Source organism: Plectrocnemia conspersa, unplaced genomic scaffold (assembly GCF_051122295.1).
Source record: "Plectrocnemia conspersa isolate PC_06_02 unplaced genomic scaffold, ASM5112229v1 ptg000010l, whole genome shotgun sequence".
NCBI classification, from domain to species: Eukaryota; Metazoa; Arthropoda; class Insecta; order Trichoptera; family Polycentropodidae; genus Plectrocnemia; species Plectrocnemia conspersa.
In genome coordinates this window covers 15,606,417-15,750,595 of record NW_028277174.1, presented here as the reverse complement: position 1 = coordinate 15,750,595, position 144,179 = coordinate 15,606,417, and the positions used below count along the sequence as shown (strand labels likewise).

The window sequence follows — 144,179 nt, the reverse complement described above, 5'->3', positions numbered from 1 at the left end:
AAAGTAACAGATTTATTTTTAGATATATAATTATAAATAGCTATTTAATTTTAATTCATAGTGCAAATAAAATTATGAACGAACAGTTCTACTTTTGCATAAATCACTCGACGACACATAAACTTAATAGTTTGACTAAGCATATATGTAAATGTTTATTTTAATATAAAAAATAATACGGGTCTTTTATTTTTAAAAACAGAAAAGTTTTTGCCACAGTATGGCATGACAGTTTGATTCATAAACAATACAACGCTACGCTTTTTCACTAAATAATAAACACTGGATACTGCTCAAAATTCGAGCTAGAGCTCCTCCAGAAAGTTTATTTGGGAGTCTTGCATACGAATGATATACTAAAATTGATATAAAAATAAGGCTATCCTAACAAGTGTTTATGGTCATACGCCAATTGTAAATATTTTACAAAAATCTTTTCTAAACTAAAGTAAATAATTTAAGAGGTGAAAAAATAATATCAACTTTAATAAACAGAGGAACTAATATTCACGAAACGTAGAAAAACTTTCCTGCTACCTCTCCAAAGTCAACAATGTAGTAATATAAAATGGAAATCTAGCGTTAAATATCTGAGCTTACACATGGACCATAAATTTAACATAAAAAACACATCTTAGAACTTTGCTCTAAAGGGCTCGCTGCTATTGCCGCTTTCAGACCGATATTTAATACATTGAGCGCGCTTATACAACATATAACATCCTAATATGCATTTTAATATATGCTTGCTTGATGTGGAGTAACAACAACAATACTAATTTATCTAAATTTTCAACAAATCATCAACAATCAAAATTTATATAAAATAAAGCTGTAAAAATAATAAATATAAAACCTATTGATACATATCTTAAGAAACTATATTGTAGTCTTTAAATACCAACAATCTAAGAATATTGTCATTTTATGGCCATAAAATACTAACGTATTATCCTCGTCTATCAAAGACTACCATAGAAACAACCTTGAATTAAAATAAAAGCACAAAATTAGAAAGCACATATTGCTTTAGAAACTAAAGAACACATATGTATTCAATGAAACAAATCTTCAGCTAAATAAATTTAAATTAGAACTTGATCAATTGTTTTTTTTTTAACTTCAACTTAAACTGTATTATGTTTTTCTAGTTGTTTTTCCTCAAATTTTAACTAGCATCATTTTATTTTATATATTTTTTTAATGTAATACAGTGATTTACTTTATTATGGTTATTATTACTTGTTTTAAAATGGCATAAAATCAATATTTCGTTAATTCAAAGCAGTTTATATTGTTTTGAATTTTAATTGCCTCTTTGCGTGCGTTTTTCCGCTATAAAATATGATTTTGTCAAGGCTTTCCTTTTATCAAAAAATCAAAATTTGATAGATAATAGTTTTATATATCATTTAGCTTAGCATGTTTGATTTAACTGTTTCGGTTTTATAATTTATTAGCCACTAAATTTTGATAGTATGTTAAAGCATATAGACATACAATTTAACTTTATTATCTAATATTTTTTTAATGTTTAATTTATACTTTTAAATTAGGATCATTAAATAATACTTTTTACCACAGAAAGGCATAATGATCTTATGCAGTTTATCAAATTCAAGCTATAGATAAAAGTGCATAAAATAATAAAAAGGAAGTGAAATTTTGATAAAGTGAATAAAATCAATTCACATTACTGCCACAACTACTTCGTTATAATTACAAAAGGTAATGATAGTCATTAAACAATACTGGTTGAAAATTTCCTAATATTAATAAAAAAAAAAAATAGCAAGTGGTTTTTCGACGATACATTGACAAAAAATTACTTCCAAACGCATTTAGTAATCACACGTATGATTCGTAAAATTGATAGATCAGTGATTAACCAACTAAAAATTCTAAATTATTTAAAAAATTAAATAAAACATCTAATGTCTACATATATGAGATAACATACTGATAAAACACCTTTATTTTATTTGATTTTACAACTTATCTAAAAAAATATTGATTATTGCTTCGGTGTTTCCTATCTATTAGAAAAACAGCCAAAATTAAATTAATCAAAAAATAACAGAAAATTAGTATTATTTTATTTTTCCTGTATTTTTATTCTTGTAATTAAAGGTAATATACAAAAGTATGATATAACTCGTTGTCTCGTTAACTAAGCGATACAAATTTCGTGAACTGAATTTCTACTGTAATTTGTAACTTTAAGGCAATGAAATCATTAATCTCTAGCAATAAAAAGTGGAGCCAGTACAATAACGTTAATCGAAAAAGATTATCGTTGTTGCTTATTGAGCCAGTACAAACTATCAAAAAGACTTAATTGCACCCAAAGAATATTATGCTTTGTGTGAGGTGGTATGGGGCCAATTTATTTTGATAAGAGCTAGACGGCACTCTGGCAACATTGACGTGGCTGTGGCGAGGGAAACACTATTCTTTTAAAGACATTAATTTTCTTAAAAACAACGTGTGACTATTATATATAAATTTAAATAAACTTCTGCGGAGGCTCAAACTGTGTCTAATTACTACCCGTCACCACCTGTCCGCAAAAGTGATATTGGAAGAGTATCGTATCGTACGAACAGCTTACCACCAAACTTAATTATTGATTTAAGGTGCTATTCACAATTGTCCAAACAAGAGTAAGAGGCCAGATTAGGGTAATAAAAAAGGCATTGTGTTTTACCATGACGTCAGACAATACTTTTTTATGTTGATTTCGCTAAAAATACATCTAACATATAGTCTGATCTTTAAAAGTAATCTTTAGAGAAACCTCTTGATTGTGTAAATTCACTCGATTTGAACTTTTGTCAAAACTACATAGATCTGTTATTGGCTTACAAGTTAAAAAGAAGATAATATATTAAAATGGCTCATAACTGATTAATAACACCTATTCTTAAATGTACAAAAAGAATTTTAAAATGAAAATTGTTTATCTATCTTAATAAAATTAAAATATATATTTTAAATAGATACATTTAAAAATGTAATGCCTATAAAAATATTTAATTGGAAGCATGTTGACTTCCCTTTATACCACAAGATAATAACGACTTTCAATTTCATCGAACGGAAAAAATGGTCGGTATCAGCTGTTCTGTTGTTATTTCCCTCTACCTCTCTTCCATCATACAATATATCTATCAATGCGTTATTGGCATCAGAAATTGAAATATATCCGCCATAATGTGAGCGATTAATGTCGCGTGTCGGTCACGCACTGGCAGCTTCGCCTTGGGTTCCCTTGCTATTGTTCGGGAAATGCCCCGGCCCTGCCTACTCTGAAGGCGGCCCTGGCCCATGATTTATGGCCCAGGGCAAAGACTCCCGCGCCGCCTCTGACGAGCTGAGATTAAATTATTTTCCGTGTGACAGTGTAATATTCGGAAAATGCGCGGACGCTAATGCATTTTCCGCCAGGGGTGCCGCGACACCAGCCAGGTCACGTGTGATGGTAATATTCACTTTATGAGACTAAAAATATTTAGGGAGGGCGTTCGAACAATGTTAAATGTGACACAGAATAAATTATACTTAATTAATTTTTTAATCATTATCTAAAAAAGATCTAATTTAGCATCTGAAAAAAATTAAATAATATATATTGTCTGTGAATTAAATTGTTATGCCATATTGTGTCTAATTAGTTCTTTTTATATATCACTAAAATATCTGTTATTTTTTTCATATTAAAATTAGCAAAATTATTTTTAATAAATTATAAACTTTATGTGTAAATTTCGCAGAATACGAACTTTTCCTTAATAATTTTACTCCGCAACGCTTCCTTTAAACGCTATAGGATTATTAAATATGTCTTATATTAAATACTAGTTGCAAATGCTTTACAAAATATTTTTAACTAGTATATATTATAAAACATATTTAAATACAAAACCAGTAATGGTATTTATATATAACTGCATTAACTTTATAAATTTAAATTAAATAAACAATGAAGTTTCTAACTAACGAACATCGAATAGTAAACCATTAAATATTAGAATATATTTGTAAAGTAACGAAGAGTCGAATAATATATTTTAAATAAATAATAATATATTATTATTTAAAGTAGCAAAGGTATTTATTTCAATTTTTAATAAATAGAAAAAAAAATTTAATATGATATAAATACAAAATTTATTTTTAATAATTCTTGCTGCCGAAAATACTTTTGCGCTTATACTCTTTCAATTTAACACATGCACCATTTTATTATTTAATATGCACCATATCCTTACATCCATTTACAACCAAAATGTATTTTTTGTGTTTTACATATTTTTAAAAACAAAGTACTTATATTTTTTATGAAAAAGACGCATATTTATTCAAATTGATTAGTAATTTATTTATTGTATTGTGCGTTATTATTATTTTTAGTATTATGCGATAGTCATTAATGATAATAATAAACATCACAAAGCACATTGTATATAAAGCAATGAGTGAAACAAAAAAGTTTCTCTAGTTTTTTGTATGTTTGGCGTGCCGGCTAACACTACTTATAAATCAGTATCCGATATACGAGATAAGTGAGTTAATGTGGCTACACGAAATATTTATTATGGTATATATTGGTATGAATATGAAAATATTATAATAATTGTTGTTGCTACTTACAAGCTCTTATAGTCTTTTTAAATTAGTATATAAAAGGGTTTTATATATAATTTTATTGCTTTATTTTGTTATATTTTGCAATTTAAAAAAAATAGTATTACAGATGTTGCTCTACATCTGTTAAGATAGGTTAAAATAATTGTTAGTATATTATTATTTTATTTTTATGGTATGCGAGCTTTCTGTTAAATATTGGCATAGGGTTCGAATGGAGGCACGCACTTTAGAGCGAAGTTCTAAAATGTACTTTAATAAATTTAATCTTGAAGCTAGCTTATGTATTTAAAGTTAGATAGCAATTCTAAATTACTATTATGTACACTTTGAAGAGACGGTGGCAAAGTTTGTCTACGCTTCGTAAATACAATATAATTGATTGTGTTTTATTCTGCTTGATTTTTATTTTTCACTTCTTGAAGTATTTAGGAGCAATTTTGTTTTAAGAATTGCGAAGAACTTTTGTATTTTGTATTACATTTTGCATATACTATAATCAAACACGATTCAGTAGCCGAAAGCAAAAGAAACTTATTAGAGCAATATTTTCAAAGAAATATTTATCTTTTATTTCGTAGCTAAGCATTATAAAATAAATAATAATACTTTACTAAATATAAGATTACACCATTACAATTTGGTCAAGCATTTTAAATTAAAATATCGTTCGTTTGATGTTCATATAAAGCATTGCCTATTTTAAACATGCTTAACCCAAAAAGTAGTAACACTAGTTTATATATTCCACTGTGTTTTATGTATATACGTATGTATGTACTTTGTGCGTACTAAGGGTGTTTCAGTACGTAAATTTGTGGGTCCGGGTCTAGTCCAACTTCAGCGCAAGTTTAAAGGGTAAGCTTTTATATTCAAATGGGCTAACCGTGAAAAGGATAGAATTTTTATGTTAATAGGCTACGATAGGCGCGGAAATTTATACCGTTTTAAGGTTGGCAGGCCGGCGGCGGGTAGGATTTACGATTATGTCAATTTAATGCTACGAGGGTTAATTAATTAGCTTGCTCTCAACTTATTATCTTAATAACTTAATCAGTAATGAAATTGTTTTTAATTATTTTATACAAGGGATTAAGGGTTTACGGTTTACTTCTGCGCGAAAAATGAAACGAATTTGTATTTTTATGCATGTGAGTCGTTTATGTAAAAATAATTTGTAACACGGTATTAGTAAATTAATTTTATAAAATAAATTATGAAAGGTGTACTATTTTATTTAAATTTTGGGAAGGATGATTTTATTTCAGCAATAAAATAGGTATTTTATAACACAATTTAATTTTTATATTATTTATATGGTACTGACAATATTGATATATTAGAAACTCGAATTTTCATATAAAATATTTAATTTAAAATGATGTATATTTATCATATTTTATTTTTAAAAAGTATCAATAATTATATACATAATTAAATATTAAAAATCAAGGAGTATAGTTGACTGCAACCTAAACTTTCAATAGAGCATTAGAATTATTAAAATGTAAAAACATATAAATAAGTATTTTCATTTTATTATTAAACTGGAATTTTTTTATTCTAAAAATCTATAATTATTATCATTCCAAGACTTAGCTCTTAATCAATTTAATATGTTTCAAATACAGTTTTAAGAATAATTACAATGTATATTGTCAAAATTATTGCTATGTATATTTTCAGGATCAAAAAATAAAATAAAATCGTAAAAAAGTAAAATCGAAAAAGAAAAAAAATGAACAGTATTTAATATTTAAAGTACAGTTCTCTGAAAATGTCATATTTCGTTTCGATATCCAGTATGGGATAATTTTTTTTTAATATTTTCACTTAAATTGATTTTCTTAGTACTTGATTATTTAATCATAAAAAGCAGATTTATTATAAGCATGTACCGTCTTTCTCCAAAGGTCTTTTGCGTATTTCTATCTTTAGTAAGAAACTTTAATATATTTTTTTTAATTTGAACTATCCAATTTATTGGAAAAATACTACTGAACGTTTTGTGTGAATATAAACTAACCGAACAAAAATCTGCAAATATCTAACAATTTTATCCTAAATTTAAAAAATAAGAGCTATTTATAAAAAAAATAATATTTTCGATCAAATGCTTTAATTACATTTCTTTGATCTTCTCCCTCTAAACTAAACATCAAAAACGTAATATCTGCCTCGCATCATTTTTGACCTACTTCCCTCCTTTTGTGCGCGATCTCTGATGCTTATATTATATTGTATTTATTTCATTTGTGTTAACAGACGAATCCTTGAACTTCCTTTAAACACACTTATAAATTCAAATATTTAATTATAACCAATTTTTCAAACAAAGTTATATCTCTTCTCTTCTACGCTCGACTCACACCGTGTCAAAACTCTGCGAAATCTTACGTTGTCGGATTCTTCTTTGTGACATCCGATATGCAGTTGTACAAGTTCACACGTAACTGATATCCACAGAGTATAAACATACATATATACCTATGTGATACTTTCACCCCAATTGCACAGAGTATCTTCTTCCTGGCGCCCCGGTGTCTGACGTGTCAAAGAAAAACACCTACGGAGCGCATGTATTTAGATGTATATATGTATTATATATGTAGCTCACAACATCGGCCCTTTGATAAACGAGAAGCTGCTCGACGCAGTGAATAACAAGCGCGTCAACCCACTTGAAGAATTGCTAAACTGAGGACGAACCAAAAGCGTCGAAGCGAGACACCTACTACTCGAAGCAGCGAGGAATGTGCATCTGACAGCCAGCCAATTTTTTCAAGGAGACACAGAGTTACGTGTAAAACACTCATATAAACAGATCGATTCGATGTTGCTTCTGCAAGGTATTTTACGACTTGTTTATTGGTACAGTGTATCAGCTTAGATTTTATTTATATTTACTTCTTCATTTATATTTTTTTCTTTTGATGGCCTAAATCTCGATTCACAATAATTGATAGAACTGGTATATTTATTATTAAAAATGGACACTAAAACTGTTTTATTACAGGCAAAACTCAAACCGAGCTTAATAGTTTTATTGTTTTAACAGAAACCAAAACCCAAGAGAGGGTTGCTTTTATTGCCAGTGATTTGTTGCTAATAGTATATATAAAAAATTATTAAAAACACAATATCAAAACTTCACATGACATATTTGAACATCGAGTCTCTAAATGGAACAGATCGTGAAAAAATACACTTTTTCATTTTAATGGAAAATAGTTTTTTAATCTATAGGCAAAGATTAATTAAGGGGAATTATAAAAGTATATATTTCAGAATTTTTAATACCTACGAATTATCTTACACTGGTCAAACCAACAGGCGGATTGCATAAAGATCACCTGAAAATATTCGATGGGTAATTTAATTCCTTTTCATTAGAACTTAAGCCATGATAAAATAAATCCTTTTGACTAAAAATGAAGATTTTGATAAAGAAAGCATAGAAACTTCGACGACGGAAAAATGATTTCAAGATCTTGGCTTCTGATTCGGGCGAGTCGGTGAAACCTTTAAACAACAACAGAAATCAAAGGCTGTCATTTTTTTAATTTGCATATTCTGAATAAAATAATAACAGTAATAAAAAACCGGTTCACTGTCGTTAGGTTAAAAACCAAAGCTATATAAATATAATATATATAATCTGATTTCCCAAGAAATCCTTTGTGTACCGAAAATTATTATAATTGTATTATATTATTACACATTCTCCAGAAACCATACTATTATCCTATTTTATGTATATAGTAAGGTAATTAAATTTGCAATTTGTATGTAAATTACCTCTTACTTTCTTAACCATTATTGTGCTCTCAAGTAGTAAAAAGATAAGGAAATATTTTTCCTAACATAAAACTTTTAAAAATACAATTATACGCAAACGGGCAACTTAGTGTGAGTGTTTCTTAATATTATAAACACAGAAAAATTAAAATAATTATTAAAATAAGGTTTTAATTTTGCTTTACTTTTAATATTTTATAATTCAAGGTGAAGGCTTAATGGCAAATTTTCTAAATTAAAAAAATTTGAAAAATAGTTTCATTAAACAATTTGTGTATAATAAATAAAATAAATAATGATGACAAATTTATAAGAGTAATACTCATTTTTAATTCTTTATGAAAAAACATAACAATAATATTGGTTGTTATAAGGCCAATACGTCATTATATTTTATTATTTTCACTATGTGTATTTATAAAGAGCATTTCCAAGCCTTTTTATATAACAAAATAAATAAAAATAATGCTTGTCGTCGTGTAACGGATGACACAGAATTTCATATTTTTACACCGCGCAAAAAATGTTTGTCACTCATTAATTTCAGTCAGGTTTCGATTGCGCACCTCCAGCGTTGCTGTATCGTACGACCGAGTTTTTTTCTTTGAAAAAAAGCTCAACGCGCGCTGAGCTTTTGATTGGTCGTCGTGAAAAATAGGCGCCTAGACGGATGCTCCAGGATTTTCCTTGTGCGGACTATCCGGTGACTTATTACGGCCGACATGTGTCCGTCATTAGGGGGGGCTTCGTGACACGTATGAAAAGCCAACAGCCACACGAGCTTAAAATATGGCCGATATTTCTCATCCCAGGGCCTTATTAAAGCCGCTTTTGTCGAGAGTCGACAACGTTCCGTTTAACGTATGGAAAGGGATCAATTTCGGGCGGGCGCCATAAATCAAACATCGCCACGATAAAAGTCTTACACACGTTTCAAAGCGTTCTATAAACATACGCGTGTGTGTACGTGCAAGAAAGGTGAGTCATAAGTCTTCGAATCCAACAAGGATTGAAAAAAAACGGTTGTTTCCGGCGAATATGTATTATATATGTTCATGTGTGGTATAAATCAAAGAGAGGTGTGTTCGAAATCAAAGGGGTGCGTGCGTGGCGCGAAAGGTTAAATGATTGTTTAAAGTTTTATAATTTCACCTTTCAACCCTTTCCTTAACATCAGCGGTATGCCAAACCATTTTCTAATGTTTAAATTATAATACCCTTGGCCTCTTTAAACACATATGTGTAGCATTTAATCTACCTTATAACGTTTTATATGAGTGATATATCAAATCATTTTTACACAATAAAAAATCTTACGTAGGACAAATTATGTAAAACATAATATTTTTCTTGGAGAATAACTGGATTTACAAGTCACTACAACAAAGAGCTTAAATTTCTTAAATTCAAAGATAGTGATTATAAATATTGAGCTTCAGTTGAATAGTTTTAATGTATTCAAAACGACTAGTAAAATAACAGCTAATTGTTTACAATTAAACTTACTAAAAACGTGTAAAATTTTCCGTTTTATAACGATTATATATAACTGGAAAACTTTGTATATAATTAAAAAATATTTTTTTTTGTACATTTGCTATATACATATATTTATATTAAGTGTATTGATATGTTATATTTTACGCATTAGGAAAATTTCTCAAGTCATGGTGAGCAAATTTGTAATAAAAATATGTTTTATTTAATAATTTAAATTGTTTTAATAATATAAAGAAAGATTTTTTTAATTAAATTTACTATAGTTAATATGTAAAATATTTGTTATTGATATTTATTTAGATTAAGAATGATACCCATCAATTATATTTTACTCACGCTGTATGTATATTTAATACGTTTTCTTTATAATTTATTAAGAGTGTAGATTTTAGAGAAATCAGAAACCGTTATCATTTTTTTTTAAATTCTTGAAAAATTTGACCATATGAAACATACTGTTATTAGTTTATTGTACAAGATAAAATATTTTATTTATAAAATGATATTTTTGTTATTTTATAAATTTCGCAAAAAAAGTTTAATTTTAGAAAACATATATTCAACATAAAAGGGCCTAAAAGGTAAAAAATTATATGTCTATGCACATCCATATATGTACATACAAAATGCTAAAACTCTCGTAAATTCAAGAAATGTAAACAGCGTGTTGTTTTAAAGCAGAGCGACTTTTCTTAGTATGACAGTGCCTCAAGGCTACTATTAGGAAACAATTTCACCGTTAATAAAAACAGTAAGGGAAACACACAAATACAGTTGTATGAGTGAATAAGTAAAAAAAAAACACATACAGTATTATATGCTCTTGAACAAATTTAAATTATAAATTCAATTAATTTAATCTATAAAATAAATAAAACTGTATATATGATATTTAATTAGAACACAAAAATAATAAATCAAATTAAAAAATCGGAAAGTATTAGTAAAGAAAATTTATACTACTCAATTAACAACACTGTCGTTTTCGATGGGGCTCGTTTGTCGTGCCTTAGTTGAATCAACGTTTAGCATTCAATATGTTTAAAATAGTTTAAGGTGCATTCAATATATATTTGATATGTATAAAAAATAAATTGTTGCTATGAACAGTGACAAAAATAGCAGCACTTATAATAAAAATAACTCAGAAATAAAATTAAACCTGTGGCACTGATAAATAAAAAATGTCCTGAACTGTTTTTATATAAAACGATTAATAGCTTGTTAAGGACACGTATAACATTAAAATGATAAAGTTTAGTTATAGGCTTAATATGCAAGTCAATTTTTATATAAAATTCTTTATAAATATTTACTGTATTTATAAATTTTTATGTATTTAAATAAACCTGATATTATATATAATATTTACATTGAAAGCATGATTATATTATCTGTGTTTGGTTACGATTTTTTATATAAAAATATCTTATTGTATTTATTTAATAAGAGCGCATGAAAGTATCTCATACGTAAAATTATGAAAATTTAATAATATGCTAGATTCATATAAACTCAATAAATAATGATACGCCTACCTACGTTTTTGTCGTACATTTTTTTACCAAAAATAAACATATATTTTCAAAATACGAAAACGTTTCCAGTGGCCGTAGAGAGAATAGATTTTCTTTGCGATAGAAGTCTAAACTATTTCCCAGTGTCCTATAAGCGCTGATAAAAGCACCCACGGGATGAAAACCAACAAACGAAAAAGAACGGAAAAACAGGAGATGACATCACACTCACAACACCGTGGACATTTATTAAAACTTTATCATACCATTTTATTTCCCGTCCCAGAAAATTGCCAAAATGACATTTTCGACATTTTCAGTCACAATTTTTATTTTACTATACACGATGGTCTAAAAATGTTTTTTAATACTGTATCTCATAATCTGTGATCACAACAAAATAATATAAACCTGTCAAACACTGTTTGGATCAGGCTCAACCAAAAACTCGTTACGGCTTATATTCGATTTGGCCTAACAAAATGGTAAAAAATAAACATTAACAGAAGCCTTGTTTTGTCTAATACTTAAAACCTTACAGTACTAGTACATAATCGATATAAACAGATCAAATACAGTTTTTTTGCGGGGCCATATCTTATATTTTCTTCAGCACCCTCAACCTAGCTTGCAAGCTTTTATTTAAATATCTTACTATAATTTTAATAAAAGCTACAGCCCCTGAAAAAAAATATTAAAATAATTGACTTTTAAGATATGTGTATGAAATAAAAAAATACATTAAGTGCTTTTTATTCTTGTATCATACATTAAAATAAGGCTACATGTTGTCAAGTATTAAAATATCGCAATAAAATAAAAAAAATCATTCGTATTTAAAAAATAAATTATTTTTGCTGTATAATCTTGTTTGCATGAAACATACCACAAAAAGCAATCAATTTAAAATTATATGCATAATTTAAAATTAGTAAGTATTCATAATCTGATGTGAAAAGATAAATCAAAATAATTTAGAAAAGCGTACATGTAAATAATAAAGTAAATATTTAATGAAAAATGTAAATTTGTGTCGCTTTATTATTTATAAAGAAACGTGTATGTTCGCATAAAAGGGGTGAGCGTTTATTCTGTTTTATTATAGTTACTTTGAGTAAGTACTTTGAAAAATGTTTTGAAAGAGCGCTGTAATTTGCTAAATTCAATTTTGTAAAGGCCAGCAACTTGAAGAGTTGAATATACATATTTTACGTATAAAAGTCAGGTGTTAATAAAAAATGTTTTTTTTAACTGAAATGTTCTACTAACCTAATTACATAGTAATAAATATATTTAGGTAATAAATAATATAATAATAATTTACACACATGCATATAACACATTTGTTACATAGTAGCATTTCAAAATTTGACGTAAAAATTTGACAACGTAAAACAAAATTCTACGCATAATTATGAGTAAATTTAAAAAGCAATTAAAAATTAGAAGTACATGGTATAATGTCTTATTTTTATTGTTCGCATATGTATTTTCCATATTTTTAATTTATGGTAGGTGTTCTTATTTTAAAGAAGTTTTAAACGGATTACATTTTGACATTAAATTAAAATGTAGAGGTTGTAAGATTTTAACACATTTAAACTACTTACAAATTACACCTTTCCATCACCATAAACTTTTGAGGTTGTAAACGTACAGGAAGATGTACGAAGGTCTGATTAGGTCGAACAAGTTACCGACTTTGTTATACTTTGTGTACGTACTGACAGTTTAATGTCTAAATAATGGACACCATTGTTTAAGTTTTCTTATTTGACTTCAATGCAAATTGTGACAACGATTTGTTAAATGTAATTTCACTCTTAGAATTTAATTTAAAGTATAATAAGTTTTCTACGCTATATAAATTTATAAATAGTTTTATTGTATTCTAAAGTTTGTGTAATGTATTTTAATCATTATATCTTAACATATTTAGCGGTCTTATTCTTGTTATAGTAGTTCTTAGATTACCAAAGCGAAAATAGATTCGATTAGAGTAATTGAGAAAATCATAAGCAATTTTTTGCTTTTAAGGTTTCTGGCAAACGCGCTACCAAATAAAACGAATAACGATGAGAAAAGGGATAACAAATACAATTTTTTATAGTCGTGAACATATATATTTTGTTTGAATTCTCAAAACTTTTTCCCATTGCAAGATGCTCGGCGATAATAGTTATCTGAGCAACACTTTGGACAGTCACAATTTAGTCGTCGCCACAGATTAAGCCTTTACTCTTAGACCCTCCATCGGAGCTCTGTTCCTTGTCGGCTTAGCTCAAGGATAGAATTAGAAGTACAGAATGGTTTGGCTCAAGGATAGAATTCCAAGCATACGTCTCATTGGCTCCGCCACTTGGGCTCTGCCCTTGGAGGATCAAGCCCATTACAAAAGGCACCTTCACAGAGAGCGTATCTCACCCGTACACCCAGAGGCTATAATCTATAAAACTGCACCACAGAGATAATGTATCTCTAGTGTGCCTTAAATGGATAAGATTAACTATATTTGTACATATTTATGTATATAGCAATGAACTTAAATACAGACACGTTTTTTACTAATTTAATTGACTTGAATTTCCTTTCATTCGGTACATCACACACAACATTTTGAAAGACTTTCTAAATTAGACCCAAAGCGTTGACCAAGTGGATATGGAAATAAAAAGCTGTTCTAAATAATATATATGTTGGTTCTCTCAGTAACTTTCCAACAATGAATGGTTATGCTGTTATTTTACTTTGGCCATATGTTTATAAAAATATGAAAATAAATTTAGTTACAAGCAGCCAATGCAAATGTACAATAAGAGCTCATTATCCTTTAACTAGACTTTAGATTTTTGTATACATGAAACCAGTAATATGAGATTGTATGTTGATTATTTATATTGTTGGTAGTCAGAAATTATAAACTTTTGTATGTCAATTCAAGCAATTACACTAGAATCATACTCGACAAATCCGTCAATCGGTGATCTCACGCATTAATCACCCGTTCATCATCGATCACCGGCAGGCAAATCGTCATCGTCAGTTTTTGGCAATATTTTAACCAGAATTGACCGATAAAGTGTTGCCATGAGCGATATACATCAGCCAGACAGACGGACGCGCATAAATATTCGGATGCGAGCCGATAAATTGCGGCGTCGGTTTTAATTCGTCAGACAGAATGGACGCGTTTGGTCACGTGACCGACGCTAAGCATCGCTCCTTGGCTCACGATCCCATCTCTGGCGAAAGACGGATAACTCGACACGCTCTAGCAGACGATTATTGGATTTTTCCTTTCATACCATAACGATTTTTGTACATGCTATACTTCACGATATCGCAGGGAATGTAGGTACGTGAACGCCACTTGTCGACTCGTAGACGTGGACGGTCGGACAATTAAGTACAGAGAACATATTTACAATCACCCATATCCAATTCCTTTAAAAAAAATTTATATACTTTGAAATTAAAATTCATGGAAAATTCTACGTAATAATCAAAATATACAATATTTTTAGCAAAAATAAAAAAGTGGTATAGTGTAAAACAATGATAACTACAATTTTAAACTCTCAGAGTCACTATTAGGGTTCTTCGAGTCCGGGTACTCAGACTCGGGCCCATTGGGTTACGGTGAGATACATTCCCTTTCACTCACACGCAGGTTAAATAACGAAAGTGGGTGTGCGGAACGCATGTAACGCACGCCCTTAACTCTCACTCATTCTCGTCACTCAACACGGAAGCGAGTGAAAGGGAATGTATTTCATCGTACGCGCCTGGCTAAAAATACCCGGATCCGACACCCAGTTTAAAACTCGGCGAGGTCAAGTCTTTTTTTCATACAATAATTTTCTAATATAAATTGATGAAATTTGTAAATTACAGTATCCAAATTTGTTTCAAAAAAAAATAATAAGAAATTAAAACAAGCGAAAAAGAGACCGTATGCATACACAAATTGTTATTTTTTGTATTTGTTAATATTTGGATCAGATGCCTAAATGTGAAAGAGACGTTTTGAGTTTAATTTTTTATTTTTTATGAAACAAGTAATAGAGCTAATAGAAAATAATTTTAAGGATATTCAACAGCACAATCTTAGCAATATAGCATTCAGTTCGACTTTCATTGAAAAGACGTTCTTTTTCTGGTCTTTTTTATACTAATTAATTAAATAATAATAATAGTGACAATACCGGTAATACTGGTATTGGCTGTTTTTCTCTAGGTAATACATATTATGAAAATCCCGGTATTATTGCAATCCCTATAGATCAGGGCTCGGCAACCTATGACCCGCGGGTCACCAAGTGACCCATTTCAGTTCTGCAAATATAATTTTTTTAACGTGTTACGATGTCAGGACTAGAACACATATATGGTTGTTAGGACCAAAAATATTCACTGACCCGAATAGTCTTTTTAATAGTCAAATTTTAATTATTTTTACCCGCAGCCAAAAAAGGTTGCCGAGGCCTGCTATGGATGATATATAAGATGCTACCCAGACCGAACAGTTATTGAGAATGGAAGAAGAACTCAATCAAATATTAAAAAAGCAGACAATATCATGTCGAATTTATAAGATATATTTTCAGATACAAAAAAGAACTAAATATTAAAAAAAATTATACTTAGCCTTAATGATAATAAAACGAATGTCGACCAATGCAGTAAAATAATGAATAATTGCTGAATATGCACTTGCCTCATTAATGTAATAGCTACAAGTAAAAATACAAAGAAAAGAAAGCCGGTCTCGGACCCGGACCAATGGGGTCCAAAATAACTCGGGTTTTCCCAAACCCTAGTCATAAGTCTAATAAGGTAAAAATAATTTAAAAAAAATATATTTACTTATGTATTTTTTCTTAACTATTTATTTAAAAATGTTTTAATTATATATTAGTATATTTCCGCTTGGTAGTTTTATTTCATTTTTAAAGAAAAACAATTAAAAGGAAATAAATAAGCGTTACAAGAATATGTTCAAACATTAAATTCACCGGCTATTTATTTTGCTGTTATCTATGTATAACAACTGTTTTAATATGTACTTGACGTGTAAAAATATAAGGATTTTTAACAAATTTTCATAATTAAAAAAATATTTATAAAAAACATGCGTTGTGAATTTTTAATTATGACTTAAATTATAATTCAAAATTCGTTTGATATCTCTATATTTTTACACGCCAAATTTAAATTAGATCAGTTTTTATACATAAATAACAGCAAATTCTATAGTTCTCGTTTAATACTGTCTAAATTACTCGTGAAAGTATAAAACCAACGTAAAATATATTTAATGACATTTCCTTATTTACTTTTAAAATATAAAGATAAAGATTCTCTACAACTTCATATTTTTTTTGTGTTAAACTTTATGGAGACTTCTTAAATAAATAATGTCCTTCGTTGAATAAATAACGAGATTTTTATGTTTTTATTTGACTCACCATCTTAATTTAAAACCAATGGGAAGAAAATATTTATAATTTTATAATTTTTGTCTTTTACTTGTATGTTTTATAAATAGCGTTTACATAATATGTACATATATGTGTACATATAAAGAATGCCTACAATATTTACACAAATTATAGTACGTATAATATGCACAGGAGGCGTACGCCCGGGCACATTTGCGTCACTCAGTTTGGTCATCATGTTTATTTGCGTAGTAATGCGCCTCGTAAACGAGCAAAGGTAATATCTGCTCGTTCTCGGGGCAAATAGCATTTCCCTTATGTTAATACATAGCACCTGAGTCCCAGTCTTCCCGGAATGCTCCGTGGGGGCATCCGCCCGCGGCGCCTACTTTTATTTTCACGTTTTTATGCAGGTGAAATCATAATACGAGACTATTACCGGCTTATATATTACGGTACCCTTTTAGCTTGATGCGAGGGGGTGGCGTGCTTCTGGAATAGTGTGGGTGATGGGGGGCGGTGGTTCAGATGCCGGCGTACCACTCGGCGGCCCATTAGGGCGGTGGTATTCATTTGGTGGGCATTATCTCTGTCTAGGATTTTCTCTTCTCGCCCACTTGCCCTTCCGCCTATGTGGAAAGCCATTACTTATTATGCATCCGCGCTAGACAAGAATCCAACTAGTGGATGCTTATGCCAATTAAGAAAAATGTTAAGAATTTGATGCTTATGATTTAAGCAGATTAAAGCTTGTATGTCGTACGTAGTCGCTTTAATAGTAGGGTTTGGTTCTATAGTAAATCAAGTATACAAATAATACGTAGTTGTTTCAAAAACAAATTTTTGATTGCGTCGATACGTCGTTCTAGAAGTCGTCTGTGCTTGTACTCAAATATAAGGACTAATATTATTTTTCCCTTTGCGCGTGTAACAAAACGACGTTTTAGTTTATGGTTAAAAGTAATAATATACCATTAACCAGCAATTAACGATAAAAAAGGTTCTATAATGAAGGGCACATTTAGCGAAATATTGTTTGTGCTTTTAAAGTTCGTTACCCAAATACAAAAAAGGAGCAGCACTACCGCTCTCTGAGGGATAACTGGTAGTGAAACAACGATTTATATTCCTGATAGATAAATGCAACTCAGGACAAATACACCAGATCAACAGATCTCAAAATTGTTATATTAAATTTAATTATATATAAATCATTTATTGTTTAAAACTCATAATAAAAAAAGGAAAATTACAATCTTGAATTTTAATTCTTTCTGCTGCCGAAAAGACTCATTTACTTGATGTTGGTGTAGGCTTTATTGACAACAATTGGTTACAATAGCCTCCGAAAAATATCACTATAATAAATTACTTCAAACATACCTAAAATCAAATATTTGTATTAATTTAATTTAATACTTTGACTATACTGTCAAAATCAGCCATTGAGAAAGTCCACTGTTGCAAAATAATAACTCAGAAATATGACTTTCTTGGAATTTTGGCAATTACAAATGCTATATGTTTTATTGTCAGCAAAATTTACCAATCAAAATTCCCTGCCAAAAATTTACCACCAGCAATTGATTGCTAGCAGTTTCAATGAATTTTTAAATGTGTAAATTTAACCTATTATCAAGCTAAGAATGTGCGAAGAAAATTATATAAATAATTAAAGGCTTACTTGTACATCACTACCTCAATATAGTGTAGTGGTGTTTTTTTTTTTAATATATATTTTATCAATATCGTATATTAGTAACAAATTACATAATTTTAAAAACTGATAAGGCTATTACAAATACAAGTAATCTCAAAGATAATCTGCTTTTAAAATTCACCGCACACTAATTTTTGGTTATCTTTTTAAAAATACAGAAAGTAAAATCCACTTCTACTGATGAATTCATAAAAAGTGAATAGTTGTAAGTAATTAAAAAACTCAAACATGTCACAATAAATATAATATACCGTGAATTACCAGTGCTACATAAATATTTCATAATTTTAATAAATTAATAAACCGATCAAGAGACAGAAATATGAAACCATAAAAAAAAATTATAATCAAATATATGTACGTCATCCCTTGACAAGTATTAATTCACCACATGTAAGAGTTTCAAGTCTACTCGTCAAAATCGCAGTAAATATATTTCTTCGAGTGCTTACCCGAGTTCTTGTGAATGTTTACCTGAATTATTCACACGTGTCATTAATTTTGTAGCACACATTACAAACGTTTGCCACGGCTCCTAAATCACGATGAATCTCAGCGCCTCTGAAGATTTGAAGACTTTAACATATTGCCGGAAAAGTAACGTCATATTATATTGTACAGTACCTAAAACTCAGGGAACCGTGTATCTTATTAAAAGCTTTCGAATAAGAGACAAAGCAGAAGTGATTCGCTCCGTAGCGCGAGGGACGAAAAGCTTGTTTTTCATACGTACTTAACGGTGGCTTTTGAGCCTCGTTCAAGTCAAAACAAAGCATCATATGATAAAAAAAACCTATCTCAAAATACAAATAAATTTTACTTTTATATCTGAATGTTATATGATACTCGACAAATATTAAAAAATAAACGGAATCGTTCATCGAATGAATACGTAATGCTTACCGAAACAGAGAAATGTTATATTATACATACATACAATGTACATATACGTATATCTGGTATTCAAAAGGAACATGAAAAATAATATATATGTATGTAAATAATATAAATTGTGATTTATAATATATAATAAAATAAAATCATTTTACTGAGTTTATTGAATATATTTTCACTATTTAATAATTAAATCGTTTATTTAAAAACTTTTCTTAAGAAATACATAAGTTTAATTGAGCATAACTACAAAATAAAATAATTATATTCTTAATTAATTATAAAAACCATGTTAGTGAAATTGACATTGAATAACAACAGCTTTAAATAAATCAAAGTATCCAATAAAAGATATTTTGACATTATCATTACTAAATCTGTTAGTCAGAGAAAATTTTAAGAAACGAAAACGTACTTTTGCATATGAGCTTTCAATATGATTCTCAGAAAATTCATCAAATAATTTATTAAAATTACTTATAAAAACATAAACTCATAGACAATATTTGCCTTCACCTCTCATACATCAATTGGGTATACGGATGATAAATATTTGCATACTTACCTAAATTCTTCCCTAGGAATATTACTCAAAAAAAATTTTACATATTAGAGATTCTAATGATTAAACAATAACCACATTAACACGCAAAATATTTTGCGGAAACATACTAATACAAAAATTGTATATCAGTTACAATGGCAACATAAATTTAGACAATACATATCTATGCAAATCTTACGCTAGTTGCTCAAACTATAATTTCAATAGCCTCAGGTCTCAAATTAAGTAAGTTAGATATTTGCTAATTAAAGTTACTGTTAAAACGTTAAACTATTAACTTTGTATGTTTATTTTATCTTTCTGTGTTGATATTGAGTTTAGATCTTAAGTATTTTAATTGTAGTTTATTGTTTCATTAAAAAAACTTGTGTTATGTGCTAATTAGTTTCTAAATAAATATTAGCTTTAAGATAATTATAATTCAGATTTTGTTAAATATTTGAGCAAATGACCTTCTATGTATTTTTTTAATAAACAATTAAAATGCATGGCAAAACACCTAACATAGTATGTAAAATAAAAAGATAATGTATTATTAATTTAGGGCACATATAATGAGATGCGCGCTTATGATTAATGTTATTATATTAAAAAAGTACAGGTGGTAATACAATAGTAAAAAGAAACTGTAAATTAAGGTTAATATGTATTATTAATAATAATAAGTTCCATAATATTGTGGTATTGGTTATAACCTGTTTTCTATTTGTAGTTATTAAATCATATAAACTCCGATAAAATATATAGTACCACGGGGGATGGATCCCACGTATCCGACCGTCACAAGCTGGATGCCCGCCCATAGGGTTGGACTCGTAGGGCCCAAGTATGTACTGGTAACGGCAGTGGTGCACGCAACGGATACAAAAGTAGCTATATACCTGTTTAGTGGGTGATTCGTGTTTGTTGAATTATTGGCGAAGTGACATGTCACATCTTTTATAATGGTATTTCGAGAAACCTTGGCAAATAGAGATCAGAAAAATGTGAGATAATCACATTCATTTAATGAAGGTTTATATTTTTAGGCCATATGTTGGGTAAACATAGCTTATTTTTTGTTAGGGCCTATGTTATTTTTTTCTATATATTTTTTTTACAGTTTTGTAAGGAAAATAATTTGCAGAATTTAAATAAAATCTAAATGGTAATAAGGAATAATTTAAATTGATTGATTTACTAACAATAAAGGTCTGTAGTTGTGATTGTTCGCGATTCCATTTCCTTACTGAGCACATAATTTTGCTAAGAAAGGGTTTTTAGAATAAATTTTTGTTCATTTATTTTAAATTTAAACCATTACTAAGACAATTACATAACATAAGTTGTTAAGTCTTATATGTAAAATATCGCTGATTAATTGCTTTTCTTATTTGTAACTCAAACTTATATTATTGTGGCGAGTGATATTTAAAAGGACAAGCTGGAATGACTGCCAGCTTCAAAGCAGTACACAGCAAGCGAGCCGTAAGCCATCCGGCAATTGGAAGCCCGCCGGATTAGCAAAGACAAAGGGGAATAGACCGAACCGAGTGATTATTCTTCCCAGCCCAGCAACCTAAAACTCCCCGAGAATTGCGGGCGAGATTGAGCGTTGCTAATAAATTCCTCGCGTCGCTGGTGCGGTCGTAACACGACCTGGCAAAATTTACCTTTCATACACTTCCCTTAACCGTGCTAAGTCTCCAACCCCGGGGAAACCTACCCCGCGATCCGGGGTTTGACAAATCGCTCAAGGTGATATCGACATTCCGGTCGCGGCGCTTGTTAAACCCCAAATGACGGGGGTCGGTTCCATAATGATTTATCATTTGTCTGTTTTATCCATTGGAATTTATTTAATAGGTCTAGTAGGCCTGAGGCAAGCGGACAAGACTTTTCATTAGTTAGTAATGTTAGACTTTGCAAAAAAAAATTAGACATAAGTTATAAAAATAAATGATTGGCTGTTGGCTAAGGATACAAACAAAATCATTGGAGCAGTTTTCTTGGATTTCAAGAGAGCCTTCGAAACAATAGACAGAAAAATAATGTTAAAGAAATTGGAGAGTATAGGTATAAGTGATATAGTTTTAAGATGGTTTAATAATTACTTATATAAAAGAAAACAAAAAGTTAAAATAAATAATGTATATTCTGAAGAGAAATTAGTGTCTTATGGAGTACCACAAGGGTCTAAATTGGGACCATTGTTATTTGTTTTGTATATTAATGATATAGTTAATAACGTGAAAAAATGTAAAATTCATCTATTTGCGGATGACATAATAATGTATTGCATAGGTGATAACATTAAAGAAATTGTAAATAATTTAAATAATGAATTAAGTATATTAGAAATATGGTTAAAGAATAATGTACTTAAATTAAATGAGAATAAAACTAAATGTATGTTTATTAATTATAAAAATGTGTTAGATAATAGTACCAAAATAGTAATAAATAACTCTAGTATAGAAAAAGTGGATAATATAAAATATTTAGGAGTAATTGTTGATACAAAATTAAATTTTAAAGAACATTGTAATTACATATTAAAAAAAAAATAGTAGAAAAATAGGTTTATTATCTAGATTAAGAAATATATAAAGTATAAATACAAAAAAAATAATTTACAATAGCATAATATTGCCCCATTTTAATTATTGTGCAACACTATTAAATATGTTAAATAAATGTTTTAATAAGTATTTATTAAGAAATAAAGATGTACATAAATATAATACTAGAAATAGAGAAAATTTAAAGATAATTAAGTATAAGAAAACGAGTACGGCTAGGGGAATTATGTACGGAGGTTTTGATTTATATAATAGTCTTCCAAGAGAAATCCGAAACAGCAAAAATATAACGGGTTTCATAAATGGAATAAAAAAACACCTTCGTACATATAGAAATAAATTATAATATTAGGACTTTATTATTGTATATTTTTATTTTTTCTTTCTGTTATGTATTTTTTATATATTTTTATATATGTTTACTAAATTTGTTAGATGTAAAGATTAGCTATTAAGCTAAATAAATTAATAAAATAAATAAATAATAAATAATGAAAATCAATATTAGGCAAGTATCCAATAACTTACTTTTAAATAAAATAAAAAAACTTGACTAGCTGTTATCTCTTCGAGATAACAACTAATTTAATAGCATTGTAGAAACTGGCAAACTCCATAAAGTAATGTATTGTAAAGCCTAATAATTTAAAATAATATACAACTAGAAAATGTTTACAGAAAAAAATATCACATTAACCCTTTAAACGCCAGCGACTTTTAGTGAGTCATCTGTGAATTTCTCTTCACGTGTCTGTATCTCTTTCTTTAAATAAATATAAAACACTTGGTTCACTGAATAATAAAGGTAGTACAATGATCTTTAATAATTATTATAATAATGAATATTATTTTAATAATTCATAAACTTGTTTTAAAAAAATAATTTGTTTAAAAATAATAATCACCAAACGAAGCACCGGTGAGTCGCTGGCGTTAAAGTGGCTAAATAAAGTTAAGAAGTCGTTTATTCTAAGCTCCTACATACCATGATTTAAAAGCTGGTGTGTGCAATCAAATATATTAAAATCTTATATTAGAAATTAAACGCCAGATTTAATTACACATCTTATTTTACAGACGAAATGTTATTGTTCGTATGCGAATAAAATTGTAATATATTTGCATTTATGTTATATAGAAGTTAATTTTAATGTGTGACTGATTCAATTCATATTTAATTTAATATGTGTCCGATATAGTATGAGCTAAATTTAATATGCAGCGTAACGGAAATGATTTTGCCGGTGCAATAATGTATTATAGAAAGGTTATATTAAAATATTTTCCTTAAAATAAATTAAATTAAAATTAAATTTGTTTAGTGCAAATGTTTTTGCCTAAAAAAAATATTAAATTAAATATTCCTATATTTGAATACATCTATTTTTATTAAAGTAATTAAGTTATTTAAAGTGAAGATAATAATGTATTAAAAAACATGCACTATTTTTTCACAAAAAAATAATAATAAGTGGTATTTTTTAATTACACGATGACTTAACTCTACAGTGCATAGTGATTCATATATGCATCATATTATTTTTCCATATAACTTTGTTTATAAATCATACACTGGGCACGTGTTAAGTCATAAGAATCCCTGTGCATGTTTTGACAAGTTTGTCACGTGCTTTTGACAGCTCAACATGGCTAGTTATTTTGTGCTACTTTGCAGAACTCCTATTCAAAAGACATCACATATATTACATTATTCAGTTCAGACTTTTTTATTGTTTTGCTTACATCCTAAAGTATACATATATTGATTTTTGATCTATTTAGTTTATTTTACAATAAAGAATGGTTGCTTTTTAAACGAATCACCATGCATTTGGATATATTATTTGTTAATTTAGATATATATTTATAGTTATAATTTTTATATCCGAGTGATAAAGAGGATAACGATATTGCTCTCAGGGAATCAGTTGAAAATTATTAAACGACAAATTATGTTTTTGAATTGAATATTATACATCGAAATTAAGATACGGTAATTACACAACAATCTATGTCTTAATCGGAAACAACAAAACCTACTACATCAACGAATCAACACAACTGAAATGGAAGGCGAATATTTTACACATTTCTTTGATGAAAAAATTGTAGAGAAATAAGATTGTGTCACAATGTTACAATCTACATTTCAACGATAATTATATAACATCAAATGATAAATTTCATAAATTTCTACCTCATATAGACTCGCTTTTTTCAAAATTTGTATCGGTACCTAATGAAGAAATGTTATCCATAGGCGAGAAAATATATTCCACAAAAGCTCGTCATCACATGAAACAGCATATACCGATGAAGCCTCAAAAATGGGTACATAAAATATTTTCTCCCTCCGATTTTTGCTGTAAGTTTGAAATTTATATTGGAGCCGAAAATGGTCCATCAAAACATTTGTCAGATGAAGTATTCACACAGCTTGTCTCCAAGGTTTTCTGATTTTCCAAATATGTATATGCACTGTTAAATTGAACTAGTTTGGCTTCTTGGCTAGCTGATAAATAGTTTATGTAAGATTTGCTTTCATTTCTGCAGCCAGGATATCATGGTCTATTTTTACTAGTCTTCCACATCCAGAACTTTTCTTGAAATCGTAATTTCCCGTTCGAAATCTTTGACATTTACGAATATCTAATGATTTACATACTACTTAACAAATGTTTTTTAGTGTTCGTAGTTTCCAAGTTTAATAAAGAAATTCATATAACATGCAATTTCGTATAAATTGTTCACTTGGTAGTAATTCTGCCATCGTAAATTTTTTTCAATATCAGAATATGGAGTCTAGATGTTCACCACAGGTATAACAAAATAGGTACTATTGTTTTTAAGGCCAAAACAGGACTCAGTGTTACAACTTAAATTAAAAAAAAAACTTTTTTTTAAGAATTGCTAATAATATTTAATTCTTTAGATGGATTTTATTAAATATTAAACTGTGATATTAAGGTTCATTGCATATATTAATGATTGAATAAATTATTATAATTATTTATTGATCAATTTAATCATCAGGTTTTTTTACACAAGAGATCGCTGAATAAATTTTGAATTTATGAATTTATACAACTATTTTAAACACACTAAAAAGTCGACCTCACATGTTGTCAACAGAGATAAAAATAAATTGCTACTATTTTTGTTATTCTTGTATGTACTATTATCTCTCAATTATAATAATTAGAAAATAATTTTAAACAGACGGTTAATGTTCAACAAATTAATTAAAAATATAATACAAATTTAATCGAGCGCTGACGAAAAGACGGCATCAATATAAATAAAATTTCTCATTATAACAAATGGCAACGTGAGGATAAACTGGATAGCTTCTTGTTCGCCACGACGACACTCGCCGAGACGTGGAGATAAATCCGCATCTTCTTCTTCCCCAGGTGATTTTCGTACGTAATTTGTTTGTATTAGAGAGTGGTGGCTTTTCATCGAGTGGGCGAAGGCTTAACTCTGACCTTTCTGCGACGGCTCGTTTGCTATATAGGATCAATCGCCGAAGACCCGGAAGGCAAATATATATGACGATTGAAATCTTTCAATTGATTGTATAAATATTTTTTCTGCTCCTTCATCCGAAATCGAATAAACAGAGGTATGTTTGCACTGTATATATTTTGTTTTTATTAAGCCGACATAAAAGTGTTTGTGCGCGCAAGTTTTTTGTAATAAACCTAGAAGCATCAAATATAGGTATAAAGCACGGGAATACGGTTCCCGAAAGCTGAATAATATTGTGATTTGATATGATAAAGATGAAAACGTGTAGTACGTTCCTACGCCGCGTGGATTTTTTTATCCGAATCAAAAAAATATAATATTATTTCGTTATGTGGGCTTAAGTCAAATTTATTCATGTACATTTCAAATATTGGAAATAATATCCTTTTTTATAAATAATTTATGTCAGTCGTGGGCCGGGAACTTTAAGAAAATTATAATTATATACATAAGAATATAAATCCCCTTCTTTATTATCAATTCATCATTTGATACGATAACTTATAGGTACCTAATAAATGAACTCTTATTACTAGCCTAATATCTTCATTTCAGAAATATCTCTGAAACGTAATAATATAAAAACATAATAATAATAAAACACTATTTACCCTTTTTACATTGCTGTGTCATCCAATCTAAAAAAGCAATTTTAATTTAATTGTAATTAAATATATAATTAAAATAAATGATTTATTTTTCTAATCTTGTAATACCTGACTCAATGTATTTAGTCAATATTTTTTGTAAAGCGTCTACTTGATCGTAATTTTTACGTCCAAATGTTTCTATGACATTAAAATAGAAACATTTATATAAACACAAAAAAATATTGGCGGGATTTATAACCGTTGTTACTTAAAAATAGTCTAAACTTATATAATTTAAATTTGAATCTAACACGCGTGCCAAGCACAGGTAAGGCACAAATTAAACGGGGTGTGTCGCAAAAGTTTGTCATATATGAGTTTAATCGTTTATGAGTCATTTAAAAGCCAAAGTAGTCATCAAGCCTCACTTAAGAAATTACGATAAATATTTAATTAAATTACGATGTGATAATTAAATATGATATATGCAATACTGCTTTGCATTTAAGCTTTTCTTTACGGTTATTTTTTTTAAAGCATGCTAATTTATTCTTTGGAACAAATAAACAAGCTGATATTCATATTTTTTTAAGATAATAATACATAATTAATTTCGATAAAGATGCTAAATGCCAGATACTTGTGCTATTAAGTGACTTATATTACCTTAAACTGTGTTGGTAACCTAAATGATATTCAACACTAATTAAATCTCGTTTTTAATTTTAAGTAGTCGTTTTTCAGAAACGACAGCTTAATGATTACGGTTTTATTATTATATTTGCAAGAATCTGAGATTATAAACTTCTGAATCTTTTATTATATTTTTATTAAGCCTCTACTTATATGGGATCGAATAAATTCGAGCACTATATCAGACATATAAATTAAGTAATTTATGTACGTACGTGCGCATGCGTTGTTTCAATCCGTACTTTATTTCATTAAGTGCGTTATTAATATTCCGCATACGGCCCCACCTGGTGGTAAATGCTCAAACATAAATAACAGGAAAGGTGCGAAGATACTGTTTACTTTGTTTTGTTTAACTTGCCGAGGCAAGAATTGGGAAATATAATACAGTTTCCCTTAACCCTCAACTAATACCGTTATATGAGTGATATTCTATACGGAAATGTTTGGATGTCTCTGGGGGACTGAGGCCAGGGTTTCCCTGCACGGCTGGACTGGATAGGGTAGAGGCATTGTACGTGATGGGACATCCTGATGAAGCCTTTTTCCACTGCTTTCCCAGAAAGAGGGTTGACAGGAATCCGTTTATAACGTATTGATCAGACAGACACAAAGGGAACGGAGGTGTTGCGAAAATTTGAAGAGAACGCTTGACCGCAACGGGTCACAAAGCTCAGATTATGTATCTAGAAAAGTTATATAAAATTGTCGGTATTTAACTGGGATAATTTTACTGAAGCAAATACTCGCTTAGTATTCCGTGAAGCTACTTAATATTTACTCTGCGGTGCTGCCAGATGAACACTGTTTCTTATTATGCAATAGTGCTAAACATATGCAGGTTTAAGGAGTAGTTAAACATTGTAGATTCTCAATTTAAACTGTTAATACATTTTGTTGTATTTTATATATAGCAGTTATTATATTTTTATGACATATATGTTTAACTAGTATATGTCTTAAATAGATCATTATTTATAGTTACTGCGCGGCGACATTTTAACATCAATCATTTTTTAATTGTCTAAGTCTAGAGAGTGTCTTCAAAAGAATGAAATTGATACTTTATTCGAACGAGACATAATAAACTTAAATTACAGTGTTATTCCATTTATTATTAACATTTAAATATATTATAATGTGTCCTTTTCTTGAGTGTCTGACATTGAAATGTTGTACCTGTCTGCTAGGTGAATAAAAAAATGTATAATCCCTTGATTTTAACTTTTTACATATTAAGCTAGTTTTAATTAAATTTGTGGTAATTAAAATAATTAATATTAAGTACTTTTAAAAACAAATTTGATGTAACATCAAATATTGTGACTAATCATCATTCTGTTATAATGTTAATAATTTTATAATATGAATAAATGTAAGCGTTAATTAAAGTTTTACTACACATTTTAAAATAATTTTTGATATATTTTGGTAAAAGCTTTTCTTATTTATATGCTCTTAACAAACTGTGGAAATTATGCTTTAATTAAAAGCAGAAATATACAATTGTAAAAATATAACATGTTAATCTATTTTATGCTTAGCCTTTGATAAAAATAAAACTCTAGAAAAATTCGTTATTTATAACAGCAAACATAAAGAAAATACGCGTGTTATGTTATTGTGATTATGAAAAATATTTTTTAAATAAAAATGATGTAATTAAAAATTATATACATTAAACATTTAATTAACATTACGCGTTTAATTATGAATAAACAATTTTATTAATAAATACTATACGTTAAAAAAATAATGAGTAAAGCAAATAGAGATAATTTAAGATTCGTAGAAATATTTTTCTAAGAGGGGTATTTTTTTAAGCCTTTTCATAATTATCGCAAGACGAAATTTATTAACCGTGCAAAGCTTGTAGTTGTAATTAGACAAGCGTATAACGTAAAAAGTTTTTAATTACAATATATACACCTTTTGCTATTTTATTCACTTGTATTTTATCTTTTTAAGTTGTTATTTTATTTATCCATAATTAAATGCACGTTCAATATTTTATATGGAAGTAAGTCAGGTGTCTGTGCCGGGCGTCGGTATCGAATGCGAAAGAGTAGTACTGTAAAAGGTCGTGTAAAAAATAGTAGTAGAGTTTTGAATGTGCGATGATCTCATGAAGTGAATAGTGGGTGAAATCTCGTCAGTAAGTCAAGATTTTCGCATTAAAATATGGTTTTGAGAATCTCAAATCACGTAGTATAAAACTGGACTTATTCTCCAACTTTATATTAAATGGCTGTCAGTTAAATATACTTGCTTCCTTTTGATACATTTTTAATTAGTCGCTTCATCGTTTCTTGATCTGTCGAGATGTACTGAAATCATATTGATTCACAAAATGGTGATAAATGGTGTTTTGATTACCTTGGGTCGCCGTTCTTTGCTATCAACACTTGCTAAGTTGTATAATATAATTATTCACAGATCTATCAACAATCACTGTAAAATAACAACACGGGTTTCGTCTGCGTCGTTCCATGGCCACTATCCTAGTTTGCCTTTCAAGGATGGGGACAGAATCCCTCGATTCTGAAATGTATACCTACTTTTAAAAGCGTCATTAACAGCTTAATCGTAAGGTTAATTTTTTTAGTTGTTTTTTGACGTCCATTAGGACGCAATAGAAAAATATATTTGATACGAGTGGATTTTATTATTTTTAAACGGATTTATTTCGGCCAATTCGGACATTTGTACATATCTGCGCATTTCAATTTCTATAGGGTGACAAAATATAAGTATGTTTAATATCTGGTAGGTTTTGTAGACCTTATTCGTGAATGAATGCAAACAGTGGCATTATATAATATGTGTGGCAAACAGCATAGATATTTTTTTCACTAAAATTAGTTTGTATTGAATAAGATTAAGCTGCGTTGCTATATAAAGAGTCACGTAAAACCTTTTTGTTCATATTTTAAGATCTAGCGATCTTTAATTCCGAGTGTTTGCATTTCGCGTTTTGTTTAAATATCGGTTTTACTTTAATATGGTTTATAAAGCGTTTGTATGTAGTATTTCTATATTTTAATATCTTATATAAAGATCAAAAGTCACCCAATTAAATTATTATAATATAATAAGAATAATAATACCCATCAAACCTCAAAAAGCAACTGTTAAAACTCAATTTAAGAATATACTTGCTGGGTGGTGATTAGAACCTATAGTTGATTTGGCACCTTTTATTACGTAATCAAAAAATGCATTTGTTAATTACGTCCTTAATATTCTCAACGCTTCATATCACATTCAAAAGCTTTTATTCAAAATAAAAATAAAAGCACAAACACATACTGATAATTTTAAACTCTCGCGCACGTTACTTCATTTTTTTACAACATGAACACACAGAGTTCAACAGAAACAGATAAAAAAATAATCCAACATGAAAAATTTTGGCTCTTGCCATTTCAGGAAATTCACATTTTGCACACGGCCCGCGGCCATATGTGTCCCAGTCGCATTATCGCGTGCGCGCATTGTGTGCAACAGTATAGTGACACACGGCTACGAGTATTTCACCGGAACAGCACATATTATCTGAACGGAAAAGCCACCGCCAGTGTCCACCGACAACATTATTTTGTGGCCACCGTCGGGATTTTCGCTTTGCACTCTTTGCCGGAGACCTCCGGTATCTAATTTTCACGCTAACAACCATCCCGCGCCTGCTCTTGTGCGCCATGGTCACCGCGAATAATTATCATGCGCTTTACTATGTGCATGTGCATTGTTTACTCTGCAAAACCTTAACTCGGCGTCTCTCCTGGAATTAAAATTGTTTTACATTTTGTTCGCGTATGGCTTATGTAAACAATTAATAGAGTAGATTGTTTACGAGAGTTAAATGTGAGCATTGTTGCGAGTCTTTCGTATTATGCGAATTCTAATTAAAACTCTGTTTCCCTATAAAAAATTTAAGTAAATATTCAAGTCGATAACATTAACTAATACACCAAATCATATAATTAAAAGATTGAAAAAAAATTATTTTAGTATAATATTTTTTCATGAATTAATAATATTAAAATAGTTATTAATTTGACTTTAAAGTAACCTCGTAATTGGATTATTATTTTCTTCATAAAAAAGACGAAAATTTTTTTAATATATTTTTATTATATTTGCTGATTAATATATTTTTATTTAATAAAAATTAAACATTTTAAGCGCATCTTTAAGAATATACTATTTTTCCTAAGTTATACAAATATATGATATTTGCTGATAAAGTAACCTTAAAAATTATAATAAACTTAGAGATGAAAATACGTCAAATTGATGAACAAAAAGTTTTTTTTTATTTTTAAACATAAGGTAAATAAAACAATACACATTTTTCTATAGTTACAGTTAATTATGTACCATGTTTATATTAAGAAATTTATATTTAATTTAAACATAAGGTACAATATTATAATTAATATTATATGTCTTGCTATGCCTTAATTATCCATTACCTACTTGAGAGTTTCGAAAGAACTACGATTTTTTTTCTGAAAATCCTCATAAGAAGGCTTGTAAGATGATATATCATTATTTGGTATGTAAGCTAAAAAAATAAAATCATAATATTATTCTTAAGATCACAGCCAAAAATTTTATGACCACAAAAGTAATACTAACAGTCACTAATAGGGCGGTATAAATCTTCATCGTTTACTGAAAAAGATGGCCTATCAGTATCAATATTAAGCGATGAATTAATATTAAATATAGGGTCTCTCTCAGTTAAATCATCTTCATCACACGTATCATTAGAATCCATCAACTGAATGGTACTGTGTACAAAAAAATATTTTTAATTTAAATTAAATATAATAAATATCATTATAAAATACATACTTTTCATTAATTTTGCCGTTGTATCTTTTCTTCAGCTCATCAGCAAGCTTGCTATTAGGCAATTTCATTAGCTTTTCAACACACTCTTTACGGTACGATAACTTTCCAATGATATATCCCATAAATAAAGCTCCAGCCATTTTAGGAATTGCTCCATATCTCAGATTAGGTTTTAGAAATCCTAAAATATACCATATTAAAATAAAAATGTAATTTACAAGTAAAATATTTATTGATAAATACCAGCATTAACGCATTGTAATGTTATCATACTCAATGTAGTTGCTATAGGAATACTTCTTTTGTATAAACTTTCTTTGTTACATTCAGAGAGCGCTTGAAGTTCCTCAGATGAATATGAATAATTTAACTAAAAAATGTATATTTCAGTATGGTATATAACATTATTAATAAAATAGTTAAAACAAAATATATAAAATTACCAGAAAATTTTGGATTTGCTGTTTATCTTTATTATTAGAACCATTATTATTTTCCATTTCAGTGTTAATCTAAAGAATAGCAATGTATGTTGTGTATTATTAAAATTCTATATTTTTAATCATGTAATATACCTTTAAATTGTATATTATTTAACTATATTTTGAAACTAAAATGTTGAAATATTATTGTCACAAGTCATCTTTGACATTTCGAAAGTTGTGTAATTTTGTTTATGTTATAAATCACGGATTATAACATACATTAAAATATTTATAATAATATTTAATTAAGCATAGCTATTAATGTGCTTATGAAAAAATCTAAATAAAGAGTATTCTGTACAGAAGTGTTTTATTTCTGGTCATTTACTTTTAAAGACACAAGAACTCTCTACAGGCAGAAATATATATTATAAAAATTTAAAATAAAATTTTTACATTGAAAATAAATTAATCTACCTGCAGCTTGCGAGTCGTTAATAGAGGTTATGAATTTTTATATGTTCAGTGTAGCCATGTGTAAAAAAAGTAGTAAATACAAACATAGGCTTAAATGTAAATATATGTTTGAGTTCCTGGGTTAAGGATTATTATGCTATTCGTATATTTATATAAATAATGTATTTTGGAGGTACTTTAAAAATAAATATAAAATTATAATATATCTTAGCAATTCTAAGAAGCGTTTTACGTAAGTAGATATTTTTTTGATTATATTTTTCTTAGAACTAATTTATAAAGGTTAAAATATCAAGTGATATATAATAGTATGATTATGATTTAAGTGCGGGCAACGAAAAATAATACAAAATTAAAATAAAAGTTGTATTAAATTTGTCGGTTTTCAAAGCGGAATGTTTCCCTAAAAAAAGAGGAAGTGGCACGTTCATTATTCGCGCGAAAACCGGAAGTTGGCGCCCCCGAAGAAAGGAGACTCGTAAGAAAGGAAAAATTTGCGTATTCATAAGCAAAAGCTTTTGTGTGTCCAAACCAACACAAAACGAAGTACAATTATTCATAATAATCTTTCTCGTCTGGCGGATACAATGAACAAAAATAATGTTTTTTAATAACCTCCAGAGTATTTTGATGATTTTTAATTAAGTCGAGTTAAATTTATAAAAAGGTCTAAAAGTATAATTAAAAATCGTGTTCTTTCAAATTTCCTTGTAATTTTTCAATGAGACCTGCTGGTAAGTATTCATTTAAAAAATATTTTTTATAATATATTTTAATTTTACTTCATAATAAAATATATAAAATAATCAAATGATACTGGAATTTCTTCTAATAATATTATATGATTGCCAATATGTATCAATTGATTAATAAAAATTCACCCAAAAAATTCTAAATAGCCAACGTTTCGACTAATGATGTTGGTGTCATCATCATGTGTGAAATATGGATATTATTTCAGTCGCCGCACATTTTTAACGTCGATTAATAGGCAATTGCCTAACCATATTGTAATGGCTAGAGCCCTATATATCTGTACTAATAGTATGTGCATATTTACTATAGATTCGATTGCTTCTGTTATGTTAAATCTTACTAATATATTATCCAATACCATACACGTAAAAAAGTTTCTCATTTTCAGATTTTTTTTGATATCGCCCAGCGGCGAAAAACTCTTGTATAGTCTGGAAACGATACACCGAGGATGTGTGAGGGAGTAAAAAAAACGTTGATTAGAGGGTGTCCCACATTTGGTTGGAATAATGGGCAGTCCAGTGTTGTAGGTACTGGTATACACTTCTCTCCCCTTGGCGAGAAGCTGATGGTTTGAATAATACGACGCGAGATTAGCGCCCCTGCCGGCACTGTGCTGTGGAGTATTTTCACGGTTTAATTTTGCAAACCCTCGGCAACCGTGGTTTATGGAGTGGCATCGGATGTACCTAGCCACTGTCGGTGGAGAAAATACATGAATATTTCACGTGAAAAATGAACGCTTTGATTAATTTAAAAAATGAACACGGCTCGCGGCGGTCGAAAAATTAACGCCTGTAAAACGAGAGAAAAATGTTGGCGGTTTCTGATTGATGCGTTTGTGTTGTAGCGCAGCGTAATACGTTGTTTTTCATTTCATATACGTTTAAAGAGAAGTATTCTTTAATAAATAAACATTTGAAGCAACTGATAGTAACCTATAGTAGGCTGACCATAAAGCGTGATAATAATAATATTATAATTTTTTTACCTACAATAGTGCGTGAATTTTGACAGTGCCTGCTGCACTTCTTAGGTGTACCTGAACCTCTTTCTTCTGAACATCTATATATGCGAGATATTAAAAGTATAGCAAATTTTAATCTTGAATTTTTATGATCTCTGATATGTGTTCTTAAGACACTCAAGTTGTTAATGTTAACGAATAATCTCTACTCAAAAGTTCAAGTCGTTTTACTTTGATTGTCTATTGAGAATTGTTCTTAATGGGATCTGCTTATTTCGTACTAACAATACGAAATAAGTAGCATCTATTGCTCCAAAATTTGATCATCCTAGAAGAGAATCAGTACAATCTTTTACACCGATGGTAATTGGATGCGATGCTGAATTTCTCCGGCTCTTGCAATTATTTCCAGAAAGCTATTACCTTTTGCTTAAAAGCGTTCTTTTAATACTAAAGCTAGCTGGTGTAAGACTTATTTTAGATACACATTATGTAGCTTTAAAACATCGAGGACGGAATGGTGCACAACCTCATCAATATTTTTTTAACTGCTGCAATGAACTTGACGAGTAATACATGAACCTGGCAAGCCGTTTCAATTTTTTACTCTTTTTAATAATTTTTTATTCTTCGGTGAATTTTATTAGTTTTTGCCTAACTACTACTAAAATAACTAGATTATTTTGCTGTTTCAAGTAAAACAATAATTTTATTAAATTCATGATGCATTCTTGCTTTGTCGGTACTTGTCGGTATCTCTTATTTTTATATTTTTGCTGCCATATAATATACCAATATAGCAGTTTTTGTTGCATTTCTGAGCATATTCACCTAAAATTATATATGTTTTGTCTGTAAAAAGGTGTCACTATGTATGTTTTTGTGAGGCGTATAGTTAATTAAATAAAAACAATTAGTCCAAAAAGTTTTAATTAAATAATTTATTATTCATTTAATCTAATTAGTAGTGTGATTCCAAATTGGCGATTATTTTGACAACATATCGACTAGAATTTAATCTTTTGTTTTTTTGTCTCGTATCTTATGACATTAAGAATTTAATGTCAAGCATATTATTTAATTTATATTCTGTAAACATGCGTTAGTATTTAGTTTTTGTATATATTCATATTTACATAGATATATATATATACATAAATTATAAATTAATTATTTAGGTGTTATATAAAATTTATCATTCTAATTTATAAAATTTCTAGTAATTTACAATTAAATAAAGCGCCACACAGATCCTGAAAATCGATTTATACTGTAGCTGCTGATTTTATTCACAACAAAACAGTTAGTATAATAAAATAACGGCACAAAAGAGCAGTCAGGTATATTAAAACACAATTCACATCGAATGGGCGTTCTTTGTATCTGAGCACCATTTCACTTTATGTAATAAATAAACAAATTTATTAGCATAGCAAAAATTAACGAATAAGGTTAATTTCGCTCAACAACAACAACGACAACGAACCGTATAACAATAATTATAATTCATATTTGCACGTCGGCAATAATTTGAAAAGTTTCCACCCCTTTTGCGCAACGCTTTATTATAAAATACTACAACGCACAGGTATGAACTCGGAAACAAAAATTGAAAATGACTATTTAATAATTATTGTTTGCCGGGCAGTTTACATTTCCGAGCCATTGAATGCGTTTATAACGTATTTACGGGCCCGTAATAATGAATGGTTTCGCAATCGGCGAGATTTTTCGCTTTTTAACGTTTCAATGTTGAAAAATGGTTGGAGGCTTTTAGGCTTATTAAAACGACCGACGGGCAAACATTTATTCAAATTTATTAGAAGGAAAAATGTCTCGGCTGAAAATTGATGAATCGCAGTTAAACCTGAGTTTGTCCTTTTATCCAATCAGAGTATTGGTGAAAGGGCTTTGCGCCGTTTGTAGTCCTGACAGGTCGCCGTTTGTGTGTACAAGATAAAAATAAAAATGGTACGAAGAAAGGGACCAAGAACGAAACGTTAAATTTATGCCAGAGCCCCTCTAAGAAATATAAAAACGTGCAAAAACACCGTGTTCCAGATAAAAAATTGTGTGCGTGAATTATTTTTAATTTAATGCTATTATTTAATATAAATGAAAAAATAGAAACTAGCAATTGATTATTAACACTCTTTTTTTAAATTAAAATTATCAAAAGATTCGTAAAAAATATGATAAAATCTATAGGAAACGAGTATTTTTAAATGCACGTAAATATTAAGAGACGTATGAACAATTATAAACCAGGACTTTTCAGCAATTTTTTGTTGATTGAAACTAGTAATAAAACAATGATAATATTATAGGTATCTCAGAATTAACTATTTATAACGAATTTAATGGCTTGCTGTATTTTATTAATTTATTACCGCATAAAATATAGAGATCTATTGTGCTTGTTAAAGCTTGTTATTTATTATTTTAATAATATCATTTTATTAATTTAGTCGTCTATACAGTTATTAGTGTAGTCTATGTGAATATTAACCGAATATTAAATAGGCTAATGAAATTTAAAATAGTTACCAAATATTTTAATCCCTTGGTGATCGACTACACTCTGCAATTACTTATTGATTTGAAATATTATATAGGCACATCTGCGTATAATCTCAATCAAGCGTATTTTTTTAATATACGTTTATAGATGAGATACAGGAATATATATATATATAAATAATTTGGAACCCTTTAATATTATAATAATTAAATTTATTTAATATAACTATATTGTAATGTTGATAAAAAAGATTGTGTCGTTTAAAACCTTATTTATCTAAGACTTAAATTAGCGTTACGAACATATCTCTAGGCTTTAATGTTAGACTCAAATTAAATAAGTTATGAACAAAATGGCATTTGAGAGGTATTATATAACATTAAGATTAATATTTATTTTAAATTAAGTAAAAACCATTGTGAATTATGACATACAAACTTAAAAATACATGATATTATTACATCATACAAAAAATGATACAATTAGGATGAAAAGTAAAATATAATAAAAATAAATATAAATTAAATGGTTCAACAATAAACTTGGCCAGTTCCCCGTAGCTGACATTAAACAGATTATTGTGCAATGCCAGTGTATTTAAGAGCGGGATGACAAAAGCCGTATGCGATTTGGCTAGTTCGGACTTCCTGGCTCTAACGGGTATCGAAGAGGACGCGATCGTGATGAGAGGAACTGGGATACAAAAACAGATAATAACACAATATCCTCTTATAAAGGTATCTCGGTAACTTTTTCGATTAAAAAGGTGTATTTGGTTATTTATAGATCCCGATTCAAGAATGCTGCAAACTAGTGTCATAGAGAACACGAATAACTGATAGATCGACAAAATAAAATGCGTTCCTCATAACAAAGCCAACCATATTGGACAAATTCATCCAGACGTCGTTTACGTGTAGTAAGAAACGTTAGTTGCCTTCAAAAAAGGTTTCGAGATCTTTAGTGAATGTTTCTGTAGCTAAAATGTTCCAACAAGATTGTAGGAATAATCTTATGGCGAACGGCACATTCCCACTACAGCCCCATTCCATAGAGAATCTAAATTATTCTATAGATAGAAGGACCCTACAACGCATAGAATTCAAGTAATTTAAACTAATTTTCACTTAAGTTTATAACATATTTTTTATGTAAATTATTACAAGATAAGATACACTGTGAATTTGTAACTTAAAAATTAAAATGTGGCGACTGGCGACGGACAAAAAAGGGCAATTGTCTCATTGTTAATGCCCGTAACAAAGAATGTTCACCATTAACAATGAGACAAACATCATGGCACAAGAGGGATTTCTTTTGACCACACAACACGGGTCGTTAAGAGAATCCCTTATGTGACCAAACGGTGCGGATGCAATTAATCATCACAACAGCAAACCCTTTCCGTAGAATTCGAAAGTCGGAGCAAGCAAAAACTCGCTTCCAAATATGCAACATCCGATTTCTCGAATTCTACGAAGCGACTCCAGCGATTGGCTAAGAGATCGACGCACAAGCGTGATTGGCCAGCAATGGTGCATCCCCCAAAAGAATATAAGCCCGGACTCCGACGAGGAGACGGCAGGATTCCGCAGTGGACACAAGACCTTGGTAGAGAGCCCAAGGCAGTCAAGCGAGAGACGAGACGCTGAGGCACGAGACAGAGGCCAGACGCCAGAGAGCGGAATCAGCGGCAGTCGATCTACCAGCAGCCCTCCTGAGGAACCAGCTACGCGCCTCCACCTGACACTCCTGACACCTGTCGCATGCAGCTTGAGCCATCTTGAGCATCATCAACTGCACGAACTCCGACATCACGAGAAACGTCACGCCGTATTCGTCCATTAACAAACTTGTAATATAAAATAATAAACAGTCTAATAGGATTCACCGAGGAGTCTCATTGGCCGCGAGGTCAACCACCCCTAGGGTTACGCACCCTAAAAAAATTATTTCGGTATAATAAAATAGATTAACCAATTTTACTCATCTGATTTTAAAGAGATTCGAAAGAAAATACTTTTATATACATTCTCAGTAAACGAGAGAAATAATTGTGTCTTTTTATATGTTTGTATATAAAGACATATTTGTTTTAATGTAATTTAAATATAACAGATAATTGTACATATATAAATACAAAATTTCGAATTCCTTCCACGCAAAAGTTACATTGTGATTACATAACTAACCACGCGTTTCAGAGTATATGGTGTTCTACATTTAAATTATACGCTGGCTTTTTAATTTACGGTAACCAAATTTACCATTTAAACTTGACGGCATTCTAATTTTGGCATTTAGTTAATATGTATATATGAATAAACTGGTCAAATTCGATGCTTGGCCAATAAAAACAGGCGCTGGGAATTCCGCGTAATTAAATTTTCATAATTTATGTTTCATTACTTTAGCGGTCTGTAGCGAAAATAAATAAATTATTCTGCCACCGAGCACATGCGCTTGATTGATGAACGAGAACGCCCAATTAGAAGAATATGTCACGAAAATTCACAGTGAAATATTTTCCCTTTTTTTAAATCAGTGCCGTGTATAGATATATTTTTTCTATGGATGCTTATATAAATAACTTTTAAAAATAATATTTATTATATGAATATATATTTATATATAGATTGATGTGAAAGTCAAAAATGGCGATTTAATCAGTTGTCGGTTTATAAATATACTTATTATTATAAACAAGTGTACTGTATCTTTATGTCCATGAATGTATGGTTTTACTTTCTTTAAGATCAGTCAATAATAAAATATGATTAATCCATAAATGTCGAGTTTTTTCGTATATACATATTTAAACACAAATATATTTTCTTAAAGTAAAGAATTAAAATAAAAAAATATTCATGTTGTTTCTTGGTAAAAAAAAAGACAATTACTTATAAACGTATGTATTTAATTATTTATGAAACAATTACTTACATATTAAGCAGTTAAAAACTGCGCGCATTAGGTTCGGAAAAACAGACCAGAAGCGAGAGTACTCTGATGCAGTATTCAAGAAATTTGATTTCAGATTCCCTTAATAAATTGAAATCAATAGTCAGTATAGAAAACATTCTTTCCAAACAAAGAATATTTCAATAGCGGTACTCATGTGAGATTACCGTCATGGGACGATTGTAATTTTAGGTGGTCCGTGCAATATTTATAAATATCAATGCAATTTTTTGGTTACAAGATTTCTCATACATTATTGTAAAAAATGCTGTGTGGGGCTGACTTTTGCTTTTTTTTCGTTCGACTAAATGATCGTCAGTGTGACTGCTAAATTATAAGAAATTGTGATGCAATAATTAATAAATTAAAAATTACAAATAATGAATATAATTCTTATAAATACTGTATTTTTATTTTTACCTCACCAAATATCTTCTGCATCGCTATATGAAGTTCTTTGTTCACACATTACTTTATTTTTAATTTACATGTTATCAAAATTTTTAATAACATACAAATAAAACTTACCTTATTTATTTCTAATAAAAGTTAAAAACATAATAATTTAATTTTAATACCAGTTTTTTTATAAATACATTAGCTTATGCAAATATTATTTTATTACATTTAAAATGTTTGTATACTTGCTTAATCATCCGCAAGAAAAAAATGTATTTGTGCTAAATAAATATAATAATATAAAGAATATCTACTTTGTCAAGATATTCTTGTTTAAATATTTAATACTCTCTCAGAACTTACGTACATAAATATATTATTCGTATCGCCTTAGCATCGTTAATTATTTATGCAGATTTAACGTTTAAATTTTAAAACACTAACATTTAATTGTTAATTCTGAAAGCAAAGTAGAAAGCATAAATCAGAAAACTTTAAACCGCAATAATTCAATGTAATTGAATTAGTTGAACGTTGAGAATCTTTTTTATTCGTATAGATCACTATCCGTCTAATTTATTCTCCGCGTACCTTGGCTTATCTCAAAAGTGTTCGCGCAAAAGCACTTCTCTTTACAAACAGATATACAACTGATGATATAAACTGTATTTTAACGGTAACTACAGAAAATAGAATTGTGACACTTTTCTATGGTATCTAAAGCAAGACTATGAAATATGTATTATATCTATATAAATAACTTGAAACTATGTTTTTTATTTATTTATTAAAGAGCAATAATTGTAAATAATTTAATGAAATTTCACAGTAAAAAACGCATCTGTAGCTCAATATATATTTTCTTTATTTTTTATTATCAAATACAAATTTACAAATGGCAACGTCATACTAAATCATAATCCATTTAACATAAAAAATAATCTTAAACAAACAATCGTCATAATTATATTAAATATAAATATGTATTCTTAATCATATACATTTGTACACGCTGACTGATATAAAAATTATTTAGTATTTACAATTGCTTGATACCTTTGATATTAGTCCATTTCGATATATAAATTTAATAAGGTGGTTTAATATTATTAATTCATTATTTGTCACAACGCTTCTGAATACATAATATTGCATTTAATTTTAGTAATGATTAGATATGTTTTAATTAATGTCCACCTTATTAAAAATATTATTTTTTAGATATGATTTACTGCTGAATAAAACCTCTCTTTTTCATATTATTCAACACTTCTGATTATTGGGTTTTGATTTATATATATATTTTACAATCTAGATATTATACAATAATAAATATTTGGCAACTGAATAAAAATACGTTGATAAATGAATTAAAAAAAATAATCAATGACTAGTCATTTTCACAATACTATTTAAAAAATACTCTTTATCTCAATCTGATTACATTTAAGCTAATCTCTTTCGAGGTTATCATTCAACAGTTTTATAGTTAATATGTTATATTAAATTAACGACATCTGTATAAGAGTTGGGTGAACATAAACTGTTATTATTTTAACAATGGTTTAAACATTACAATCGGCCAGCTTGATTTATGATTATCAATGTTAGTTTATAACATAATAAATATATTTCTTGATCTTTGATCATTCAAAAATTATTATTTATTTATTTAATGGTCATAAATGCCTAACAAACAGTTTAAGCATTTATAAAAACTATTATGTTCACCCTATGTATGCATTATTAAATATGCATACGTGTATTGTTGTGTATAAATGTTGAAATATTAATCGTAGTCACGCAAACTCAAATTTAGAGACACGATATTAAAATAAATGTATAAAACTTCTCCATAAATAAAAATAAACTTTGAGATGGATTTATATTATTTTATAACAATAAATGTTTAATATTAATTATACAAAATAATGATCGATCAGTGATTTCTTTTAGCAGATGATATGTAAGTAACGTTAAAATTAATCACATACTTGTCTTAGTAATCAGTCTTTCAAAATCACTCATTCAACTGAACAATTGTAGATTAATGGCCATTGTGCGCAATAATAGTTCACAAACACGCCTATGATCATTGAATCGATTGTGATTTATTGTATTTTAAAATAATACAAATGACTGAACATGTAATCGCTGCTTCTCAAAGCCTATATTTAAAAAAAATGCGTGATTACGATTGAATGGTAGTATAAAAACAACCCTTGCTAATAAAAAATAATTAATTTGCATTTAATGCTAATAAAATTATATCACACTTATTCACAGTTTTTATGCTAAGATGTTATTGGTTAATCGATTAGTTATTTACATCATTACGCACTTAATAATGGTAACACTATTTTTATATTTTTCGTCTTTAGTTTAAACACTCTTATATTAATGTGTGTATGTAATATATAGATTCTTTGGATTTTCACTAAATTTATAACGATAGGGGCGGAATTCAATGGAAACTCTAAAGCGTTCGATCAAACTGTTTTCAACTGCAAAGATAAATAGTGGAAATGAATAAAATGTTAGACTCAAACGCGGATTGAAATTGGTTCCATTGTTACCTGCCGTGTAGGATCACTAGTAACGTTAAAGTCCATAGTTTTCCAGCCGAATGAAAAATCCACGTGCCAGACGACATTCCTTTGCTGATGGAAGAAGCTTGGACTCTGTCGGCTCTGGAATTGCTGGTGGAAGCTACTTCTCTAGTCTTTGTGTAGCTCTTCTGCTTTTCCCCCTGAACGCTTTCTTCGTTAGTTCTCCAATAAACAGTGGCTATTGTTGCTAAACACTGTAGAAAATAAAATATAATCAGTAATGTGGATGAGTGGCTTACTTGCACACAATTTCAGAAACAATAATGTGTGTCTGTATAAACGTTATTTAAATTATTTAAAACTTTATTGTATTGTAAGTATTGTAGCTTTTCATTTTATACATAGAGGTGATATCAAAAATTGTCTTTGATCTGTAAATGCTTCGGTTTTATATCAGTTAATATATATTTTCATTTCCTAAAATAAATATTAAATTTTTAAAAACAATTTGATAATCCAATTACAATAAATTCAGGACCGTTAAACTTATTATAGCCGTGTCAACATCGTACATGAATAATTCAATGTAAGTGTATATTTATAATAAAAAGAAACAGCCCCAGCAATCCACACTATGGCACTCCAGCTGAAATTTAACACATTATTAAAATTATACACATCGATTCAACATTACTTCGACAGTTCATGTATGTGTCATAATTTTCTATACTTGCTATTTATCATTATAGAAGGGCTATGTATATTTTTATTGATTTTGACTGCATTATGTGGATCTTTAAGTATACATATAAAAAATAGTTATAATTCATATATCACAGTTTGAATCCATAAATAAATTTATTTTAAAATTAAAACCTGTATTTTAAAATAATACTTTAAAGTAAATGTTTTTGTTTTTATAGAAATTAATTTTCAATATGTTCTATTCGTGGATTTCACTCATTTTTATTTCGATCATTAAAAAAATATAAGCCGTTAAAATTTGAGATAAAAAATACATATTATATGAAGTGTAATCAGATTAATAAATCTCAGTAGCAATAAAAAAGTTATATAAAATATAATCACGTCACACGTAGCCGTACATTTTGATAAAATCAACTATACCAATAAAATATAAACGTTAGCACTTAAATTTGTACTTTAGGAAATATTTTATACACACGTACATTAATTTAAAGACCGGAATTTAGCGTTAAATAGTTTTAATTTAATATAACACTAATAAAATCGATAAGGATATTTTTTATTATAAGAAATATATTTCGAAAAAATAATTGCCATTTTAGTAATACGTTAGATCATCTTATCTTTGTGAAAATAATGATGTAAACATATTTCACAGTGTGATCTATTGTATATGAATGCTTGGGTGAGATAAACAAAATTATTTTTACTTATAGCAATTACATCAGAATTATCTTGAGGGGAGTAAGGTATCAAATATTTTTTACGCCGATGACTATACACTCATCGACGATTTTATTGTAATAAAATTTAGACAGTATCATAAACATTTTATTGACTATATTTATTAGCGTAGAACAATTATATTCTCTTATAGTAAATAAAAACTGTAATTTTATTTATGTTATAATAACAAAAATAGGCTCTTAACATAGCTATAAAAACAGAAACTTTCATTATAAAAATTATAGAATTCAGAGCTAAAAAATATATTTTTATGTATATTTTATCATATTCTATAAAATTTGTTGCCAAAAATTAGATCTGTATAAAAAAGATTAGATAAATCTGTGATAGAACACGCGTATCAATAAAAAAAATATGTAGACAACATTTAAATGATATTAAAAAATATAGAAGGCATAATCATTTAAACTAATATTTTTTTATGTATTGGTAATCTGTCAATTTAACAGAAAAGGCGTTAACCCAATGCGATAAAACAAAAAAAAACAGTCAACATCTACAAGTAAGTAAAAAGACACCGGACTGAAATCAGTTGTAATTAATTATTGTAAACTATTATCAATGGATGTCACTATAACATAGATCACTTTTATTTTAATAACCTGTTTTATTATTATTTGTAAAATTAGAAAAATCTAGGAAAACTTAAGCTGTGTTAAATCGGAATTATTACTATATAATTATGCTATCTCAGATACAAATAAATTGAAAAATACTAATGTTCACATGGGATTCGACCGTAGGTCTTTCAGTTTTTAATCATTGACTATACCATTGGTATATCATGGCGGTTGAATTGAAAATTTTAAGTTTGAAATGAGTTTAGAAGTACATTGTAAATTCTGGTCTATAGTTTTGGGCAATCTTACATAAAAAATAGTCATCACAAGCAATACATTTAAATATTTATAAATATATATCTTAAAACCTGCAATTAAATTTATTTTAACGTTGAACCGAATATAAATAAATTCTAGTGTTTTAAAAATCTATCCTTTGCGACTTTTTAGTAATACAATAAAAATAAAAATACAATTTAAAAAAATATCTTTAACATATGTTATTTAACACAACGGATATTCAGACCTGCCGTTTCCGCTAGGGTCCGCGTGACGTTTCAGTATTACACAGCCGCTTGCTCACAAAGCTAAATCTTGCAGTTCTTTTACACAAAAATAAAAACTGCTGCTGAATTAAATTTTTCAAAGTTGGATCATAAATTAAAAACATAAAAAAGCGACTTCCGTTGTCATTAACAAAGTTGTTTTAACTATGTATGTACTTTATGAATACCCGTCACTAAAATATTAGACTTTAAGAAACTGAAAAATAAATCAGATACGATATTTGTATGTTGTTAAAATAAATAAATCGTTTCTAGGTTTTTTTATAAAAATAAATGTTTTTAAGCTAAAATAAGTCATTCCAAAAATAAAATACTGAACTTTGTATCATTATTTTTTAAATTCTCCTCGTATATCGATAGCTACTTAAATAACAAACTCATATGTGTGTAAAACTTATATGCCGTTTTCACGACAACACGTATTGATAATCGTAAACTTATAATTATAAAATAACAATGTATAAAATTTACCTTTAATTTTAAGTCTCCCTTTTTGAAGTGCTTCGGCCTTATTTTAAACTCTAACCCCAACGAGGTTATCTCCGTGTCGTTGACCGTCTCCTTGATGTACGGTCCTTTGAGGAGAGCCTCATTCGCTGGTTCTCCATTTATGAACCAATTTAATTTGGCCGCCGGTTTCGATTGGCCTGAAGTGCAATTTACACGCACATGGTCTCCGATTTGGTACCTCGGCCTTGGACCACTAATAACTGGGCCGCTATCCGGCAGAACTGCGTCAAACAAAGAATCGTTTCAAATCAATGGGTTTTGGATTACATATCTTTTTTAGACCTTGATTCGCGTACCTACTATCTCCATGTCGCCGTGATCCGACACGGTCTGGAACAGCGGCGCCTCTCCTGATACTTCGCACCGATATCTTCCAGATGATGTCAGAGCCAGAGGACCCAACACAATGGACCCGTTTGTAGAGTTGTCCAGCTTAAAAAGAAAAAGTGTTTTAATTTATATATGACACTAAAGAATATCATTCAAAAAATTAAAAATATTATTTTAATTACAATCAAGAATATTAAATCAACAGCATATGTTTAGTGAATAAAAGTTAGTCGTAATGATTGTACGATAAATTATTATTTTATCTTGCAATATTGATATTATTACAATAAAAAAAACTATGGCTGTAAACGTTATATTAGTGTATATATTTATAATAAAAACTTTTAGATTATTTCAGAATTATTGTTTTTTAAGTTTTAATATCTCAAAATGTTCCAAATTTATTAAACAAAGTCTCTTACGGAACTGTGAATTGTGAATTATAATTTTTGTTTACTAAATATCGGATATTTTGTTGTTTGGATAAAGATTTATATCATGTCACTGACAAGGGCGAAGCTCGTCATGTGATATATTATTTTTTATTATCCTTCTTGGAACGTCTGATTGCTCGAAAGTGTCTTATAAGTGCCGCAATTTGGCCGAGCCTGTCTACCATTATTTGTCAGCCGTGAAGTTGCAATATTTTTCTACCAAACAATGGATATTAATATCCCGCATTTGTTGAGCCGCATAACCAAATCAATCAAGGCATTCATACGTCAAAAAACCAGACGAAGAACATCTTGTATTTGATCGTCTTGTTTCGTTTATGGACTAGCGTTTGATGTTTTTGATGAGTTGTACTTTTTAATAATAATGACATATAAAATACTTTAAATTATACATTATATAAAATATAAATATATAACTATAATGATCGTTTATTAGGTAATTAAAAATTTACCAATAGTATTAATTTTGATCATGTTAAAAAATATTATTATATTTTCATAAAATATGAATATGTACAATTTTTTTATTATACATACGTGTATTATGCATGTAACTGTTTTTTTAACAGCTTTACAGCAGAAACATTATTTTATAAAAAATATACAAAGAAAACTGTCGTACGCAACAAAACTTTAATGTTTTATTAAATTTAAAATTAATTAACACACACTAGCTATAGTCGACTTCTATGTTGGCAAAAAATAATATTTTTTTTAAAACAGCTCAACAAGCAATTTCAATTTTCAGTGTTTCACCCATGTTCAATGAGTTTCGAGACCAACGATCTGGACGTTCGAGTTTTATCCTAACTTTAGATACATTAAAGTTTTTTAATTTCAATTTTTAAATGCAATAGTTTTTAGTCCATATGCCTTCGTAGCAATAGCTTGATTAAAGAAAACGTTTGTAAATACAATACACTCGATTATTTGGGCTAGTGCTGGGTTAGAAGGAGACGGTTAATTAAAAAACACGAATAATCTCAACTATAAATTTTTATTTGTTTTTAAAAAACATGTATAATACAGGTTATATTTTTTTTATTATTTATTAAGAACAACTGTAATTCTCATTTATTTTTAAAAAATTCTTAATAATTTTCGTTTATCAGAACGATTTCGTTCAAGAGCTATATTGAATTATAATCCTCTTTGATCGATTTAGTCCAGTAAAGTCTTAAAGAAGTCAGTGCTATCTTGTGGCTAATGTAATTGTTAATATTGTATTCACTTGTATTCTCACTATCATCCCTCTTTTGCTTAACGAAGAAAAGAAACGATATCTGCATCATAAGCAATGAAACATCGGATCATTTAAATAACGATCAAACCATTCTTCGACGTTTTTCCGAGTGACACTTTTATTTTTTTAATAATCTGCATATTTCAGATAAATTTTCAAGGTTTTGTGACCTTAAGAGGTGTGTGACATCGTAGCCAGTAAGACTTATGTGGAAACTAGATTATATTACATATTGCCGAGATATTTTCTCCGAACAGTGATAGAAAAGCTGGCGCAGGGATGTTGTCGGTGAAAGATCCTCAAAGGTATTGTAGGTAGCGTTGCAGCTGATGTATAGCGGAGGTTGATCTCTCTTTGCTACGGTGCTTGTATGGATGTGAGCGTCCATGACAGTTTGTTGTCCGTGGGCGGTGGGTGTTTGCTCTTCTCTCCTCATCGCAATTCAATCTTATGTATCTAGGGCTGTATAGTTTGCTAACTAATCACAATCATGCAGCGATCATCCAGCCAATTGCTGCTCTGGCTTCTTAGAAATAACGAAATAAGTATACGCCTTTATAAAATAACATATCTCCGAAGTCAAAAAATTGTGTAACGGGAATTTGTCATCCGATGATACATTGTTTTCTGTCGCTGTTTTAAAACAAAGAAATATTCCCTTCAATGACAGAATATTTAGAGTAAGAACACTTGCGTGCTATTTATGTGATTTTTAATGAGGGTTTTTTTGTGGTCCCATTTTTTACGCTATTGTCTTGTTTCCTTGTTGATGAATGATAATTTTGGTCACAATAAATTCACTCGATTTTAAGAATAAGTTCACACATATTACTTGCTTCTGTATCTTTAGAATTAAATACATATTCTACGTTAAGAAGAATCTTTTTCTGAGATCGACAAGTTTTACTTGGCTTTACTTTTGACAAAGATTGTGTAATTTCATGTATTAAGCCATTATGTCTTCCTTAACAATATTTTAAGAAGACCAATACGGAATGATTTTTATTTTAATTGCCTCAAATTATCAATGTGAATATAATACGCTCTTTAAATTATCAATTCAAAAAAAAAATATTTTAAGCATGGATAATCCGCAACTGGATAATTAAAGTACACTGTGTTACTAATGTATAATAATGGCGATTAAACTCTAAAGTACAACTCATTCAACTGATAGAACAACATAACTTTGCAATTTATTAGGCAGTTGCATAATCACTGTAAGCTAAATTAATTATCTATGTATTATATTAATTTATATTAAACAAATCTATTTAAAATGTTATTTAAGTTATAATGCTAGTCATTTATGCTGTAAATATAATCTTTGGTAGCGACACTTTTATCAATAATTTAAGTATCAAAGGTTTCAAAAACACAATAAATCTCTGCCTTTTTCAATAAAATATAAAGGTGTGATCTTTGTCATTTAATTGAAAGTCAAACAATATTTTATTATTATAATATTCTACTATTTGGCTTATATATTTTTTTAAATTATATTTGCACGCAGTGACATTTTTTTACGAAAATAAACATACTCAAGTAAAATACTCATTAAATTTGTCAAAATTTTAATAGAATATGGTTGTACAATTTTTAGCATAAAAAATACTAAGCTGATATAGTAAATTTTATTTCAAAGCTTACAATTACGTTATAATTACACATCACATAACAAGTGCGTTTTAATTGTGAACACAAAAAACAAATTAAATTAAAAACTCATACGTTATAAATTACAGGCACCGGCTGGAAAAATTAACGTACGCAGGCCGCCATAAAAAATTATAGGGCCGTAAAATTTATGAACAATTTAGTAATTTTTTTCGTTCAAAAAAAGCCATAATGACGCAGGATATATTGTATTAGTTATTCAAGGTGGTGGTTACACGAGTCACCGAATCGTTTTAATGTTTTCGTTCAAAATGATAAAAACGGTTCATTTCTCATGGGCACACTTCATTTCCCAATTTCGCGCCGGCATTATTTTTATGTAAAAAAAATCATATTGCTATGGGGGAGCATTTTCTTATTACCGCTGTATACTGCGAGCTAAATCTATTTCGGGATTTATGAATAAAGAATCATGCGAAATGACAAAGCAGCTTGCCGTGTCAGGACATTTTTGCGTCTCGAGTTATATCATTATGTTTGATGGTGTGAAGGGCAGAAGAGGTGTTTGAGACCTGCATTTATTTGCCTATATTCTTCAAACAAAAAGAGAGAAAAACATATAGTGAAGATACAAGGGATGAAGGTGGAGCGTATCAGGCGCACGAGATAAATCATTCTGTCGCGAAATTAAGATTGTGGGCGATATGTCAAAAGAATCACCTTCTATTTCGTTGCCTAATATTATAATATATTATTTAATCAAATATCAGAAATTTTCATAAAAAAGTAATTAGAAATGATTTACTGCTATCAACCATCTCAATTATTCACATAATAAATTAAACTGCACTAACCTCGTTTTTAATTGTTATAAAAATGAATAGCTAATTATAAACAAAAGTAACCTTAAATAATTTAAGCGTGTAAACCAATTTATGAATCAAATTCTATAATTATATAATAGTATTATTCATCTATATTGAACTGATTTATGTGTAATTAAATACATACATTTGCGATATTGATAATATACAAAATATAAAACAGTAATGACAAATAAAAAAGATTATTAAATCATTAAATTATTTAATACTATTGTATACAATTCAGAAAAGATCTTAAAAATGGTACATGAAAAAACACTTGTTTTAAGTGCCAAGTACAAAGTTCTAGTGTGAAGGGACTAGTGGACTTTGTATATCATGATGTTAAAACAGAGTAATGCGTATCTTATGTTGTTATCATATTAGTTGATAAAGTATTATGTTTATTGTGCAATGACACTATGTTTGTACTAGAAGAATACAATATACGTCGTCATTACCAGAATAAACAATTCGCAGAAAAACAACGATCAGAAAAGTGGGAAAGTTTAAAACTGAAACTTTATTACAATGCATTTTTTCATGTTGAAATCATACGTTATCTTGAAGACAGCTGCATATTCAGGATCATATAAAGGATTTTCTGTGACTGTATATGCAAAGCCTTATTTCTAATTTATGATATGATTAATTCAGTGTAACTTTAAATTAATTTATAAATACCAATTTTCACGCCTGCGAATTTTAATTGTGCACTACTTATTAAAATTTACAACAAAGCATAATCCATTATCTCGACAAAAACAATCAGACTAAAATTAGTTTAAAATACAAATGAGCTCATTTAAAACTCACATAGTTAACGAAACCCATATATTCGTGATTTTTTTGCTCATGGCACAAAGTAAACCCACGTGTTCGTTGAATTTGAAATATTAATTTTAATCTCATATTTTAAAGTAAAAAGGACTAGTGTACTCGGGTGGGGTAAATAGCTTAATATACTCTCGACTAATGTAAGCGTATCACGCACTCCCAAAAGGGCATGAACCACCCCTATTGGTTAGCAGACACTAAAAAATACACAACAACACATATAAATCAAGCGTTCATAATAAATGCGCTAAATTAGTAATTTTAGACACAGAACAATAATTCTTTTGTGTAGGTAAAAGCGTTTAATCCAGAAACAGTAATGAAATTGTTTTACTTTTTCGTTCGATTCCACGCCATTAGATATATAGCTTTCGTGTTTCGAACTTTACTTTTATACTGTCACAATTAAAAGTTCTTTGACGAACAATCTTTCATTTTTAAATGTCATCGCTTAGCTGTAAATCATTGTTTTACAGTTTTTATTTATAGACTGAATTTTACCTTTGACAATTTTGTATATACTAAAAAAAATTTTAATACATTTTATGGTCAAATTACATGTGCGTAATGATAAACTAACTTATTAATTGTTAAAAGTTAATGTGAAAACCAGTTAGAATTTACTTTTGCACAATCGATATCAATGTATGTATGGCATTGTTGCGTGGCAACAATGCAATAGGTTTATGCTTTTCTACTCTTGCCGCTACGCTTCACATGATATTATTAATTTTTTATGCACCGTATCCAATTTCAAAGTAAATGTATTTACTTTGTAATATTCATTTTCAATAAGCAAAAATTTAGACTTTTAGTTTTTTTTAAAAGAGATTGTGCATCACGCGAAACAGCCGCCACACAATGAGACCATAGGTTTTTGTGGTAATTTTAGCATATTTTTATTTCAATACTTATTATGGATTTAAATTAAAACCATAGCCAATTTATGGCTACTTAGTAATATTTACAAAATGTTTAAAAATATATATATGCGTATACCAGAATGATTGTAGGGGTCGACATATTTATTGATTTAAATTAAATTAGCACCATGTGACCTAATAGGTTACTTTAATGCGTCACAATGGTAAAAAAATACATTGCATTATAGACAAAAAATAAAAATCAATATAAAATTAACAGTTTAACAAAAAAATAATATATAGTAATAAAGAGAAAACTAGCTCCTTGTAGCTGAAAACAAATACATCAATTTGCAATGCCATATTAAGGAGCTGGATGGCGTCAGCCATTGGCATGTCGGCTAGTGCGGATGTTCTTGCTCTAATAAAATAGTTAAGTTGTCAGCAGAACGCTTCAGCAATTTAATGAAATTCTTGGCGACATAAAACCTTTTGCTTGAACTCAGCTAATCGTATCCTAACGTTCCTAAAAAAATGGCACTGGGATAATAACCATATGTTCACTAATAAAGGTATCTCAAAAACTATTCCTTGGAAGATTTTTCGCAGACGTTATTTATATATATAGAGAACCTCTACTTGCTCTTAAAAGTCATTCTAAAATCTTTAGTTCAAGCTTATCTCTTCAAAACGTTCTCACTGAAAACGTAGAAACAATCTGATAGCGATCGAGATCGATAAAATGACACATTATAGCACTTTTTGACACTAGAAGGCAGACGGTTGAAGAAAGCAAATACCAATAAAAAAAAATTGAATTTGTAACTATAAAAAATACCGCGAAGAGCAAAGGGCGCAAGTTGAACCTTTGAGGAACCCCCAAGAGGTAAAATATTCTTTAGAAATTTGGCCGCCATAGGTTAAGAACTGTCTACAATCGCTCAAAAAAGTTAAGACTAACCAAATTAAATCATTTGAACAAGCAAAGTCTTAACAATTTATTTATTAATAACCCATGTCAAACCTTGTCGAAGGCTTCTCAAAATCTGTATATACGACATTTTATTGTCACTGTTCTGTAAAAAAAGAAGGTTAATAACGGTGAAACAGGTAGGAAGAAACCCATGCCGAATGTTATTAAAGACGTACGATAAATATTTTGAATAGTTTAGTAGAAACTGATATATATTTCGACTGGTATATATTTCTTAATGCACAACTTCTCACCATTTAAAAAATATGTATGTGTAACTTTTGTACATTTCCAGAGATCAGAGAATGATGACATTTTGAGATTTAGATCACAAATACGTCTTAGATGAGCAGCGAAATTGACTTTTAAACCCTTCAATATGAAATCGAGAACCAAATCAGGCCCATTTTTAACTTTTCAAACCCGTCTTTATTACCTGAGCTTCTAGTTTCCTTAATAGTCAATATCGAAGAGCAAGTACAAGAAAAAGGAAGTTGTTGAGTGGAAAGTCACACGGACGAAAATAAAACGCGACAAACAAACGTGGTAAGAAATGACTCATCAATTAAAATTCTAATGAGTCATCGAAACCCACGAATTTAAAAGGATAATGGGCAATCTGAGCATCAATCGTAATGAAATTGCTCTTGATTACGGACGTATTCATTCAGTCGTGTCAACCATCGGGGACCATAAATGTCCCATAGAGCGCCATTAAATTATAATACCTTCCTCACAGAGTAGGAACTGCCAAAAAATAAATACATTGTATTATATAAAATGTATTTATTTTTTGCTCATAACCTTCTTAAGTCCCACTGTAAAGCAATTAAATTTTTTTTACATTTTTCATTAAGTAAAAATATACAATTTAGCTTCAGACATTCGAAATAAAGTAGAAAAGTGAACGAACTGAGAAATAGCAAACGCTCTCAAAGTGAAAATGTGCTTGAAGCACGTTTGTTAGATTAGCAAGAATCTTTAGTGCGAGGATACCACTCTCTTTAAAGTACAAGACCAATGCGTTTTCTCGATCTTGATATACAGCACTGAGAGGTAGAAAGTTGAATGCAGGTACATTACGAAAACCAAGTACATCTCGCCGCGAGAGAAATATATTAATATATATACATATATAAAAATATGATTCATAAAACTTACATGAGATAAAAACCAGGACACGTACGATTATATCGATTATGTAAATGGTATGAAAAGTGTAACACTTTGATCTGGAGGGTGGGAACACGTTTAGAGTCATTAAGCAGCGTCGGAAGTGATTAGTTGCTGAGACCATAGGTGAAAACTAATGACCGGATCGCCTGTTCGATAACCGTTTATTGTTTTTGAACAAATTGAAGACAACCACTGAGAATGTGTGTAGGTAGTACTTATCTAACAAATCACTATATAAAGGTGACCAGAAATCCCAAATTCAATAGTATTGCAGTGTTAATTATATGAAAAAATTTGATCTAAAAATAATTATGATTTACTTAGGATAACATCGTAAAATAAAAGTATTATTTTGTGTTACTAACCTATATGTGTAACACTAAACAAATGGTAAAAAAATATTGACACAGACTTATAAACCTTGATAACTGTATTTGAATAAGAATGATTAAGTAATCAATAAAATTAAAAATATATATATTTACTGATCCTACTAGTTAATTAAATTTATATGTATACATATTTTTAAATATTTTTATTATTATATGATGTTTAAGTTTGTGTGGAGTTCATAACGAATATCTAGATCTACCATCGACCTTCAACATAAACCTATTCATCAGCTTTACGATCTATTAATGCCCATTTTTTCATGCCGATCGGCACGGACTAGCCATAAATTTTAAAGGATTAGTGTCCCAAAACTATTAGCAACTTTCTGTTATTATCATATGATAAATAAGGATCATATGGATTGCGAAACAACCGCCTAATGAATTGTTCAAAACCCATTCAAAAAGTGCAACTTGTCTAAACATGAATAAGGTAGTAAAATAAAAAGTGGGCGAGCACTATTCTTCCCTCAGGCTGGCAATGTAAATATAAAAACATCGCTCCAGATAACATAATCAATAATTTCGATCAGGACTCTCTAACGTGAAATCACTAAGTTCGTACGAACTCAAAACCAAGAGAAGCCGTCAACCAACGATGATAAAGCCACTGCTTCTCTCTTCGTGTCAACCCTAGTCCAGCTCAACGTAATTAAGTCAAGAGTCAACTGGATCCTTCAGACGCAGATGTTGACATAATATAACTTTTCGTGAACGTGACTCAAATTGTTGCGCAAATATAAAATACAAACAAAAATATTCTTGTAACAAAATAAACATTTTTGATACATAGATCAGGACATTACTAATCCATATTTCATACTTTAGTTTTGAAATATCAGAATCCCTTTTTATCGAAAGTTCATCTAAGTCATTCAACGCATTTTTAAAGTTTCGTACTACTATTACTATTTTACTATTTTTATCATTTTGTAATTCGAATCGATTGTTCTGCCTTCTATGCAAAATTATTATTTTGTTGAATTAAGCTAATTTTGTAGTAAAGCAAGGAATACAGAAAAACTACAGAAAATCAAAGAGATGGTAAAAGCTTAAGCTCAACTAATTGTAGCCCGTTTTAACCCATCCGTGTCTGTGGGGTCTATTGACTCCCCCAACTTTTTGGTTTTTCTCAAATAACTTATTTAATATAAATCCTATTTGTCGCAAACTTTTTGTATTTGTCAAAAATAGTTTAAAGAATAAATATTAAAAATAATCATTGTACTTTATTATCTCCAATCGCGAGAAAAAAATAAAATCAACTCTAATCGCTACTGTCGCCGTGTGATTTGTATACCTGAGTCAGTTTTTAGAGAAATTCGCCTTCTAAGAATTTCGCGCGGCGCCCCCTCCACGCTGTTCCTTCAACGCTTTATTGCAAAATACACCGTTACCCAAAAAAACATACAGTACGAATTGAACCGCCAAATTCGATCGTTATTGTTATTTTATTTCTCACGTTACTTTTGAAATTGTAAAATGGCTGATCGGCTTGTAACTGACGAAGAGTTGCTAAGAATTTTCCAAGATTCTGACGAGAGTGGTAGCGAATACGATAGCGATATCGATATTGATAATACATTTCAAAAAAGACATTTCTCCCGTAAATCGTATCGAAGTTGAAGCGTTTATAGGCATCCTATTATCTTCTGGAGGATTGAATGGGGTTAAAATACAGTTCAAAGAATTATGGACAACAAACGAACTGTTCAAACAATATTTTTATTCAGCGGCCATGACTAGAGATAGATTTTCGATGCTAAGATTTGATGATCGTTTGACCAGAGAAGATATTTTTTAATAAATGCATTTTATTGTACTCACGTGTACATAATCACAATTTATAGTTTATTTTTCCGAGCAGCTGCAGGTTATTTCTTATATGTATTCATATAATATTTATTACAATTTGCCAAAGTAACTGTGGCTACATACTCGTTTACATATACATGCATAACGTCCACCAAATTTAATCGATTTGAATGATTCGCTAGCCAATTCCTTCAATTTTTATAGCCGCAATCAGGGAAATATTTCGCCCTCTAACTGTTGGCAAGGACACGCATGCCAATTTAAAAGGGTTTATTTAGAAATGAAGTCAAATTACAGAAAATAAAAAATACGATGTACATATATAAAAAGTACAAGACACTAAAACTTTATCTTACCATTAACCATTAGATAATATTGGATTACTGAGAATTTAAAGATTGTCAGATTAGTAAGATTATATTGTATTTTTTTCTATCCTGTTATAAGGAAATCATAACATATTTTTTTTGAGTAAATATTATCTCCCGTCAGATATTACTGGCTCACTGGAAGTACCGAAACTCAGAAATGACACATTTTTTTAGAAAATGGGAATTTTTTCGAGTTATTATTTTTAAATTATTAGCACGATACACATAAAAACTTATGAATAAGAATTCAGTTTGCCTGGAAGATTTCCCATTACGGTGGAGAAAATTACAATGGTGAGTGAATATTTGATTGCAATTGAATTATATATCAATAAACTCGTATTAGCAAAAATGTCATTTCTCACTTTTATAGATAATCATTTGCACAAAATATCACAATCCGAAAGAAAGGTGTGCTTGAAAAAAGTTTTTACAAATTTGAAATTAGCATAAAATGTTAATATATATGTATAAAATAAACATGTTTTTTAGTGTTACACTAGAATTTTTTGTGTTTATAAAATAAATGTGTTTTAGTTTTTCAAATTTTTATTTTAATTTCAAAATAGTATTTATATATTGACTTTTTTGTATATTAACAACATAAATGTTGCAACAATTTTTTATTTCAAAAATTGAAATAATAAATAAATGAAATACTTGTTTTTTTTTTTGGGTTACTCCGTAGTTTTATGTACCGAGCGCGCGGCAGTCATTCGTATACCTGCAAAGCTAGTCTGCAGCGAAATCTCGGCGTTTACGTCGTCGCTTTTTGCGTCGTAATGATTAATTAAAAAATCCTAAATATTGACCAGATGATGAAGCTTATCATGAATAACAAATTTTATACTTAGAATTATCCATTTTTAAATATATTTGATGAAGAAATCATCAATATTTTGACTTGAAATGTTTGGGGGAGTTGAGCGACCCCATCTGATGTCATTTTTCATTTCGAGGCACAAACTGGTACACTCATCGAAACTTCGCACGTGTCATAAAACCGTGGCAATTCCGGTGAAATCAAAATGTACAGTTAAAACCATTTTGTAGTATCAACCTATGTCCTGGCTTTGCCTCTGGTCAATAAGTTCAATATATAAAATATTTTTTTAATAAAATTGTTGCTACTATTCTTATTTAGCTTAAAGTGCATTTGTATCTTTTCACTATTAGTTTTATTCAACAAATATTGACAATTTCGCTTCCCGGTTTGAAGCTTTGGAAATTTGGTCACCATATACTAGTTGTAATGTCATTCAAATGTTTTAACTTACGTCTACAGCTACGCCCGGAAGTTCAAAAACTTGCGTCGGAGGATTGTCTTTTGGAACATATCTGAAGAACTCATTTCCGTCTTTATACCACTTGACTGAATAAAGCGATTCTCCTGACTCTAGCTCGTACTTGCACTCGAGGCGAGCCCAGCTATTGTGTTCGGAATGGGTTGGAATCTTCAGCTCCACTAATCTAAGACTGCTGACGCGAGCTGCAATATAAAATAATAAATGCATTAGAATATGAACAATACATTATTACACAATTTACAAATCTATGATGATTAATAATTGTTGTTAATTATCTCGAAATATTGAAATAAATAATAATATCGACTTATTTTAGAGCACTGAAATTTATTATTTACGCTTTAATTGAAAAAAAAACAATAATATAAATGAAATTGTAATTAATAATTACAAATAAATATAAACAGGCAGAGATGAGATCTTACAGTTAGGTATTATAATAAAAAAAGTATATAATACAGAATAATTTAGCATAAATATTATATCAAGCAATTCTTTCTTCCAATCTATTTTCGTTGCCCCTTTCACTACATCGAATATTCCTTATTCGAATCTCTTCCGCGGAATTGTTCTCATACGTTGAGCCAACGCCGATTCATCCCGACATGTCTTACATTATTAAATACATACCAACTCTCTAAACATTTGCCTTGTTTCCATATGGGAAATGAAAAATATTTATGATCTCAGAAGATGAGGAAAAGGAAAATTAAGAAACTCGCCCATATCTAACGAAAAAACACCCGCATGCTCCAACAGATAGTTTCAAAATACATATATAAGTAGCTGCACATTGAATTCTGATTAAATCTCTCTATTTGGGTTGACAAGGGTGTTGACGAGGGATTCGCAATCGATATCGCATTATACAGAAATACACGCACATTCACACAAAGTATTAAAGAATAATTTAATGTGTTCGAGTTTATCGGGAAATTGGCAAAGAGTTGGCGTTCATTTATCATTTAGCTCCATTAATCAATCGGTCTCATTCGTCGGTTGCCATTTGCAGTGTAAAAACTTTGTCTTTGAATGAAATTTAACGCCCTGTTAAAGTTTGCCCAGCTTATTAGGCATTAAAATATTCATTACTGCCCTGAACTGTTTCGGGCGCTGAAACAGTAGCACGAATTGTTAAATTGCGCTATTGTTGAATTTCGTATAAATTGTATATCTACACTATTTGAAAGTACATATAGTATACTCGAGCTCTAAACTTAACTTGTGATAGTAAAATAATAATTAAAAATATACTCATATGCGAAACATTCTGATAAAGTCTACTAAAATATATAATAATATTATTTAAAATTTTAATAATAACAAAACTAATATTTATAAATAAGTATCATAGTTTTTAAAAGCAAACAGAGAGTACGTATTTGTTAATAAATTTAACAAATGTTTTCATTATCAATAGAACTTTTAATTTATTCATAATACATATATATTTCTAAAAGTTGTAGTATAACCATAAAAAATTAAACTGCTGCCTAAATTATTATTGCTGTATGTTATCAAAGCATATAATATTTTATAACGTATATGCTATCTATGAACAAGAATAAAATAATTATTTAAATTATTATTATTTTAATATCAAAGTTTCTATTTGATGTTAAAAATCTAGGTGTATGGCGATCCACTAATAAATTATTATTTAGAACAACTTTTGACAATAAAATTGATAACAATGTGCTACATTTGTGTTTTATTTTATAATCGATTAATTCAGACTTGAGATTTCATCAGGGTATAAAATAGAACACAAATGTAATGCCTATAAAATGTTAGAATTTGTCTTGCGATACGATCAATTGAGGAGCTGTATAATATACATATATACTGGGTGTCCCAAAAAATAAATACACTCTCATTCAAACACCCTATGTATAAATTAAACATTCTGATATTAAATACCAATCATTTATATGGCTAAAATTGCGATCTACTCGATCCTTAAAATGTGGTCCACTCAAAGGCAGTACTTAAATTCTTTCACCTTCTCAAAGGCAACGCCTCTATTTATAAATATATAATGTGAGCTGGTTTTGTATGGCGCGTGTGTGTATGCGTGTGTGGAATTTCATCGGGTGTGATTTAGCGTCGGGTTAATTCCGGGTTGAGCTTTTCCCACCCGAAGATAAATAGTGAAAAGTTATTGCGGCGATATCGCGGGCCCAGCCAACCCTCTCACGACTTGCTGGTGTTTTATGCCTATTTGCCTATAGCTGTGATACTACATTGTGATTTTCGATTGATCCCGTTTGTTATTTAATTTGTTCGCTAACGCTCTCTATAAATATTTGGTTTTCGGTCCTTAATCGGAATCAAATTGGAACTAATTGGAAAAGCGAAATCCTACGGATTGTTGATATATTTAATTGCATTTTCGATTAACGGCGATACTCCATGGTAGGATTAAAATTTTAAATCAATCGTTTGTGATCTTTAATGAAAAAGCATTTCATATTATTTTTTAATAAATTTAAACATACCCATATATAACGTTTTACCTTAATATATGGTTTAAAAAATATGCTATATATTTTAGACTTGTAAATGCTACATATATTACACTTTAAATAAAAAATAATAAATGAACTGTGGGTCTTGCATAAATAACCACAGCCGGGTAAAAAGGGATCTAGCCCATAGTTTTCATAGTTTGAGAACCCCCTTCTTTAATCCATTCCGCACAAATAACCTGAAGCTTTAGGACTAAATTTAAATTAAAACGATTATAAAAGTATCGAGATTTAAAAATAACACAACTTTTCAAAACAACTTTGTGAGATCGAGAGAATTTCGATCACTTTATGATGGAGTAAAAAGATCTTGAATTCAGCGTTTATTCTGCTTAAAATTCGCGAACTTTTTATACGCCCCTCGTAGGTACATACGAGCGCACAAAAACACATACACAACAGTGCCAATTTCGGGGGTGTAAACGGAGCCCGGGGCTAGGGTCGGTGCAAGTCAAAGGGCCAGGGTCAATTTACATAGGCGCGTGGCGCTCGTACGGCTTCTTAACGAAACATTTAATCTTGAGTCATCTGATAGCTTTGCTGTGGGGGCGGAAACCCCACCGAGATGGCAACAAAGTGACGCATTCAACAGTCGAGAGGGTCGCTTAGATATTCGTGATTGTCGAAAAATCGATTCGGATAAAGTAGTAGATACTATGTACATGGTAAGTGGGTACATCTTGTGTACATATGTATACGTGTGTACCTACTTACTATGTACAAAATATACTCCATTGTAAAAACCAGCGTTGTGTACATTAGATTAAGTGTCTGCAAATTGTTGTGGGGTATAAATGTCGATGTGGCAATTTGTGATACATATAGTAACTTAATTGTGTTGGGGAAGGAAAACGGATAATTTTATATTTATTGTTATTTTTTATTACTTTCCATATAATGTTGTTTGCGATATATATTTCAATTTATGTATTATGTATTATATTAAATAAAAATACAATAACCTGATTTATGTAATGTAACATGAAACATTAAAAATTAATATTATTCAACGTTAACAAATGTATTTATAGAAATAATTTTGCTTAAAAGTCTCCCAATGCTTTGCCTTTTTTAACGCACAAATTAACATTACAAAAATGAAATAAGCCACTTAACGGATTTACCGCCTCTAGCTCACCATTAACCATAGAAATCCAGTATCGTTTGATTTAAGAAAAATTTAAAAGAAACTAGTTCTGCATTAATGCTTGCGTTTTTAACATAAAAACTAGTAGGTTTTTTTCTATAAATTTACACACCCGTTTTTAGCAAAATTAGTTAAATTTACATACCCACGGAATATAAACAAACGTCATAAAACATATTTATGCCAAGTTCCATCCTAGGATGTAGCGCCAATAAAAAAATGAGTTATCCAATTATTGCTTATTCGTTAGTATCTCGGGACTTTTTCAATACATTTATGAATATTTTAGTCCTTTTGCTTATCAAGCCTCTGCGTACGTTTTATTATATTATCTACATATTACGTTTTATATACGTATGTATTCTGCAATAAAATGTCACATTTATTAAATCAAATATTACAAGCATAGTTTCATTCAAAACGATCACTCATATAAAATAAAAGTCTATTTCAAACCCTTTCTATCGATGCAGCATAAACGGTTTATGAGATCAGCTTTTAAAATAATGTTTGGGCTACTCTTTATATGCGGAGATTCTCATATGTAATTCTGTCTGTGAATATAATCTTTCGCGGAATAGCAACGATATAAAGATTTTAATAGAGGGTGCCAGCTCATCCCAAAACGATCCTGTTTATCCGCAGATACATGAGTCTGTGCGCTGGTGTGAGTTCTTTGCGACCGAACAATGCGAGAAAATCTCCATTAATAACTCGGTCCTTAACAGAATTATCAAGTGCGACGCACAAAACGAAAACATAATTCAATAGCGTTCCGCGGGGAGTTCGCAAATGAGTTGGCACCGCGAAAAGGGAACGCGATAGATCGTACATTGCAGATAAACTCCCCAAATGTGTCACATATCAATTTAACTTGAATTCAAACATACATCACCACTTTTATCTGTTTTTGTTTGAGTTATTAAATCTTGGCAAGAGTTGGCCGCGGGCAACCATCGGTGCATGAGTCACTTGAATATAAAATAATATAAATATATACATAAAATAGATTGATCCATTATAAACAATGAATGAAAAATTACTAATTCTAATCATTTTATTTTACATAAATATTTGCAAGATATTCGAGAAAATCACTATTAGTTTATTAGAATATAAACCTAGTAAATAATTAATATAAATCGTAATAGAGCCTTGTGACCATTTATTTAAGATTACGAATATTTTCGAAGCCCAAAACCGCAGATGCGAAATTAATTTTCCAAAATGATCAAACACCAAATTAACTTTGTAAAACAAAATACATTTTATATTCGGAAAAAAACTAATGACATTTTAAAATCAGCGCGTCATTTTACATCTAATAATAATATTCCCTCTCGTCAAGCGACAACGAGCGGTAGTACGCAGGAGTGTTTTCTATCAAAGTATGTATATGTTTATTTCTTTAATTAAATTAAGAGCATCGTGACCTATAAAATTACTTTAATGTGTCACTGTAATAAAAACCAATAAGTTGTATATACACAAAACATATTTATTTAATAAAAAAAAAAGGCAAAAATCATAAAATATTAAAATTAAATAATAATTAGCATCCAAGCTCCTCGTAACGGACTAAAAAAATGAATATGTAACGGGTTTCCTAAATGGAATTAAAAAACACCTTCGTACATGTAGAAATAAATTATAAGTCTTATTAGTGTATATTTTTATTTTCTGTTGTGTATTTTTTATATATTTTTTAAATATGTTTATATACTTAAAGTTTTTTGATATAAAGATTAGCTATTAAGCTGAATAAATTAATAAACAAATAAATAAATTGTGGCGGACCGCACAGATGCCCTCTAAGTTAATAAATAATGTAAAGAGCAGAGGTCCCGGTTGCACATTTAGACTGGCATATGACTAAAACCATATGTAGCTGTATGCGTGCGAATACCGACTGAAAGCCGAGTGTAGTGTCTCTTTATTGCGCGTCATGGAGGCGCCTCGCTGCCGCTCGCGCCGACTTTTACTGTCAAACCAAACAACTTAACCTTTTTTCATGATATTGTATTGATTTATTTTAAATTTCATTTTTTTTTATTATCATTAAAAAAAGTTAGGTTGTTTGGTTTGACAGTAAAAGTCGGCGCGAGCGGCAGCGAGGCGCCTCCAAAACGCGCTAGAGAGATACGAGTGAATGCTAGAAAGAGACACTACACTCGGCTTTCGGTCGGTATTCGCACGCATACAGCTACACTTGGTTTTAGTCATATGCCAGTCTAAATGTGCGTCCCGGTTAGATCATTGAAGAATCACAAAATAACGAAAATAACAAAATTATACCGGCGGATAAATCAACGAGATATGGAATGACTCATTAATGAAATTTCTAGACATTCAACCAAATGTACAAACTGACATTGCAACCTTTTGAAATTGTGATCCAAATCAGGCCTAAAATGTGAGGTACAGATATAGAATATTCCTCCTACCTTACATACATAATCAGAAAGTTAATTGCACTTATATTGATTTATGAGGAACCCTGCAAGATAAAACTTCTTGACCACTTAATTAAAATCATATTTAAAAAAACTCTTTGGTTATCGGATAATTGGGAAAAAATAAAATAAAATAGGTTCACATATTTTCTACACATGTTTACGAAGACCATTAAAATATAACAATATGTTCCACTTGTATAATATTAATGCTGGATATTTTTATATTCAGACTTTTTTGCAGTCGTTTATTTTAAAGCTGGACAGTTATATTTATAAACAAAGATTGGCTCGCTTTGTTGCATAGTTTGGCAGCATATTTTTTGTTTGACTGTAACTTTCGAAGCTTCCCTCGTGCATGTGTAGGCAGTTGTAAAAAGTCGTTGCGTGCCCCGAATACTGGCGCAAAGGTTTTTATTTATACTCGAATACGACGCCAATGGCTCCCTGCCTGGACGGACGTTGCGGAAAAATGTGAAAATTCCACTGGGTCGTAATCGAATTTCGTCATAATTTATTTATGCATGTACGTAATTTGGTTTATTGGCCGTAAAAGTTAACGGCAGGCCGCAAGGCCCCCGTAAGAGAGAACGTTAAAAAATGTTAAGTCGCGGCAAATCGAACGCGATCGCAATTCGTTCAAATTCCATACGCGGAAATGACTTTCGAAAGTTTTTTCATACCCGCCACGATAAGGATATTATGGAATAGTAATGTTCAGCGGTTATTGTTATTGAGGGAATTTGTAAATATTTTATGTAAATTTAAATGAAATAAACTTATCAAAAATTTTTATAAGGAAAATTATTCGCGATTATGGCGCCCCTGTTCAAGATTTCAGTTATATATATAGACATTAGATTTTTTAGCTATTTACTTGAAATTTACGTTTATATTGGTCATTAAATATGTATGCAAAGTATTTGCGATACTTGTAATACTATATTTGTATATTAAATTTGCCCAAAAAGTTTTTATTTTTAATCATTAAAATGGTTAAAATTGCATCATAAACTTAAATACATAGGTATTTCTGAATATTTATAGTATAACAAATTATTTTAACTTAAAAATTACCTAAATTCTAAATCAATAGTAAAAGTAGTATTTGTTCTATTATTTGTTTAGCAGTAAAATAAAGAAAAAAATATATATAAATATATTCTTAAATTATTTATTTTGATTAGTATAAGAACACATTTTTATTTAGTTTTTTAATAGTTAAGACATACATTCAAATTAGACAAAGAATTAAAAGTCTTGAACTAATTTCTAGATTTAAAATTCATAAATAATAATTTCAAAGTTATTCATTATTCTGAATTCTTACATTCCACCAATTTTCTTACAATATTCCTTGAAATAAATTCCATTGAAAATTGTGGAATATTAAAATTTAATGCTATTTTTATACAACGGAAAATATAATTTATTTAAAACACGTTATTAAATTTATAAAGTTTTAAATGTAACTTAATGCTACTCAAATTTTATTGTTGTATTTTATTAAAGCTCACAATATAAAATAAAGTACTTCTATTAGCGGCAAAAAATAATAAGCCATCTTCAATATTATTTTAAACAAGTTTTCATCAAAATTTAAATTAATTATTAAAAATCTACGTGCGTGCTTATCCGCTTGACATTAAAAAAATATCATTTCATGATGTCATCACAAAACTTTCAAAAAACAGTCAAATGAATTGTAAAAATAATCACAACAAAAATCAAAGAGAAGAAAATGTGGTAGTGGATATAAAATGTTCGTCACTAGCGCCCTATTCAAGCACAATTTTTGTCGGCCAACGCTTGGAGTAGTTTTCCGCCGGCCGACATCACAACCAATAATACATTCAAACATATGTAGTTCTGTTGACATGATGACGCTGTCTAGTGCAGTGATATCTACTTAAAAGTCTGATTTTAACTTCTGTACTCCGACCCTCGTTAATTAATTATGACAAAATAAATAAATAAATGCAATTAATAGCAGACACTCAATGATTTATGGGGCTTAGGTAGAATTAATTTAGTATGTATGTATTAGTAGCCTTAATAACGAGGTTTTTTAATACAAATATGTATATCATTAACCATTAATGCTATAAAAAAGTAAAGCTGTAAACCACGTTAAAATTAAAGCGCATTTTTAATACTAAAAAATACTAAGTTGGCCGTAAAAAATATTCAGCTTTGACATAAGATGAGGTCGAACATTTTTTAAACAGCTTCCGTGCCCGTTATAACGGAATATTGCGATCAAATAATTTAAGTTAATTGCTATTATTTATTTATATTGCATTAACAGATGTCTTACAACATTTATTATTTATTTCGGAGTTCATTAAAAATATTTATCTGATAATATTCAAGAACAATGGAATTATTGATAATAATGTAATATATTATTTTAGATTAATATTACTAACTGTTTAATTCAAATACACACATCAAAACAATATTAATCTCAAATAATGTATATACAAGTATGTAACATGTCGACACAGAATTAGAGCTTAATTAAATTGCCACCAAATAGCGCAAAAGCAAAGGCATTTAATCGTATCATTTTCAATCCTCCATTATCACAACACAAACGTTTACGACCGAAGAATGAGAAATACAAACAATCGGTTATACCACCAAATACCGCCTACATACCACAATAAAGGCCGACAGGGGATTCTCAAATATTTAAATGAATGAACTATAGTAAAAGTAGCCGACCACTTTTAGCTCAAACACCCAATGAATATTTTAATATTTATGCTGGAATATTATATATACTTATTAATTTATCTTTCGGCTCTAGAATAAACATTTGGTATTAAAATGTAATTTTTATATACAATAATTCTCATATTGTATAGCATCGTTTTATAATAATCTATACATATGTACTATATATAATAAAGCAATCTTGCGGTTTTGAATTGTATAGACATAATCTACGCCTCTAACCTCGTTTGATATTGATGTATAAATTAAGCTTTAACGTTTGTACAGAATTAATATTTTATTTGATACATAATACTGACGAATAACTTGCGAGTGAAATTTATTATAGCTACCATATCTAGTAAGGTGGATCAATAAATACCCTTCGTTTGGAGCTGATCCCCTCTAGACTCCCCCACGTGAATGTCCTTATAAAAAGGGACTAGATTAAGATAACCTTACGAATTGCTGTCAACCGCCCCTCTTATTGCTTCTTCGAAGGAAGTCCTTACAAAATAGCCGCGCATTACTTACAAGATACATAATTCATATATTTATGTATGTATGAATATATGTATTTTCGCTTCTGATTTATAAAATATAAATTAAAACCCATATGCAATCAAATCTTGGCGAGCAAACACAAAGTAAACGCGATAAATAAAGCTTCATGGAAATGAAATGTATTTCCTATAAGGAATTTTAGCAATAAATTTCTCGAATCTATAAATCACACATTGCACAAGTGGCGAATTGTCGAAGTAAATAAATTTATTTACAAAATTGTATATATAGTTCATAAGGAAGGGGTGAAAGAAAAGAGCGCCGTCGACAGTTCTTGAGCTTTTATCTTGTGAGTAACAATAAAGCGTTATAATAATGTAATAAATTACGTTGAAAAGAAGCCAGCCACAAAAAAAGCCACGAGAACAGTCACACAACACAATGAGTTCAAAAGGTAAAACGGTGGTATCAGTTGAGCACAAAAGAGTAAAGTCAGTCGGAAACGTTTCCAGTTGAATGGTGACACATAAAAACACTTCACCTGGTCCAAAAGAGCGGATAATTTCATGGCGCCCCAATAAAAATAAATGTTTGAATGGGCCAAGAAATATACCGCAAAACGGAGCTTTTAAAGCCCCTTGCGTTTTTTGTACATACAAATCCCTTTAGTGTCGTTTTTAAAAGAGTCTTGAAATGTGTGTAAACTCAAAGTTTATCATAAATGATTTATGCGATTCACGCCAAGGGGTTCAAGTGTAATATTTAATATACAAATAAAAAAGTAACGTGAGAACTAAATAAAGTATTAACTAGTAAGCTTAAGATGAAATGGTAAGCACACATGAATATTATTTTATTAAGATATTTAATATATCCCCTTTTCATTCACAAAAAGAGATTATTTTGAAACAAATCGCTGTTTTAAATCCATCTTAAGCTAATGTCTACTTATGTTTGATAAAATATCAATTGTATTTATGCCTAACGCTAATAAAAAATATTTATTTTTATGACAGATGTTATCAAAAACAATATTGTCTTGTCATATTGTCTGTTACTGGTGAATGCTTTAGATGCATCGTAAAATCGCATTATTATTGCTCCTATCTATACTTCGCTGCTGTCAGGTATAAAAGTCCAGGTCACCATACTCGGCGACCATACTCACAAAAGCGCTAGTACGTCGTCAATGTATGCCGATTGCCACCGAACATCGTCTTTGACTTCTATGAAGTCTCGTCGCAAATCTCACAAATGGACTGACCGATTGCGATTTTGAAAAAATATAACTCATCCCAAGTATACAGAATTATATAACTTTTAATGATTATAGAATATATTTAATATAATAATAAATTATTATAAAAAACATTTATATTAATGAAGGTTAAATTAAAAATCGTTTATGAATTGCAATTGCGGCAGCTCGCTTCGGTCCGATTAATATTTAATCATTGTCAATGACTTGCTGAATATTTTATCGAGATTATTCATAACGAACCCTTAAAGTTAACATAAAATAATTTTACACCCTCGAATAATTTATGAGGGTGTTTCAGCCAAAATTGGACCTAGGGGCTCGAGGTGTAAACATACTAGATATATTGTTAATGTGTGCTCGAATGCGATTCAAATTGGACCTTAGTTTCTACATTAGAACTAATTTGTTCCATTAATCCGAAAATATATAACTTTTATCATGCGCCTCTGTGTGCGCACTATATTATGCAAACGCTCTTCAAAGGATGTTTATAAAGTATAAAAAACCAACGGCGGAAAGTTTGTAAAAAATAAGATAAAAAATACCGTGTTCACACTTCTTTGTGACGAACACAAAAAAAAATGTCGAATCCGACAACTTTCTTCAAACACAATTCAAATTCTACAAGATTGACACATCTGGGACGACACGGATTCAAAATAGGTAAACTTTCAGTTCTTTATTAATAATAACTTTGCGAATGCGTTTTTTTATCTTATACTTGGTAATTAAACCAATTTTATTTTACAATATCAAAAATACTTTTTCAAATATTTTTAGCTATAGATAAAAGCACTATTTATTAAATAAATTGAGATGGTATAATTTAAAAAAAAAAATTTTACATTACACTGTGTAATAAAAATATTTTTTTATTTTTAAAAAGTACAGTAATGATTACAGTAAGAAATTGGCATATTTTTAAATATAATTTTAAGCTTTAACAAAGCTTTTTTCTTATTAAATTGTATCCATAAATTACAGTGAACCTAAGACATTGATACCTTAAATCTGGGGTGGCCAACCCGTGGCTGTATACGGCCCACTTTGAACATTTTTCCGGCCCTATATATTTATTTTATAATCGCCAATAAACTATAGACAATTTTTCAGTCCAAAAAAATGTCTATAGTGTATCTATATCTAATATGGGGATATATAATTTTATAAATGGCCCACGGAGCTATGATGCATTTTCAAAGTTGCCCGTAAGATCATTTGGGTTGGCCACCCCTGTCTTAAATAGTCGATTTATAAGTACGTGAAACATTTATTTTGTATAATGTTTAGTATTATATTTTTTTTTAAAAACTTAAAAACGTTCACAATAATTTTGAAGCAATACGAAGGAGTACTAGAGCGTATATTTAATTATTAATTAAAAGCTTTTCTCAAACTTTGAGCTTAATGCAATTCTAGGAAGAAGTTCGCAGTAAATGAATTAGTATTGCCCTATATTTAATTTAAATTATGCCGGAATTTACATTTGTAAAATAAACATCTAAATCTGTAATACTTTTTATTAAATCCGGTGCCGATTTATTATGTATGTATGTATATAGTCGATGACATAGTTGAGATGAAGCAGCACAATCGTTGAAAAATAAGAATTAGCATCTGTCTGAGAATCATATACACACCATCACAAATAGTCTAAATCAAATAGTCAGTATCTATTTTCGAAGCCACGGTTTTTATTACCAACGAACGTTTTGTACAAATGATCTTGCACTTACTTAGTTTTGGAAAACATATAAATTAAAACTTTCAATAAAAAAATTTGAGCATGTTTTTGTGTTTTGTAGAACCCTATCTTTATTACCATAATTTAGTCACAGATTAAACAGAAAACTATGTTGTTTTTTAAAATTAGTACATTGCATGATTGATTGTTTTGACAGACGATTTTTATTTTCATATATCGGCACCACTTTTTTTATTTATTATATTTCACAATGATTACCGATTACGGTTAATATGAATCACAGGGTTTATTGAAAAACAGCAACTGGAGCAAAACATAACAGCAAAAAACAGAACCATTACAATAAGGAAATAGATTTAATATTTATTTTATATTGGCAACTAAATTTTTGATAAATAAATAATTTTATAAATATCAGTTAATTATTAAAAATCGACCAGATAATAAAATAAATAATCAGTATTTAAATAAAATAATGGGTAATTGAAGCAAAATGTTTTTATTATAAAATGATCGGCATTTAATATGTTATTATCGATAATTACAATAAATTGTTGTTTATTAAACTATTGATAGTTGCAAAACGTCCATTTCCTATTCCACCCCAAACCTAACCTAAACTACATAAACGTTCGAAACATTATAGCCTTAACAGTTGTTGTTTCGCCATAACACCATTTTTTAAACAAAATTTAGTACATTACTGTTATCAAGATTAAAATTTATTCTAAAAAAAAATATTTATTTGCCTAAACATTTTATTTATTTATGTATAATTAAAAAAGCTATTTTTAATAGATTAGTTGCAGAGATTCATGGGGTGTTTACTGTCCTGACCAACGCTCACTCGCTCACCCGCTCGTTTGCACTTAACCTGTTTAAATTTTAAAACAAGTTAAGTGCCAACGAGCGGCAGCGAGTGAGTGTTGGACAGAAAAGTGATAAAAATAAATTAAATGTATAAACAAATATTTTTAGAATAAATTTACACCCCGATAATTGGAAAATACCCAAAATTCGCTAGTGGAATACAAGATTTAACAATGACTGATCACTGGATATAAATAATTTATTATATCTACTGATCAATTAGTTATATTTACGGAGCATTTTTTTTATTTGAGTGAGCAAAAACTGAATTACTTACTGCAAAAAAAATATTATTTTCTGATGATTTATTTTATAATTTCGATTATTAATGTTAATTTTTTGATAAATAATCAGTTGGACTATTGATGTACTTATTTAATTATCAAATAATTAGTTTCTGGAATGAACTAATTATAAATCTATTTTCTGCTCTGAATTACCGGTGTTACCGAATTGCAAGAAAGCATGGCTATATTACGTTATATATGTATGTTTACTAAATATATTTTTACAAATCAAAGAGTTCGTTTTCTACGTCACAGACAATATTGAACATATTTAAAATACATTTCCTATTTCCTTGAATGTTTAAATCACGTTATGGACGTAAGCTAGTACAAGTTATGATGAAAACGATGAAAATTTAAATGGATCACCGGATATCTGCACTAGACCTCGGCTCGGAGACGTGATCGAGTTTAGCCGTAGCTATTTTATGTCGTAGTATTTTGTTATATATTTTTTCGAGCCAGTCTGTAGTGGCGAATAGCGCCGCCTATCGATTTTCGCATCTATTGTGTGCTGCAGCCATTCAAAAGTGCAACATTGTTCCTTAGCTTCCGCCGCGGCCCAACAGGAATACGGGGGATGACATTTGACATGAACAAAGGGACGGAAGGGTGACCCATTGTCTTGTGTTCGCGTCGCGTACACTATGACGCTTTGGGGCTGACCCCAAGTCGAAACACTTGACCTTATCACCTGAAAAACGACGATAGCTGCGACGAACACTGAATCCTTTCAATTCTTTTAAGAAGGAAATTACTTATTATATGTTATTATTTTGAATCAACAGCTGTAACATGAATAGGTCACCCATAATGTCACAGAGTAACAATAATGTAAACAAATAATCAATCTGGAAATTGTAGTTATTTACTATTATTATTTATTTCATTTTTTCAATTTTAACTTGAACACCAGAACTTTATAGGTTTATCCAATGCACCATGATAGCAAATATACAAAAAAATATATCATTGAACAATAAAAAAAGAAATAATTAAGGTGCATACTTATAATAGATTAACACCATTCTATATATTTTTTTCAACTTCTCATAATTATAGCCGAAAACATCTTTATGTTTGGCAAGCTCCTAGATGGAAGCAAGATCAAGACGATGTCCTGACTGCGATATATAAGAATAAAGGACGTGATCGCAACTTTTTAAGGCACTTTAAAGCTCGAAACTGAAAGCCTATCGACACATATTAAACTATTAATAAAACCTAAATGTCCGTGATCGATAGTTCAAGATCATTTAAAAATATTCCAGAGTATATAAAAATAAAAGTAAAATAAATTTACACCTTTCATCAATATCATTAATATTTACTACTGCTGACTAGAATTTATGGTTGTATTGTAAATGAGAATTGTATAATATTACCAAGGTAATGGCAATTAATAAATCAATATCTAAGACCACATTACAATGACGTTAATTAAATGAAATGATAATATCTATATGTCGGACTTTTAATAAATTAATAAATTTAAAAAATAAATAATTCAGATTAAAAACATAATTTTCTAAGAAATGCCATGGTTTCTAAACTGAATTAATATATTAACTTGTTAATTTATATTTGTTTAAAACAGTTCAAACAATTCTTGTTAATTATATTTTCAATTGAAACAGTCCATCTTTAGTAAAAATCCTACTATAACGGAAAATTGTCGCAGGTTGTTTTAAACCGGTATTATTTTTTTATTAAACAGATACGCGCTCGTTCAAACGTACTACGGAGTGTACAATCTTGTTTGCGAAGGCATTAAACTTTTATCCTCTATGAATATAAATAAACTATTTAAGTCCCAACCGCAACCATTGCACCGTCGTTTTTATAGCTGGACACTAAGCTCCGGGAAAATGCACCCGTCACAAGAATATAAGGCTGAAACAAAGGCGATTAAAAAACAGACAGCTTAAATAATGCTTTACGGTCGCGATATTGAGACACAACACGGTAAAAATAGAAGAGATTATTAATTTTAGTGTTTCTTGTCATGACTCCATAAATCAACGGCCTGTTTAACCGATTCGCCGACGCAAGCTCGTCTAGCAGTAAAATGTTTCCCCTTCGCATATAACATGCATTTAAAAATAAGCTGTAAAATAATAATAATTTTTATTCTCACATTTGTGGAATAAATATGCATTAGGTTATTAGAAAAATAAAAATCAAATTCTGGTAAAAACCTGCGAGTTTTAATATCATAATATTGTTTAATACATCACTGACATTAAATAATAAACATGTTAAACGTCTTACAGAATTTTATTATAAACCACCCAGGAACAAGATCGTGAACGATAAATTTAAAAATATCATTTGAAGAGGCATTGGGATCTATTTACATAGTGAGAGAGTAAATAAGTTACACATTGAACTATTGTAAAAGCGATTTTGAATGAGACGATTGAAACCATTATCGCCATGTGCTTAAACTATACAGATGATACTTCTTCATAAAATATTTTTGGATGGTTATTTTTAAAATTTTAAGCATCGAAAATTAAAAGTTTATCTAATATGACTTTTATTAAAAATTTGCCTTTAAAGGTTAATAAAAAGTAATACCTAGAGTAAAACTTATTTAATATATTATATACGCATTCTAGTGATTCTATTGTATATGCATTAATATTATATATGATACAAAACATTTATTGTTTTTAATAATATATTATATGTATGCTCATATCAAATAAAATTAGTAAGCTCTTTGATCAAATCGTTTAATAATAAGGTTAAAAGCAAATTAATTAATATATGTAAATATTAAAAAAATATTTAACAAGAAGAATTGTTTTATTATACTCAAATTTAAGTCCACCCTTTTTTCTAAACGAATAATTAATTAAGGTCGCATGCACCATATACATTCATCTAGTAATAAAGTTAAATTATTCTATTAGCATATATACATTAAATGTGTCAATTAAATATTACAATTTCAGTTGAAGCTTTCTTGAATTATCATCACTATTCAAAAACTATTCAAAATAACTTCGTGAGTTTTAAATGACACACAATTTTATACCTTCACGTTTAATTAAATATTTAAATTAAACACTGTAAATTAAATTAAATAGAAGACCCACTTCGTTAATTGGATGATTTATGTAAAATTACAATAATTTGTTAATTAAATAAGTGAGCGTTCGTTGAACAGAATTTCCTGTCGAATAATGCTTAATTGAAATACAGTACACCCTCTTGAATATATTAAAAAAATGTTTTGCTATTATTCATATTTGTATTGTATACCATTTGATATCACAAAAGCATATATTTTTAGCATAAATTCAACACGTCTCTCATGACAATATACAATGTGACATATATCATTTTTATGTTATTAGCACAATCTACGTGGGGGGAGCGGTTAAATTTCCTGTTACGGGAAACGTTAAATCGCAACGGTGATTGCGATCTTTACGGCAAAATTTACCATTTTTTTATACATACATATAAAAACATATTTTTTGCATTTATAAAAATAAACAAGAAATTATAGAATAGTATTACAGCTTACTATGCTGCCGAACGTCATATATCGTGCTATTTTTTAATAATTCAATGTATATTAATTAAAACAGATAACTACATTCTAATGTATAAACATTCGAATTACCCTTAATATTATTTAAAACAGCATTTTGTCATCACGATGAAGTTTTAGAATAAACCCTGACTGCCTACAACCATAATTTATTTCTAGTGTGTATTGTATTGTAATATTATTTATTATTCCGATCAGCTTATTCAAAGCCTTGTCTAATTAAATGATTTTTTTCAGTCAATGTTGCTGACTTTATATCTTAAGGAATATCTTATTCCAGCAATAACCGATATCATTTTTGTTGATAAAAAAAATCAGTTAGTTAATAAGCAATGCAGATGAGTCATATTCAATTTTAATCACAGAGAGTAAACAAATATATTATATATTATTTATCATAGCACCAAGATATTCTACCAAGCAGAAATTATAAACCTAAAACGTATGTCAAGTAGCAGCAACAAATAGATATCAACTACCGCTTTTTATAACGTTCAGAAAAAAAAATCTATAAAACAACTTTTGCAGAGAAAAAATAATATTTCATGAGCTTATTTTATATTCAAAAGACCTGCAGTAAAAAATAATACTATATACATTCAAAACTAGTCATAAGCAACACTAATATGCATTGTCAGTAAATTATTATTTAGCTAAATTGGACAAACCTAAGTAGATATGAAATCGAACCAGCTAGAACATTATTATTGGTTCGGTTTCGATCCTACCAAAAAAATAGTTTGTGTCGGAATACGTATTATTTTATAATAATTATGTTTAGCACGATATGCAATCTCATTTAGCCGCACAGTACAGCATTTTCCTTCCTAAACAAACCAATTAAACAATTAGTCAATAAAGTCCGACTTTAACTCCAATCAAACATCAAGCTTAAGCGACGGACGTCGGCGTTAAATACGGGTAAAATTAACCACGAGTCAAGTGACGGTTGAGGGCTCGTCTCGATGTCACCGTCCGATCTTCTCGATGTTAATTGTGACAAATTGACGACAAGTTTCAAACACCATCTAAATATACACAGATATATCCATGTATATACCCATTCGTACGTGGTCATCCTTTGGATCTATCCATTTAGGTATCGTTAGGGGCGCACAAACGCTATAATTAGACGTTAATGTCTCGCTTACGAGTATAAATAGGGAATGGCGGTTTCTTGCCTCTAATAATTATGGTCTAGAACCCTCAAATAGTAACGAGATTTCGCTTCCAATGGTCAAAAAGATCTAATTCGGTTCGAAACTCGTTAAATTTAACCATATGGTTACCTGAGTATTTCTTGATATAATTTAAAATCTAAATTTCTTTAGGGGACACCTTTACCGTAATATATAAAATATTATACGTGAATATAACTCTGACGTGAATAGAGGATTATTGTATATAAAAATACTTTTAAAGCACCTAAATAAAAAGTTTATAATGCCCACAAAAGTTACCTGTATTTTGTTACATGCATATACTTTTAAACTCTTTGGACGAGTTTGACTCATGTACTCCGAAAGCTTTTTTATTATTTATTACACACTCAAAGTGCAAAATTATGTAAGAAGCCCAACAAGTGATAAATCGTACATATAAACCTATGTTTATACAGATTATTCATATTTAAAAAATAATAATAAAATAAATACAATACTCGTTTCGTACTATTTAAACAAAAAACTATATATAAGAGTAATATAAATTAACATTATGCTGAATGTGTACATTGTTTATAATTATTGTTAGATACTATTTATATACATATAAGACAATATTTTAGCCCTATAATAATTACAGTGAACAACATTAGCATATTATCTAGTTTAATTTAAAAAAATTAACGTGAAATTGCTTGTTTATAATTGCATTGATAATATATTCTAATGCATCCACTACACTCGCTAGAAGTTGTCCGAACCGAAGCAACAACTGAAGTCAGCCGAGATCTACGACTTTGAGTAAGCGCCCACACTGTCACGGATTTCATATGCCCACACGCTTCGCGGCGTAGATGACGTCCGGACGGCGGCTTCCGTCGCGTACAGCCGGCATATTTGCGCGCGATCAAAAAAATGCCAAATAATTGCAATAATATTAAAATTACGCTACTGATAATTATTAAAGTTTGTGTGGGCACTCACCAATACAATATCAATGAAAACTTTTCGGTCGTAAATATTCAATTTACGCAGGATCTTTGTCGGCTTTTGCAAAATGCCATAAGGCATTAAAATGATACTTCAGAATACGAACACCACATCTGTGACTATCCTACAATTTGTCGCCATCGATTCTAAATCAGAATTCGTTATGGTGTGACATTTATATAAACCGATCTAGGAAATTACATAAGGATATTCGAAACGACTTTTTTTTATCAAAATCAAGTACCACTAATTATTTTTCAATTATTTAATTGTATATTGAAAAAAAATAATAACGATATCTGTTAGAAGAATATACTATCAAAAATAGAATTAATCCCTTTTGGTGCCCTAAAATATTCAAAGATCTGTTGAAGATCGAGTTTCACAAAAGTATGTTAACATGCTTCCCACTGTAGGTGCAAGTCCCCAATAAGCATGTGGTATTATAACTTGACCACGTGAGTTACTCTTTCTATCTCAGTTTGCGAAACACCATATCATTATCTCTCTCACTCTCGTCACTTGACACTCGAGAGAGCGAAAGGGGAAGTATCTCACCGCTTGCGCTCGAAAGAGCAGCTCCGACTTCGGTCCCTTTGACTTGGAGAAAATGCCGACAATGTTTGGAAGCACTCGAAGCTGGTCAAGTCGACTTAATTACCTCCACTTTACCTCTCGTTCTCGGTAATCTCGGACAACTTCTGAGAGATTTTAGAGCAGGCAGAACCGAACTCGAGCGAAGTAACCCACTACATTCTCCGTCTTTGGCCAACCATGGACAACTTCCGAGAGATTTAGAGCAAGCAGAACCGAACTCGACCGAAGTAGCCCACTATATTCTCCGTCTTTGGCCAACCATGGCCAACTTCCAGAGAGTGTAGTGCAGGATTAAAACTATATCTTAGAATATTATTAAAAATAATTTTTGTATAATATTTTATTATTTTTTATATTAAAATTATAGAGGCAAAAAAATAACATCACAAATCAATTAACTTGTCAAAGCGATGTATTTAATCTAATTTTTATACTATTTTTTGCTAATATAATTTTTATCATTTTCGGTTTTATCCTATTTTAGAGCTACTTAACGTAGTTACCGTATTTGTTTGTATTATTGCACTATGCAAACATTTTATTAACAGAACTGTATGCATTATTTAAAAGCGATGTATAATTTAAATCATCATCGGTTTATCATATTTTAAAGTTACTTTACGTAGTTAACATGTTTGTTTATATTATTGCTGTATGTAAACATAATACCCAACTAAAATATGATTATATAAACTAACAATAAAATATAAAATAAAATAGCGGTAAAACGAATTTAAATGGCTACGCTTTGATGGTGCAATTAAAATCTTCACGCATAAAATATAGTGTCCCATAAAACCCGTTGCATTATTCGCTTTATTGCTTGATTAAAATGAAACATCATCCAAACAAACATCAAAGCCTATTATCAGATGTATGAAAGCCAACTAGGTGGTGTGCCTATATCCGAACAGAAAGTGGATATTTGACAAACAGCAGTCCGGTTACTAGATTTGGTCGTTGGTAATTTATCCAGTCCCGTGGGATATCAGCGACACCGGCGTTGACGTTTTAATTGAAAGTTTGAATTACCACTAACGCGGCCCACAAATGCATGCAGAATTAACGGGATTTGCATTCAATGGTTGTATTTGGGTCGGAGGTTGGGTTTCAAAACACGTTCTGGGAGCACGGTACATGTGTGTGCTTGCAGGAGGATTTTAGATTTAGGGGTTGGATCGGTCGCTTAAGATTTTCGATATAAACTAGCGAAGTATGGCTTTTATTATAATATTATTAGTAACTTTCAAGATTGAATCAATATATATATATATATATATATAAACCTTGACCTTTTTATTAGGATAGTATAGAAGTAACACAATTTAAACATGGATTACGAAGGTAACTATTTATTTTGTGGATCTTTATATAAAGATAAATAATTAGTTATTGAAAAAATGTCGCTAAACTGTAGGTATAGTAATTTCGTACAGTATCAGTAATTTCGTACTATACGAATACGAGTGTCTACTTCACGAATTCCAATAATCCCGAAAAAGGTCAAGGTTTCTAACCTTCACTTTTAATAGTATATGGCAATACAAAAGTATTGATATCTTCATGTGATTGGAGTTGAACCGAAGTGTCACAAGCGCTACGGCCGACCGTGTTACGTAATATATCAAAATTTTGACCTTTATCGGACGAAAATAACGTACATTGTTTCACATATACACAAACACGTGTGTGTACGAGTATATTATTTGCGAATGGAGTACCGAACGAAGAACGCAAACCCGTATTACATAAATGTTTGATTGAAAAATGTTTGGAAGCTCAAAAATGAATAATAAAAATCTCTTCTGACAACAGCCGGTCTGGATTGAAACGCAAGTACTGAATGTGCAAATATTACGTCAATCCGCAAAAATGTTTACCAGAAAACACACACCCACACATACGCATATTGTGTAAGAAATTTGTGCATAAAATGTTTTCCGTGGGTAAAACTCTACATATAACGTGATATATCGTATGTATAGTAGCTCTTTCTCTCCCTTTCTGAGCTAATAACACGCGAATATTCTAATAAAATATTTACGATGCGGATGCTGAAATGCTCCGGGTGATGTGGAAAAATTGCACAAGACGGTACACTTGTGATAACACAAAGAGTACAAAGGGCTTCGGTTAAATTAAACGTGAACGCTGCTCGTTTTAAGGCGAGTGTTGCAAAGAAATTGTATTTTAAAAGCGATGTTTAAGCTTATGAACGGATCTTTGATTTCGCGAAAAGATCTCGTATTTGGTGAGTATATCGCCCAGTCAAGTTTATATCATAAACAAAAATAAATTGATAAATGTACAGGAGTGCAACAATATTATTGTACGAATTATCAATGGAGCAATGATATTAGTATAACATAAAAAAAAAAAAAATATTTAAAAATATAAGCTTTTTTAGAGATTGCAAATTATAAATACCGATTTAATAATGCTGCGAACTAAAAAATATAGGACTCGGGTAATCGACGGATCCTAAAATGAAACAGACGGTTAACGGAAGCCCATCTTCATAGAGAATCTTTACTTTTCTGTAGAGAGAAGAATTTGCAGCAGATTCAATGCATTTAAAAATCTTAAATCTTCTGCTTGTAGAATAAAACTTAAATTTGTAACTGCCGAGGGCCCAGGTTCGACCCTTGGGGAACCACCGAAGGGGTGAAATGTTTTTTCGACAATCGGCCGTCACAGGGTACAAACTGTCTACGATCGCTCAAATAACTTGAAAATAACCGAGTCAAATCATTTGAGCAATCAAGGTACGACAATTTTTTCAATAATAACCGATAAACATTGTCGAAGGCCTTCTCAAAATCCGTATTGGCAACATCTACTTAAATTTCCACTTCGAGAATTTTTTTACCGTTTTGGTGAAAGACAGAAGATTAGTATCAGTGGAACGGGTGAAACAAAACATATTTTTTTAATTGTTTTGCTTTAACTGTTGTTCTCGTTGTATTATATTATATATAAATTAATAACTAATAATTATTGATAATTAAAATATTGGACAAAAACACAATATCCACCAAACTAAAAATATATGTAATATGATGACATTTTTTGAATGTATGAAAAGAAATTCCAGGTCACAAGAAAATTACCACAAGAATCAAATATATTATATAACACTTTAGGGTGCGTAACCCTAGAGGTGGTTGACCTCGCGGCCAATGAGACTCCTGGTCGAATCCTATTAGACTGTTTATTATTTTATATTTACAAGTTTGTTAATGGACGAATATGGCGTGACGTTTCTCGTGATGTCGGAGTTCGTGCAGTTGATGATGCTCCGGATGGCTCAAGCTGCATGCGACAGGTGTCAGGAGTGTCAGGTGGGGGCGCGTAGCTGGTTCCTCAGGAAGGCTGCTGGTCGTCGTTTGCCGCTGATTCCGCTCTCTGGCGTCTCGTGCCTCTCGTCTCTCGCTTGACCGCCTTGGACCAAGGTCTTGTGTCCACTGCGGATCAACTCGGATCAACTGCCATCTCCTCGTTGGAGTCCGGGCTTATATTCTTTTAGGGGATGCACCCTTGCTGGCCAATCACGCTTGTGCGTCGATCTCCTAGCCAATCGCTGGAGTCGCTTCGTAGAATTCGAGAAATCGGATGTTGCATATTTGGATGCAAGTTTCTGCTTGCTCCGACTTTCGAATTCTACGGAAAGGGTTTGCTGTTGTGATGATTAATTGCATCCGCACCGTTTAGTCACAAAAGGGATTCTCTTAACGACCCGTGTTGTGTGGTCAAAAGAAATCCCTCTTGTGCCATGATGTTTGTCTCATTGTTAATGGTGAACATTCTTGGTTACGGGCATTAACAATGAGACAATTGCCATTTTTTTGTGCGTTACTATTCATGGTGGTCGACAGTCGCCACAACACTTATTAAAAATACATTTCAAGTGTCAACTATCTGTTTTAAAATAAATTGTCAATTTTAGTGTTATATAAAAAAAATTCTAAAAAGCAATTAAATTTATTAAAAAGTAATAAAAAAGTCTTATTTTAAACTCGGTATTTTCTAACTCTAAACAGAGATCTGTACGATTGTTGAACAAAGCAAACTTAAATAGGATGATAATTTGTTATAATGGACGCGAATAAACAAAAAAATCAGAATGGATATATCTACTTTGATTAATTACAGAACGTTGAATTAAGAAGGTATTTTAAATTCATGTATCTATAATCGAATCGTAAAGAATATTGGCAATAACAGTTGTTGCTATCTTACATTTTTCACATTACGAACAAAAAACCCTTTCCGAAGAATTCGAAAGTCTGGGCAAGCAAAAAACTTACTTTCGAAAATGCAACGTTTCGATTTCTCGAGTTCCAAGAAGCGACTGCAGCGATTGGCTAGGAGATCGATGCACAATCGCGATTGACCAGCAAGCGTGCAACCCCTAAAAGATATAAGCCCGGACTCCGATGAGGAGAGGGCAGACGGTCCACGGCACTTGAGACAGACGGCTGAGGCACCAGACAAGAGACGGCCGGAGGCAAGAGACGGCAGAGGCGAGCAGACGATCAGCCGGAGACAGCAGAGAGCCAGCGACGCAGTCAATCTACCAGCAGCCATCCGGAGGAACAAGCTACGCGCCCTCGCCGACAGACCTGAAGATCACACCTGACACTCGCCGCACGCAGCCACAAGAACCCTGAGAATCATCTATCGGCATGACCACCTGCGCCACCTTCACCACAATCGCGAGAAACGTCACGCCGTAATCGTCCATTTGTCACATGTAAATATCACTTAATAAAAACGTCCATTTAGATTCACACAAGAGTCTCATTGGCCGCGAGGTCAAACACCCCTAGGGCCACGCCCCTTAAAAATCTGTTGGTAACCACATAGAATTAAAATTAAAAAAATAAATACAAATTAAAAATGAAATGATTTTTTGTTTACAAAATATGAATCAAAATAACGTTACAAATAATATAATAATGCTTGAAAATAATCCTAAAAATATTTACTGTCGAATAGATCAATATCATGTTATACGATCGAATAAAACGTTATTATTAAGTAAATTATTTTACAGCTTCTACATACGCACGCCGTGCGATTTACGACTATTGACCCAAAAGGTCGTCACGTTAAATTTCACGTTAACGTGTCAAAGCATCGCATAAATCTCGGTCTCTTTGGAGGCATCAATTTATTGACCGAGTCACGCTCCGATCGCTGCGCCGTACGAGCGGGCGCATCCGGCGTACGATCGGAATGTGCCTTTCCCTCGCTCTTGTTTGTGTTAGCTATTTATCGAATTTGACACGCTTAGCAGTTTAAATATACAGAATGCTCTATTTAGAAGAAACAAATCACCGACATTTTTGAAAAAAACAACCAAATGCAACACAATATGTCGTTACAATGTCAATAGCTCTGGCGCTTGTTTTTAATGCGAATCGAAAAAGTGCATCATGCCTATTAGTTAATTGGTATATTAAAATAACACACTGTTTTTAAAATATAATATTATATATTGTTTTATTAAATCATGGAACACGAGTCAATTATATTGACTGATGAACATATTATTAAAGGCAGTGCGCTAACGATCAATTTAGATACATATTGAAAAATATTAAGAATCTTGTTCATGTCAATATATTTTATTTTAAATAACATTTAGTAATTGATTTTGAAAATGTTGATCACCCTTTATATATTTAAAGGAAACCCTTTGATCCTTCAAAGGGCCATTGATACAGCGGCTGTGCCCGCGAGGGCGCTTTGTGGTACGGCCATCAAAAATTGATTGACACCCTTCCGTCAAACGTTCACGTGAATTTATACATACGTTAACGGTATTTATTTGCGTTCACGCGATCCTCGCATTGTCGCAGCATAATCACCTGTACTGATAATAAAATTAAACAATTGGCCGCACAATGGAATGTACTAGTATACGTGCGCGTCTCGGTTTAATGTCAGATGGTATACCATGTAATAGTGTATTTTATCGTATGTAATAACGTGTACGAACTTCGAATATTAAACGCTATATAAATATCGCGTAATGTGTGCGTCGCGTTAAAAACGTATTTTTGCGTCGTTAATAACACATCAGGGGTGGACAACCCTCGGTTGGCGCAACGCTATATCCGGTAGGCGGATAATTAATGTTGATAAAACGGACCGGTCGTTTTTAAATTAATTATTTTCAATTGTGTGGGTTTTAATTAAATTCCTCTATAAAATATCAAGAAAATCATTAAGAATAATGTAATCAAAAATAACTTCATGTTTTTTTTAGCATAGCATTCGATTTAATATCTAATAAAACATTGATGTGATTGCGTATCCATTATTAGTACAGTTTACTGTTTGACTATCATAAAGCTGTCCTGAAGCAAGTGATGACTTTTCTAGCACATTATCGTTAGAAAAACACTTCCTCTAAATATATTAATTAAAGATTCAAAACATATGTAAATCTATATGAGCAAGGTCGGGGCGTCATGTGGGATGTTTAAGGACTTCACTTGAAGTTTTCTAGCGCCTGTTAATAATGTCGTATGAGCGCGTTCCTGTGCAACAATAACAGGACTTTACGGAATCTCTTTTTAAAGCAATTTTCGCATTAAATCAAATATTTTTTATTCTTTAATAGTTGATGCACAAGTGATTTTTTGCTACGTCAATGTTCTTAATGATCGAAGATTCAGATGGATCAAATAAATGCATTCACTAATAGAACATAAGCACAATATAAATGATTTTTAAAACATATTTATTTTCGCATGAAATACATTACTAAGGTAAGATTAAATCATGACCATTCTAAGCACAAACTGCAAACACAACGTTTCTGCTACTGAAGCCTTATAAATGTAGACACGTTACGTTGACCCTAGCGAAAACTGTAGTGTTGCTAACCGAGTCAAGCAAATATCTTTTATTATTATTTTCCGAATATTCTAGTATACAAATCACTGTATTTTGTCAGTGTGTACTTAAAACCCAGTGACACATTTAGAGGTCAGAAAATGCCATGATTACAAATTCCTGGAGTAAAGTTTTCATCCCCCCACCTGACTATAGAGCTTATGCTTATAAAGCCCGCAGCAGCTTTGTTTCAACCGTCAAGTTCCTGGGAATGCGGCGGCCGCGACGCGGTGAGGAATTGCAGCTTTCGAGTCACGCCATAGCAGCCTCGCGATACGACACGCCATAATGAAACTTAACGTCCTAATTTGTACAATTGTCAACGGTATTTATTGCCGCAATTCCCCTGGCTCGCGTTTACCGCCTTTTTGTTGGCAATTAACCGAACGCGATACCGGGCCCGACGAAATGCGAGCGAATACGGTCAACAAATCAACGTTGGAGCTTTCAGAATGCAAGCAACGTTTTATTGCAACATTTTGAGTAAGTTTATAGGTAATTCATTATTATCCTTATTCGAATACTGTTATTGTATTTAAGTGTTAACGACTAACCGCAGGCTTTAATGCGTTTCTGTACCGCGTTCATTCATGAATGCGAGTGGCGCTGATTAAAAGCACCACTGACAGCTAATGATGCTATATTCAAAAAAGTTTTGTAATGTCATATAATTCATTGCTTAATAGTTTTTTTTATTAAAAACAACAACACAAACTTTGATCCACATCCGTCCCGAGACGTTACCCCCCGTAAGTATCGCTAAAAAACACTTATCTTTGTTTGGAAAAGTCGCGCGCTAGACAATACATTAACTCTGTGCACATAACTATTGTTTTTTAACTATTTTTTTACTGATAGCCTAAGTGATCATTTCGACCATTTCTCTTAAGATGTAAACATCATCATCTGCTATTTACCAAAGCTGTCTTCAACCAGCATTATTACTACAAATACTCATGAGACACTGCATGGGCAGTGGAAGAGGTTCCAGATGTACATCTAGAAGTGGGAATAAGCCATTAACCCATGCGTTTGTACATCGCTGCGCTACACACGTGAAACCAAATATGTTTGACGTTAGAAAGTTCTAGGTAGAAATTTTTAGTAAATTTATTCTAGTGCTAACCTCTTCATTTAAACTATGCTGTAATTACAATTTATATTTTATAATACTTTTTTTATATAATAAAATAAAAAAGGAATATACAAGTTTTTTTATTTATATCAAAATTTGATTTGACCAACATTTTTATGTATTAGCAGTCATTTATATTTAGTAAAAATTAAATATAATATCATACTTTAATTTTTATAAATTTTATTCCACAAAATAATAATTACATACACATGAATTCCATATGATGTTTATTTTATAGTATTTTTGTCAAGAAAAAACGTATCAAATCAAGCTAAGAAAACCAATTTACATAATAAATTTATTCTCGACGTTTATTCGCAGATGGGAGACATGATACTGGTAAATAAATAAATAAATCACAAGTATGAATAAAAATACACAATATAAAAATAATAATTTTAGTTTATACCAAAATGAAAACATAATCCGTACACAAGTGATTTTTATACGCAGAGTATTATTTATAATTGATGCTCAAAAAGGGGAGTGGAAAAGTTTCTTCCAGAATAAATTATCTGTCCAAGATGATAAACGATGCAGAGAAAACACTTGTGATCCCAATTATTTTTAATAATTTAAAAATATATCAAGCTTTGTATATTTCATTTTTAATATAATATATACGTTGAAACAATTTAACGGATTTGTTAAAAGACGAGCGACACCCGAAATGGTGTCAAATTTACTTGGAAGTGTTTGTGCTTTTTTCGAACGGAAACAATGGTCCTTAATCGGATTAGGCAACAGCCGACAACCTTTAGAAACACCAGGACGTCACCTTTCAACGTTTGTTTATACAAACATCTCAGTTGTTTAGCTGAGAGAATCAGATTACATTATGTATAGGGCGGTAAGAGAGTTGCGATCACACAGGGTTACTTCAGAATCAAAACAGACTTACATACATATATATAAATACAGGCTGCTCCAGAAATCACTTTACCATAAAAAATAACTGTATATTAATAAATTACTGATGCTATTTCAAAATATATTATAAGTATCTGCCTTTTTCGCTTAAAAGGCGTGGAATTTTTGCGATACCTATTATCTCTAAATATATGACGTATAAAATCATACTAAAACATTAGCAGAACCGTGCAAAATAAGGGGGGATGGCAAACGTAATGGGCGCCTAAATCAAGAGGCGGCAAAATTGACATTACAAATTTGAACTTTAGTTTAGTACTTGACAGTGAATATTGCGGCATTTGTATTAAAACTATTAATTTAATAGTTAATTATTCAGAAATATACTGCCATGTCGAAGCCGTAAAACACTCAGTAAGAAAAATAACTTACTTATAATAACATTCAAAATTAAGTAATAACTCATTTTGAATGAAATTCATAAGATAAAGTACTTTTACATTTCTTTCGATTGTGCTACAAAGTTCTCACAGTGCGCAAATTACTCAAATTATAAGATATGCAACGGTTACAGATCATGGTAACTGTTTCATCAAAGTAAGGTTAATTAATTTTATTTTTTTGAATTTTGGACAGTTTGCAGGCTATTAACTTGGATATTTAATATTCCAGACCTTAGTATTATGATAATGTAGCAAATATGTCTGAATATATATATATAAAGAAATGCAATTTCAAACTATTGAACTAATGTATGAATTTGTGAATTCATACACAGACGCTGTTGACACAATAATCGAGAAACTAAACCAGAGATTCGGAACATTTCAGGTTTTACAAAATTATTGTATTTTTAATGATTAAAATATAACATCGCTAGATGAAACTGAGTTAATAAGATATTATATGGATCTTGTGAGGCTTAAGAGACTTAAACAGACCAATTTTTTAAGTGAGAAAGATAGTACAAAAACCTATTCAATCTTTGGGTGAGAATTTAAAAAAATTATCCTTTCATAAATTCTTCAATTAACTTTACGATTCAATTTTGCCAGTAAAATAAAAACAAATAGAAACATCTTATTGAATTTTATTAAGTATTCTAGTAGCCGACGCTTCAGCCGAAACATCCTTTAGATAACTTAGATTAAGATATTCAATAGCTCATGTTAGACTAAGCAATTTGTGTATACATACTTTCGATTGAAAACAAAGTAACACAATTACTAGTTATAGACAATTTTACTTTCCTAAGAGCGAGAAAGATAACTTTTAAAATGAAATATATTTTTTGGCCACTTAAAAATTAATTATAATTTAGTTAATATCAGTCCTAGAGTAAGAAAAGAGAAAACAATATTCTAGAGAAGGGTTGATTTAAGTTTTCTGTCGATAAAGATACTGTATACAAATTTCATCGCAACAAGAGAGCTTCTGCAATAATTAGATTGAGAAAATCTACATTTTATTATTTAATTACAGAAGTTTTTGTGGTATATACCTATACAAGGTACAACATTTAAATCGGCATATTCATCAAAAGCTTCATATTAAAATTCAGTTTAAATTTAATTAAGGTAAATCATAATTGTATATGTCTATCTTACTATTTATACATATAACGAAACATTTATCATTACTATTTTTGAAAGGGAGGGGGCGTCAAATTAAGACCAACAACGGGCACAGCTTTTTTTTGCACGGCTTTGAATGTCACATGCCCTTACTCTTGAGTAAATGAGAAGAAAGCAAATTATTTTGGGTTTTATACACCATTCAAGTATATTGTGTTTATATGTATAATATAATACATACATATATGGACCCTAATTGATATTGATTTTAGACGTCACGTGTTTTTTATAAGATCTGAGTCTTATTTACACACCCGGCTGTTCATATAGTAACTTCAAATAAAATTAGTATTGTACTGGAAAATCACAAATTCGTCCATTAAAGGGACCTTGATATAGCAAAATTATTTAATATCTATATACAGGTTGGCACAGAAGTCGCACACCAGTGTAAAAAAGTATAATTTAATAATTAGGTGACTTTGTTTGATTTTTTTTAAATAATAAATTAAAATGAACCTTTACAACTGATCATAAAAAGTTTCACTACGGAGAAAAAAACGAAAGGTTTCAGAATATTTTTTTAGAAATCAACAGTAGCACTAGGATCAGTTACGGATTTGCATCGAACTATAAGGCTGTGAACAATTCTAATTGCAGCCATGATTGAACGGTGTTGATAAGTGATAGTGTTGATAAAAATGCAACAATATCAACTGTGATGTCCAAAGCATCACTACAAATAATTTTGAAGAACGATCTGCACCTTTTTTCATACAAAATTGAATTAGTAGAAGAATTAAATCCATCTGATCCAGAAATGCTCCTTAAATATTCCCTTAGACAAAACAATAATTTTATTCACACACTCATCATGAGCGATCAACCTTATTTTCATTTAATTAGGTTTGTTATTAAACAAAACTGCAGTCTTTGGGGTTTGAAATATCCAAGAGGGGTTTTCAGCATCAATCCATTCAAGCGCTTACAGACTGAAATACTAGAGAAGGTCATGGAAAATGCGATGAAAATAACAGTTTTATGCAAAACAGACAACGGAGTCACCTACGTGATTACTTTGTAAAAAATACTTATTGAATAATTTTTATTTTTTGCGTTTTAATCAATATTTTATAAATTATGAAGTAAACAGACCAGTTCGCGACTTCTGGGCCACCTTTTATTTAATAGTCCCTTTAAGTAGCTAGATTGTGAATGACAGTGTATGTATTATTTTTTTAATTATTATTACATTTTCTTGTACAATGTTATAATACAAAATAGTTATATGACTTTTTTACATATATAAGCAATTAACTTAACTCAAACCCCAATATACTTCCTACTTACACATAGAAATTAAATCGACAGTGCTTAATATTTTTTTTATCTGTTGACTCTCTCACATAAATTCACACCGCGCATAATAGAAATATTAAAAATATGTTTATCCATATTTTATCTAGCACGTTTACCCCACATGTTTGCTCAGTATATCATATCCCCTTCGAGAACGATAACCGGTATTCGCATTTTTTTTCCGCCAATACCGCACAGGCGGAGGCTTATAAAATTACTAAATAGCCTATTATGCTCATCTCTCACCTTGACATTTTCATAATATAGCATAATATCGTACACTTTAACGACGTCGTTGCCTTTTTTATTTCCCAAAACGATTCGACTGGCTTCACACCATTGTTTTACCTATAATCGCTGAACGGACGTGAGCTTTGGTGTACACAAGATTATGAGCAGTTCGCACGTCGAATATGACATTTAAACCCTCATTACGTAATGCGGAATGGTGTAGTATTTTATATGAAATTGCATATAGGGAATATTGAGATTTTACGTGTCAATGATTCTAATGGTAGATATTCGCTTCAATTACACACGGATCGAATCAAATTACTAACATTAAATAAGAGAAATCACTATAATATTTGTACATAATAATGTTACGTCAGAGATATAAAATTAAATACATATAATAATGTAAGATACGTATAATATGGTTTATCTTACGATTTAGAATGGCGTAACTAAATTTGCATTTTTTTAACCTTAAAAAATATTAAGCGATTGGTCGATTATAATTTTTACTAATAAAAATTTTGCAAATATTTAATCACAAAGATAAAATTACTTAATTTATATTGTATGTTTAACACTAATTTCTATTTATCTGGTGATACAATAAGAATTCGTTGTACATCGTCATAAAAGTTTAATAAAATTCATCCTTTTTCAACACTTTTACTTTGAAAAAATACTGAAATCATTTTTATGATTGAATGTGATGGATTATGATACATTGTATATATTTAAATCTTCTAAAGTGGGATTTCTATCCCTTGATTATAATCATGAATTTTACATACTTTAACACTACATTTTTTTTTATTTATATATCGGTCTATTATTTTGTTATAATATATGGATAGCAGTTTTAAGCAATATTATAGATAGAATATGTTGTTATCGTAGCCTTGTCTGTGTTGTAATACGAATTTTTAAAATTGTTTTTACTATTTTATCAAAGCATGCCTTAAAAACTTTTTTTTAATACTTATCTTAATTATTCTATATAAAAAATATATACAATTAAGTCTAAATGATGCCTATGTATAATAAAGCTTATTAATTAAAGACTTAACATAAAAATTTTAAAGTCATCGCGTACAAATTTACATTGTTAATTACTTTGAATTACCTGTGCAATTGCCCTTCACGTCTCGTTTACTTTGAATTGCCACAATAAATTATCCCGTTGACAATTTGTCCTTTCATCTAAATTTTGTACATTTGTTACGCACACACACACAACATAAAAGAGCAACATTTTTCATTTGGACAATGCCTGACGCCAATCTCCGTTTCCGGAGCGGCTCACGGTGCACTTTCGGCAATTTCCGGTGCAAAAAATGAATGAATAACCCTAACCGTAATTAGTTCCGTGAATTAAAACGTGTTCAATCTGCACATTTCCGAATTAGGTTCGTATTGTGTGTTGCAGTTTAAAATTGGGTCGCAATTTATCAATGACGAAGCAATTTAGAGCTTCTCAAACCGAGAGGTGAATATAATCGACAATATTTTTTCAAACCAATTTTAGTGTAATAAATATAATATATTATTTTTAAGTAAGATATTAACATACAAAGTCCTTGATTATATTGACTAAAGTATTTGAATAGCAAATTCTAAGAAAGCGCAGCACCTCAAAAGCGAAGTACGCAGAAAACGTAATACCCAAAGGACATAATCCGATATAGAACGAAGAGAGCACATCCCCCTCCTCCAGCAGCATTTGCTTTGATAAAATACTTTTGATTGCACAAATATTTTTGTTTTAATGAAACATAGTATTATATATTTGGTTTATTTTGTAGAGTTAATCAGCTATTACTGGCGGCATGTACAAAGCTTTTATTTAAATGCTCTGTAAGAAAAAAATTTTTACGCGTTAAAAGCGCCATAAAACAATTTATTAATTTTTACGAAACAATAAATGTCAGACATAAATTTTAAGGGATTTTCTAAATTAATTACAACGGCGGTTCAGGACACTTTTTAATTAGCTTTCATTAGCAGCACATTAAGGATGCCTTTAATAATATTATATTATACTTACAAAAGCAGCAAATGTTTTTAGGTTGCAAATTGTTCAAACAGGTCAGGCAAAACAAAAAAAAATAGTAAAAAAACAGATGGATTGTGACAAATCTAATTAAATTTATCATCGTCGCGAAAGTGGGCGAGCAGCGCCTTAATCTACACTTCCATTTGGAATTAGCTTCCGTCAACATAATATCAAAAACTACCCCATCTGTGCACATAGGAAAGTGACATTAAGCTCGCGGGCCATATTGAATCATTCACACTAACCGCAATCGACTTTGAAATATGTTTGTTTACTTTTAATATCCTCAAGTAAAATAATCCAATATAAATGTATATTGTGTCACGATTTAATTTCAGCCAAAAATAACAGCAATAAAATGATTATAATATCTATACTTTTTGAGCTAATGGTTTAATTTTATTACTTGACGATTAAAAATAAACGTGACACATTAAACACACATTTTTCACAACTTTGTTTACGTATTCCTAATTTTATCCAGACCAAATTGTTAGATGAATGTTAATGTGTAATATCCTGAAGATAAATAATCTCGCGCTAGTGCCGAAACATGTACAGGACTATATATAGTATATACATATGTAAATTTTCGGAAACGAATTTGCAACATGTGTAGCTTTACACTTTCATTTACACTAAAAACATAATCCATGTTAAATTGAAACATATTTAGTATTATTTATTATTTTTTATGTATATAAATCATTATGCAGATGACTATGCATGGAAATGTAAATTTTTAATTTTCCGTATAAAACTCGGTTTTAAACTTGAGCTCCACAGCTTGGACATACGTTCAACCGAAATCAAAACCAAATGGAACGCAAACCATCGACAATAAATAAACTTAAAAAACAGTCGCTTTCCGAAATTTAGAGTTCAACCAGATCTTCAAATACAACTAGTTGCTTAAAGCGCAGATGAGACTAAGACAAAGCATGAACAAGAATAACTAATAATCAACATACTTCTAACTTATTTTTTTTTACAGACCACTTTATCAATTTGTATTTTAATTGTATTTGTTAGGTTCAGTTATAAGCAATTTATTTATAATTTTTAAATATATTAATAATTATAAATAAATAATAGAAGTTACTGAACTTTAGAAATATTCATAGATGTCACTATTAAATCGTGATTGAATTTTTATACGACACTTTACATTTCACTTCGCGTGCTATAAATATACCCACACGTTTTCGCAAATTCGCCTATAAAATCGCTCAAATTTTATATTTCTATTAAATATTAAAGCACGTTCGTGCAATAATTCAAAAGTGTGCGCGCAAAAATATGCTTTATTGGAGCACGTTCATAGTTTTCACCGCAGAATACAATATTTTTTACGTCTGACCAGCGGCTTGTGCTGATTTTATTATTTGCGACATGGCTGACAGGCAAATAATATATATGTAAATGAATCACGACATTTGCATGCAACTTTTGCTTGTAAAGTACTGTTCATGCAGAAAATTGAATGATAGCTCCATAAAAAATAATGTCGTGATTACAATTTTGATGCTTATGCTAATGCGACTTATATTATTGTCAAAAGTATCTTACATTAGGTATTTTTATATTACGTTACTTGAACATGGTTGTTTTATAACGTAATTATAGGTTCGCTTTTCTTAATAGCCATATAACTTGATAATATTTTCAGTTAAACACACAAATGCATTTTTCGAGCTGCTGATTTATGTTTTGCATCCAATTATATAACATAAAATTCAATATAAACTTATGCAAAGATTTAATTCAGGCTTGCTGGTTTTTTACCACCTGCAGATGATTATACATTAAAACAGAAAGATATAAAATGAGTATTTACTGGTACACAAATATTTTTGCCCTGTTTTGTATATTTTTATATGTAAACTCAATGGCTTATAATTCTAATAATTCTCTAATCGGAAAATAAGTATTAAAACATATTTACAGAACCCTAATAGTATGATCTAAATTTTATTTGACGTAATTATTAATATTTCGGTACTCATTCATATCTTTAGATATTATAAGTCGTATATAACGTAATCTCAATGCTGCCATAAATTTCATTCAAATTTAATTACGCCTATATATTATACAGATAGACAGTTTGAACACCAACATCTCAAATTTATCATCTTAACGTGTCAGAAAACACGAACTATCTAACCCTTTGACACCCGTGTATTTTTCTAATTGGGCCATATAAATATTTACCGTCGATTCGTCACGTTGATGGCGGTCGAGAGTAGACACAAGCTCTAGATTTACAGCGAGCAATAAGCACGGCTTAATTGAGGCAAATTGGGCCCCGAGCCCAAAGTTTGAGGATCCGTGCGTTAATTCGAGATAAGACCCTCAGGGGCGGCGCGTGGCAGCTTGCGCCCGTAAATAATCGAAGCCGTTTTATTGGCCAGGTGGCGCGGCCATCTGTCAGCTGCCCACGACGAAATTAAACTTCCAGCACGGGCTCGGAAACCATAGGTGTTTACTCTGGAAGGTCTGGGACCTTATGTCCGACTCACCTGTGGACCATCACCGGTTTGACAAATATTTGTATGATACAATTGTATTGTTTGTTCGGACGGGAAATAATTTGATTGTCACTCATGTGGATAACATTTGAGTAATGAATATCAGTTCAAATAAGATTGATCCTGAAATAATATTATTTGTTAAGTATAGATACGAAGTCTATAAAATATTTTTATAGACTTCGTATCTATACTTTTTAATATGTTTCAGAATTGGATTTGTCATATAATGACAATGCTGTGAATTACCGCAATCCCTGTCAAAAAAAACTATATAAAATCAATAATGAAGTTAGAAAATGTCTATATTCCGGATCATTAAAATCAAATTTAAAGAGCGTCTTTAAAATATTTAGATGCCATTTTATTAAATATATAATAATTTACAGTTGGGTTATTTGTGTAGTTTTTTTACTATTGATATTTCTTTATTGTTATCCAATATATTTAACATGTTCAATGATATGTTGATATTACGCCAGATGCAACTAGTGATAATATAAAAACTGAATAGCTATAGCTTTCGTTCATCGCGTATCACTTATCATCCATAATTGATAAAAAAACTATTATATCTAGCATAAATAGCCGTAAATTTACACACCTGCCGAATGACACGAGCTATATTTATTTATGAATAATCAAAGTAATATTATATATATTATCTTTTCATACCTCAGAAATCTCCCACTCAAAAATCGTACCATTCCCATTTCGAAAGAAAGATAACAAACATCGACCAACTATATACAAAAGACCAGCGTTAACAAAGAAAATAATTTATAAACACAGAAGAGCACAATCTCTCCAAAGACGATACCCACCCATTATGAGAAAAAGCACATATTATTGCTCTTTGAACCCTCTGATTACCAATCGCTAAAGTAGTCATCTAAACCGTGAAAACACCCTTATCTGCGATTAGCCAAATCTCAGACTAGCTGACCTTCTTGGCCACCTTGCAAAACAAGTGACGGCATTATATCAACCCATTTCTTTATTACTATTTGTATGCACTTTTATGAAACATATATTTATGCATAAATATAATAATTTTTATAGTCGATTCTATATCAAAAATAATATTTTTTAAAAATGATTGGATGTTTTATATTATTTAAAGCTGTTTAAGTGAATATAATTTACACAAAAAAAATATCTGAGAAGCTTTTAATAAGCTTTGATATATTTTTAGCAGAGAATTTCAGCCATTAATTACACTCAATTTTTTTTAAATATCGGGTAGACTGCGGTTCTAAAATATTGCTCCTAATCTATAATATAGGTAAATAATATATCAATCTCGTTTAGGTACTACTACGGTACGTTCATTTAAGGCAAATATTTATTTGCGTAAAATTTTATCGATTTAATAAATTCATATTGTTTAAAGTACAAGAGCGGCAAAAATCATTCATAATTAAAAATTACTACCTCGTCGCCCGGGGTGTCATTGACAAATTTGTCCCTGGGCTCCGGACCGGGTTATAACAGAGTGAAGAGCAATTCGTATTTTCATCTCATCATAATGGTCTGACACTTCCCACCCCATCTGTGTACACAGGGAAGTGCCATTAAACTCGCGGGCCATATGGAACCTTTCACACTAACCGCAATCGACTTTGAAATATGTTTGTTTACTTTTAATATCCTCAAGTAAAATAATCCAATACTTTGGCGTTAATGCTTGATAGAAATGTGTATTGTGTCACGATTTAATTTTAGCCAAAAATAACAATAATAAAATTATAATATGTATACTTTATGAGTTAGCTGTTCAATTTTATTACTTGACGATTTTAAATAAACGTGACACATTAAACTCCCATTTTCCACAAATTTGTATACGTATTCCTAATTTTATTCAGACTAAATTGTTTGATGAATATTAATGCGCAATATCCTCAAGTTAAATAATCTATCGCTAGTGCCGAAAAGGAATATGTACTTATAGGACTATATACAAGTAATATAAATATAAATTTTCGGAAACGAATTTGCAAAATAAAACTTTACACTTTCATTTACGCTTAAAGCATAATCCATTTTAAATTGAAATATATTCAGTATTATTTATTATTTTATATGTATTTAAATCATTATTCAGATGACTATGCTTGAAAATGTAAAAAAATAATTTTTCTGTATAAAAATCGCTTTTTAAGCAAGGAAATATATTTTTTACAAAATGATTGTATGATAGTGAGCATAGTGATGTAAATAATCGCTATTATTGTTAAAATATATAGTAGACATAGAACCAGTAAGTAAAGAACCTTTTATCTGTAGTTAAGTTGAGTTCTTGTTGACCTTTTTATATGTCACTTACAAGCAGCTATGACAAAAGATATATATTTATTAGCTTATGGTCAATATTAGCTTTTCTAACAACCCTTAATATGTATATTATCTGCTGTCCTTTAAAATAAATATATTATAATTTTGACTAGGAGCTAAAAGCTGCAGTGTGTACCAAAAAATATTGTGTACCATTATCAATAATAACTAAAATAAAAATTCAAACCAAAATTAATCAAAAAATATAAAATATAATATGCATCAGAGAAAGACTTATTTTCGAGGTAAATATATTGGTATAACATGTTACCATAATTAAATATCTAGATCTGGAATTAATATAAGACAGACCCCAAATGCCAATATTAATAATGTACCTTTCCATCATGATCATATACTAACCATCCATCAAATGTTAAACTTGGATTCCAACTGCTTACATATATACGCCAATTTAGTTGGTTTTTATCTTAGCCACTGTGATAATTAATAATTTATTTGTATACGTCATCAAATTAGGACACGTTAGTGGTATAAAGCGATCATTACGTTGTTTATGAAAAAATATTATATTTTCTCACATATTGTGTTATGATCTAATTTCATCCAACTATAACAATATTAAAATTGTAACGAGAATAGTTTATGAGCTTCCTGTTTTGTTTTATTACTCAACATTTATAAATAACCGCGACACACTAAACTCACACAGTTTCCAGATCAAAGTTGTGTATGAAATCTTATTTAGTCCAAGCCACTTACGAGCATTTTTCACTGAATATAATACAATTTACGAGCATCGTAAAAGCTCGGTAATAATTTATTATGGGGTGTGCATATAACATATGTATATATACACATATATATTGTATGATAAACTTTTACGATTACTCGTTGATTGGGCTTTGGAATTTTATTTTTATGTCCGAACTCCACCAGGTGGAGTTGAAAAGGAGTGTTCAGACGAATCAATCAGTACAGTGACAATGGATTCGATACTAAAATTGGGAGAAATCCTCCGATAGGGACGAGCAAAAAATATATTTATAACAAGCTCCCTATTAGTTTTCCAACTACATGTATTCATTTTATCTGAACATATGAATACATGGAGCAAAACTTTATTTTTGTAACAAAAAGGGCGTATTAATGTATGTTTAGGTACTAAATATTTAGTTTAAATAATAAAACAATTTCATATAAGAACATGCAATAATAAATACTAATTTTTAAAACTATTGTTTTATGAAAATTCTATAAAAAAAAAAAACCCTGAAGAAACTCAATTCATGCTTTTTCTATCGATGTGTTGTAAGCTCATTGTATAGGACAGTGATCGGTAAACCACGCTTTTGAGCGGTTTATCGACCACTGCCTGTAATTTACATTTTATTTTTTGTCAATAGTGTAATTCAAAACAATATTACTAAAAAAATATGTTTGCAGCGCCCTTTAACATAGTTACAAAAACGAATCAAAGAAAAACGGAAGATGTACATGGTTACTGGTACTCTTGAATTTATCTCAAACATAGATGGCCTTCCGACCTGTTTTATTTTTAAACAAAAACTGACACATAACAAGAAATCAAATTTAGAAAGATACTTTATAACAAAACACGTCTTATTTGCAAGCGCGTATGCTATCGATGACACAAGAAGGAAAGCTGATGGACTACTTAGGAAAAGCAGTTTAATTAATTACTGGATGCAATCTTTCAATAATTTTAATTAAGTTAGCTTTATTGTGATTTAGGAAATCGCTAAAAGAGTAAAGTCATTCACAAATAGTAAGTACATAAAAATCTATTGGATAAATGCAGCTGAAAAACTTTTTCTTTATTTTAAGAACAGAGCAGAAATATATTGAAAACAAATAAAAGTTGAGTTATATGCCTCAACATTAAACGAATAAACTATTAAAATGTCTTTAAATGTAGCTTACCCGCAAATCAAAGATACAAAATTGTCTCCTTATTTATGTGACATAAAAAAATAATCCATATTTCCCTTTTTATTCACTATGTGTCATCTGGGAATTCTAAGAAAGAACTTTTGGGATTTTTGGTAATTAAATGCCACGCGAAGAGGATTCAGCAAAAACTGTCACATTGAAAATAAAAATCACTTTTCATCAAAGAAAATTAGGCAACTGCAACTACTATTGAAAAAAGCATGACAAGTGTGAAAAAAAAGGATTCTTTTGTGCCAAAAACGCCCACCATCGTCCATTTAAAAAGTCTTTTTAGTGAAATAATATCAGCTAATATCAAGGACGTTCTCCTTCACCACAAAGTGCGTTAACATTCAAGAAGTGAAGTTTATAATTTTATTTAAATTATTAATTACGAGGAAAAGTAACGTTTTAAAGCTCGGATAAGTGATCTCTTTTCGCTCAAGATTTGGATAAAAAAAATCAATACCTTCACTAGCTGTGATTAGGACAGCAAAATATTAAATATAAGGTATTTTTTAGGCGAAGATACCAATAAGTTACCGATAGTAAACAAACAAAATGAAAAAAAATGTTTTCATTTTTGTTTCCTAATAATGTATATATATATAAAATTTATTTTTTTACACAAGTGGAAGTGCAATAAAAAATGTGAGGAACAAAGGAAGAAATTTCGCAGAACTTTTCTTCAAAACAAATAAAGTATTGTCGCTTAGAATAGACCTTATAATGTCACATATAAAACAATAAAATACTAACTGTAAAATGATGTATAATCAGTATATATAAATATCATTTAATATATAATCTGAATCTGGCTTTAGTGAAATAATTATTTGTTAAGAATCTGATTACATAGTTTCCAGTCATATTGCGGCCTAAATAATAATATTGTTTATGCCTTTATTTTATTATTATCAAAAGCGCAAATAAAGCATATGTATGTTTAAAACATTAATTAAAATCATTTTATTTCGACAAGAAATATGTTAAAATATATTAATATTATTTTTGCACAAATTAATATACGATATTTTAATACGTCATTATTGTATTATAATATTTATGTCATTTCATTAGCGAAATTCCAAGTATATATTATTAAATATTAATAACGAGTCCTTTAAGTTGAATTCTGCATGTAGAAATATGTAAATATATCGGATATGAAAATTATTCTAGGAATATATTAATTGTTCTCAGAATCTGCGAAAAACAAGCTAACCATATAAATTCCTAATAATAAGTTTTAGTCTCACATTATTGTTAATAACAGTTTCTTCCTATATATTATATGAGTAACGTTTTTAATCAGATATAAGCATTTAAAATAAATTAAAAGTCTAAATATTTTTATCTTAAAAATCGATTTAAAAAATCACTAGTAAAACTAAGATAAAAAAGTATACTACCAAATTATTGTAATGGTCTTTGCTAGCAAATTAAATAAATGCTTTCCAAATATTAATTTTTTGCGATTTAATCAGGAAAATACAATTGTCAGTATGTTTAAATTTTTTATTGAATAGCGATTTCTCTGGTTTCGTAAAACTTTAATGTTATTTGTACAGTAGTAAGTAAGCAAAATTATGTATGTGTGATGATGTACAAATCTCAAAATTTATAAGCTAACATAATAATATAATTTAGTTTTTTATTAAGCTGCGATTAAATATAAGTTGATTTACTAAAAATATATAATATACACAATAAAATTTAACCGAAAAAAAATATTATGCAAATATTTTTTGAGAAACAGTTTAGAATTATCAATCAAAATAATATAGTCAAGTTAAAGTAAAAAAATATTTACATTACTTTTTAGACATTATCATTTTAAATTATATTTAACCAGCCTAGAGGTGATAATACATTACATAATTTGTTGGTTAATAAATTAAAAGCCGGTTTAATACTTAAATTCTGTTTCACGCACCTAATTATTATTTAATCTAATTTTTAATAACCCCACATAAAAATGTTCATTCTTTCTGTATATTTTTTTTGTAAAGGTAAAAAATCCCGAATTAAGCATTGCGTGACTTCTACGTAAACAACATCTGATAGTAGCAATTTTCTTCACTGTAATGACCGAAAAAATACATAGTAGACCTCACAATGACTGGCCGCTTTCAGTTTTCATTATTATTTAAATTTTTACGAATTAATAACACTGCAGCGGGTTAAATGTGTTTTGCATGTATATTTTTTATATACATATTTTAATATATATATATATATAAATATATATTTCAATATCGAAGAAGAGAAAAACTCTAAGAAAACTTTTTAACAACTCGCCAAAATTTTATTTATACCTCAAAGCCTGACGATCCACTTATATTGATAGCTGTTGAAAATTTTCTGGCGAACTAGTAATGAAAAGTCGAGTTATCTTTTTTCACGCCTGAGAAGGCAGGAAGTTTTTATTAACGAAAATTTGTAAGGGCTTTCACGGAAATTTCGCACGGACGTTCAAAATGTTTTATATCGACTCGGATGAGCAGCGTTAGCAAAAAATCTTTATGAAATATAAGTAAAGTCCAATATATTATAAAACCTATCAAAAAATCTGAAAGAAATTAAATCAATCTATACATTATAAGTTTATTGTTAATTAAAAAATATAACAGATCCTATTTTTTTTTTCATGCCAAACGGTGAAATATTTTTTAAATGAGAGTAGAATGTTATACTTGAAAAATTAAAATCCGAATATACAATAACATTGTCTTCATCATGAACATCAAAATTATGTGAATCCCTTTTTGTCGACTATTAGTGTTATAATAATGTAGAATTTTGCGATGTCTTTATATAATACAATAAGTTGTGTAAAATTATTCGAAAACCCTCGTCAAGAAATTTAACCCACTGAAAATATAACGCGCGATACGCAACTTTGTTAGCGTCCGATTTAATCCGAAATTTCGTATCAAGCAAGAAATTTTTAATTCTGAAGGCTGTATAAGAGGGTTTTGCATTATGCGGATTAGTCGCAGGACCTCCTTCGGCCTTATTATATTACAAAATTCATATAATAGGAAATATATACATATTCTTAATCAGATCGAGCTATATGGATAAATATTTTTTGCGGGTTAAAAAAATGTTATCGTCCTATCGCACGAAATTCATACATATAGAGGTATGAAGGGCTCAAATTGAATCAGATATTTGAAATTTGTGCTTTGATGCTAAGGTGATACCATGTTTTTTTATTATTGAACAATAATTATTTCAAAAATTATAAATTTCGTTTTAGAGGTTTTTCGGTGCGAGTCTTGATGCTTCTACAGAGATTTCGAGTTCAATTTGTCTCCAGAGTCTACACCATATTTTATATAAATCGTTTGAGACAGCACTGGCCAATTGCAAATGATGATATTTACGAACCAAATCCATCGCTTCTTGAATACACCTCTAAAACGTGTTTACACCTTAATAAAAAAAGGTCCAGAACGAATTGTTTGCAGCACATCTTTCTATACAAAGGCTTGATTTTACCGGCGGTGATAATATGTGTTCAACGTCTTGGGACAAAATGTGCTATTAAATGGTCCGTGAAAATAAAAGATGTGACTTTTTGTCACGTCAATAGACACATAGGAGCTGAAACAGCAGAGGAGTTCAGAGAGACAGAAGACAGGCAGAGACAGACGTAGGAAGACGGCATTTAAAAGAAAGCGAAAGAGAACTGCATTGACACAAGAAACATTAGAGGATCGTCTAAAGAGCATCAGAAGAGAATGATATCCCGATGACAAAACCAGTTATTTCACCAGTACTCAGCCAGCAACTCGACATGCCAGCAAAGACTTTTTGACTCTTAAAAGTAGCATATGTTATACGGCACTATTTCTGTACTGTGCTAAATTTTACAAAAATGTATTGCAGGAGATTTCTCTTACCATTGTTCAAGTAATCGTTATAGTGACTTTTTTATTGTGATTAATGACGCAGGTTGTAAAACCCGCAACATTTTATTTATCCTTTTTGTTTTATCAATAACAAAAACCACTGATAAATTTATTGTTATATTTGTCACAATCACATGTAATCTGTCATGCCTTAATAATGGAAAGAATTAATTATAGACATTGGCATTTTTTATAATTTCAATGTTCATGGCATTAAAATTTATTATAATAAAATGCATTATTAGAGAGGTGCGAATTTAAATATTGCTTAGGACGCTTGAACACCTTTAACCAAAGTAATAATTTTTTTTTCAAAGGGTAATTATTAAACCTTGTTTGTCTTAGATGTTAAAAAAATGTAATATTATACTTGTTCGTCGTTTGAAATGCTATGGGAAACATTATTTTATTAAAACCAATTTTGACAACTTGTTCTAAATGAAGAGCATTTTTTTGCCTTTAGGTATTTTTGTATTATTCTGAAAAATATATAATTTATTTCCAACACCTTGTCTGGAAATATTGTCGCGCTTCACAAATTTGATATTTAATTAAAGCCAAGCAATAAACTTAAAGACACTACCTAATTGTTCCTTGTTTATCTGCCTCGTGTAAATTTGTACGAATAAACAATAGGGTCTATAATTAAAGCCCCAGCACTGACGAAAACAATTCTCCGGTCGGTCGCCGAGGAAATTCGTTAAAATCTAATTACGCGAGTTTGGAAAGGCGGTGCCGGAAAAACAGGGAAAATCGGCAAATTATGAAAATAATATGGAGGCATTTATCTTGGAAAAATGTATGCGCTTTTCCCCCTGTTGCGATAAACAAAGCTCTTATAAATAAGGCAATTAAATATACCGCTTTATATGATAATTGCGATCGTTAAACGCGCAAGGTAAACCGTGGATTGCAATACGACCGCGCGTGGAGTTCTCAATTTGCAATGTATTATACATTCTGAGAGGTACGAGCTTTGCTGTGTTTGTGCACGAGGATTTTTATTAGGAAAATATTGTAATTTCATTTCATAATATATAAAAAATACGAGGTCATTATACAGGAGATCGGGATAATTAAGGTTTATAATGCGTATAATTGGACTGGTAGCAGATTTACTCTGGTTTCATACAAACAAATTAATTAATTGTTCATTAACCATGAAATGATATTAACTTTACAAAAATAAATAAATTTAAAATGTTATATGTTCTGATAAAAATCAATTATTTAAAGCGATAGTAAATGATATTTTATATCAAACTGAATATCATTAGCTTGGATCTGAAATTGATACACGATTTTTTCAATTTTATATAAATTTATTATAATTTTCTTAACTAGATTTTTATCAAAATTTAATATGTTTACTAGAATACATAGTATACACTTAAAATTATAGAACGAAATGTCATATGTTTGTATACAAAATAGTACTTGTAAAATTCTATATTATACAATAAACGCATATTTTATAGATTTTTTATCACTTAGTGTACATACGTATGTGACGTTTATTTCACAATAATATTTTTATTTTTCATATTTTATATTTAATAAAATAGTATTAAAATTTATTTTTTACTCAAAACTTAAATAGAAACGATCGAGATACCAACCAGTGGCATGAAAGCAACTAACTTTAAGAAATAATATATTATCACGTGACTAAATGTAAGAATCATATTCGTTTGGTTAATTTTTGTATGTTAAATATACATGTTATATAAAAACATCTTATTTTGAAAATTTTTAATTAGCAAAATTTAAAATTGATTTCAAACGTCATATATGTATATAATAAACTAATATTTTTAAATAGCAGGATTATTAAAAATCATCAAAAAATAATATATAATAATTGAATTTAATACATAATTAGTAATATATTATAAGATGGCTCTAAATAACATAATAAACTATGTACACAAAATATTAACCTCTATTTTTTTATCGTATTTTTTCATATATTTATACTTTTATACAAATGTATATTATTATGAGTAGTTTTAATAATAGATAAGTATTAAATACGATATGTAAAACTTTTTACCTTTGTGATAATACTAAGACAAAAATAATAAAAATAAACATATTTTTGCAAAAAAATCAGTGACTAATACCTAAGAAATCTTGGTTCGAATTGCACTGTTTTTCAATTTATATTGTATTATTATTAGTAATAATACATAAATATAAATTAATCGTTTACTCGTCAGGTTTTCTTAGACTAACAGATAAATAATTAAAAAAAAATTAAAGTCATACATAGTGATTACTATTAAAAAAATATATTAAATAGTTATGGAGGTTATAACTATACACGAAATTTGTAACAACGCACAACATGGTAGTAAGGACAACAATGAGAGAGAGATTTTGTGACCAAACAGTTGCATTTATAATTTAAAATATTGCATGGGCCATCTAATAACACATTCTTCCGGAGACGTTAATCATGCGTATTGGCTAAAAACAATCATTTGTTTATAAATGATTCGTGATAGCCAAACAATACATTCTATCATGTGCATAATTTTTATTTTAGCCTTGGTTACCGATCACTGGTGTGGTCATTTGGACAGTTTTTTTATTTCAAAACGCATATTTCGTAAGTATGTCCAAAAAGCGATGTAATTGCCTTACGAACATTATTATCTGCGATTTTACAAAGCTGTCTCGAACCAGCTATATAAAAAATGTAATACTTCATCACAGAGGAGAAATGCAAAAATGAAACAAAGCTCCACGGAATCAGCAGAAAACTACACGGACATGAGACACATCACTAACTCATCCAGCGTCATGTCAAATCCCAGCTGCTTCAAGAAATCACAGCCGACAATAATACAACTTGACACTCCAGATAAGACCTTTGACTTCCAAGACTAGCCATTTTAACTTCACCGCTTGATAGTGACATCTATATCATTATCAATTTCCACAATGATAATTAATGACACTAAATAACTAATTAATTATACTGTTATTTATCACAAATATAAGTTTAAGGACCGGCCTTTGTTGCATTTTCAATTCTTAACATTATAAATTAATGCAGCACACAAACAAATATTGAAAACTACGCTAATATATTCAAGAAAAGTCAACCGTTTCGCTTCGGCGGCGGCTTTTGATTTATCGCGAGCATATTTGTAAATTCGCAATATATAGGTTTAATACACCTAGATACCTACATATAAGACCGGATCAATTCCGCGATAGAATCTCGGATACACATAAGCCACCGCTGCCCTTGTTCTATTTCAAAAGCCATACATAAATAATATGGAAAAATATGAGATGGGTCCGCCGTTGAGTAGACAGGGGCGGATGCCGTATATCGCTGAAAATATTCTTTTGTCATGTTTTATGTGCCATGCAAAAAGTCGCAGTAAAAACAATATTTCTCTAGACCAATCGACGGTGAAGAAAAAAATCATGGGCCACGAATTCACCGGAAGGGGAAATCGATCCAAAGTGGCTCGCTTATCCCTTTATGTAACAAATAATGAAGGTGGTCGATATATCGACCGCCATTATTACAGTTTTAGACATGGTAATGGCAAACTTATTTAAAAACTGTGTTATATACGTATTAAGCTGAATGGTGAAATGGGCTATTACGCGAAATAGGCAAAATATCTGACGATTACTATTGATATAAATTGTATTACAAGAAAAGCCAGGTGTTTTTTGTAGTATCTTGACACAGAAAGTCATTGATGACGAACTGTCTTAAGTAATTTATTTAATTGCGAGTATAACCACAGAATGGCAACGTCACTAATAAGCGCGGACAAATGGGCGTGCGTCAAAAGAGCGCTGCCTTATAAGCGCTGCGTCATAAGAGCGTTTACTAAAGTAGCGCTGTAACAAAACAGCGTGCGTCAAATGCGCAGACAGCCATATGAGCGTTTGACAAAAGAGATCACGTCATAAGAGCGCAAAAATAATTGGAGAAAATCAAGTAATGAATATTTTAGGAATTAGGTATACAAAATATATGTAACTTGTGAGAAAATTCAAAAAATAAAAATTCACGAGATATAGGGGGTAAAATTAGTATTTTGTGTGCCAGAGCGTAATGACGATTAAAATAATTAGTCAACGAAAAGATTATTATTTATTAATTATTACGTTTTGTTAATTTCATTTTAATCATATTATATAATTATCAAAAAGGAAGTTACCTATGATTTTTTAAATACCTAATTGTAACACTTTACAAAAAAAATTCACCGCTTTCCAGGTGCATAACAATGCATGACATTGGTGAATGACTCGGACGATACGCAATTGTTTAAAATTATTTTTACGATATTAAAACTAAAGTAGTAACTGGTGAATCAGTATGATTTTTTTTAAATACTTTTTTAGTCTGATATTTAGTTTTAATGTGTTATTCCTAGAGACTTTAATTTTTCGCGATTACGATAAAAGTATTTTTTTGTGAATTTCGTGCTTTGTCCATTTCAAAACGGGTAGTATTTATACAAATAGAACAGAAAAAAATAGTAATCTGTCTTATATTCTAATATTTTGTCCGGGTCCTTGCCTTTTTACCTGGCTATCGATATCATATTTTTTTCCCTTATGTTACATATTTGTTAAGCTTCAAAAACTACTTGACGGCACGCACATTTAGAAACTGTTATAGATTAAATTGTTATCTATAAAGAAGATTAATCCTTATAGATAGTTGTAAGTCATTCGTGGTATTTTTTTTTTATACTTTTCAAAGACGCAACGAAACTTTTTGCGAACGTTTATAGTCAAAATTCAAAAGTATACTGAGCGCTATTATATTTATATATAACTTGCCTATTTAGCTTTAAATAGATAACTGTAAAATGCAATTTTTGTGAATTACTAAAGCTTATTCTCACACTAATTTCTAAGGCTCAAAACATGAAACAATTTTGCGATAAGGGCCAAATCCACGATAAACATTTATCAGCGCTATTTCTTGGTTATTATATTTATATATAACTACCTTATCTAGTTTAAAATAGATAATTTATAAGTCGCAAAATATAAAAAAATCGCGTAAAGGGCAAACTCCACGATAAACACTTATCAGCGCTAGTTCTGTATTATTATATTTCTATATAACTATCTTATCTAATTTAAAATAGATAACTGTAAAATATCTGATTTTTGGAAATTCCAAAAGTTTGTTCTCACAGTAGTTTCCAAGGCTTAAAACATAAAAAAAATTCGCGTAAGGGCCCACTATAAACATTTATCAGGTAGGTATTTATAATAAAATTACCGACTTAAGCTTATGTGTTTTATGATATCGGGTAACTCTCTTAAATTCTTAAATAAAAAAATCAAACTGTTTAAGTGATATTTTATGATTAAATATGCACAAATGATAAGTAAATATTTACATATATCTTATGTATGTATATTATATTTTGTTTAGACCGAATAATGTTTTCATCTTTCAATTCTTTTCTAAAAAATATTACTTATATTTTCGTATGTACGTATATGTATATATATATATATATTTTAATATGTATTAAATTATGTTAATTATTTAATTAATTATAAGATCATGATTTGCATCACAATTATTTGTAATGCATTTTTATTGTATCGCCCAAAAGACCATCGCCCATTTTGACCGATTGAATTGTCTCTATAGTATGTATGTATACTAAACACAATAATTCATTAAAATACTAAATTAACCTACATTTTCGATATACAAACATATGTCATATGTGTATGATTAATGATAGATTAATGTTCTTACAATTTAATATTTAAAACAATAATCGTTTAATTAACTGAAATATATTATATAATATTCGTACTCAGTCGTTATTCGAGATAGAGTGTAGTCGTATAAAATATATACCCAAAAACCAACCAACTGTTTATCGTCAAATAGCAAAAAAAAGATCTATACCTGCCCTAAACTTTATGCATTCATTGCAGGTAGAGTAGATATATATTTGTCAATTTAATGAAACACTACCGAACAAATCTAATAATAGATATAAAATAAGCGTTTCATTTTAGTACAAAATATATGTATATCGTACGTATGGGGATGGGAAGCCATACTTTCGAATGTACGTAATAATTAATAAATAAAAATGTTTTCATTGATCATTTTAATCGTCATTACGCTCTGGCACATAAAATACTAATTTTACCGCCTATATCTTGTGAATTTTAATTCTTTGTAAATTTCTCACAATTAACTTATATTTTATATACCTAATTCCTAAAATATTTATTACTTGATATTCTCCAAGTATTTTTGCGCTCTTATGGCGTGCGCTCTTTTTTAAAGCGCTCATATGACTCTCTGCGCATTTGACGCACGCTATTTTGTTACAGCGCTACTTTGGTCAACGCTCTTATGACGCAGCGCTTATAATGCAGCGCTTATATGACGGCGCTCATTTGACGCACGCTCTTTTGACCGGCTGCCCCACAGAATACAATATGCATATTTAATTGATTTTTAAATTATTATAAAAAAATGTAAATGTACATTATATTTGCATACAAATAATATAAATTAATATAAATTTAATTAAATAAGAGTCATAATAAATTACCACAAATAAAGTTATGGTCAATATTCAGTTAGATAATAAATAGAATAAAAAAATAGTTAGTATTATATTTTTATTATTTCTGCTAACAATTGTTGCTTTTGTAAATTTATAATTAATATTTATAAAAATATTTTTATTGCACAATTTATTTACTATCAAAGTTTTCTTTTGATAAAATGAGAATTAATTAGTAAAATATTAATTTACTGCGCAGCCAAATATGCTTTTTTATTTTTTTAAGGGAAAGTAATTTATGTTATTAATACTAATAGTTTGGATTTTTTGATAAAAAAATAGGTATTTTTATCAGCTTTCAAGCTTCAAGTGTTTTTTTAAGATTATGTCACTCAATTTCAATGGTTCTATTATACATGTCTACACCTTGAAGAAAATATTATTAAACGTCATAATATGACTCACGACATAAGTTATCTGTCCTGCCAACAACAACCAAAACTATGTCACAATCTCACGATCGATCTTTCGAGTTTTCCAAAACACTCCAGCAATCCGTTTTCACTTATTTCTTACTTCTGCCTCCTCAACGAAAAAGTTTCAACCCTTTCCACTAAACGGAAATACCTCGTCATACTGAGAACGGAAACAAAATACGACACTACTCGAAGAAAACTCATACCGTATCGATACAACACACCACTCATGTATTTTATAGACACATTTTTAACGAGCGTGTTTTTTTCATTTCGCAAAATAAATTAAAGCTTTTGCGATTTTTCAACGCAGAAAGAACCGTCTCTAAACAAAAATTCGAAAAATATAATGGAAGTGGAAAACATGCGAATTTTCCAAAAGGCACTGTATTGAACCAATCAGCCCCGGGCTATGTCCCCGGCACATCAACAACGACATGTACGACAAACAATTTTCAATAATACAAAAGTCTAAAAGTCTCTATAAGTGGAAATACAGAAACTTTAGTTTGTATTTGATACTTGAGTATTTTTAGCAGAACAGGTGGTTCCTATATTTTTCATTTTAAAGTTTAATAATCGTTTCATTCAAATAAAAATATATTGTATATTGGGTTATAAATCAAATAATTTAACTATTAGCTTTAATGTATTGTCTGGTTCATTTATTGAACCACTTCTAATCAAGATTTCCTGACCCAAGAAGAATTTAATATTAAATATCAACTTTCTAGGTATGAGGAAAAGTATGTATTCATATAGTCATAATTATAATACACGTTTTGTATCTATACATTCTTTCTTCAACTCAACTTTGATCGCTCTGTATTCTGATAAATTGCATACGTACATCTGAATGTCAAAGGCCCAACAAATTGAGCACTCCTTTCATCCTTAATTTATCAGATCTCGTTATCAAACCGCTTTGTGGATTAGAACCGTTGTTTTTTCCCTGTCATTATCGTAAGGTCTGAAAGGTCAGATTCTCTAAAAACCGCAAATACTTGCGCTCGTATGTTGTTCCAGATCGAAAGTGGATTCTTTCAGTATAATGATGGAATTTTCGCAAAGGTTCGAATATATGTGTACATAAAGATATATACTTTTATTTACATCTGTGTTACAACACACACATATCTCGGTATATTTATAATATATCAGGAAGAGGCAGACCACCCGCAGTATCAGCTGTCGAAATAAACCATACGGGTGTCAAGTAATCTGAGTCAAGAATCAGTGCATCCGTCAGTCATGCGAAGATAATTCGGGATTAATTATTTATCTGATTTAATAAAATTGTTGATCAGCTCTCATCGGTGAGATTGATTGATAGATATCGTTTTAAACAAATAAATATTTAACAGTTTAACCCGTTGGCGTCTTTTTGAATACGCGGCGCATAATGGGTTTGCGTTAACGCTTTTTATCTATTATGTACTACAAATTCCGATATACATTTTGAAAAGCGATAACATAAACGATCCTATGGCATGGCAGCCGACAATTAGGTTTAAGCATTATATTTCATTTTCTTATTGATTTTTTTTCTACCATTATTTTGTACTGTTTGTCGTTTAAAGTTTTTATATATAAATTATAACTATTATGGCTAATAATAATATTGATTATATATGATGTAGTATATAAATCTGATATGCAAAAAAATATACATAAAACCGTCTCAAAGCGATATTACGTTGAGAAACTAACAAATTCCATCGTTGCCGAGTTTACGCATACCAAAAATATGCACCTGTTAGTAACATGTAAAAAGTTTAATATATTTAAAATAAATTGACCAGATTGCTCAAAGAGCTGAATAAAAGTAAGACCGTTGATTTCCTCTCCTCATATATAAGTAATTTTTAAAGTAATACATGAACTACTACTGAAACATCCCACTTGGTTTTCGACTTGGAAAAACCCAAGCTCTATACCAGTAGAGCTTACATTGGAATCGACACAGACATCTTCGAAGTCTATTATTCACTCAACTGTCAGCTAATTAGTCGTAGTAAATTTTTAAGAGTAGAGCTTGATCTCAAAGGCTGCTTGGAAGCTATTACGACATTAACAACATAGCACCTATTTACATAATATAAAATCTATTCATTGCATAAATTACACAGCTGTATTTTAAGATGTGTAATTTTATATACTATAACAAACAAAATCATCTATGATAGCTGCAGCAAGTACACATCATAGCAATAATTCTGCTAATTTTTCGAACAATTTAGTAAGTGATTCGAAGTTCTTAAGCTCCATAACTAGCATTGAAAAAATATAATATAAGCTTCTGCAACCAGGTGCTTTTTTCTTAGTTTTAAAATTGGATATTAGACTAGAATGAAAGTTTGTATATAAGTGACATAAATTATATTAAATATAAAAATTATTATTACAACCCACAACATAGCTCGGTTTTTTTTTAATAATTCATTGTGATATTTATCTGTGAAATTAGGAAAATATATGAAAACCGTATTTGTGATGATCAATCGAAATAAAAATTATGTTTTTATGTCTAATTCTGATCAAACAGATAAGATAAAAAGTAAAAACACTATCTTTATAAAATTCGAGTGCTTGTAACTGACATATATTGTTGGTCTATCGAGCTTATTATAATCATGACTAAAAATTTGTTTACTATGTAATGTACCTTACTGCACTTTATTAACAAAATATTGCTTTTCTCAACTTAACACATTATTTATATATTAAACATGCAAGCAAGTCAAGTTTTTATTATAACTTAGACGTCTTTTTTTTATAATAAATAAACTGTCGCCTTCGAAATATTGGATCTATCTCCCAAAAAAATCTATATAACCTAAAGGCATATTTCAATAGAAATAACGCGTTTTTTGTCATTTTATTAATTTCTCCAGATACAATTATTTGCAAAGTAATTGCTGTAAAATATATGTATTTAATCAGAATATGAGATACAGTCAAATTATAAACGTTGATTTCGATTAAGTAATTGTAAAGTACTTGAAGCGTAGTATAAATTGTATTCACAGAAACCTCTGTTATTCTCATTTCACAGAATATCCAATATAGTTTGTTTTGTGAAATTTAGAAGTCTTAGAAATAGTATAACATCTTTGTCGAACTTGAATTATATATAAATTTATTATACAATTTAATAAATATGTTCTTAAAAAGAGATATGGTAAATTTATCGAAAAATACGCAACATAAAATTGCATATCTACTGATAACATGTTTGGGAATATATCAACAGTAGTATTGGCAACATATAAAAATGAATTTTCAGATTTTGGTAAATTACAAAATATAACCACCAGAATATTTAAATCCCATGATAAAAGTAGTATGTTAGATATACCAAATATTAGTTTAGAACATAATTTTTTGTGAGAATTTTGAATTTTAAATCTGCATTACATTGGTGCCTTTACTTTTCATAAATTTGCATCACATATGCATTTATTTGTATTAATAATCGGTTATTTCTTAGGCGCACTTCAAAAATAAATATATTTTTTTTATTACGCCCACAAATATATTCTTACAATATTATGTATTATTATAATGTCGTGTGTTTTCCCAGATTAAAATATCAAAGGTGTGATTTCACAGATGCTGTATATATAATATGATATGGTTGATGTTTTACGAATAAATACGTACACGTCTATAAAAATGTCACGACACTCAAACCTTTACGAACACGTTTTTAATACGGGAAAAATAAATGTCAAAACATTATAAGGGGCGTGTTTTTATTATTTCCTACGTGATTCTAGTGACTGACTGGCGGAATGAAAAAAAAGCATTTCCGTTGACCCCTTTGAAAAAGCCGTCAAAATGAAATCGTAAATAATCACCGTCTCTCGTTTTTCGGCCACTTTTTTTCCATTTACACCTTTTTTATCCCCCATCATATTCAACAGCCACCCGGGTGTGTGGTGGCTATAAGAAAAATTTAATTACGGGATTGGTTACAAAGCCGAACACGTTTTTTTAGCCAATAAAAGTTTCCTAAATCCGGCCCTGAATGTTTATTCTATTTCACTTCATAACGCCATATTTTTTCATTCATAAACTTTCTCGCGGCTGGGAGAAAAATGTGTGTGTAATAATATATTTTGGATGGTTGCCGAAGCGTATGTTAATCGAAGTTTTTGCATACAAGCATCAATCATTTCATAATGTAACCGAAGTTACTTTGACACTTTGAAAATATATGTCATATATTAAGAAAAAATGGATACCTATGAAATAATTCCCGTCATCGCGTCATCAATCAATATACTCATACAGATTAGACGTAAAAAACAGTATATTTGCTTTGGAATATTTAACTTATTTTTATATAGAAATATATACTCGTTTTTTAATTAAAGGTTTAATTTACTTTATTAATGTTTCAATAAACCATCAATTTACTAATAATTTATTTAGCTAATATAGCTAATTGATAGTTGTAAATTTACATCTTAACTGCTTAAAATAATGCAAAATTACCAAAATAATTAATATATAATCTTTTTTACTTTGTAAGTTATATTTAAGACGAAGGTATCCAATCCCTAAACTTTCAGGATTGATTTTTTTATCAAAAAATTCGAATTGGCTTGTACAAAACATTATAACGTTTGATGCACGTATATGCTTATAGATAATAAATAACAACATAAATGATAACATAGATACATACTCCATTGATAAGTTGGTATCACTACATTATTTACACTCATTCGTAATTATGTATCACTTATGTAAGTTTTTTACAAAATGATTCCAATTCAGCCTTCGGAATCATGCTCAGAAAAAGATTATCAATATGAATTCATCGATGGATATGAAAAAGGAATAGGATTTTTGATAATTGATTATGAATTTGAAAAACACTGCTTCGGAGATGTTAATAAAGTGAGAAAATTCGTGATATCATTTAAAATATCACCCACTACAAACATTAAAATCGAGCACGGAAAAAATCTTTCACTTATATTAGACAGTAAAACCAGATACTAAAGCGATTTATTTTTTTAAAACAAGTATACAAAATCGCAAATATGCTTGATCAATTTATCAGTAACGTTCAATGAATATGATTGAAAATAAAATTGAAAAAAATATAGAAGTTTTGAAACCTCTAAAATTAGCTGTCGAAGCACTTTGCCGACGTGATTCCATCTTGTGCTTAACCGACGCAATTCTTAAATTTGCAGGCAATTGGCCGAGCTTAAATCTGCATTAAGCTCATATATGATAATTGCTCTAAAAAAACATACAGAAAAACAAAGGCGAATAGATTTAACGGATACGATTACATATTTATAAACTCCCAAATCGTTTGATGATATTAATATTAATATAAATTTTCCTGTAACAACTCGTAAAACTCTTAGGCAGTAAATTATAAAATTAATGGAAAGGTTAACTGAAGACCACGAGCAAGATGTGGTAAGACATCAAAAGAGCCACTTGAAGCACAGACGTCTCACCCACAATCCTCATCATTTGAACAAATGACGATGAAAGAGCAATTACATGAAGCAATAACAAAAAGCTTGATGACATGTGAACCAAAAGTTCAAAATGCCACTAGCCTTATATCCGTAATAAGAAATAAAATAATCTCCTAAATATGTCATTAAAATACTGAATCTGCACTTTATTTAAAATAATAACCACGATATCATCTATTGTTAAAAAATACTATACCATAATTCCATTTTTAATTAAATTTTACCTTACGAAATATAAAACAACATATGTATGTTCATATTTATATTAAATTTGATTATATTTACCTTTGACTTTATTAAATCAAATACAAATTACACTTAATCATACGTCAACGTTAAAAAATGCAATCGTCAAAGTAAACGTAGCGTTTTATGAGCCATGCTTACCGTTCGACACGAAAGCGTTTTTTTAGCAAAATTGTAATTAAAAAATATAATTTGCACACGTATGTATGTTATACGAGGCCTAAAGATTAATTCCAGATATGACTTGTATACATGCACAGTGCACACAAATATTTGACTTGGGGGTAGAATTGTATGGAGCGTTACGCAACGCGCTAAAATCGCGGTTTCATGCCTTAACCGTTGACAGTACCGCTTATTATACTGTCGTGACTGCTTTGGACAGGTATTCGACAAAGAAAAAAAATTCGCGATATAAACGAGCAGCTAGGATGGTGGAAAGGTGTTAGAGTTGCGGATGAAGGTGAGTAACATTGACAATAAGGCGGGTGACGTTCGACGTAATATATTGACGGTGACGTGCCCCCCTTTGTCTCGGACGCGCAAAATTTGATCCAATAAGAGAGAAAATTTTGAAAGAAAAAATATGGTTAAAAAAGAAAACCAAAAGAATAGACGTATATTAAATTACAAATTAAAAGACCGACGTATTAATTTGAAAGTAGTATTAGCAAGTATTAATACTGACATCTTATGTATTAATGCCATAAAAAATACTTTCATTTTAAGAAGCACGCGGGAGTGATACTCTTTAAAATACTAAAAAGTTTAAAAATGACTAAAGTATGCTATTAGATCTATCAAGATTAGCCATAATGATCAAGTTTCAATTAGTCATAAAATCTAACGGATTTGTATCCTTTGCATTTACCGATATCAATGAACTAAAAACAGTATATTTCTTAGTGACACAAATAACGAAACAATCTACCAGTAGACATTATACAAGGAAACGAGCGTCCCAAAAAATGTCTCCGAACAAGCAGGTGCAAATTCTAGTGTTGCAGAACTTATTTATTATCAAGCGATACATCTATTTCGGTGGCTTTATATAAATAAATTGGTCACAGAATGGAGGGAAAGTAGATAGTTTGATTCCGCTCCTTCCCTATATCGTATATAAACATCAAAACACTGCCATAAAAAATCACTATCGTTCAAAACTTCCACTTGGACACATGGAATACAAAAAAGTTTAGCCTGATGTCAAAGCAAGCGAAGCTAACACCTAATCGACGCAGACGACAATTTAGAAGTCTAGATATGTAGCCTTTTTCAATTTAATTGTCCGATCTGATCTAAAATAATCGTTTTTAAATACAAAAATACTATTAAAGTATATTTTTTTAATGCTACAAATCTTTGCGATATATTATTTTAGACATTTCTTAAAAAAATTACAGTCTAATTTATAAGGACATTTTTATGCTGCATGGATAATTGTACCTCAACATTTACGCTACGTAAAATATTAGTTAAAGTAAAATGAGTATTACCTAATCAAGTATTACCTATTGAATATTATTTTTATTATTTTAGGAAAAGGCTTACATTTTTACGGAAAGAAATTTTAATTCAGAAGTTCGAGTAATGAGCTCTTAAATTTAGTAAATATCGATTAACGCAGTCCTCAAAATCTGAGCACAAAAATAGTCTAAGGCATATTTAAATTTACTTATATTTTATTAATTTATTATTTTAATGCTCCAACGTAGTTTAAATAGCACTACAGATAGTAAAAAAACGCAATCAATCTCTAAAAATAATAGTATAAATCATTTCAAGTTATTTTCATTGCCAAATTTAATGTCTAACATAAATTAAAATAATTTTAAATTACAGTTTTTGGTTTTTTTATAAACTATTAAAATAGTTAAAGTAAAATAAATAAATTATTTCTGAGTAGCATACGTTTATAATAGATTTCTTTAAATCAAAAGTGATCATACTCTAATCTTACAATTGAGTCAAGTATTTAGTAACAAATTAAAAATTCCAATTAACCTGTATATATGTATGTGAAATCTGTAGTGCTTAAAGTCAATTCATCTTATATTCAAAACAATTTATTGTTTACTTTGCTCGAGATGTGAAATAATTATATTTTCAATAGTTTAATGCTGCTATTTATATTAAATACAGAAGTTTTTCCTAAAACTCACAATAATAGGGTCCTTCTAGGGTTTTTTAATCGTAAGTATTGTAAATTAGATTTTGGAGATAAGTAATGTAGTTAAGAATATTTTAAAATTTAATTAAATAAATTAATTGCTTTTTAAAATAATCATTTAGGTAAGAAAAGCCACGACTTTTTAAAAGAAAAATGCCGTAAGATGCTGTAAGATGTCTTCAAATTAACAAAAACATATTTCTGTCTTCCACTGCAATATAAAAGTGGGCGGTAAGTATAAAAAGATTGATGATTTTTGATCTAAAAGATTAAAAACATTTAGAAAAACCTTATCTGCGTTTATATATCGAAATCATAATTATATAATAATTACTATTTCTAATCTAACGGATGCGATACAAATTGAAAAACACTAGGGTGTATATGTGATTTGAACCCAGTTCTTTTATGTAATAATCATCAACCTATACCACCGATTTTAAATGTATTAGTGGGTTGTATAATACCATTTATTTAACCAATGTGATATTAGACCAAACCAGATTTTTTCAAAAATATATTGGGATTGACAGACACTTAATTATCGACTTTGTTAGTCATAGTGATTCGTTTTATCAAGAGCACTATTTTATTCAAACCCAGAATAATCATGTTTACTATGTATGTTTCTGGTGTATATAAGGAAATAAATTATTTCGTAAGGCGAGCAAAATCTGGTCCAAGAAATAAGTTCAGAACCCTTCAGAGTGCAACTGGGAGTACGTCAATGTGACGCTTCATCTCCCGTATTGTTTAACATAACTCAGTAGAGCACAATGCGAAAGATGAGTTGATCCAGATATGCAAATCCTTTGGGCGAAGTTTTGATGCTAGCATACGCTGACGGTGTGGACTGATATCACCGCACAGACTGAGGACGAAATCCTTTCAACGTTTAGATTATTAAATGAGTAATTATCATTAATACCATACAACCCTTCTATAAGAATTATTTTTTAAAAATAACATCCAGACTTAAGGCGCATTTTCGTCTAGAAAAATAACGTTTTCTAAAGGTTATTTATGATATAATTCCATTATAGCATCATATAATTTCACAAAGGCACTTTTTTAAAACAGACCCACAATCATACATAATCTTAAAAACTACCGAAACATACACAGTACATGAAGCACATTATGTGGTGCCACATTTTCCACGATTACAAAATTTACTACTTGGTATGCCAGAGGTAAAAGTATAGAATATATGACCCATCGCGGCGCGTCATCTACTGTGTGTGTTATTTTATCGATTGGACACTTACCTTCAAATACGAACACGGTGTATACGTGCAGATAGAGTACTATTCGCAGTAATTCCATCATGCTCTTCCCGATCACTACGTAACGGTATTCACTGGAGCTGAAACGCTCCGAGTACTGGTTGATGCTGTTACAGAGTCATACGCGTGCTTTTCACAAAAAAACATCATAGACTAAAGCCTTTATGACATTATCACTGTGTCATATTTATGTCCGCTGCAGAATGTTTCACTCATGATATTGAAAGTTAAGAGTTTTAGAAGCACTGGAAAAAATTACAAATTGGCATGTTGTTTATAACGATAAAGGCGTAGAAAGTCATTACATTAGTTTATAAACAAGTAAGAACAAGGACAAGGACATTCGGTACAATTTAACTAGCATATACATATTTAAATTAAGTAAAAAAAAAACTTTTGAAAAAATATTTAAAAAATAGTTTTATAAATAACGTACATCAATTTATTTTACTATATTTAATCATTATTTATTAACTGGGTACATAAAAAAAAGTATTTTAAATAAATAATAAATATACTGTATTTATTATTTATGATTGTGTAGTATTGCTATTTTTATTTTATATTTAGTACTTATTGTCATAGATGATAAAGTTTAATAAAAGCATATTATTGGGAATAAGTTATGAAAAATGTTTTTTCGTACATATTTCAGTACATATTGTACGAAAGGGTTTTTAGAGACATCTCTGTGCTAAATTTAAAATTATTATTTTTAGCTTTTTTTTTATTAAATGCAACATATATATTCTCTAACTAAATAGATAATTGATACAACTAGTTAAATAAATTTCAAAATATAAAAAATAAAAATAAAATATACTACTTTCATCAAAAATAATATGCCATCTAATTCTTTATTTATTTATCTTACTCATGACTACTAAATAAATACTTTAAAATCAGCAAAATAACAACTATTAAGTATTTACTGTATTACAAAATAATGTAAGCTTGTTTTAACAAATCGATAATCGTTTTTTTTTTGATAAAAATAATATTGCATACAACCTAAATTTTTTTAATGTGAATAATGTGTCTATTGACATATTATACAAATACTGCCTAAAATAAATTAAAATATTTATTATCGCATATTTTTTTAACATATACAATAAAGACTGTAAAGTATTATATAAATAAAAATGAATATTTTTATGTATCATTAAATACAAAAAAAAATATATGGTAAAGAGTTCAAAGGCCCAGTTTACGTAATTGCTACGAGTCTTTTTAATAAATAGTACTAATCGTGGAATAAATTCAGCCGATCAAATTAACCCATTAATAACCGGCAGCAGTTTATTGACCCGAAAAATGTGTATATACATTGCGTATTTAATAAATCCGTGAATGCTACGTTTGTCTTGCGCATTCGCGACCAACATAATAATACATAAATCAAAGCGTCAAAAAGCGACTGAATCTCGCGTTAAAATCGAAAAAGCACATGTAATTTGCTGTCACGAGAACGTTCATTATTAATGTATGTTCTATTATATCAATAAAGACACGCATATTAAAATAATTAATTATTTAATGTTAGAGTGAATCGAATTTCATTTATGAATATTAGTTTTGTAACAAACTAATTAATTCAAGAGCTAAATTATTAATCCACAAACAATTTATTTATTAAATGATAAGTGTTTTGAGTAATTTGATTTTAATCACTAATTATTCAATAAATTATATATTTTAATGCATTATTTGTATAATTGATATTCAAATTTAGTATGCTATATAATTCGATAAAATATATAATACAAGTAAATAAAATTTTGAAAAAAAAATTATTCATTTATTTGATTTAAATAAATGTGTAACGAACGTTTATTGAATGTTTGCTCTTTTGCGATTATTATTTATTGCATTGTTTATTTTTTAATTGTTGTTATTGTATTATATTGTTTATTGAATTATATTTGTTATTTGTCAACATCATGCCAATGATTGTAATTGTGAGCAGTGTAAAAACTCATTTATTTTCGCACCGGTACGTTTAACACAAAGTCGAATGTCACTCGATCACTCATCACCGTCACTGTCACTGCAGTGGTACGTAAAGTTTACACACTCGTCACGGTCGGTCAACGCCCGCGGGCCGTAACGCGACCACCCCTGACAGGGGGCCAACACTGACTGACTGGGCGCCACGGCTCGTTCACAGGACGCGAGTATTCCGTTACATACATCACTAACTCGTTAATATTAAAAGTTTTGTTTATTTATTCGGCGACGGCGTTGTTAGCACCATGGCAATTTGGCGATGTGTTTTCGACAAATGTTGAATATGATCAAATTTTTATTTACCTATACAATAAAAATATGATTTTTGTTTTTAATACTATTTTTATTTTCACAAATGCAAGCATTTCACTGACATATAAATCATCTTAACGACAATCCGTTTCTTAACAAAACATTATAAATCATCAGAATATCTATAATTTTAAAGCAATATATTACTTCATTAGCTTTTAAGTATATTAATAAACGCTTTTTTTGTATATTAATAAACGCTAATTCTTTTTAATCAAATAAGCAATGCTTGAACCATTCATTATATTTTTTGGACGACTGCTTAACGCTTTTTAAATTAAAATATTCAGAAAAAATTGACAATGGAGATGAACTTTAAAACTATTGCAATTGGCTCGTAATTAGCTTGATCTCTAATTAGTTGAAGTATTTTCAAAGTACTTTAATAAATATAATATGCATCACACTTGACAAAAACTCAATGCACTTTCAAGACCTGCCAATTTTTATTACAATAGTAGCACAAATTTTCCCTATTCACATCTTTATTGTATTGAAATATTAACTTTCTTGGCATTGGACTAACTAAAAAAGTCACACCACTCGGCCAGCAGTCCGAAAATTTAAACGGGGCCGTACGATTTTTTTAATATTTAATATATGTCGTGACTCGAAAGCGGATTTAAACTATTTGCCATTTAAAGTATATGCATGGGTAGATCTAACGATCTAAGTGCAAGTGTGTTTTTATGTGGAATGTGTCGATCCGGCGTAAGCTTCACTAGATGGAAGTTCAAGATATAACTATTATGTATTCAGAAGAAAAATAAAATTTAAAAATTATAATCAAGAGCTAATGGTACTTATATACGATTGAAAACATAGGAGCAGATTAGTGACCCACTCCTTTCTCGATTCCATGACTGTATTGTCTAGCTATTTGGAAAATAAATTGTGTTGCATATATTCGGTCCCAATAGAATTCCAGGTTTCACTACTTATTTTCTGTTTGTAGAATATATTATGTTATTTATTCTAAATACAAAATTTGTATCACATACATATATATTCTAAATACAAAATGAATTTATATATTAGCCCGAAAAATCAATTAATTTTCTCAATGATATAGTGACTTATATCCCACACTGTGCTATAGTTTGCTATTGTGTTTATCTGTTTCACTAATAGCTCGTGAATAGATTATTAGGTTAATATGTATTTTTATATTATTAATTAAAATTAGATTAAATATATTAATATAGTAACAAGCTTGCTAAATTTGTATCAATTGACAAAAAATCCTTGAAGACTGTTAGGCATATTATTTTTAAGAAAAATAATCGTACATTACTAAAAATAAAGCATCTATAAAGGCGGATATGAAAACTAGTATTGTATGGAGATTTATTAAATACATATTATATTATATATTGTGAATTTATTTTAGCTTAAGGCAATTCTAAGAAAAAGTTCGTAGTAAATTTATCAGTATTAATCTTTGTTTTATCTCCACTATGCTAACATTTATAAGTTAAACATCAAGACAGCAATACCTTTTGTCGAATCCGGTACTGATTAATATTTATATAGTCTAAAATACGAAGAAAGTTTTGAGATGAAGCAGCACGTTCGTTTGAGCGTCGTTTACCATCATAATAATGAGCTGTCACATTTCAATGCAAAAATGTATTTATTATCTAATTTCTACTGCTTTATAACTACTATTAATTTTTAAAATATCTAATAGTAAATGATATAAACATATCGTAAAACACAGTTTTAATAATAAATACAAGTTTATGCACACATTTGTAAAAGTTATAATACAATATATAAAAAGTATCACGTTTATTAATTTTTATTTAAAAAATAAAATAACATTATTTTTTTTAATAAAAATATGTATGAAGTTTTATTGAATTATTTTCTGCTGCAAAATAGACTACAACTCAGTTTGGTAAAATAATTATTACCATAATAAATTACCTAAGACTTAAAATTAAATATTTGTATTTACTTTTAAGACATTAAAAACATCAAAACTAGTCGTTGAGAAAATACACAGTTGCACAATATTAACTCGGAAATATAAGTAATCTCTGGAATTTCGACAATACAAAGTATTTTTTCTTCATGTTTTTACTATGGGTGTTATAAATACATTATGGGTTAGTAAATGTATTTTTGCACCTGATGATTAAAAATATGTAAAATATGCAGATATAGCTATGTAATAACTTTGTCATACGAAAAAGTAGTGACAATACTGTAACGCCATGCTTCCCCCATCACAGTGGGATTCATTTAATTTTTCACACAGGAACCGTAATTTTTTCGAGTGGGTCGTGCGCGCGCACTACATAATCCGACACGGCAACCCGCTTGTATGCAACACTAGCCCACCATCTTCAGGACCACCCGGTCGTTTTGTAGTAGTGCTTAAACAGGGGATCCCAGGAATAGCGTTACACATTGCAAAAATACCACTACCCGCCGATTTATATAGATAGGGATGGATGTATTTTATCAACGCGCCAATTTACCCAACCCGCAGGGTCAATACACGTTAACCCTAACTATAACGCCGGACCCCGAGCCATTTGCAGTTCGTGGAGTTACAGCATCAAGATGCTTATCTAAATTGCCGGGTCTTGAAATTTATTATGTATGATTTAGTTTCGGCGCAAAAACGAAACAAATTCGAAACCGGGGAGAAGAATTAACTTGGAAATTCTGCGAGCCTAAGATAACAAACAAACAAACAACAAATGCCTGAAATAATATTTTTTTGATGTTGCAAATGTATAGAGTAAACTCGAAAGATTTGATATTACAATTTAAACAATTACAAAATGTGATTATTTGAATCGCTGATGCATTCAAATGACACCAAACTGATAAGGTACATAATAAATAACGATAGCGGTAAAACAATCAATGGTCATAAAAATAACACTATCAAGTTCAGCGACATTGTGGGTATTTAGTCATTAATTTTAATTGACTTTTACAGTACTGTAATTGAACGCGTAGTCATATATAAATACCTCTGTCATCAATTGTGAGTAAACAAGTATGTATTTTGGCAAATACTTTAAACATCAAATTGGTATTTTTTTCTCATGACACGTTTTATATTAATATTAAATCAATACATTTTACTTTTTAAAATATTATTTTAATCATACACGTGAAATAAATCACTATTAAGGAATAATAAAAAATCCCAAATAAATATACCACTTGATAAAAAGAGTTATGTAATTTCCCATTAAATATTTATTCTATAATTGGTAAAATTGTTACACTCTGACAAAAGTATTAAGAACTTAATCAATGTTAAAAAAATTAATACGTAAGATAAATATTTTTAATAAATTTAAATAAATAAAATATTGTGAGCATAAATACAAACACAATAATTTATTTAGAATCACATAATAACAACAAATTATAACATAATTAAAAAACATACTAGTTTATAAAAAAGATACAATCTTAACTTTATCTTTGACTTGGTTCAATAGTGATGCTTTATTTTATTGTACTATTATTTATATACCCTTAGTGTATCTTTAAGATCAATCATTAGTAATGTTTTCATGATATAATGAGAAATACGTGAGCTTAAGATTAAATTATAATATTAGTTCTCCCTCTGTCAATAGTACCAGAGTTTATAAATTAGATTTTATATTTCAGGTGTTTTTCTAATCGTTACATAAATACTTAATATTAAATACTATTTTTGTTATTGCAGTGAAAATAGCATATAATTTATTTAGGCGCTGAAGTATTTAAAAAAAATAGAAAAGATATTCTACTAAAAAACTTTTTTGGGTATAAAACCCAATATTTTGAAATAAATATTCGATAAGTAAAACTAGAAATTAGAATAAAATATTTAATGCATGACTACTAGCAAAACAAATATGAAACGTTATCTTAAATATGTGTCTGTGTTTATATATTTTAAGTATGAATATATTTTAGTAATCACTATTTTTTTAAACTACTATATATGATAGTAAGCTGATTTATTTAATATATTGATAATAATAATAATAATAGAAAAGATAATACATGATTGTTAAATGTTCCTGCTCCTAAATTTTTGTAAGCTCTAATAATAATTTAATATATTCTCTATTTTTTTAATGCTTCAAAAAATCGAATAGTAATGAGTTTTATTAATTTTAGTTTATTGCATCGTATTACTATCTATTTTTTTAAATAATTTGCTAATATATAATAATTTATTGACTTAAAAAAAGCCAGTAAATACATGAAGTTAAGATGTAGTAGTAGTCCCTTAAGTAAAATGTTTTAGAATAATATAAAATTAATGTGGTTGAGCGTATTCAAATTTATTTATTTTATATTGTGTATTCTGATTGGAAAAGTGCTTTAAACTCATGTTATACGAGAAAGGGGTTTCTTATCCCTGACTAATAAATCTAAAATTATTTATATCCATTTCTTCACCGTCGCTGCCGCCTGCCATGCTATTTTTTAGACTTCAACAAAGACATAAGCGTCGAAACGAGCTCGACAACCCCATATTTCTCCAGCTGTTTACATAAGAAGCTGCGTTGACAGTTGGAATCATCATGTCATGCATGATGATATACCATCGATTGTTTTTTTTAAGCATTGCTGATAAGACGAAAATCCATTAAAATTCAACCCATAAATATCACATGCATACATATATCATATTTATTATTCGTGTTTGTACACTAAAGGTGACTCAAATTCTTTTTAATGTGTATATTTTTTCTTGTAAAAGTAATCAAGTCTTGCAGTTTTTTTATTTTTTTTCTGCCAGTAGAAAGAAAACAGTCACAGTAAAAGCTGTAATGCAATATTCTGTCATTGAAAAAAATCAATAATAGCAAAATGTAGTGATTTATAGGAGCGTAACGGCAATGCGCTCTAAAGATAAAAACTATAACTATTAATTTGTCATTGTGAATATTAGAGGCAGATTTAACTAATTGTAAGTTTATTATTATTGTATAATAATATTGCTATTATTAAAAAAAAACAGAATAACACCAATTAGAGACTTATTACTTTAGTAAATAAAGAAAAATATATCAACATTTAAAAGAAACTTACCACCCAACACTTGAACTCCAATAATTCCACATTTGATTTCGCTAATAATATTCTCAGTAATCTAGAAACATGTACTTTTAAATTGACTCCTTATTTTTTTAAATTAGTAATTTAAAATAAAAAAAATATATGAACAACTGCTTTTTTCAACGTGTAAATATAAGACAACAATGCGCAATGGCACTCTAAAGCAGTCTTATACTTTCGAATAATGCCAATAATAAACAACACTTTTTCGACAACCCTCAAAATATTTATAAAATTACCATATGTTGTTTGAAATGTTTTTAACCAAATATAAATATATCAAAATCTAAAATATATACTCTGTTCTACTATTTCCTGTAACACCTGTCTTATATTACAGCTGTCAAATTTCAAGTAAATTTATTAAATATATTTTTCGTATTAAAAGTTGTTTAAAAAATACAATTTGAGTTTGCTCTGATAATAGATAAAATAAACAACATGCCGTGATAAAGTTTTGTGCTCAAAAAGTTACGAGATAGATGTTTTTTAGTTTATGAAGAATGTGTTTGCTAATTAAAAGTTTATGGAATTTTAAGGATTATGTTAAATAAAGCTATCGGCAAGATTTTTTTAATAAACCCCACCACAACGACTGTGTCTCTAATAAGGTAATACATATATTTATTTGAGGGTTGTTTCCCAACTGCAAAATTAGTCAAAAACTAGAAGTCACCATAACGACAACTTGAACAAAGAAAAAAATCTCCCGCAACGCATAATTATTAACCCATTTACAAAAGCTAAGGTCCTCATACATCACATAACAAAATAAAGATCGTAATATTACAAAAAACTAGCGTCAACAATAAAACTAATTGTGACGATCCGCCCAAAGAAGTTAACCACACATTATTCTATCCTAAAAAATTAGCTATTTTGAATCGTTAAAAATTTTTTTCATATTATTTGCAAAAAATGTGTTTTGAAGCACTGCTTTTAATACCTTTTTAATAGCCTTCAACAAATATTAATATACGGTTATATACACTATTATTCCTGGCAGAAAAAAATAATGCATTCTTGTAGGCTATATTTTTTTTAAAGGAGTTTGTGTTGTTTGCAATTTAATCTTTCAGAAAGCATAAAATATATTTCATCACAAAAGATTAATTATTTAAAACATCTGATACTTATTTTAGTACTTTATTTTGGTTCACTTTAACCAAAGTTCAACTTCATCATTAATTTGAATTTCAGATTTACTATAAAGTTTTTAATTCGTTCTAATTATGTATTTCATGAACATTTTTCATAGTCAGCTTGTTTTTTGGCAAGCTTTGGCTAAGATTGTTTCAGTTTACAGTATAATGAAATGAGTACATTTAAGTACAGTCAGCAAAATATCTACAAATAGCTTCAAAAACTAGCGAGTAGTTTATTTAAAAGTTTAGCTAGAATCGCGATAAAGCTAAAAACGACATAATTATGAGGTGTAAGGAATAACACTTTCGAGACGAGAGAGAACTACTAAAAGTTTTCTGAACAAAATGTGTAAAGCTTTGAAAATTTATAATACAAAATATAAGTATTGTCAAACATAAAAAAAAAATTTTCTCAGGTCGCTAATTTTTCAATTTATACTAATATTTCAACAAATACTATGCAATAAAGGGTTTTTATTACTGGGATTTGATTATTTCTTTAGATATTATTATAGCTACTTCATTTTTACAAAGACCCAATACAATTAACATTATATATTTCATATTAATCGATAATTGAGTTCTGAGCATTCAATCTGTCTATTATTGTTATTGTGTTCATCGACGCAAACAAGTCTATTGTGATTTCGTTTTTCATTTTGACTATACACAATGAAACGTTTTTCTCGTCGAGCTGAATTTGGCCAACTTGATGAGACGCCATTTTACCATTGTGAATGAATCAATCAGTTTGTGTATAAATTACCCAGGCGTGCTCTCCTTTTCATCATAACGCAATTAAAATCGTTTGAGTTGATCATTGTACGCCTATTTGACGACAACACCTTTGTTCGCAAACATAATACACACACACACAGGGCTCACGAAAATACGAGCCTAATTACAATAATGAATATTATAAGCATAAATTTAATTTTTTGTTCACACACAAATGGCGTGTTTCTCGGCACCTAGCGCTGGTCACTTGACACTCCATTAAAGTGCGTTTTTATGTTTCAAGCCCTTAAGGTCGGACAACTTATTTATTAAATTACAAAGTGTAATTACATCACACGTGTCGTTGGAACACAATAATTTTGGGCTCCGCTGGAAGACCGGTAGGGGATTTAATGGCATATGGCGAACGTGAAATGCTCGCGTTTACACATTATTAAAGTTATAATGGGTTGTTATAATTTTTTGTATTCATTATTAACTTTTTAGGGCCGGCAATAGCACAGTGGATTAATGCTGCTAGAGCTCTAAGTTGAATTCAAAAATTTGTTTTTTTGTACAGAGATAAAATAAATTACTAAAATTACACTTATTCGATTCACGGTCTTAGTTTCTGAACTATATTTTTTTAAATATTAGAAAATTCATATTTCGGTACAATTAATTTATTTTTAACACTACCTTAAAAACAACTTTTATAACTGATAGATTCTTATATTATAGTAAAGCTTAGTTTTGAAAACTAAATTGTCCTGAAAATAATCGTTTGCTAGAAATGATTATTGTGCAATAATTTTAAGTCAGTCTACGTATATTTTGTATAATTATTGTTATACATACGTCAAATTCTTGATGCTTGTCTACGTTTAAAAATTGAGCTAAACTTTGAATTTTGGACATCGTAGCTGGACCAGGATAGTCAGGATGAGGAATGGGCTGCTCTCTCGGTCTTCTCTGTCGCCATTTCGGCGTTACTTCTGAATGCAAATTCTGAATGCAAGTGTCGTTTTAGGCACATACTTTGCTATACTTGGCAAGCCATAAATTGATGTAAATTATATGTATTGGCGTACGATAAAACATGCTGGCGATCATTTATTACCTTTAAATTGTTTATTTAATCAATTGAAGCAGCATTAAGCTGCTAGCTAATAAATGCTGGCGGTGATAAATTTTCCGGACTATCATAGCTTCATATTTTACATTTAATCAGATTTGTTAAATTTTAGTAGCAAAAACTTTAAATAATATACATGTGTATATACAATACATACATATAATAGTATAATTAGTTCTAATAAAACATAAAATTAACTATTTAATAAAAATATAATAGTAGGCTTTACATAAATAACATTTATTGTTAGCAGTGGCAATCACATTGCTGTACAGTGAATTACCAGTAATTTTGTTAATCTTCCTTTCACAATTTCACGTGAAAATCGAATCACAAATAAGTGCGTAATTATCAAAATCATTACGAAGCATATACAATACATACTTGATATTGTTAATACAAAACCCGGAAGCTGATTCCCAAATTGAACATAATCCCTTCGATCCGCCTAATTAGAATATTGTAAGCAATAACTTTGCGTTTAGGGGCAAAACACTACATCGTATCAACGTTTTCTTAATTATACAACGTTAATAATTTCATACGCGACGTCAGAGCTGATTACGCGCCCTTGTTGTTTGTACGTATAAATTGGCACGTAAACGTGAGTTAAATGCAAAATTGAATTTTGAAAATATATGTATGTGTACGTAGATATATGATATACGCACTGTACACAGGCACATAATATAAACTTATAACAATGCCCTATGTTTGATTCTCGGGTTCGGATAATGCGAATCCCTTCAAATGTCAAATCCAATGAGTTGAATAAAGCCGAAGCCCGGCTGAGTGCCGATGTCTATTGTTGGCGTTTGGAGGATTCCTCAAAACGAAAGAAACTTTACTGGGTTTTATCCCCAGTACGACGAAGTGACGATCCTTGTTTGTGCAACGCGTGTCGATTACCAAAATTAGACGCCAGACAAAGTCAGAAAAATAAAACCTTTTTGATTTTAATTAACCTGATTTTTTATTGATAACGTTTATGAAGTATTGTTAAAAATTCTGGTATAAAGGTTACGCATAATTAATTAAAAAATATATTTTAGTAACTTTATATCTAATAAAAAGCTTATAATATCGACGACCTAAGAAGAATTTGATAATATTTAAATGAAACAGTCATAATAATTTAAAATGCTTGAGAAATAAAGGCATGAGGTTTCATTGTAATTTATAGTTTTTTTATCAATATATGTAGATAAAATTAAAAGTTAATTATTAAAATTGCAAAATAACTGTATTAACGCCCTTATTTACTGATCGTCAGCTAGAAAGTATAAAGTTGTAACATACATACACTTCAATCCATTTATTTAGTGGAAATAAGTAATTTTCAGAAATAGTTTATTAATTATATATATGCTAATTTGAGTCGTTTCACTGGTAGCTGAAATATTCCTTCCTTAAAGAATTTTTAGGACTAGTTAGCAAAAAGTACTCTTTACGAGAATTCATATCTGATATATTTACACCATTGAGTAGCCTATTGTTTATTTAGTTATCACCGGGTTTGTATCTTCATAGTCTTTATCTTTCATCATTGAACAATAGTTTTTCAGTTGACTGTTTTGGATGAACGTAAAGTTGCAGACTATGTGATTGATTTCAACATATTTTTTGCTGAGTTCAAATTACTTTGTAAAACACAATGCTTTTTTAATTGAATCATTTTCTACTTTGGGTCTACTAAATTTTAAGCAGTTCGTAGTGGAATCTTTGATCAAGTGTTAAAGCATAAAACTGGAAACAAAGCAGAGTGAAGCATAGCACAAAAGCATTATAATAAAATAAAAGAGGTGCAAAACCTGGCAATTTGACATAATTTGCTTCCAGATACATATGTAGAAGTTATCCTTTTGTGCTAAAAGCACACAATAATTTCTGACAATACTTTCATAAATAATCCAGAGCTATTTAGCCTAAATTGGACTGTCGTGCATTAGCGTTAATTTCGTGCATGATATACAACAGACCGGCAAACCATAAGGCACCGCGCCATATAACAAGACACATAAAATTATGGTTAATAAATGGATCCGACGTGTGAGAGAGGGTGGCCATATTCGGGTGAGGCAACAAGTAAAGTTTGGGTGCAGCTGGTGTCTGTGCACAATGAGGACTTACACAATGGCGGCCCATTGCACAGAATTAGACACAAAGAAACAAAGGGCGGCCGGCAAGAAATGAGTCCGAGGGTTCGTTTTTGAAATGTTTATATGCCATTGTGTTGTGGCCACGTCCGCTGACCTCCTCGCCGTGAACTTTGTCATAAATTTCATATTTCCACTTAATTATGTCGTATATCAAAACCTAGGTGGCGTAATGGAAATTTATCGCTGTGCATACATTGTTATTATAATAATGTATGTAATAGCTTGTGTAGAGTTGTGTTTTATCGCGTAATGCGATTAACCGCAGACGTGTAACGTTCAGTTTGTAAAATTAATACCTGGAATCGAAAGCTCATTTATGATGTATAATATTTGTAAATTCGTAGATAGGGCTTAAGACAAGTAAAACATCGTTTATAGCAACAACAACAAAAATATCAGGAGTAAAGTATGTATATAATTTTCATAAAATAATTTTAAATTATATGTTATACTGCTTTGCCAAAACTATTACATACTTCATATATTGTATTTTATCGACAAATTTAAATGTAAATTGTCTAACACCTTAATAATAAACTTTGCAAAACGTTCAAGAATCTGCGTATTTTACTTACTAATTAACTAAAAAATCTACTTCTGTTCTATTTATAAATTTATGTACTTATATTTTATATAAATAAAACACACGAATAAATATTCTCGTTTATTCGAATTAAAATTAATAACTACTGCCCTTTCTTAATTATTGAGTAAGCAAAAATAAATAATTAAGAATAGCAGTTAAAACAACCTTTTATTTTTTGTTAGATTATTATTACGGTTCAGTTGGATACAGCATACATAAGGGTATCTATATATTATATTTTAGCTTTGTTTAATAATAATGAAAATACCGACAGATATAAAAGATCACTAAAAATGGTAACTGATGTTATATTATTTAAAGTGCAGTTATATTTAATTTATACAACGCAAATTCTATTTCAATAACTTGAATTTATTTGTTCCGCTTGCAAATGTGCAAACTGTGCTCAACATATTGATCTTATATTCAATTATAATAAACAAATACCATGCTTTGTTGAACTGCCAAGAATATGTATCATTTAAGGCAAATGTATTTATTGATATTTAACGTCAATGAACTCATGCTCCTATAAGCATTACTATGATTGAAATAGCAATTAGTTGAAAACATTCAAAACTAACTTTTGTTGCCACATAACCTGATCGCGGTTTGAAACTTTTTTAGGCTAATGCTAAAAATGTGTAATTTGCGAAAAATAAATACGAAGCTATGTATATATGCGAATTAACTTTAATCCCGAGAACTTGTCTGCGCTTTAACTTTATAAAGCTCACCGCTCGATTTTACAGTTTACCCGGAAAGTTGAGCTTTATTTTGAATGAAAAGTTTCCCACAATCCTACACTGTTTTCATTGTAAACCTACGGTTTTATGGTTGTGTCTATCATAAGTTTTGTTGCGCTTCTACGACCGACTCTTTGCATAGTTTTGCCAAATACTTTGTAAGTAAATATTTCTTACTCACCTTAGCCTATATTGTGACACTTTTTTATTATCATGCGTAATAAATAAATGCGTAACAATGCCGAAATAGATTAAAATATGGTGGGGCGGAGGGGGTGGGCCGCCCCGGGCGGCACTTGCTCGGGGGCGGCATATTCGCGATGGGATCGTCCAGTGTGGTTCTTAGCCCTGAATGCACTAAAAAACATATAAATCCACGAAAAACAAGAGTTTAATAATAACTATTTTATGACCCTGCAAAAAATATATCGGGGGGGGGGGCAATTTTAAAGATCGCCTTGGGCGGCACATACCCTAGCTACGCCACTGATTATAAGCAAAAATCTCACACATGCTGTATAGCGAATAATCGTTAAAATAATTTATAAAAATACTATATCATTGACACTACAAATAAACGTTTGTCAAAAATAAATTGTAATTATATAAAGTTTTGGAAATTTTACAATAAAAAATTAAGTCTTTTAAATTTGGAATTTATTGGGTTTTTTTTAATTGTGAATGTAGTTAGGCATCTAAATCAATACAGGGTGGCACAGGTACAATTTTAGGTATTTAATGGTTTTATGACACCACTCATTGTTATCTCGAATACATTCTATTCTGGTTTTATTAAAATAAAATAAATTCAATAATGTAAGTGTTATTATTGAACATAATATACATTATGCCACAATTTGAATAAATTTAATTTTAAAACAATATTTTTGTAATATAAAATATTTACTTTACAATTAATTTTATTTTTAATATACTATTTACATCAAAATATATGTAAATAGTATATTAAAAATTTATTTTAGAGCTACATATACTAAATAATTAATATTATAAAAAAATCGTAAAAATCATAATAAATTCATAAAACATAATTTTATCAATTCTCTTTCCATATAAACCGGTTTAGGGAGTAATGGGAAACGTACAAACAAATCCGGTTTAGGGAGTAATGGGAAACGTACTATATAATTTTTTTTAAATAAAACTTGCATGCTTACGCTGCTGAGGGACCGCCTTTAGTGAATTGCAAAAAATATCATATACAAGGCATATTCTAAAATTATTTTACTTAGAGATTTCTCTATAATACCTTTGAAACACCCCTTTATTTGTTTTTTAACAATGTTATAAAAGTCTAAACATCATCTAGTAACTGTGTCATCTAGAACAGTTCTAAACATTTTTAACGGCGCAACGAAATTCTATCAAAGCGATTTTTTCTTGCATGTTTTCAATGAAAGTCTTGTATATTTTTTTTCTAAATAATATTCGTAAATACACATACTCTTATTTATTTTAAAATTATTTACGGCAAAATAAGTCCTAAATAATTTAATTACACCCAAAAAATGGACAAAGCACAAACGAACTACAACAATCTTTTGAGACAAATATTGAGTAAGACTAATGCTATTTTTTCACCCTAAAAAAATATGAAATCATGCCTCGCGTACTTACGTACCATATCCCGATCCATTAAAGCATCTTACCCCGTAACCGAGTTATCTTTCTCTCTTTGAAGGAGGGACTCATTCGGCGCAATTCAACCCGGGCGAAAGGTTTATTGCAAATTAGTTTAGGTTTGGCTTCCGTGCGACATGTTCTAGATGGCGAGAGAGTAATAAATATGTGCGACTGAGGGTAGCTGGGAGAGTAACAGGGGATGGTGAACGAACTTACCCCCGGGGTCGACGTCAAAGAGTTTTCTTTAATATGGCGGCTGTCGGATAAGACCCCGGGCCATGGGATTAGTTTTGCATATCACCTCTTGGCGGAATGGCTTCGATTCTTAGGAAAACGGCGTTCGAGGGAGAGACGATAACGGCAACGAGCTGCGTTCGACGGGGACCCGAGTTACGTTAAACGTGGAAAACTAATAAACAAACCTTCCTTTCCGAGGGAAAACAATGGATAGAAAAGCGTCGGAGGTGGGTCGTGTCGAAAGTTAGACTTGGTTGGCTAATCGCGCTGTCCGTATTATGTTCAACTATACTGACTTTTTCCTTGCCAACGTTGGTTCATTGATAAATTTAATTAGGAATTTTAATTTTTTTTAAATAAAGTTATAGCAAAAAGTGCCTCAATTAAAAAGTTTTCTTGAATAAAATAGTCTTTCAATAGAGAAGGATTGATATTGGAATTTAAAACTTATTTTAGTTGTGTAACTATTATATTATAAAGAGCAAAGATCAGCAGCATACTAATATAATTGAGATCTATCCGACTATTCGTATTAATTAGCATGTGCAGGATTAAAAAATGTTATTTTTTATTTATATATCATTTAATGTGAATAATTAAAATATTTTATATATTAAAATATTGCTTGATAGACCCAACACAATTAAAATTATTACTGCATAAACTTAGAAACGACAACTATAAAATGCAAGTTTAAAATTATTTAAGAAAAATCAGCATTACCAGAGACGTAATAAGTGACACGTGTCCTTTAAACAATTTTAAATTAAATAATAGATAAAAATTTGTATTGGTTCTTTTAACGAATAAAACTTATATCACTTAATTAGTTCATTGACGCACTCTTCTTTTTACAAGAATGATGAAAACAAAATGCAAAAATCAAGCTATTTTTACACAATTTTCACAATTAAAATTTATTTATATAGCATTAAAAATCTAACCATTTTTTTCTTGACTTAAGTGTTTTCATTCATATTAGTACACAGAAATAAATTTGTCAATATGTAAAAATTCATATAATTCTAATTATTTGCTTATCCATCACACATTTTTTTTAAAACATAAAAAAATATTTCTCACTCTTGTATTTGTGTTTCGTAAATGTCGGTTCAAATTTGTCAACGGCTTAAAGTTCCTTCTTCGTTCGAAATTACTGTACACTATGCTGTTTTACAGCCGATTTTTATTATTCAAAAAAGAAAGCTACGTTTAAGCATCGAGATTGAAAAAGTCTATAACGCTTATTTGCCTTTGTTTAACGATTCTTTTTACATCAAACCTTGAAAATTAGAACTAAAACTCTACTACGATCGACGAAGGGCTAAGGGCGATTGTAAAAAATTGCAAAAGTTTTTCTCAAGTGCCATTAGCGAAATTACCGCGACGAGATTAAACTTGAAGTTTGGTGCGTATGGGTGGCTGTCGCTTTTTGTCCGAAAGTTTTAATCGTAATTTTTAAAGTAAAAAGTACAAAAAAATAAAACAAAATTAATTAATTGGATTTACATTTAGATTTACACTACAATATATATTTTCGATACGTTATTTTAATAAATATACTAAACAGAATTTTCTCATTTATTTATATAAATATAAGATTTATATGTAATAAATTGTAAATGTTAATATCTCACTTTTATTATATTGCATTTTTTTTTATTTTAAAAAGTTATATTTTAAAAATTTTATTTTTGACAAAATTGCACATATTTTTTTTATATTCACAATTACTGCTTCGTTATTAAATATTATATCAGCGTCTAAAAAAAACTTATTTCATCTTACGCGTTAAAAGCGCCATAAGCTCATTGTCACGCCGAGTTAATAGGCGTTTATTATGCCGACTAGGACACGAGTGACAAACTGGACGCAACCCTTATCGATTCATATGATGTGTTCAATAAATATTTCTCCAGAAAATAAGAGCACAAGCGGTAGAGTATACCCATTATGGTTTTCTAGGGACGTTATCGCAATACTAAAAAAATGTCTTTCACACATTTTGGACAGCGTCAAAACATCCGCGCGCTTTTGCGAGTTTCTCAAACTAAGAAAATGATGATCTCATGTCACTGAAATTACTTTAAAAAATGTAGAACTACTTCAAAGATGCCGGAAGGCACTAAGCGGTGAGCACAATCCGAGCCGACAGTGATGCATCGCGATGGAAAAACTTTTGATGGCTATAAAGATATCACTGGCGCTTTCGCTAAGTATTTTTATTCTGTTTATTGTGAATCATATTTAGCTTTCGAACGCAATGGACACAATGTGACCTCAGTATCTAGCTGGTCCTCCGTTCTAGCCATAAACAAAATTGACATTTTAGACATGAAGTGGATTTTTAGAAGCTCAATTCGCGTAGTTCCACAGGACCTGACTTTATATTGAAAGACCATCTAGTTCATCTCTTTGCTTCCCTTAGATTTATTTTCAGCTTGTGGCTTAAAAATTTATCGCTTCCTGATTTGTCAAGATGTACGTAAGTCGCCTAGATCCACAAAAAATGCGATAAATCGTATATCGAAAACGTGTAACAAAATCCCTCGATTCTAAAATCCAAATCGTGTAGTCTATACCAACTTTTAAAAACATTCCATAAAGTTTATTATGAGCTACTTCTACAGGAGTTGGGCAACTTTGCTTTCTTAAGCGGTCTTGTTAGCTTTTTTAGAGTTATTCGAGTCGCTCTGACGAGTATTTCATTCATTTTGGAGTACCACAGGGATTCAATCTGTTATGTTAGCAATGGCAATCGCAATGCTTTTAAACAAGTACAAAAAATGTTTTACTTTGCCAAAAGAGTTAAATATCTAAAGTAGCTGAATCTCTAATGTTTTAGATTCAAACGATCAGGCAACACCAAATGTTCCAACAAGAAAACAGTCAGACATGAATAAATCCAGTATTTCATCAAGAAAAAGATAATATCCGACTTGGAACTGTATGGGGTCTTCGATAGCTAATAGCACAACCACGATAATTACAAGAATGAACGTGACAATGGTATAATATAAACAAAGACTGTCACTGAACGGACCACAACACTCGTAATTTCCAGAGGAAAAAAATATTTTTTTGCAGGAAGAAATTGAAGGAAGTCGTAAACAATGCGTCAGTGTCTGGTGGACCATCCTGAGGGCATTAAATCTCTGCCAGCTTATTCACCAGCGCTGGTAGAAAAGCAATACTCTTCCAAAATAGTATGTCTATTTCTTTCGGTGTCTATTTCTGGCTGCGAAGCCTCTTAACACCTCTTAGGGATATACACCTTAAAGAACACAAAAGAGTTTATACAAATTCTCGCCAAATGACTACGCCGACTATCGATATATGATATTTTGATATGACCATGAAAGCAGCCGCTTCCCTCTTCACGTCAACTTTAGCTAAAACGTCTGGAATCCAGATTTCAACATGAATTACGGATACACATGTTGTTACTAATAAAGTAATAGACTATGTATCTTCATAGATATTTAAAAATTACAAAATAATAAATTGAATTTATGTAAAATATACATATTTTTATACCACATCCTTTTGAACCATTGCCATTATCGCATTTGTCCATTATTTTTGAATATAAATGTGCTTAAAAGCGTATTTTCATAATATTCGGTTAAACCTCGAAACGTCTCAAAAAATAATACATACACGTAGTATGTACATATATATAATATAACACATACAACATAAAAAAGGAAAAACGAAAAAAATCTCCATCTCGTTTCGCAAGAAATAAAACAAGACCGACCGGAGCCATCAAACGAAATACATAATAAGATTTCGCGTTCGTTTATCGAACCGAACGCCAGTTTGATATTTCAATATGGCCTCAGTAAAATTTTACGCGTTCGATCCTTCGGCGAGTGAATTCTCCTTATGAATGTCTTATCTTGCGAGTAGTAAGAGAACTGAAACCAACCGAAGGACTCTCCATACACCGAGCCCGCAGGGCGTTCTCGATTAGTAGTAAACCTCAATCACTATACCGTGTAAATATTATCTCTGCTGAAAAGGGGTTGTGGTATAGGCTTAAACAGGGACGAACTGGGCGTTTACGAAATCAGCAAAGTCCCAAAGAGATGGAAGGAACATGGTGCAATTTTGTATAAAGATACGATACAAAGAGAATTAGAGGGAAAATATGCAGATATTATGCTCCTTTCGGAAGAGTACAAAATATGTACTCCTAAGCGAAAAGGGTACAATATAGAAAAATAGTAAATTTATGTTCTAAAGACAGACTACATTATAATCTATACATATTGCATAAGATCTAGTGCTTTAGACAATTTTTTTTTAATCTGTATATTTACTTTAATTTATAACTTAACTATTTTTTATTTTGCATTGAAAACAAATCGATCCACTTTTAAATTTATTTGGGAACAATTAAGTACTTAAGAAAATTTACTTGGAAATAGTACTAGAATAAATCGTTATATTACTTATAAATCCCATTAAAAATAATTTTTATATTATTTTAAAATATTTTTTTAATTTGCTTTTAAAATAAGATATTTACCATAAAATTAATCTTATTTAGTAAATCCTTATTGTATAACGCTCTCTAATTTTAACTATATATTGATTTAATAAATAATGTTCACCTATGTGGTCTATGTATCATTTAAATTAAAAAAATCAATACGTCCCTGCGTATGAAAATTCGCTCGATGAGATTTCGCGATTCGCCACCACCCTTATAGTCGCATATTCTATATCATACGATAATCGTACATAGGGGGAGTATGTCGTTCTTAATGCCCGCGGGCCCGAGTTTTAATAAGTTGACTCTCTCTCTGTCGTAATAAAACGCTGTAACCGAAATCTGAGGATCGAATTTGCCACGGAACAGATTGGCGATAACGAACATAAAATCAGTGGGGTGCATATCTCGTCCTTTGAACACAATCGTAATATATATCCCAAATATCTTAGTTTTAAAGCTTTTAATGACAACTTAAATCACACAGATATTGAAACCCACACATAATTATCTTAATACGATTCTAAAAAAAATATATAACATTTGTAAAAAATGTATATCCTGTAAACATTATTATAATAGTTTGGCTTAACATGACATAACAATTTAAGCCATATTATATATGTTCATAAGATTAATATATAAATGTATATATGTGGCAATGATATATTATATATACTACATAATAAATAAAAACTGACTTATTATTTGCAATAAAAAAATAAAATGTGTCAGTCGCAATGAATAATGTTAAATGTTGAAAGTTTGACGACAGTTCATCGTTGTTAAATATATATCGATCGTGGAATTTTACTAACCACCTATTGGGTTTTATGGTCTATAAAACTTATATTTTGTGAAATATAATTATTTTCTATTGCAAATTAAAGAAATAGCATGAGTAATAAAATTAAAACCCCTTTAATCGTACTTTAAAAGTAATCCTACTTAGTATGCAATATATTGTTATTTGAGTAATTATTATTAATATTTATTATCGTATTACTGAATTAACTCTAAAAATAAATACACATAATAGCTAGGGTTAGACAAAATTAAAATAAATTAATTTTATTATTAATAATACTTATTTTATCTAGCCCAATACATACAAATTAAGATAAAATGATTACACGGACAATTATATACATTTAAAACACAAATATAAGAGTACATATTAAACCGATTTTTTATGCAATATTACTGTTTTTGTAAAATGTCTATTTTATAAAATATTTATTATTGTTTTCGTTTAAATGTCTATATTATCGATTTTTTCGGTAAAATTTCTCGTATAAAACTTTTACTTTTGCGCATACTAAAAAAATATGATGGATTATAATATGACACATTATATTTAAAACTTTATTCCAGGCAATATTTTAAATATGTATATAAATATCATTATAAATAACGATACAAAAATAGCTTATTATGTTTTACTAAAAATAAATTAAATATGTACTATTATTAAAGATCATGTTTAAAATTATATCAAATACAATATTTTAGTGTTTTTTAGAAAAAAATTCAATATTATTGCATTTTTGTAATATATAATAAATAAAATAATTAAAATAGTTTTAGAAAAAATGCTCCAAATCAATATTTAAATATTGATTTATTTTATATAATATAAATAAAATAATAATTAAAATGATATTAGAAAAAACTATGTTATAAATAAACGTAACAAATATTTCTACAGCAATAAATTAAACTTACTTTTTACCGTAAAATTTATTATTAAAAATTTGTCATATATATTAAACAATAATATTCAATAAGATCCTTTTTATATGCTTATATGTATTTTTACAGCCTAATTTAGATTAGTACTACATTTGCTAACTAAATCTTTAAATATTATATTAGCCAGAACAATTTTTATTAATATTTTCTAAATAGGATTTATAATTCTCTGGACTAAAATTGCTTTTTAAAATAAATTAATTATATGGAAACAATTTTAAAACATGGAAAATTCTTTGCTTAGATTTTTTATACTACAAATCTGACCATAATGATTTGACAGGTTTTCTTAATGCGTCATGATGGCCATTATACAAACAATATTTACACCATTAAATTTAAAGAAAATACTTATGCACAACTATAATATATATGCACCATCCAATATACTTTTTTCTAGTTTCTCGTAGCTATCATCGAAAACATCATTGTGCTTAGTAAGCTTATTAAAAAGCTTGAAGTTCGTGCAAAAGAAGCGTTCTTAAGCGTTGACGTCCTTCGTTTTACGTAAATAATATTTTTATTATATATGCATAAATATTGTTTGTACAGAAATTCGAAATAATACGTGATGCTTTTTGACAAGTTGACTAATGTATAATCAGTTGAGTTTTCCAAGATTTTTGTGCTTCTTTGACACATTTTTTAGGTAAAATTTGGGCTTAAGCTAGCTAAAGAGCATTGAATAAGCTGATACAAAAGTGCTTTTGCATTTTTTTAATACAGTTCTCGAAAATTTTAGATACATATTTATCTACATCTCTCTATATATGTCGTAAATAATATACATTTAAAAAAATATAACTAGCTTTTCTGGCGTCAATCTGCAAAGTCACACCCTTCCGTCTTAAAAATTGAAATTTAAAAAAAAAATTTAAAAATATACAATGCTTCAGTCATACATTTGTTTTGCATGGGTAACTTAAAGCCTGCAAAGCGACTAACTTTAATGTGAACTACTGGTAAAAAGCTATAAAACGGTAAACCTTTAATGTAGTGCTATCACGGAATATATATTAACCTCTAATCCTTTACCATCAATGAAACATAGATAGAATAGAGTGTGGATTAAGATAATCTTGAATGAATAATTTTTCATTGTTAGCTACGTTCAAGTGTGCAAATATTACTATTTTTTATTCATATTTTATTAAATTATGTTTTATTTATTTATATCTGCTCGACTCTCAAAAGGTTCTAACCACGCATCACTCATAAATGTATCGTTTCGGGCCTAATACGACAATCGATGCAGAACGTCAAAACTTTTCCGTTAACAACGACAATAATGATGATTGATGGGTGGGTGGATTTGGGCGAAAACCCAGCGTCCACTCCCATCTCCCGCAAATAGGTCCCGGGAGGGCAGCGATATAGGGGCCACTTTCATAATCCCCAGATTTAGACATAAGGTTATCTCCGGTCCCGCGGCGTTATTCACGGCACGCCCGGTTAACTGTTATGAATGTGGGCGGACTCCACGTGAATAGACCACCCTCAACCCTGACTTGACCGGCTATTCGGATAGGAAGTAACCACTTGGTTGCTTTATGCAACAATTTGGCCGACGCTTGACAGCGGACTCTTTGAGGCTTTCCTGTCCTGATTTACGCTCGAGCCAAATTAACCGCCGGAAAGAGTGATTGAAATTAATGATGATAGTCGACTAGAATTAATTGTGCGATTTCGTGCATCCACTATGATAAAACGCGTGTGCTTTCGCGAAGGTTACGCAAAATCGATGAGAGCTCGGCGTAGCTTCGGGCACTCGATACGTTTTGGAATATATTATAATAGTTAGCAATAAAAAAAATACGTTTTATATTTTTTTTTGTAATTATAGTGTTGGCACGAATATTTTTTTATGAAATATAACAAAAATTCTTGTTATCTTTTTTTAGAATATTGTGTTCTGCTGAACGTTTGGTTACAAAAAAAATGCTAAATCATTATCTCATCTGAATACTTAACATAGTTGCTTGATATTTTTACCGTGCTAAAAAATATTATTAAAGCTTAGAATTTTATGATTAATTTAATTTTTAACATTTTTAATATGTGGGCCACTTGAGCAAGTGTCGTGGGCGACGTGTTGAAATAATAATTAAATAAATATCATAGTCTATCATAATTATTTATGCGCTTTATGATTGGTGTAATTTAATACTATTCAAATAAATATTCGTATCTATTTGCCAAGAGTTTGATATATAATATAATATAATTACAAAATGATATAGAACTATGATATAATATAATAAAAATGTTGTAATTAACTTGAATAGAAAATACAATACAATACTGTTTTTTATTGTTTTCCCTTAATTATCTTGTTTTAATAATAATGATAAATATATTCTTATATTACTTATAATAAACATAAAAATAGAGTTTAGATTACCCATATATCAGGTACAATACATCCAATTATTTTGTAATCATTCAAAGCACATTTGACACACACGCCACAGACGTAAAACACGTATTAAATTGAAAAAAAAATTCCCCCTTTTCACATCGTTTATTGCAACATATTATCTGACGAAAATCCGCATCGTTTTTCAATACCGATAAAACCGTAAAACAAATAA

General features: G+C 29.6%; 2 protein-coding genes across 2 annotated transcripts; both read right to left on the bottom strand.

Moving 5' to 3' along the window:
* Window positions 1-31,814: 31,814 nt before the first annotated feature.
* LOC148230731 (OCIA domain-containing protein 1-like) lies at window positions 31,815-33,267 on the bottom strand. Its single transcript, XM_088195695.1, has 6 exons — window positions 33,220-33,267; window positions 32,761-32,829; window positions 32,561-32,687; window positions 32,318-32,498; window positions 32,099-32,253; window positions 31,815-32,024 (listed from the first exon to the last, which is right to left on the bottom strand). Exons 2-6 carry the CDS (start codon window positions 32,815-32,817, stop codon window positions 31,933-31,935), a joined length of 612 nt encoding a protein of 203 aa, XP_088051821.1. The 5' UTR covers window positions 32,818-32,829; window positions 33,220-33,267; the 3' UTR covers window positions 31,815-31,932.
* Window positions 33,268-43,182: 9,915 nt separating this feature from the next.
* Window positions 43,183-121,703, bottom strand: LOC148230730 (uncharacterized). The gene is made up of 7 exons (XM_088195364.1): window positions 121,551-121,703; window positions 119,539-119,801; window positions 58,676-58,887; window positions 46,760-46,895; window positions 46,425-46,684; window positions 43,400-43,626; window positions 43,183-43,327 (listed from the first exon to the last, which is right to left on the bottom strand). Exons 2-7 carry the CDS (start codon window positions 119,597-119,599, stop codon window positions 43,324-43,326), a joined length of 900 nt encoding a protein of 299 aa, XP_088051490.1. The 5' UTR covers window positions 119,600-119,801; window positions 121,551-121,703; the 3' UTR covers window positions 43,183-43,323.
* Window positions 121,704-144,179: the final 22,476 nt, after the last annotated feature.

Bases quoted from the DNA above. Each gene is read 5' to 3' on its own strand.
- LOC148230730 (XM_088195364.1), bottom strand. From the start codon at position 119,599: ATGATGGAATTACTGCGAATAGTACTCTATCTGCACGTATACACCGTG. The intron at 58,888-119,538 runs GTAAGTGTCCAA...TTTATATTGCAG, and splicing joins CACCGTGTTCGTATTTGAAG to CTCGCGTCAGCAGTCTTAGA. The intron at 43,627-46,424 runs GTAAATTTTATA...TATTTTCTACAG, and splicing joins AGGGAGACTTAAAATTAAAG to TGTTTAGCAACAATAGCCAC.
- LOC148230731 (XM_088195695.1), bottom strand. From the start codon at position 32,817: ATGGAAAATAATAATGGTTCTAATAATAAAGATAAACAGCAAATCCAA. The intron at 32,688-32,760 runs GTAATTTTATAT...TACATTTTTTAG, and splicing joins AGCAAATCCAAAATTTTCTG to TTAAATTATTCATATTCATC. The intron at 32,025-32,098 runs GTTAGTATTACT...TTATTTTTTTAG, and splicing joins ATACCGCCCTATTAGTGACT to CTTACATACCAAATAATGAT.